A 144,179-nucleotide genomic window follows, 5' to 3' on the forward strand; every position below is an offset into this window, starting at 1 on the left:
TTCACAATGTTGATTCTTCCAATCCAAGAACATGGTATATCTCTCCACCTATTTGTGTCATCTTTAATTTCTTTCATCATTGTCTTATAATTTTCTGCTTACAGGTCTTTTGTCTCCTTAGGTAGGTTTATTCCTAGGTATTTTATTCTTTTTGTTGCAATGGTAAATGGGGGTGTTTTCTTAATTTCACTTTCAGATTTTTCATCATTAGTGTATAAGAATGCAAGAGATTTCTGTGCATTAATTTTGTATCCTGCTACTTTACCATATTCATTGATTAGCTCTAGTAGTTTTCTGGTAGCATCTTTAGGATTCTCTATGTATAGTATCATGTCATCTGCAAACAGTGACAGCTTTACTTCTTCTTTTCTGATTTAGATTCCTTTTATTTCTTTTTCTTCTCTGATTGCTGTGGCTAAAACTTCCAAAACTATGTAGAATAATAGGGGTGAGAGTGGGCAACCTTGTCTTGTTCCTGATCTTAGTGGGAATGGTTTCACTTTTTCACCATTGAGGACAATGTTGGCTGTGGGTTTGTCATATATGGCCTTTATTATGTTCAGGTAAGTTCCCTCTATGCCTACTTTCTGGAGGGTTTTTATCATAAATGGGTGTTGAATTTTGTTGAAAGCTTTCTCTGCATCTATTGAGATGATCATATGTTTTTCTCCTTCAATTTGTTAATATGGTGTATCACATTGATTGATTTGCGTATACTGAAGAATCCTTGCATTCTTGGGATAAAACCCACTTGATCATAGTGTATGACCCTTTTAATGTGCTGTTGGATTCTGTTTGCTAGTATTTTGTTGAGGATTTTTGCATCTATGTTTATCAGTGATAGTGGTCTGCATTTTTCTTTTTTTTTGACATCTTTGTCTGGTTTTGGTATCAGGGTGATGGTGGCCTCATTGAATGAGTTTGGGAGTGTTCCTCCCTCTGCTATATTTTGGAAGACTTTGAGAAGGACAGGTGTGAGCTCTTCTCTAAATGTTTGATAGAATTCGCCTGTGAAGGCATCTGGTCCTGTGCTTTTGTTTGTTGGAAGATTTTTAATCACAGTTTCAATTTCATTACTTGTGATTGGTCTGTTCATATTTTCTATTTCTTCCTGGTTCAGTCTTGGAAGGTTGTACATTTCTAAGAATTTGTCCGTTTCTTCCAGGTTGTCCATTTTATTGGCATAGAGTTGCTTGTAGTAATCTCTCATGATCCTTTGTATTTTTGCAGTGTCAGTTGTTACTTCCCCTTTTTAATTTCTAAGTCTATTGATGTGAGTCTTCTCCATTTTTTTCTTGATGAGCCTGGCTAATGGTTTATCAATTTTGTTTATCTTCTCAAAGAACCAGCTTTTAGTTTTATTGATTTTTGCTATCATTTCCTTCATTTCTTTTTCATTTATTTCTGACCTGATCTTTATGATTTATTTCATTCTGTTAATTTTGGGGTTTTTTTGTTCTTCTTTCTCTAATTGCTTTAGGTGTAAGGTTAGGTTGTTTATTTGAGATGTTTCTTGTTTCTTAGGGTAGGATTGTATTGCTATAAACTTTCCTCTTTGAACTGCTTTTGCTGCATCCCATAGGTTTTGGGTCGTCGTGTTTTCATTGTCATTTGTTTCTAGGTATTTTTTGATTTCCTCTGAATGAAATTTTTAAGTAGCACAATTTTGCAAAACAATTTGCACTATCTAGTAAATTTAAATGTACACATATCCTTTGATTCAGCAATTTCAATTCTAGATATATAGCTTAGAGATACATACAAGAATTTTCACAGCAATACATTAATACTGAAAACAAATAAATTTTTAAAACCTGGAAACAATCCAGAGGCCAAGAGTATAATGGATTAAACAGTATATCTTGAAACAATGTATCTTATAAATTACACTATCATTTGAGGTAAAAATAAATGATCTAAAAATTGATAAACTTTTAAAAACTCATAAAATTAAATGAAAACAGTAATTCATCAAAAGATACAGACAGTATGATTTTTATGTGCATAAAATTCAAAAATAGTAAAAAGTAAAGTTCAAAATTAAAAAAATATCAGGGTAACTACATATATGATAAAACTATAAATAAGACAAGTGAATTGTTCCCATATGTTTTATGTTTGTCATATATGATATGTTTTACACCAAACAATCAAAATCAATGACAAAAGACATGCTCTACAAGTAAAATACTTATTGCATAATGGTGGCTCTATGTTGCATGCCCTTTAAGCTTTAACTGTAGTTCTAATTTTTATATATGGTTTGCTCAGCTTGCTACAGAAAATTACAATCAGTTAATATAAAATTTCATTTTTCCCAGTGAGTCTTACTACTGTCATGCAAGAACACAATTTTTATGTTTACAGATGTAAAAAGATGTGGCTTGAGGGTTCCTACAGTTTCTATTATATTATGTTACTTTAAATAGTAAATATAGTTCCAAATTTAAATATGTGCTTAAAGAGAGAAATAACAATGGATACTATAATGATATACAAATACTGTTAGCTCTTTATGGAAGAGTCAAATCTATGTTTTGTTTTGTTTTGTATAATTTTGTTTTATTGTCCTTTGGAAGGTATAAGGATGATAATCCAAACCTTTTAAACCTTTCAGGAGACATAAAATTTGAAGAGAATACAAACTCACTTTTCAATTTTTGTGACTAAAATATATCACCATCTGCTTGGAAAAATTAATGAGTGACAGTTTTCTTCTTAAAATATTTTTCAGTTTCTTGTAAAATTGCATATTTCTCATGAATAGAAAATCTAACAAGAGTCAGGTGGACAACCAAAATAGGTATTATAAGTAAGGAAACATTATGTACCCCAGAAAAATCTTTTTGGACTTCCAAATAATATCCATATATGGATTATACCTCATTAACTAAAGAAATCATTTTTACTTAATAAGTTAATATTAATTCACCTGCCTGTTTTCAGTATGATCATTTTAGACAGTTACTACTACATGCATAAATCCATACAGAAATGCGTGCTTGCATACTCATACATACATGAAGTATCAAGTCAAAGTTTAGTTATGGCTATAACTAATCTAGTAAATGAGATGAAAATAAAGCAAAAATCATTTAGTCATAAGAAAATTTTAAGACCTTGACTTCACAGTGAAATGGAACTTTTAAAAAGCCCCAAGCTCTAATAAAGCAAGGATTCATTATCAAAAGTCTCTATGAAAAGGAAACAAAGAATATATTAATGACTTGAAGAGACTAAAAATAAGATGACCTCCATCTTTAAAAGGAGAACATGGAATTATGAAAATATCTGGTAAAGACACATTTAATACAATTTAACTTGAGAAATTGTATTGCCTTCAGAAATTACCATCCTGGACATATCACCCTGAGACATATCCCTGGTCATAGATTAATCTGAGCATTCCAGCTTTTGTTAATAATATTCTAAAAGTATTGTAGCACCGTTTAGTTACAATTCCATTCCAAATAGGGACAAACTTAATAAAAAGGTTTTCTAAAAATAAAATAAACCTAAGTTTATTTTGGGCTGTATCTCTGTATTAATTAGGACTGTAAGTTTCAATTAACAGAAATGAACTCAAGCTAGATTCAGATATAAGGAAACAAACAGAAAAGTCCCAACATTATAAATAAATCACAGGTATATTATAACTCCAAAGGAGAAAATATGCAGCTGAACTTTATGAACAAGAAATTTCACTGGCAGTTTCTCTCTCTGTGAACTGGCTTTCTCGGCCTCTCAGTCCCCACCATGCAGTGGGTAGAAGAGAGTCACCCCACACTTGTAAGTTCACAGTTGCCCCTAACTGAACAAGGATATACTACAATCAATTATGAATTCCTGGGAAGAAAAAACTTTTTTCTTCTCAGGTTGAAGAGTTCTCTTTTGGTTCAGCTCGAATAGGAATACTGATTATGTACTCAAGTATAGCTGACAAAAGGCAATTGCAGTAGTCGCTATTTGTAAATTGGAAAAATACTCCAGGGGATTATTTATTATAATCCCAGTAGGTGTTTATACCCCACTACCCTGGGCCCATTTACTAACCCAGGAATTTGAGTAATCTCAAGGAGTCTGTATTTGGACCTGTCGTAATTGTATTATTACAACATTGTACAGATTAACAGACTTATGCTAATGTATACGTTTTTGGCTTAATAGGACATTTTCATTGTATTTTGAAGGGAATCAAGTAGTGAGCTTCCTACTCTTGTGACTGCCCTGTGAGGCAGTCTGTGAGATAAGTGGACCTTAGGGTACCCGTCTTCCTGACTATATGGCTGATCCAGTAACCTTTGAAGGTAACATGAAGGAAGCAAGTAGAGTTTTATTGTTTACACTGGATTTATCTTTTGTGTATACTTCCTTTCACAGATGGTGAGCTATTTAGGGGCCAAGAAGACAAAGTTTTCAAAGGTACTATAGCATAGAGATTATATGTACTGCTGTTAGAGATATACTATCACAGTCCAAACTACAGCTTTGCCATTTACTAGTTACATGGCTTCCATCAGGTTAATTAACCTATCTGTTCTGAAGTTTCCTCATCTTTAAATCTGGGATAAAAATAGATTAAATAAATTAATTCTAGTAAACTGCTTAGAACCATGCCTGGAAGATTGTAAGAATGTTCTGGTTGTTTTATAAGGGGTGATTTTACAAGGTGCTACATTCCTGGCTTGCTAACTCTGTGTAAGAAAGCCAGGTACCAAGGCTGATCCACCATGAAGGCAATTAAAGTTGTTTCTGAGGTGTTTCTGACTTTCCAAGGCTCATCAACATATCTTTGTATTTTTCTCTCCTTAAAGCACAACCCAAACTGTATAAGTTTCAAGCCGAATAGAACTTAATTCCACCCCTGGTCAAGTAGGGTGGACCCAATCCAGATAACTATTCAGAACTTTAAGAATAACTACTTTATTCTTGTAAGAATAAGAATAACAAGAACTTTAAGAATACAGGAGAATAACAACAACTTTAAGAATACAGGAGTTATACAGTAAGGTTGTGACCATGACAAAGTGTAGAAAATGTTATTATTTTAACTGCTGACTCCAGAGTCCCTTTAGGGGAGAGAGCTATCATTGAGAAAAGAGCAGAATTTCTTGAAATAGTGGATGGGACTTCCAGACCCTGGCTGGCCAGCACTAAGCCGCGAAAGGAAAAAGAAATTAGAAGAAATTGCTCTATGTAATCAAAGGCAGAAGAATTTGAGGTTCCCCAAGCAATCTGCAAAATGAAGGTAGAGGAAGGGAAAGGGGAAAAAGAAAAGCTGCACTTTGAGCAAAGTGCAGGGAGTCTTCTAAATTCTCAATGAAGTCTTTTAAATTAGTAAAAGTTGTGGGAGTGAGTATTTATTTTGGGAACTGAAGAGGCAGCTGAGTTCCACCCCTGGTTAGCCTATGAGGACACAAGGCCTCAAAAAATGTAATGACCCTGGGAGTATGTATAAATCTCAGAGAGTGTGCCATAGTTTGTGTGCTCCCAGAGACAGATGCTGAGATGAGGGTTCTAGTGCAAATAGTTTATTTGGGAGGAGAAGAAACCCCAGACAGGAAGGGAGGAAATGAGACAAGGAAGGAAAGGCAGACGCAAAATGTTCATTATTAAGCCATGTACCACTGTGGGTGACTGGACTTAATCCTGTTGGGGAAAAGGAAGCCAGTGTGAAACATATACCTCAGAGTTATTCTCCCCGAAAGACTGGGGTATTTATGTATCAGTCCTGTCAATCATTGGTTAAGGGCTACTCTCAGAGGGTATTTCTTGGCACTTCTGCCCTAAGAGATAGAAGTAAATATGCAGGTGCTGGAAGCTGAAAGCTAAATGAGGATATGTACAGGGCACCAACATCATCTGCCCCAGTGGAATTTTGATTTCCATTGGCTCTGGAATTGACAGGAGTTTCAAGAGAAGTCCACTAGATTTCTGAAGCTCAGAGGAACTTCCAATGTCTCCTGAACTGCATTATAGCATTTTACTTAGTTTTAAATTTACACCCACAAAGCACTGATTTTTTTAAATAAAGTCTTTACACAGATATGGCTGGGAAATAAAGTCATGTGAGAGTGAGCCAGATATGCATTTTTCCCCTGAATCATTCAGCTTCTAATGATTCTCTTCTAAATGTCCACTTTCTTTGTCCAAAGTCTTTCTATATTGAGATGGTTTCTCTTTTGCATAATGCCACTAAAATTAGTTTAAAGACCCTTGTCCTCCAATTTTTAATGCATAACCTTTAAAATGATATTTAAAGACATCTGTTTTCGCCAAGAATTGCTTATCTATTTGAAATGCTCTTACTTCTGTCTCTATTTCTATAATTCCATAATCTGCAGTATTAGGGTTTTATTCTTCTTGTTTTTGAAAAGAAAGAAAAAAATCCAGATGCAGCCCAAACAGAAAAGATTCCTAGAGTTATAAAGAAATGCAGATACCATTCCATTGTCAGCATAACACTTTTAAACATATGCACACCCCTTACTCCAATTCTAGTAGCTAAAAGCTTAACTGCTTAACCATCTCATGTGGTATTGAGTAGTCTCTGTAGGCATCATGTTTGATATGTGTAAATGTTCAATACATACCTATAAACTGATGTGTAGGAAAAAGAAAAACGATCACTTACTTCATTTATTTTGAAATGATACACTTAAAGTTTAATAGAAACAGAAATGTGAATAAATTCAATAATTTGGGGAATATGCATTATCCTTCTTTCAATCATCTCTCTAAAAGTTATTAATTTTTGGTTTTCCATCTAGTGTTTCATTTCGCTTTTTATTTTCTCATAGTTTCAACCCCAGTATTGAATTTTCTTTGGCCTGAAAACATTTTAGTTCCTTTCCCAGTGAACAACGACTTCCTTTTCTTCCATCCTTTAACTTCCACAATAGAGTCTCTAATACTGGGGGCCATCCCGGCCTCCATGATTATGAAGACAGCTCTGGTTCTCTTCCTTCATAGTTCCACAAGGGTTATCAACCTGCTTTTTCTCTACTTCAGGTAGAAGTTTTTCTTCTGTACCAATTATCCTCCTATCTTTGTCCTCTGAAGAATTGGTCTTCCACTCCCAGCTATTTTCTCTCTTAGGGTAAGTTTTCTGTCTGGGTCATTTTGCTTATTTCTCTACCCTCTTAAAAACTGGATTCCTTTGCCTTAGAGGATTCTCAATTTCACATACTATTTGACACGTTTAAAATTTTTTCGATTCTAAGAGAATTTTGTTTTGCTGCTATTTGAGAAGCGCAAAGCAGGTCATCAGTTCAAAAACACAGAAACATATGTTACCTAAAGAAAGAACCCACAGCTTTATTTTGCAGGTGCTATAAAAATCATCTTGTGGTGAATTATCCAACTGGGTTTTATCTCCCCTTAACCACTAGTAGGTACAAATTCTGGAAATTATGAACACTGCAAACACTTTACCAATGATTAAGAAGTATTTCTTAATTATAGTCAACTAGTGCTGTAATTTGTTGGCTATACCCTAATATTTATCTTCCTAACAACACTAAAGATGATTGACTACATATATGAAAACAGATTCTTTATGAAAATAACTTTCATTGCCTAAATATTTGTCTTAAGAACACCAATATTTTGTTAGAAAAGGTTGACAGTTGTCACAAACCCGTGGTATAGGAGGACAGGACAATGATATCCAGAAGATAGGAATGGAGTACACAATGACCTTTTGACTCACCCATGAAATGATTATTCTCATATAATCAATTAAGAAGAGGGAACCCTCGCAATCCCACAGAATGAATGTAATCTTTCCTGCCATGGGGCAGAACATGTATGTACTTGGAGGGATTCAGACTTTTCCCCAAACTGTAGTAGCAGGTAATAGGGAATTCAAGTCAGAGCAAAACTTTTTGAGATTGCCTAGAGACTCTCTCCACCTACCCTCTGGACTTGACAGTAAAACCAAGAAAGCATATACAGTAGCAAATCTGGCAAGGAGAGAATTTGGCTAAGTTTCCTATCCTGGGCCACCAGGAATATTTTCTCATTTAACCTATACACATGAAGCTACTATGGTTTCTTCATCCTTCTCAGCTGAGTCATTGTAATTAGAAGGGGGTTCAAATCAAGATCAGTATCAAGCCTACACTTCAGGGAGCTGACAGCCCCTCAGACTACATAGACTGCAGAGGGGGAGAGTGTTGGTCCTTTATAAGTGATTAGGCAGTGATTAATTACTGACTGACCACGGTGACAGGCATTCAGGTGGGAGGAATCCAGGCCTCCTAGTTGATGATGGAGGGACGTTTCTTAGCTGTTGTTATGTTTTATCTTCTCAAATATGTTACTGTTATTTGATATGTGACAACAGATTTCCGTTCTGTCCTTCACTCCCTGCCCTCTGCACCCTTTCTGCACAGTTAAGCAGTGTTTTATTGTCTGCCTTCTAGCCCCTCTATACCCATGTACTATAAAATACAGTGGCATTATTCAACATTCATTGAGAGTAGAAGACTTTGTAGTTTACGATGGTGATATTGATATCCGTACTCATCAGTTTGTATAGATATATGCGATACTAAAAAACTTTAATTGGCAAGAATTTTTGAGCATCTAACTATCTAATATTAACCATTGAGGAATAGAAATCATCTTAGTAATAATAAAGCATCAACCGTGCCCTCAAAGAATCTATAATCTAATGGGCAAGTAAACAAGTTGCTGTAGCGTGATATCAACCTACACAGAGAGTGCTGAGAAAGGACCCCTAACCCAGACTCGGGATGAAGGGATATGAAATAGAGTATAAATATTACATTGTGGGCCTCTTGGAGGAGAAGATGCCTGAATTATGTTTACAAGGATGAACAGGAAATATTTAAAATGAGCATAGGAGGACAATCTAGGCTGATAATCCAGAAGATAACATGGTATGCTTTAGGAAACTAACAAGTATGGCTTAAGTATGCTTTAGGGAACTAGTAAGTATGGGTCAGGCATGTTGAGAGTTGAGGCAGAAAAGATAGGCTGGTGTGGGGTCATGGAGATCCTTAGATGCCATGACCAGGAGCCCAGTATCTAACAAGGTGGGAGACAGAAAACCAATGAATGATGCTATGGACTGAATTGGGTCCCTTCCTCAAATTTATATTTTGAAGCCCTAACCCCCAAATACAGTCAGCCCTAGCCCTGACTGTATTTGAAGATGGGTGTTTTAGGAAATAATTCAGGTTAAATAAGGTCATAAAAGTAGGGTCCTAATATGATAGGATTGGTAGCCTTATAAGAAGAGAAAGATCACTCTCTTTTCATTTCTCTATCTCTAGATACAGATATAAATAGATAGAGATAGAGAGATATAGATATAGACAGATACACATATAGACAGAGATAGAGATAGATAGATTGATATAGATATACAGATAAACAAAAATAGATATAGATATATCTACATGTACCCACTGAGGAAAACCTACATAAGAACATAGGTAGAAGGCAGCTGTCTGCAAGCCAGAAAGGATTCTCACCAGACCCTGACCATGCTGGAACCCTGATCTCGGACTTCTGGCCTCCAGTACGGTGAGAAAGTAAATTTCTGTTGTTTAAGCCACCTAGTCTGTGGATTTTGTTATGGAAACCTGAGCAAACTAAGACAAATGATGTTAAATAGGGGAGGGGCATGATCAGATGTATATTACGTGAAGAGGTTACTATTAGACAGAGTAGTAGTAGAATGCAGAGGGAGTAAGACTAGAGGTAGATCATTTAGGAGGCTGCATATTACCCAAATAACAAGCAAGGAGAACCTCAACTAAGGTGTGGGCAAAGGGATGGAGTGAAGACACTGGAATGGAGAACTTAGTGACACAATGGATGCTGTGTATAAAAGTGTGAAGTTAGGATGTTAAAATTCTGTCTTATGCTTGGTTTATATGAAGAAAACTTTTCAGACAAATTGTCCACTTTGTAAGTGTTATTTAATACAACCCAGAAATCTGCTTAATTGGGTACATGAAAGCTGCAGCGTGTCACAAAATGCTGAAAGCAAATGAAAGAGTAAAGTCATTGCTGTCAGTTCCTATGGATTCCTGTTCTTCTCACAGGCTGTCTAGCTCATGGCTGTCTTACACACTGGCTCAGTGGGTAAGCCAGTGTCAATTCAAGTTGTAAACATCTGAAAAGATAAATTTCAATCTTGATTTTTTTTTAATATAAATAGAAGTCCTAATATTTTCTTCCTTCATTTCACCTGCTCACCTGTGGTTTGTATCATACCCTGGAAAAGACTGGTATACTGACATGTTGCCAATCAGTGAACTGACTGTGACAGAAAGGGAGAGAAAAGTGATAGAAAAAGGATTTCAACTTGGACCATACTGAGTCTGAAATGCCTATGAGACATCCAAGTAATAACCAGTAGATAGTTGTATATTCAGGTTTAGATACCTGAGATCTAGAGAGATCTGCACGGAAACCATCAGTATCCTATTGGTTATTTATACCTAGAAAAGGATGGCATTACCCATAAAATAGTTTGTAGTATAAGGAGAGAAGAAGGCCATGGATGGGTACCTGAAGAACATGAAGAATAAGAAGCCAAGGAGGAAGAAGATCCCAGGAATGAGTTTGAGAATAAGAATAGCTAATATGTATATAATACTACATACCTAGCAATGTTCTTAATGCCTCTAGATGTGCTATTTCAATTTTCACAACTCCTGGAAGTAGATACCATTGTTACCCTCACTGTTTTACACAGAAATTTTAACTGGTACCCTTGAGTTCACACAACAATTGAAGGAGTCAGAATTTGAACACAGGCAATCTGTCTCCAGAGTCAGAATAATTAACCATTATTTCACGTAAGTAGGATGAAAACCAGAGAAAAACATGTCACAGAAAGTAGTGTGAGGAAAAGTTTCAAGAATAAGATAATAGTCAATAGTGGCAACTGCTCAGGTAGGTCATGTAAGATAAGGGTTGAGATGCATGCATTGGATTTAAACACAGAGGAGCCACATTGTTGAGGACGGTTTGAGACAGTGGAGACATGGAGTAGGGTAGCAAGGCTGGGAGATGAGTTTAATGAGAAGATACATGACTGGGAGGAGAGGCTGTGAAAACACTAACTGTTCAACAGTCTTTCCAGAAATTGAACTCTCAGAAAAAAGAGAGATGAGATGGCTGTTAGAAGAAAGATACAGGTGTATGGTTTTTAGTTGGCAGCTCCAAATCACTAAGGCACACAGAGGCTAGAACTAACCTTGCTTGCAGACTTACCTAGTATAAAGCTGGGGACTGTATTGAGCCAATTTTTTATTGTCAGATGCCCTAAGAACATGCCAGTTTCCTAGACAGTTTTCCACTTTGTTCAGTAAAACATCTGGAAATGTTGCCTAAAGAGCACATCAAGAAATGTCTTTCAGTTCAATACTATTAACGAAAAATGTCTCTTGGTATATCTAGACCTTACCTTATGTAGGCAGTATGAGAGCCTAATCTCCTCATTATTATTAACAGATGACTTCACCTAATCAATAATAAAACAAAACAAAGAAACTATTCAGTATGATATTACCAATTAAACAGTTCACTTTCCAAGTTGAGTTTCCAAAAGAATAAAACATATTTCTTTTTTTGAAAACATTAGCTAGGTCTAGAGTTCTCAAAAATATATGGAAGTAAACAAGCATTCTTGGCAGCCTTAAAGAAATAAAAAGAATTAGAAAATAGTGTTATAGAAAATAAGACAAGAGCTCTGTAAAGTGTCTTCGTGGCACAGATGTCCTCAGAAATTATTGATAAAGAAAAAGGAAATATGATGTGATGGCACAAGAGCAAAAAGAGATGCTTTGAATGTAATAGTCCCAATGGAATTAATTAAATGTATATTATGTGTTTGCATGTACATGTGTGTACATATATTTAACTCCAACAAAATCCTAGAAAATATCACTAGGAGAGAAATTTTAAACATATAAACATTTCAATAATATAAAGTAGTACATAATAAGTACTCAATAAAAGTAGGTATTATTAATGCTGTAAGATAAAATTCATAGTTTTAGATGGTTAAAAGTTAAAAACAATAAATTTAAGAACACAAGATTTAGAAGTCCTGAGGCACGACAAACTATGGGACAGAGACTAATTGAGATATTCCACAACCAAATATAGTAACCACAGGATCACAGAATATTAGAGCTGGGAGGAATTTTAGGAACAAATAGATGTTCCTTTTACAGATGAGGGAAAGACATAAATCTGTTAGGTTTCTTGTGAACGGCCTACATGTTGAATGGAGAGCTTGCCTCCATGACATGTGGTATTTTACTGGAGAAGAAAGAAATAATATACAGCAGAGGGAAGATTCATTTGTGGTTGACTTAGAATGTTTTACAAGAAATAAGAAGGACATGTTTAAATTACTTATAAGAGAAAGTGTCCTAAAGGCAAGAGCAATTTAACAATGGAATAGCCACCCAAAGAGGTCATTGAGGAAAACATCAATAAGACATTCAGAAAGAGATTAAATATATTTCTAAAGGGAATAATATAAGTGTCTGGCAATAATATGCACTAGGTACAGAGGTCTGAATACAGTGACCTGTCATTTTCCCCATAGTCCCTGTGTCTATGATTCACGTAAAATAATCATGAAAGCAAATAGAGGTAAGGTGAATATCAAAGGGGGAAAAATCATGAGACAAAATAAAATAGGACTACCAGAACTGACATGATAGCACAGAAGAAAACAATTCTTTTTTTAGAGGAAGACCTTACTTAGCAGCATTCTACAGGTACTTTTTTCTGCCTCTGTCTAGAGGAACAATGGCAATACACTCACTTGCCATTCTGTCAAAAGACAAGATGTTTCAGAACTTTTTCTAATCTTTAATAAAAGCACAGACTGCCTTTTAGTTTTTATGGTCTCTTCATGGAAGGGACCAAAAATGGAACTTCCATAAAACTTATAAAGAGTCAGAACAAACATCCAATGCATTTAGTAACTTGTGAAGGTTTATGCTGACAGCAATAATGTCATAAGGCAGAATCATAAAATCAGAAAGTGTTTCAGCTAGAAGGAACTTTAAAGATCTTTAAGCATAAAGCCTCACATGATTGGAAAACAGTAGCATGGGCTTATTCATGCTCAGTGCTAAGGCACATTTTAGAATATAATCATCCACACCATTATCCCCATCACAGTGAGCTAAAACGCACTCCAAGAAAACATAGGTGAATATTAATATTATCTTACTATGCGAAAAATCTGTATAAGCAGGAAGTGAAACACAGAAACCATAATAGAAAATAATGATTTTGATTACATTAAAATTTTAAATTTCTATATGTCAGTAATCAACATAAATAATGTTGAAGATCAAATAACAAGGTAGAAAAGTGAATTTGAAATACATATTACAGGCAAAGTTAACATAACTACTATATACACAGCCTTTTGACATTCACAAGAGAAAGACAAACACCCAGTTTTTCCACATGTAGAAAAGATTCAGATGTTCACACACACTCATACAGATACAAGTAACTATGACCATACTAAGCTTCATCACAAATCAACATGCAAATTAAATAAGATTGTTTTAATTGATCAAAGTGGTAGGGATTCTTTAAAACTAAGAACATAATTTTGATGAGAAATTATATTTTTATGAGAAAAACAAACAATCATATCCTGTTAATGACATAAAAATTTATGAAAACTTTCTGGAGAATAATTTGGGAACACAGATCAAAAAAACCTTATTTTGCATATTCTTTTACCCAAAATTCTAAATAATTTTCTAAAGAAAATAATTACAAGTGAGAAAAAAATGGAGTTACAAGAATATTTATCCCAGCACAGTTTATAGCAAAGCAAAATGAGGTAACTTTGGCAAGTTTTTCCTAGTGACCCCTTGATGGCTCCAAGTGCTTATTCTCTAATTTCAAACAAACAATCCAGTGAGTTACGCTTCTAGACTTATAAGCTTGAGTATAAAACTTCTCCTCTGAATTTTATTAGATTAATCTCACGCTGTTAAACTCTTAAGTGTACCTGAAAAATAGTGGAAGACAAAGTTTATGTACAATGAAAAATGCGATACATTCCAAAATAATTCTTAAAGTGCTATTTTCCCAAGATATTTCAAGAAAATATTTATGTTAGAGATACAGGGATCTCATATACTCCTTGAGTAATAAAACTTTTAGGCATATTCTTAGTGTTTCATTGTGATTGTGTTATTTTAAACAAATTCAAGTTTTATCTTACTCAAAAAAAATAACACGGCATCAGTGTTTCCTGAGTATAAATTCTAAACTCTAATTGAAAGTAGTATACAAAAGTCTCTTTGATGGTAATTCATGGAAAATGGCTTAGCTCTTAAGTAATTCCCTTTGGTAGGTTCTACTGTTAAATGAAAAGTAGAAAAGATTCTGTCCATTGACTTTATAGTTATGTTGTCACTTAATTCTAAGTGCTTAAATTAAAGGAACACTGAAACAAAATATCATGGAACCAATACAATTTTCTTGAATAATACAGGATTTGTTCTTGTTTTTAAATTTTTGAAAAAAAAAGAATTATTACTAGTGTTTTCCTTCTTTAATTTCTTGTCAAATGGGAAACTGATACTATGGTATACCTTTTTTTTTGTACACAGTAGTGCATGATCCTGAGAATGTATTTTCATTATTAATAATTATATGGATGGTATAAATATTGGTTTCTTTGCCAAAAGAAATGCTAAAAAGAAAAGGAGACTGTAACCTTATTTTCTATCTTAGTTATTAAGTAATTAATTAAATAAATTTTAGTTAGGGTCTACTCTGATCCAGTCACCAATTTAGGCAGGGAGAGTATTGTTTCTGACAGAATGTGTTTTAGGATAAAATGAGAGAAGATAGTCATGAAAGATCAAAAAATAATCTTAATTTGAATAATTACTTTTATAATGAAGATAAATACAAAGTGTGTGGGAGCCTAGGAGGATTGCTTTGGTCTACCTTGGGACTTACAGAAGAAGCCACAGAGATGATTGTCTTTGATCTGAGACCCCAAGTAGACAAGCTAAGTTTAGTAGGAAGGTGGTAGTACTGTTAGTGTCTCAAACGGAGAGGTCAGCTTGATGAAAGAAACAGTGGTTCAGAAGAGCATGGTGTGTCCTGGAAATGCTAGTATTTGAATATTGCTGTGCCAAATGAAGAGTGGCAGAAGACAGAACCGGAGCAGTGAGGCAAAGGATGTTCTTGAAATGTAGAGCATTCCTATGCTTACAAGCATGGTGGTGTGGCTGGGAGGAGGACAGACAAGCATCTTGGGCCAGGGTGTAGACACGCTACATCAAGAACTCAGATATTTCATATCTATGAATTTCAGCATGTCTGCTATTCATGTGAGGTATTTCCAGGGCACCGTTGTTGGGAAGTCACTGAGCAATGGGTTATAGAACTTATATATAGATGTTTGCATTCATTTCTTTGGTTACAACTGCTTGGTTGAACCTCTTGGGAGGAGCCAAAGGGAAGTTGAGAATTGTGATTCACCTCAGCTGTGCTTCATCCCCATTCTTGTGACTTCATACGCACTGTAAGTCACTACAAGCTGTGAAATCAGAACAGGTTTTTTAATATTTCAGAGATAACTACATGAGTTGGAATCAGTGGTATAGCTTTTGAGTAAAACAGTCAGTTCTGTAATCAAATCTTGGCACCACCATAATTCTCTGAGTCCACTTATTTCCCTTTATAAAAGATTAAAATAACCTACTTTAACAGAGTAGTTGAGGGTTATAAGAAATAGAGAAATGTATCTGACATTTATTAGGTAAATGCTATTTTTATTATTCAGCTTCCCATTGCAGAGAAGTAGGACTCATTAGAGTAACGATGGATTCAACATATAGTCTAATATGTTCCCCAGGACCAAGTTTGGAGACCCTGAATTTTAAAACTGCCTTAAGTGGGGCTTAAGCCAAGAGTCTAGTAAAGTGGTATAGCACCTTGACACTTTATTTTAAACAGTTAAAATGAAATACATATTAGATCCTCTACTTCCCTAAGGAGCAGCCACTAGGTTTTATATTCCTACACATTAGCCTATTGGATAAATAAACACAATAAAACAATGGTGCACTTTTTCTGTTTTTACATTCTGATAGAAATATCTTGAAAATGCTTTGAGTGTGAGTAGTTTTCTAAATATAGCTCTCTACACTAACATGTCTCTTTCATTTAATATGAAACCTATACACAAAGCTATGGAGGCATAGAGGATTTTTATCCATTCGTATGATCAAATACATGTGAGCATAGTGGCCCATTTAGGTCAATTCTGCCAACCTCCACATTCCTTTCTCCCCCCTCTCAGGAAATATCTAATTTATGAGCAGAAATGTGAAATGTTCAATTGAGTCAAAATGAAATGATAAGTAGAAATACCCAACTGTATCTCAGGCAGAATGAAAGGAAATCCTGATTCCAGAATCCTAACAACTGTTAAGACAGCAGAGGTAGGGAAGGCCAGACTGTGGCTTGCTTGCAACAACAACAAAACTCTAATCTTTAAATAATGGCATCAGAGTAATTTCAAACAGATTAGAGGATTTGAAAAGCTCCCAGATTAAGCAGCTCATATTTCTTTTCCTTCCCTCCAGGGAATACTTATTTGGTATCTAAAATTTATCTCACAATACATTTGTTCTCATTTTTCCAATGTATGACCGAAGCATCCATGGACAAATACAAAATACAGTACATGTCATTAAAAACTATTTTCTCCTTTAATACTTTGGCTCTTCTGAAATAAATAACTGGAGAAATTATCCAGGAGGATTTTGTTAATTATTACGAAGAAAAGAGAAAAATTATATCAAGGGTGAAAAGATCTACAGAGAATTTTAATTTCAAAAACTTTTTTAAACTGTAAGATCTCATAAGTTACATAATTCACAGTTTTCCTTTTATTAAACAGAGACCTTATAATGCTTTTGTATTTTCTTGCCACTGATAAAAGATAGCAACAGGGAACAAATAATTATACCAAGTATTTATCAATTTATCATTTTATTCCATTTTACGGTGCATCTCCCATTATGGGAACTATAGATTTTGTATGTGGCTCTGCTTAAGACTAAGCTTTATAAGTAATATATTTTCTCATTTTAATTAAAGGGAGCAGTTGTATTAGTTGTGGGGGCTGAGGTGTCAAGAGGGGAGAATAGAATGCATTCATAGAAAATGTTCTTATTTTACAGTATGAAACTGTAAGACCCATTTTTAACCATCCTTCTGAACAGTGCTTGTGTAGTTTATAAAGACTCATGTCTTAACATGACTAGAAAATAAGATTAAAATTAGGGAGGGACCTTCAAGATGGTGGAGGAGTAAGACGTGGAGTTCACCTTCCTCCCCAAAAATACATTAAAAATACATCTACATGTGGAACAACTCCTACGGAACACCTACTGAATGCTGGCAGAAGACCTCAGACTTCCCAAAAGGCAAGAAACTCCCCACGTACCTGGGTAGGGCAAAGAAAAAACAAAAAACAGAGACAAAAGAATAGGGACCGAACCTGCACCAGTGGGAGGGAGCCGTGAAGGAGGAAAGGTTTCCACACACTAGGAAGCCCCTTTGTGGGTGGAGACTGCGGGTGGCGGAGGGGGAAAGCTTCAGAACCACGGAGGAGAGCACAGCAACAGGGGTGCGGAGGGCAAAGTGGAGAGATTCCCGCACAGAGGATCATTGCCGACCAGCACTCACTAGCCTGAGAGGCTTGCCTGCTCACCCGCCAGGGCGGGCAGGGGTTGGGAGCTGAGGCTTGGGCTTCGGAGGTCAGACCCCAGGGAGAGGACTGGGGTTGGCTGAGTGAACACAGCCTGAAGGAGGTTAGTGCACCACAGCTAGCCGGGAGGGAGTCCGGGAAAGTCTGGAACTGCCTAAGAGGCAAGAGATCATTGTTTCCGGGTGCACAAGGAGAGGGGATTCAGAGCACCACCTAAACGAGCTCCAGAGACAGGCGCGAGCCACGGCGATCAGCGTGGACACCAGAGTTGGGCATAAAATGCTAACGCTTCTGCTGCAGCCACCAGGAAGCCTATGTTCAAGCACAGGTCACTATCCACACCTCCTCTCCTGGGAGCCTGTGCAGCCCGCCACTGCCAGGGTCCCATGATCCAGGGACAATTCCCCAGGAGAACACACAGCGCGCCTCAGGCTGTTGCAACGTCATGCTGGCCTCTGCTGCCATAGGCTCGCCCCGCATTCCGTACCCCTCCCTCCCCCCAGCCTGAGTGAGCCAGAGCCCCCTAATCAGCTGCTACTTTAACCCCGCCCTGTCTGGGCAGGGAAGAGATGTCCTCAGGTGACCTACAGGCAGAGGCAGGGCCAAATCCAAAGCTGAAACCCAGGAGCTGTGCAAACAAGGAAGAGAAAGGGAAATTTCTCCAGGCAGCCTCAGGAGCAGTGGATTAAATCTCCACAATCAACCTGATGTACCATGCATCTGTGGAATACCTGAATAGACAACGAATCATCACAAAATTGAAGTGGTGGACTTTGGGAGCAACTGTAGACTTGGGGTTTGCTTTCTGTGCCTAATTTGTTTCTGGTTTTATGTTTATTTTACTTTAATATTTAGAGCTTATTATCATTGGTAGAGTTATTTATTGATTTGGTTGCTTTCTTCCTTTTTTTATGTATATATTTTTTCTTTTTCTCTTTTTGTGAGTGTGTATGTGTATGCTTTTTTGTGTGATATTGTCTGTATATCTTTCCTTTTGTCCTAGGGTTCTGTCTGTCTGTTTTTGTTTGTTTGTTTGTTTTGTATAGCTTTTAGCACTTGTTATCATTGGTCAATTTGTTTTTTGGTTTGGTTACTCTCTTCCTTCTTTTTCTTAACTTTTTTATTAAAAAAGTTTTTTTTAATAACTTTATTTTATTTCATTATTTTCTTTCTTTTTTTCCTCCCTTTTCTTCTGACCCAAGTGGCTGACAGAGTTTTGGTCCTCCGCCTGGGTGTCAGGCCTGAGCCTCTGAGGTGGGAGAGCCAAGTTCAGGACATTGGTGCACCAGAGACCTCCCAGCCCCATGTAATATGAAATGGTGAAAGCTCTCCCAGAGATCTCCATCTCAACGCTAAGACCCAGCTCCACTCAACAAACAGCAAGCTACAGTGCTGGACATCCTTTGCCAAACAACTAGCAAGACAGGAACACAACCCCACCCATGAGTAGATAGGCTGCCTAAAATCTTAATAACTTCACAGACACCCCAAAACACACCACTGGACACGGTCCTGCCCACCAGAAAGACAAGATCCAGCCTCATCCACCAGAACACAGGCACCAGTCCCCTCCACCAAGAAGCCTACACAGCCCACTGAACCAACCATACCACACAAGAGAAGGAAAAGACCTACAATAACACACACAAAACAATTAAGAAAATAGTAACAGGAACACACATATCGATAACTACCTTAAATGTAAATGGATTAAATGCTCCAACCAAAAGACATAGACTGGCTGAATGGACACAAAAACAAGACTGTATATATGCTATCTACAAGAGACCCACTTCAGACCTAGGGACACATACAGACTGAAAGAGACGGGATGGAAAAAGATATTCCATGCAAATAGAAATCAAAAAAAGCTGGAGTAGCAATTCCCATATCAGACAAAATAGACTTTAAAGTAAAGACTATTACAAGAGACAAAGACGGACACTACATAATGATGAAGGGATCAATCCAAGAAGAAGATATAACAATTGTAAATATTTATGCACCCCAAATAGGTGCACCTCAGTACATAAGGCAAATGCTAACAGCCATAAAAGGGGAAATTGACAGTAACACAATAAGAGTAGGGGACTTTAACACCCCACTTTCACTAATGAACAGATCATCCAAAATGATAATTAATAAGGAAACACAAGCTTTAAATGACACATTAAATAAGATGGACTTATTTGATATTTATAAGACATTCCATCCAAAAACAACAGAATACACTTTCTTCTCAAGTGCTCATGGAACATTCTCCAGGATAGATCATATCTTGGGTCACAAATCAAGCATTGGTAAATTTAGGAAAATTGAAGTTGTATCAAATATCCTTTCCTACCACAACATTATGAGACTAGGTACCAATTACAGGGAAAAATCTGTAAAAAATACAAACATATGGAGGCTAAACAGTACACTACTAAATAACCAGGAGATCATTGAAGAAATCAAAGAGGAAATCAAAAAATACCTAGAAAGACATGACAACGAAAACATGACGACCCAAAACCTACGGGATGCAGCAAAAGCAGTTCTAACAGGGCAGTTTATAGCAATACAATCCTACCTCAAGAAAAAAGAAACACCTCAAATAAACAACCTAACCTTACACTTAAAGCAATTAGAGAAAGAAGAACATAAAACCCCTGAAAGTTAGCAGAAGGAAAGAAATCATAAAGATCAGAGCAGAACTAAATGAAAAAGAAATGAAGGAAATGATAGCAAAGATAAATAAAACTAAAACCTGGTTCTTTGAGAAGATAAACAAAATTGATAAAGCATTAGCCAGACTCATCAAGAAAAAAAGGGAGAAGACTCAAATCAATAGAATTAGAAATGAAAAAGGAGAAGTAACAAACAACTGACACTGCAGAAATACAAAGGATCATGAGAGATTACTACAAGCAGCTATATGCCAATAAAATGGACAACCTGGAAAAAATGGATAAATTCTTAGAAAAGCACAAACTTCCAAGACTGAACCAGGCAGAAACAGAAAATATAAACAGACCAATCACAAGCACTGAAATTGAAACCATGGTTTAAAATCTTCCAACAAACAAAGGCCCAGGACCAGATGGCTTCACAGGTGAATTCTATCAAACATTTAGAGAAAAGCTATCACCTACCCTTCTCAAAGTTCCAAAATATAGCAGAGGGAGGAACACTCCCAAACTCGTTCTACAAAGCCACCATCACCCTGATACCTAAACCAGACAAAGATGTCACGAAAAAAGAAAACTACAGGCCAATATCACTGATGAACATAGATGCAAAAATCCTCAACAAAATACTAGCAAACAGAATCCAACAGCACATTAAAAGGATCATACACCACGATCAAGTGGGGTTTATCTCAGGAATGCAAGGATTCTTCAATATATGCAAATCAGTGTGATACACCATATTAACAAATTGAAGGAGAAAACCATACGATCATCTCAACAGATGCAGAAAAAGCTTTAGACAAAATTCAACACCCATTTACCACTGCAACAAAAAGAATAAAATACCTAGGAATAAACCTACCTACGGAGGTAAAAGACCTGTATGCAGAAAACTATGAGACACTGATGAAAGAAATTAAACATGATACAAACAGTTGGAGAGATATACCATGTCCTTGGATTGAAAGAATCAACATTGTGAAAATGACCATACTACACAAAGCAATCTACAGAGTCAATGCAATCCCTATCAAACTACCAACGACATTTTTCACAGAACAAAAAATTCCACAGTTTGTATGAAAACACAAAAAGACCCCGAATAGCCAAAGCAATCTTGAGAAAGAAAAACGGAGTTGGAGGAATCAGACTCCCTGACTTCAGACTATACTACAAAGCTGCAGTAATCGAGACAGTATGGTACTGGCACAAAAACAGAAATACAGATCAGTGGAACAGGATAGAAAGCACAGAGATAAACCCACACACCTATGGTCACCTTATTTTTGATAAAGGAGGCAAGAATATACAATGGAGAAAAGACAGCCTCTTCAATAAGTGGTGCTGGGAAAACTGGACAGCTACATATAAAAGAATGAAATTAGAACACTCCCTAACACCGTACACAAAAATAAATTCAAAATGGATTAAAAATCTAAATGTAAGGCCAGACACTATAAAACTCTTAGAGCAAAACATAGGCAGAACACGCTATGACATAAATCACAGCAAGATCCTTTTTGACCCACCTTCTAGAGAAATGGAAATAAAAAGCAAAATAAACAAATGGGACCTAATGAAACTTAAAAGCTTTTGCACAGCAAAGGAAACCATAAACAAGAAGAAGAGGCAACCCTCAGAATGGGAGGAAATATTTGCAAATGAAGCAACTGACAAAGGATTAATCTCCAAAACTTACAAGCAGCTCATGCAGCTCAATATCAAAAAAAACAAACAACCCAATCCAAAAATGGGCAGAAGACCTTCATTTCTCCAAAGAAGATATACAGATTGCCAACAAACACATGAAAGAATGTTCAACATCACTAATCATTAGAGAAATGCAAAGCAAAACTACAATGAGGTATCACCTCACACCAGTCAAAATGGCCATCATCAAAAAATCTACAAACAATAAATGCTGGAGAGGGTGTGGAGAAAAGGGAACCCTCTTGCACTGTTGGTGGGAATGTAAATTGATACAGCCACTATGGAGTACAGTATGGAGGTTCTTTAAAAAGCTAAAAATAGAACTACCATATGACCTAGCAATCCCACTACTGGGCATATACCCTGAGAAAACCATAATTCAAAAAGAGTCATGTACCACAAAATTCATTGCAGCTCTGTTTACAATAGCCAGGACACGGAAGCAACCTAAGTGTCCACCAACAGATGAATGGATAAAGAAGATGTGGCCCATATATACAATGGAATATTACTCAGCCATAAAAAGAAACAAAATTGAGTTATATTTAGTAAGGTAGATGGACCTTGAGACTGTCATACAGAGTGAAGTAAGTCAGAAAGAGAAAAACAAATACCTTACACTAACATATATACATGTAATCTAAAAAAAAAAAAAAAAAATGGTTCTGAAGAACCCAGGGGAAGGACAGGAATAAAGACGCAGATGTAGAGAATGGACTTGAGGACACAGGGAGGGGGAAGGGTAAGCTGGGACAAAGTGAGAGAGTGACATGGACATATATACACCACCAAATGTAAAATTGGTAGCTAGTGGGAAGCAGCCGCATAGCACAGGGAGATCAGCTCGGTGCTTTGTGACCACCTATTGAGGTGGGAGAGGGAGGATGGGAGGGAGACGCAAGAGGCAGGAGAAATGGGGGTATATCTATATGTATAGCTGATTCACTTTGTTATACAGCAGAAACTAACCCACCATTGTAAAGCAATTATACTCCAATAAAGATGTTAAAAAAAAAAGATTACAATTAGACACAAGTAGGCAGAAATATTTTAAATTTATATATAAATGGTTCTAAGAAAATAAGTATTAGAGTGATATTCTGGCAATGATCTCATAAAATTCTTAAATATTCTCTTTGTATTTTATGTTTAACTCACAAATAGTATTACTATTTCATCATATTTAAATTTAATTAATCAATTTACAAATGTAGGTTATAAACACTTTGGAGCGATTCAAATGTGTACTAAATGTGATAGTATTTCAGTTATACTCTTCACTGAGGATTCACGCACATGAACAGAAACAACTCATGACCTTTAGGGTAAGAAAGATGAGTACACTATAGTGATCACTAATGATATGTTCTCTCCTCTCTGTTTCCTACACAGGCATCGAAAAACATCAGAAGACTTCAATATAAAGATATCAATTCAAGTTTATGTATTTAACTTCCCCTCTTACCCAAATCCTATTGGAAAGCCTAAGGAAACATAGAAATAAGAAAGATAGAATTAAAGATGGCAGACCAGCTTAGGTATTATCAAAGAGGCAGATTAAGTAAATTGCCAACCAATGGATAATAGTTTGAATTTCAACCCTGGTGTTATGGGTTGAATTGTTTGCTTCAAAAATTTATATGTTGAAGTCCAACCCTTAGTACCTCAGAAAGTTACTGTTATTTAGAAACAGGGTCTTTAAAGAGGTAATTAAGTTAAAATGAGATAATTAGTGTGAACCCTAGTCCAATATAACTGGTGTTTCTATAAGAAGAGGAAATGAGGACACAGATATGCAGAGAGGAAAGACCATATGAAGACCCAGGGAGAAGATGGCCATCTACAAGCCAACGAAAGAGATCTCAGAAGAAACAAACCCTGCAGACATCTTGATCTTGGACTGTTAGTCTCCAGAACTGTGAGGAAATAAATTTCTGTTGTTTAAGCCAACAAGTCTATGGTAATTTGTTATGGCAGCCCTAGCAAACTCATAAGCCTGGCAAAAGAAGGTCCTACCTCAAAAGTAATTGGTAGTATTTTCCAAACAAATATCTGGAAAACCCTTAAGCATGGAACCATATTTGGAAAGATGCTATAACCTCAGTTTGGGATGGCAACAAAGGTAGATAGAGGAGTCAAATTTAGTTGAGCCCCAAGCAACCAGATGCAGCATTTGTCCAGTGATTTCATTTAATTTAAATGAACACGGATGGCTTCTGATTGAGACATAAAGACAAGAGAGAATGAGGATAGCAATGTAATAGGTAAATTTGGGTTATCATAACAAAAATGAGTTAAAACAAAACCAAAAGGTTCAGAACTCCACTTACCTTCCATAGCATTCCTAGTGTTCTAACTGTGAGTTTCCACTGTCACCTGATGCAGACACCTACAAAATCCAACCAGTAGAGGCTGGAGGAAATGTTGGGGAGCAGCTCCAACAGAGAACATATCAAGAAGCTTTGAGAATTTTACAAGAACCCTATGCCTTAAATGACTTCTCTCAAAGTCTACTTGGCACGGAGAACCTGAATAGTTGAGTGGAGACTTGAAGCATCTTGAGTCTGGTGGACTCCCACATTGAACGCAATACACTTCACTCATCTGCAAGTCCAACTGTAGAGTAAGCACCAAAAGGAAAAGGAAAACCACAAGATCAAGAGCCCCTAAAAGGGAGACCAAGATAAATTATGTTAAATATTCCCCTAACTAATGTATACCAGAAGTAGTGGTGAGTAATAAATTCAAAGAAAAAAATACAGTTAAGTATATCTTGATTTTTTTCTAAATTTTAATTCCTAAGTTCTTAGATTCTAATTCTTGGGTTCTAAATTCTTACTTATAAAGTTTACTTTGAACTTTACAACTAGTTGATTGCAATCATTTAAAAAATTATTTGACTAGAAATGATGTAAGCAACAGTGATGTACTGGAATCAGTTTATAACAGCTCACGAGAGTAAATTCAGCATACATTCCTAATTCCACATCTGGTGGCATTGATGCTGATAGCTTGAAATTTGCCATGGCAGAAATATTTACACCATAAAAATCAGCAACTTCTAAAATTCAGGGATTTTTTTTTTTTATTCCTCCAGAGAGTTACCTGTTAAGGATTTATCGGTACCCATACTTATAATAATTATATAATGGAGTTTGCAAGTTTGAGGATGAATGAGTCAATTCACCAAAACAATTAAAATACAAGATGTTGAGGACTGACTATAGTAAGAATTGCACAGACATACAGGAAGAAACCTGTAAAAAGTTATCGAAGAACATAAATGAAAACATACCAAGTAGGTAGGAAGTCTAAATTTTATAAAAGATGTCAAACTTCCCCAAAAACTATTCTTTAAATTTATTGTAATTCCAATAAAATATCTACAATTTGGGAGGTTGATCCAGTTAAAGTTTATTTTGTCCATTTGGAGAAAAAAAGAAATGCTAAAGTATAGACAAAAAAAAAATGTTTAGAGCAAAATGATAATAGATTTCTCTTAAAATATTTTATAAACTCATTTTATTAAAAGAATATGGGACTTTCCTGGTGGTGCAGTGGTTAAGAATCCGCCTGCCAATGCAGGGGACAGGGGTTTGAGTCCTGGTCCGGGAAGATCCCACATGCCGCGGAGCAACTAAGCCCGTGCACCACAACTACTGAGCCTGCGCTCTAGAGCTCACGAGCCACAACTACTGAGACTGTGCACCACAACTACTGAAGCCCATGCGCCTAGAGCCAATGCTCTGCAACTAGAGAAGCCACAGCAATGAGAAACCTGTGCACAGCAATGAAGACCCAACGTGGCCAAAAATTAATTAATTAATTTTAAAAATAAAATAAAAGAATATGACAATGAAAAATAATGATTATATCCTTGGAACAATGTGGAGTACAGGAAGAGATAGATACTTAAATTTATTATATAAAAAAAGATAGCATTTCAAATTTATTATATTAAAAAAGATAGCATTAAATTTATTATATAAAAAAGATAGCATTTCAAATCCATGAATGAAAGGGCACATTGTTTTATAAATAATATTGGAAGAATTGGCAACAGTTGAGAAAAAAGTTAGATCCTTGTCTCACACCACTCTATTATGTTGAAGAAGCAGGACTTATAGGTCACAATTATAAACTAACTTTGTCTTGTCTCCATTTTCCTTTAAATATGATCTGAGGTCTGCTGATATCTGTTTGCCCCCATTGGTGACCCTTTGGGACAAGACCTAAGCTGACCCCACCTGGTGTGCTTTTGTGCTGAGGGGCATAGTGAAGGAACGTTTGATCATAGGAAACATTCAGGAAACTCTGTTCTGAGAAATTCTGGGAATGCAAATCAGCCAATCAGCAGCAATCTGTCCTTCATTCTAAAATCAAAGAACCTAGTAAGCTAGTCACTTGTCCCTTAAGTTCTCCATCATGCATCAGACACCTATCCACCATGTCCTGAAACTTTAGAGGACACATTGAACTTGCTAAATGATATCCTTAAAGAGAAGGGAGACCCACCTATGCCATCCCTCCCCCTGACAATGATAGTGAGATTCATAGGACACTAGGAGGTTTATTGCAAGAACATCCATTCCTTTAATTAGCAAATCGTGACCCTCGTCTATCCTTGATGTAGTTGAGAGGTTGAAGAGTCCTGCAACCATTATGATACAAAATTGCACTGGCTGCATCATGTTCTGGTCCCTCTAGATAATTTAGCATACGGTATCTATTGTATCTTGGCACCTCAACACAACTTTAATTGTAGGATCATGTTGTACATATTTATAAAAATAAATTCAAAATGGAGTTAATATACCATGAAGTATTAGAAGAATATATGAAGACATATTTATAATCTTGAATAAGAAAGGACCTTCTAATCTTAAAGGGTAGAAATTTTAAAAGATCTATAGATTTGACTAAATAAAAGAGTATACTGAAGGAGACAGAATATTTAAAAGCAAATTACAAACTCAGAAAAACACATGCAACATAAATGACAAATAAAGGGTTAATATCCTTATAGTATAAAGATTAGCACAATAGAAAATGGCAAAAGTGGCATAAACAGGCAAGTCACTAAAGAAGAAATACGCATGGCCTTTAAATATATGAAAAGATATTAATCTCACTAATAAATGAATGTAAATTAAAACAACAGTGAGGATTTTTGTCTATCAGGTTGGCAAATATTACAAAGATTGATAGTTCTTAGTGTCGTTAATTTGGGGCAACAAGCATTCTCACACACTGTTGATGGAATTAGTATATTTTAGCAAATTTTTGGTTGGTAATCTGGTATAATTTATCAATTTATAAATGTATCAATTTATATCACATGCATTGCCTTTGACCCAGTGCAGTGATGCACCACCCAGACCCCCTTGTAGGAACTCATTCCCCCAACTGCTGGGAGGGCTGCTGGCAGACAGCCCGCAGCTGTCAACAGTCTTCAGGAGTCCGAAAGAGAGCCACCTTGCTCAAAGGCAGGCCAGCCTCCTCCCTTGGGTAGCCTGCATCCAATGACTAATCAATTTAAGGATCATCTACCTCACTCCAGCATGAGACAACTCAAGCCATCCCAGGGGCCAGCCCAGCTTAAAATTTCCCTGGAGGATCAGCTAAGGTTTCCTGAGACTGCATGGCAGCCAACTTCTCACTAGTGCTGCTTCCTTCCCTTCCATTCCAGCGGCATTGACCCAGGAGCACTTCCTAATATACCTCCTAAATGCAACCTTCATCTTAGAGTGTGCTGTTAGGAGACCCAACCTGCAATACCCAGCAATTCTACAGGTAAGATTTTATCGTATTGAAATAATCACAGGTTTATGAAGGTGTAAGGGGCAGAATGTCCATTACATATTAGTCTATAAAAGGAAAAAAAACCAAGCTAAATATCCATTAACAGAAGTGTGGTTAAATACATCTTAGAAATCATACCATGAAGTTAAAAAGCCAATTATAGAATGATACACATATAGTTAAATTTTTAAATATCCCTATATGATATGTTTAGATATGTGTTTATACATGCATAAAAGGATTTGGGAAGATACTGCAAACTCGTAGCCATGTTTATGCAGGTCTCCACATACTACATTTCTGTGTTTGATTTTGTTGTTTACATAAAAAGCTACCCAAGATACCCAATAAACAATGTAAAAGCAGGATCACTAAACAAATATAGGCTGAATGTTTAGGCTCGAGTCTCAACTTGGATAAAGAACACAATATGAAGGGGCCTTCTCTAACTTTATGGCCACTGGCATCTTCATGCTGCAAGTTCACAAATTATTTTGCTTTCCTCAATTAAAAAGTATTTCATTAGGATAATTGTTAGCATGTCTCTAGAAGCATAATCATTCCTCATTTTTTATGCACATTCACATAAATATGAAGACAACAACAGAAAGTGAAAAGGACAACAGGCTATGACTTTAAACATTTAGGTTCAAATTCTGGTTCAATCTCCGATTCAGTTTATAACCTTAAACACGTCTCTGTCTCTCCTCATCAAAGGTGAGAGGTGAATATGAGAATGCGTGTCTTCCTCACAGTTGTGAGGATCGGATGCAATGACCCCTAGAAAAATTCTCTGAAAAAAAAGGAAAGTAAGATACTAACATAAAGGTAAAAAGTAGCCATAAGTTTTAAATTGTTTTGCCATCTTGGAGACCAGTGTTATCTCACCTGAGTCTTCAAGACCTATTTATATTGGCCATTCTCACACAGCTCCAGTTCCCATTTAACATCTGTGGGCTGGTTTGTTTGAGCCAAATGGAGAAGTAGCTAGTGGGGTCCATGCATCAGAGAAACAGTATCTTTTCTAGGATGTATATGTGTGACTGGGAGAACAATATTCTAGTCCAGTCTCTGCCAGTAATTCCTGATATGACCTTTACTAGTCACTTTCTTCTCTGGGCTTATTTGATTAAAAATAATAAACACATACATACATGTGTGCATGCATACGTACAGACATCCATCCATCCATACATACATAAATAGTTCAGAAAATAATGAAGGTATCAAGCAATATAATATATGTTTTCTTCCAGTTCAAAAGCACTTTCACTATGTGTTCTTGGACATACTATTTATCTTGCTTTTAATATTCAGTTTCTCTGAGCTTCAGCATCTTACTGAGTAAAATATGGACAAACAGTGGAAAAGAATAACCTCTGGGATCACTCTTGACTCTGAAATTTCAAAGTCTGTTTATGGTAAAACTGTCAAATACGTGGGTGTAGGTGTGTGTATGTATCTCACTTTGGCAGTTAGTCCACAAGTGATGGACCTCAAGTGGGGAGGCATTCATTCATTCATCCATTCATTCATTTATTCATATATTTTAATAATCTGAGTATTTATTTTTGGTAAGGCAGTGAGGTGAATATAAAAGTGAACAACACAAATGCCCGCTTTTCCTGGACTAACATTTAAATAGGAAAAATACAAATTATATGGAAATAATGACAACATAAGGTAGAAACTAATAAGAAATGCATGAGAAGTATAGATAAAACATTAGAAATTCAGAGTAGGGAGATAATGCGCCCACCTGAGGGAGGCTTGGAAAATTTCATTAACAATATGACCTTTGAACCAAGCCTTAAATATGGGGAATGAATCATTCCAAAATTCTTTGTATACAAAGATCACAGAAAAAAATTCAAGAGCAGAATCAGTTATACATGCAGAATTTCTTCCTCCTACCAGCAAGTCACATACTAAGTAGCTTGCTGTTTATTACAAATTTTAGAAATTTCTTGCCGTGTATTGATAGCAAATTAGGTGAAAATGTAATTTACTGGATTTTTTTCCTTTGGATTTACATTTGAAAAAACACCATTTTACAGCCTAATTGATTATAATAGAAAATCTAAATATTACTCTAGGGGCTTCCCTGGTGGCGCAGTGGTTGAGAATCCGCCTGCCAGTACAGGGAACACAGGTTCGATCCCTGGTCCGGGAAGATCCCACATGCCGCGGAGCAACTAAACTCGTGTGCCACAACTACTGAGCCTGTGCTCTAGAGCCCATGAGCCAGAACTACTGAGCCCACATGCAACTACTGAAGCCCACGCGCCTAGAGCCCGTGCTCTGCAGCAAGAGAAGCCACCGCAATGAGAAGCCCGCGCACTGCAATGAAGAGTAGCCCCCGCTTGCCGCAATTAGAGAAAGCCCACGCACAGCAACACAGACCCAACACAGCCAAAACAAATAAATAAAATAAATAAATAAATTAAAAAATATATATATATATATTACTCTAAAGGTGACCCAGGGGTCTCTGAATAGGTGCACTAATGCTGCTTATTGATAGTACTCTCAATAAGAAAACTATTTGGATGTGAAACACAGCAAACATGTTAGCTTCTTTCTTGTTTTATTGTCCTAACAGACAAAAACCCCTATAGCCAATAAACTAAATCTGCTTTTTTTTTATTGCTTTGTCTTTGAAATTGTGGCCCTTGGTCTTAAAACCAATGGTAGAATAGTTACAGATGAGGAAAAGATATGGTCACTTTGGAGTGTGATGCTTACTTGTTAGAAATAAACAAGCCAATTTTAGCAAAATAAAACTGACTTAACTTTGTGCTAAGATCTCAGACTTAATAGCCACTCCAATTCTCCCTGACATTTAAAAATTATAAGGCACTGCAAAAAGAAATTCTTAAATGTCAGAATCCTCATAATTTCTTCAGCTTTTGCTACTGAATTCTTAACTCCTTCCCCAACACCCCCCGCCCCCTCCCCCTCCCCGAGAGTACCATGCATATAGTTCTGCTAGCAGCAAGGCCAATCAGCCTGAGACACATTTCCCATCATTATCCTCAAGCCAGCTCCTCTGAGAGGCTCCTTCAGAATCATTTCATTGCATCATTAGACACATTTTAAAGGTGGAGTTAATGAAAGGAGAAAGGCTGAGAAACTGAGGCACCACAGTTCTCTTCCCCGTGTTTCCTTTCCATTAACTTATCAAGATAACTATTTTTAGCCACTGCAGTTGTGCCACATTTGCCTTTAATCTAGTGAAGTCTGAGTCAAGGCAGAGCTGAAATCATATGGTAATTCTAAATGAGGTGGCGGTAGTAGGGAATTTAATAAGAGGAAGATGATGGAGAAGGAAAAATCAAATGTAGGAGGGAAACAAGAAGGGGCGGAGGAGGAAGAGGTGAAGAGGAAAGAAAATATAACATTTATTCATATTTACTAAAGGGAAGACACTCTGGAATTTTGTATAAACCATGACACCAGCACAGTGCACCTATTTTATATACAAACAACCAGCGGTTGAGGTTCAGAGGGGTATATAACTTGCCTATGATCACACAGCTAATAAGTGGGAGAACTGGGATTCAAAATCCCACACTATGTCTCCCTAAAACAGGAAGCTGGTAGCTCTAATGAGATGTTTATGTTTAGGAAAATTTACAGAAATAGTCCTCAATCTAATAATACTAAGTCATTTCACGTGACTTATTGAACGTCTGTCAGTATAATAACATCTTTTAAGCTATTTCTTCTAGTTTCAGTCATAACATTGAAATGAAGCAGAGATATTCTGATCTGCTTTCTTAGTATTTTATGTGAACTCATTTCTTATAAATTCCAATTTTACAGACCATAAAATAAAGGGAGGCCCCATTCACTTTTTTCTCCTATCAAATTTCAATATACATTCTCAGAGATGGTTCGTGTGTCTGTGTGTGTGTGACTAATATGTATTTATAAAACACCGCACTTCATAAATTATTATTGTTGGGCAACATCTCAATCAATTCCCTTTTCTCAGTTCTACATTCTGAGGAATCCTGCTGATTCTGTTTTCAGGGTTGTTGTTGTTGTTTTTCAACATTTACTGACTGCCAGCAAAGGAGATTTTATTGTCTACCAGTTTCCTCAATTTAGAAATAAAGTAATTATCATTATGGAGAGTATTGGTTAATGTTCTACAAAAAGGAGATTTTAAAAAAAGGAAGCCTTATTTCCTAGTCAATGAAACCATCACATTATTACAGGAACATTTTCTCTTAATTCTTAAAATACTGTCTAATCCAACAATCCAGAAAACCCTGATTTGACAGTGACCCTTTATAGCAACAGAGGGATTTCATATTGCCTTGTCAGAAGTAAATGAACTGTGTTCTCTCTAAATTCTACCATATTTGTGTCCATTCTCTGATTTTGCTTTAGTTTGGTTGTTATCTATAAAATTACTGATAAGTAATAAAACACAGGTCAAAAGTCTTAAACCCTTGTTGCAAGTACCACCAAATTATAACAAGGAAATATCAACTGAAAGCCACAATTCCTAGCATTTACCTGTAAAATATAGTTTAAATAACAGGATTCTTTTTCTTCTTCTTGTGGTGGCTTAAGATTTTGCATTGTTCCCATAGCTTGCCATCCAAATGAAAGGAACTGTTTCTAGAAACTTCTTTGGTAAAATTCACTTGAGAATAAACTATCTTTAATTATTAAATATTCATGGAGGGTTTTGGTTATATTATTTTTGTGTGGCAAGGAGTTGGTGCCATATAACCACTTGTCTCTAAAGTATAAGGAAGGAGGATGAATGCATGCAGTACTTGCTCTGGCTAATTCTTCCTAATCCATTTCCCTTCTTTAAAAAAGGACAGTACAGTTTTGGTCTTTTTTATGATGTTTTAAGGTTCCATAGAGCTCTTAGAAATGTTCTCTGACTTGTAGTTCTATATGAATTACAAGTTACATGAGGCTGTAATGCCCTTGCATAGACTAAGACAACCAGGGGTAAAACAGTGAGACCCAGGGGAGAGCTTGGGCAAAACCACGGTAAGCAAAGCCAAAGAACAATGCACTGTGGTGATAACGTTGACTTTTCTTATTATTACATGACATCTCCCATTAGTAAAAGCTTACTTAACCAAATAGTTGTTCCATTCTCCTCCTGTAACTTGACATCTCGATAGATTTATGGCCAGCATTCTCAATATACATTTTTAAGGAATAGTTGGTTCAAAGAAATGTTAGCAGGTGTTAACCTGAAAAGGGGTTCTAAGATCAAAGAAGTTGGGGGACTACTTAGACTATAGAAAGTTAAACAGGTTGCTTTTCTCAAGGTCTTCTTAGAACTTTTAGTATGATAATATTTACTGTGAATCACAATAAGAAGCATACATATCTACAACATTTCTTGAATGTATTTGTTCTTTGAAACTTTTTTCATACAATCTGCTTATAAGAATAATGCTCAACAGTATTCACTTTGGGAAACACTGAAATACATAACTACAAAATTACTGCTGCGTGCATCTTTAAATGTAAGAGGTAGGCAGAAGTGTGGGTAAATGGAAAGCTTACCTCTTCTACTTTTGAAACAATTGGCTAGGAAGGGAAAGGAACTTGAAACCATTACAGGAGAAAGAATTAATAGAAAAATGGGCATTTTACATGGAAATACTGACTCCAAGGTGATACGATGTGGCATTCTCCTTACATAGATGGGTTTAGCCTTATTCTAACCTCATGAGGTCAAACTGGTCACACTAATTGTGGTTACTGTGTAAACTATCTCAAAAGGTGATGAAACTTTTGTCACTGTAGATACTGAAACATAAACTGAATGACTATCTTATAGCAAGTTGGGGGACAATGGGATTTTGATTGGCTGGGTAAGATACTTTAAAGAACCCTTCCAACCTTGACAGACTATGGTTCCAAGACTAGTTTATAATAATCTGTTGCTGTACAAAATCACCAAGCTACAACTGGTAGTACATTTTTCTCTTGGAAATTCTTTAAAAAGTGTCACAATTGATTATTTTCTTTCTTCTCCCCAAATAGTTTAGTGGCTTTCACAATGTGGAAACTAGGAATGCAGGAGGCATTCACAGAGCACATCTATCCATGCAGTTTTACAGGGAGAGATTCTTATCTATGTTTCTTGTACCATGTAGAAAATCTCCATAATGCTTCACTCTAAAATTCTGTAAGAGCTTTATTTGTCTCCACAAATCAAAGAATTGAAGATAGTATTCTCAATTCATGTACTGCAAATGAAGTCATGGAATTTTATAAGATATCACATGAGAACATATACACAGGTATTTTTGGAGATGAAATTATCATCATCCATAATGACCTTGTGAATGTTTGCAATTTATTTTTTAAATATTTATAAATTATCCATGTGAACTTGTTAAAATGTTATGTTTTTTAAATAGTTAGTAGAACATCTACGTTTGGCAGTATCTCCAATTCTTCAACCCACTTTGTTTTTCATAAGGTACTAATGTTAAAGGATTCAGCAATCCACATACTCAGCCCAGGAGGTGACCAGGAAAACAAGTTCAGTGTTATGTGAATTCTGTCACTGCAGGACAGCATTTCCCTCCATTGTTAAGTCTACAGCAGGAGTGGGAGGAATTATTAGCCTGTCTCCTCCAAATCAATGAAGCGTTTACTCTTTCAGGTTTTGTGTTTATTCCCTATAAATATCCTAACTATTGATATCTATTTAAAGAAGATTCAGGTTCCTAGGTTTCTCAGTCTCCCACAATGTCCCTCACTCCAGAATCATGGCTTGAAATTCATTTATTCCTTAAGTCCTGGATAATTTTTATCATCCTGACACAGTACCTCATTTAGTTACATAATAAGGTTTTAATACATAGCTTACGTACATACATATATTCATACGCACAACTATTTAAGCTCTTCTATCATTTAAGAAGTACGAATAATGCAGCATTCCTACCAATTTTCTTCTCTGCATGATATAAGAAAACAACCTGGAACTAAGAGTCGGAAGACCTCTAGGACCAGTCTTTTGCACATACATGCAAACTGTGCTTTTAACTCATGTATCATCAATAGCGTAATTCTCTCCAAGACATACTCCTGCAAATTTAACAAATTCTCAAGCCATAAACTTCAAACTTAACAAGTTTCCAGTAAAATCCATTTTCTAAACTATTGTTTTAAAATAATATTATTTAAATTCCAATATCCAGTTGAATATGAATTTCATTCTTTTGTAAAATATGTAGTGATATTCCATCTAGATCTGAATTTTCTATTAAATATATTTCTACGCAATAGAAATTATAATGAGTGGGTTATATATTTGCTTCAAAATTTGTCAAAGTTACTCTGGCTCCATAAAGTTCATTTCTTTTCATTTATATCCAGGAAAAGTCATGACATATGTATTTGGCTGTATTTGTAAATTAAACATCTTTCTAGTCACAAAGGAACTATATATTGCATGACTTCTTCAGTAACAAGTCATAGAAGAAAATTGCATTATAGGCATATATTTTATGAACAACCATATTATTGAGTATTACATATAGGTAGTTGTCATCATTTTTACAAAAATACATGAAAACATTTCCATGCCCCATTTTCTTACTTGATTTATCAACAGATATTCAATGAGTGCCTATGTGCCAGGATAAATGCTGCCATGTGATCAACATCTTCTTAGAGGGTACCACACAGAAAGAAAGATGGACAGTGAACGAAGAATGACAATCATGGTAAGAGTAGGAACGAGAAGCACAGGATGCTTTTTCTCTGAGATAATATGAGGAACATAATACTCTCAAACTCCCTCCCAGACTCTCTCACTCCCTGAGACACCCAGTTTGCACAAGAGTGCATCATCTACTTTTTGTGTGCAGATACAAAGATCTCATAAGGGTATGGGATTATATGCCAGTCAGAATCTGGTCAGAAAAATAGAAGGGAAGAGAATTTTAAATTGAGAATTGGTTAAACAGGTATTGAAGGACTGGAGAGGCAAAAAAAAAAAACATGGAAGTAACACAGAGATAGTAACCATGGGGAGAGGCTACCTCCCTAGAAATGGGGGCCCAGAGGGAAAAGACTGGGGGTAGAAGACCCTAGAAGTTCAGAGGAAGAATCCTACATAGTTAGGCTCCTTCTGAGGACAGAACACTCTCCAGCTAGAGCTGGGGCCTCTGAGGGGGCATAATAAGGATGGTTCTAAGAGCGTGGGGAAAAGGCTGGAAACTAGAATTAATTACCAATACTCAGGGGGAAGGCCATCGCTGGGGTGCCATTAAAAGGAACATCACATAAAACAGGAGCAAGTCGCTTCTCCTTCCTTCAGTCACAGAATCTCCCTTTAGTGCCCCCTATTATCAGAACTTAACAGGGATACAGTTGGCAAAGGAGAGGTGAAGTTTGCAGAGTCCCAGCCCCAGTATCACAAAGCTTAATATAGAAGAATGAGTTTGGAGATAAGAGACAATAGCTTAATAAGAAGTACTGGGAACCGGAGAGGGTGGATCTGAGGGTTGGAAAAGCAACAACTCATTTTGAGGGCATTTGATACCCCCAACCTCTTCCCTCTGCCCCTCTCATGCCTAGGGAAATAGTTGCTCCCTGCAGTTTCTCTGTGTTTATGTCATGCTGCTGCCTTTCCAGCCCTCCAATAGCAATTCAACCAATTCCCTATTTGAAATTTTTATTATTTCTGTTTTCCCAGCAAAGCACAGGCCTTGCTTGACCTCCTCTATCTAAGTCCTAGAGATTCTATACCAGCCCTGCTCAGTTACTGTTACTTAAGCTGCCTTGCCTGCCTTAAAAAGTCTTCTCTGCCCACACCTGAATCCTGCCCAGTTCTCCTAACCAGTACCTGATGTTGATTTGCGTATCTCTATTACTAGTTAATACAATTCCACTTTACATCCTGTGTTTCCATCAAAAGCCTTCCACTTTGATGGATTTCATTTCTAATCTCGGTATCATGCCAATGTACGGAAGTATCTCATGGGAACTTCCAAAGACATTCATTAGAGAATTGCTCTGTATCCCTTCCTAGCCCCTTACCATGCTGTTTGGAAGCTCGTATGTGGGAGGGTATATCCTTGAACAGTGGGAGGAAAATTTAAGGGAGAAAAATTAATGAATATATATAACCTAGTTGATAACTTATTCATTAGTTTACATACATTAACTCATTTAACTTTCCAAATAACCCTGTGAATTAAGATATTATTCCCACTTGAGACAGGAGGTTCAGCAAACTGAAGGAATTTACCCAAAGCTGAGCCCAGATTCAAACCCAGTCCTACCTGATTTCAAAATCCCTGTACCCACTGATATAATACTTTTCAGTGGAGTAGCAGGGTCACAGACTCTAGCCCACATGAAAACTTCCCAGCATAATAACTTAGGCAAAGATAAAATACTGTCCCCATATCCCATACTGATTGCACTTTTTATATATAATGATTTGGAATCCAATATTAATCCAATTCAACAAAGACGTATTGAGCCTCATGTATGTGGCAGGCATATGATAATGATTGCTAACACATTTATTAAGGGCTTACTATGTGTTGGGTACTGTTTCGAGAACATGCCTCATTAATTCTCAGAACAACTCTGTAAGACAGATGCCATTATTAACAGCCTTATCTTACAGATGATGCAAATGAGGCCCAGAGAGGCAAAGTGATGTGGCCAAGATTCACAGCTGGGAACTGGCAGAGCCAAGAAGAGAACCTAGGCAGGATGACTCTGAAGCCCATGGTCTTAACCATTATACTGTATTTCCTCATGTGTAAAGGCTGAAGAGACAAAAATGAATAAGACTTAGGCAAAGAGATCAGAGTCTAGGTGGTGGAAAATATCAAGAAACATAACAGATACGAAAAAGACACTTGTAAAGAAATATATACTGTAAAATAGTGACTAGTTTTGCCAGGCGAAATCAGAGAAGATAACTTTTGAGCTGATTCCTAAGGAGATGAAAGTATGGAGGAGGTTGATTCTCTCTTTAGAAGGAGAATCAACAGGTCCTCGTGATGTAAGGCATAAGAGAGAGGTGGGAATCCAGGATGGCTCTGTGGAGGAGCAAATCTGAGGTGGTAGATTTGGAGATTCATTTTAGACAATTTAACTTTGAGAAGTAGGCAGCCGAAAAAGGCCTAGATTTGAAGATAAGAGTCACAACTGTTTTATAGACTTTGAAATTTCTAACACAGAAATTTCATGGGAGTGGATGGTTTCCTAGGAAGAATATATGGAGACAAAGAAGTTGAATTTTTCTCACTCTTCTTCTGGGCAGGTACCCATTATGATCAGCCGGGTAGCTGAGATAAAAAAGCACAGAACTGAGAAAGGACAAGGCAGCCCCTGACATCTGGGAACTGGTAGCCTTGCGCTTACTATCAGCTGGGCCTTGGTGTTGTTAGGAGCTGGCCTGGTTCTGTCAGCTACATCTTGGTCTCTCCTGTTGAACATCAAGGATTCATAGAACATCAACATCAGACAAGGGTGCTCTGTGATCATGACAGACAAGACAAAGACCAGTCTGTAATCACTTCTGAACACAGACAAAACATGAACATTTCCAAACCACAAAATGATCAAACATCCCTCATCCTGGCTAATATAAGTGACTGCTTCCTCTTCACCAATGACAGCATCAGCCTCGCTCTGGTCTGCCCTCCTGGCTCTGGAAACCTCACAGGAGCTAGGAGTGGATGCGGCACCTTGAAGCCCAGGTGTGATGCTTGGAGCAAGTGTCCAAGGAACTCCTTCCCCTCCAGCACCTCCCAGCCAAACCCCATTTCAAGACCCTCAACCTGGTGAGAAATTAAAGTTAATGAACACTGTACATTGCTACTTTTTTTTGACTTGATTTCATATAGCCAGTATGCACTTATGAGTCAAATACCCTATTTGTTGAAAAAGCATCGACTTGGATGATTACTTCACTGTGAAAGTAAAGTGAGAATAGTGGAAAATCTTACTGTGAATGTGACATAACTTCTCAAAAACGTTTGTTCAAATTAATAGTAAAAACATTGATCTTTAGTCGCTACTGATTGTAAACACTCAAACTCTAACCATAATTTTTAAAAAGCAATACATCACTAGTAGATTTAGACCCATATAGAGCTATAATTTTTTTATAATACAGGTGAAATAAAATTAGTTACAATGAGCATGTGTTGTTTAAATTGTCAGTAATTGGTTTCCTTCATTTTTTTACTACTCAACATACTTTTGTTTCTATCATTAGAAACAATAATAGGGAATATTTACATAAGAATTCTGGTAGACTATGAAAAATAGAAAAATACCTTATTTTTCATTGATTCTTGACATGACATAATGTGATCACATGTGACTGATGCAACCTGACAAATCCAGTCACAATATGAAATGTCACAGGAAACATGGGAAAACTACTATCTTTATCCAGACTGAAAAGAAAAAAAAAAAATACTTATCATGAAATATAAAAACAAAGGCTTTGGAATATGAGCAAATAATATGCCAGCATGGAGTCTGTTCAAATATCTTATATTTAGCCCTTTTGAGACATATTCTATAATGGATATTAGGCCAGTGTCATGGATTTTAGAAATTATTTTTTCCACTGGAAAGTATTAGAAATATCACAGCCTGAGGCCCTTTTCTGTGTTTAAGCCTGTTTAAATACATCTGGAACCTGTGCTTTCTAAAGGACCTCTATTCTGTGGTTTCATAACTCAAAGTCTGTGCTTTCTCATAGGCTCCAAGGTAATTCTAAATGGACTACACTGCAGCTGAGCTGGTTTTCTGAGATTGTACCCTGCCTCTGAACTGTGCTAAAATAACCTTGCATTATCCTAATTAGGATTATTCACAATACACACATATTGCAAAGAGCCATTTTCATTTTCAATTAGTTGAAAAGGATTAGTTGCAGTGATACTCCTATGGTCCTGAATGCAATTATTATTAAATCCAATATTTTTTATTGCTGTTAAAATTATACTCCTTACAGATATAACTTAGCTAATGGAGTAAAAAGATGGTCTCTTCCTGACAAATCATTCTCTTCTAAAGAAAGCTGTGAAGGTAACAATACATAAACGGAAGAAAATATATGTGTGGTAAAGAGGCTGTTTAATCACAAGTAATGGCAAACCTAAAATTAGTTCCAATTAGAAGAGAAATGCATGAAAACCAAACTGAACGTAGCAGATAAAGGGTGGCATGAAGAAAGATTATTAAGCAGTAGCATAGAACAGGCCCCCAGGTGTAGTACTTCCTCATTATACCTATTCTCAAACAGCAACATACTGAATGTACAGTAAACCAAAAAAAAAAAAAACACACCTCCAAGAAATAATTTTACATGGTGGCTACACTTCAGATGAACAAGTACATGTTTTTTGGAAGAAAGACCACAACAACTTGGTTTTTACTTCCAAAATACAGTGGCATGTTAATTGCTTGATCAGCCAAATGAAACTAAATGTAATTAAGACTAGTGTGGGGTTAATTTGATCCATAATTATGTTATATAAAGTAAATGAAAATTATTTCTTTCCTAAATTGCAATTCATTAAAATTACAGATATTAAAATAAGATACTATAAAATTACATGAAGCATGTACACATTAATAGCCATTAGTAATAGCTTGATATTTCTATCTAAGCAACAGTTTATTAGAATGCTAAAAGGTGATATTTGACCGCTCACATGACTGATTTTTTTTACTTTGTTTTTCTACTCTTCTAAGAAATTATTTTTTTAATGAAGCAAAGTGTTCTAATCTTAGTCTGTTTTTGCCATTTTCTAGATATTTATCATCTGCTTAAATACCTTTGGATTAATGCTCATTGAATCTTCATTAAAATACAAACACAGGTATTTAAAAACTCAAAATGGCATACAGGTATGTACATTTCGTATGACACCAAATGCATACATTACAAGTAAAGTATTTGGAAGATTATTATTCAAAGGGAAAATTCTGCATCTTTAATTAGAATTATAGTCATATATCTATTTATAGAACATTTTTGTCTTAACCTCATTAAAAAAGAATTGAAAGAAAAGGAACTAACATTTACTGAGGGCTTATCCTGCTTCAAGCACTATGCTATGTGTACTTTAAAGAAACTGTTTTCATCCCTTTATGAAATTGATATTATTTATTCTTCTCCTTTTACATATAAGAGAACTGAGACTCAGAGAGACTAAGGATTTTGCCTGAAATCATGGAGCCACTTACTTGTACCATTTACTGTGAGGTGGGGAAGGGTTCTCTTTTTTTAGACATGATGACAACACAAGGGAAAACAAGTAATTTGCTGTGAAACAACACAGTGTTTTAGTTCCCACTTTAGATTCTTTTTCATTGAAGATAACTTGTTTATTTCTGAGAAAATAAAAACCAGAAGGTCATAGCATATAATCTCTGCACCCATTCACGTGACATTAAATACAATTTGGCCAAACAATCCTATCATTCCAAGTCCAAAATTGTCTAACAAAGCCTCTTTAGTAACAGAGAAGGAAATACTGACGGCTAATGGATCTATCCTACTGAGCAGTAGCGAATGCCTTACACAAGGTTCCACACAAAGAAAAGACTCACATTTAGGCTAGGAACAGAAAGCACCAGCTGATTATTATACTGTGCAATTGGAGGGAAAGGATAAAACAGTAGAAGGTGTGTACAGATTCTACTGAAGAAGCCTGGCCTTCCTATATGTAATAATGCCCTTTACCTTTACTTGTTTTGGGATTGAGGACAAGAGTGGTGACTTGAAGATCTGGTATAATTTAAAAGGAAAAGCATTTACAATAGGATTTGCTTACAACACATAGCAATAGCAGTTTATCTGTTAGAGACCAGAGATATTAAAACCAAGTCTAGAGGACTTCCCTGGTGGTCCAGTGGCTAAGACTCTGTGCTCCCAATGCAGGGGCCCAGGTTCAACACGTGGTCAGGGAACTAGATCCCACACGCCACAACTAAGAGTTAAATAAATAAATAAATAATAAAAATAAATAAAATAAAACCAAGTCTAGTTGAAACTTCAATGTGCCACAACACATTTATTTATTGCTATAAAGCAAGGTATCTGCATACCCAGGAGAATCTGATATACTTTGCACAATAAAGTATCACTATATTACGATTAGTAGTAGCATACAAATATTAACAAATGTTTCTCAATAATTGATTATACTGTACTAATGAGGACAACCATCCTTTCTATTTCTTGGAAGTCATCTGCATTTCTCCTTAAGTTAAAGCCAGATATCATCCATGAAGAAAACGAAACTAAAGGATAATCGTACTTAACAAGTTGCCAGAACACATTATTTACAGTAAGAATGTGTGCTTAACAAACCAAATATTTAATATTTCACGCATGAGAAATGGGCAGACATAATAGTCATTAGTATTCCAGGTGAGGCAGAACATGCATATTTACTCAGCTATTAAGGAATGAGTCATATGTTATTTAATATAACAAAATAGTTTATGTATATTAGAGTAAACAGTGAAATCACAATAGGAAAAAAAATGGATTTGGTTCAGATGTTGAGCTGCTCTGTAAACCAATTATCTATCCGGAGGGAAACAGCTCTGTCTACAACTACTTAGGCTCTAGGGCCTATTAGAAACCCTGGAGTGGGCTGTTGTTGCTGTTCTCAAGGGAATTTACCACGTCACACTAGAAATAGCTGACAATAATTGGAAAGCCTGCTCCTGCCAGTATTGCACACATTTTTAATACCTTCCTAAGTATTATGGGAGATAATACACAAGGTCTTTAGAATTCTAGTCATGCCACAACAAGCCATGGAAAGGACAACTAGACAATAGCCCCAAACTGGACTGTGACAGGCTAATTATTGTGGCTTCATTATAAAACCTCTTTTTACATAGGTCACCTGGGAAGTGTAATTAAAAATGCATTATTGGTGTATTTTTTATTGAAGCAATTAAATTAAAAAGCCAAAAAAATAATTATATGAGGAGCAAATAATAATGTTGGTCAACAGCGTTTATCTGAGAAAGAGAGAACGCGTTAGTGGTTCATTAGCAGTAAATGTGTTAACGGGAATCTGTTTGAAAAATGAGCCATAGAACAGCTTTTAAATATGCAGATTAAAGGATTTATAATGTCAAGTTTAACACAGAAATTACAGACAGTATTACATAACGATGAGTAATAGCACCTTTAATCTGACTTAGTAAAATGATTTACATCATACTTTGTGCTGCTTCAATTGCATGTGTATTATATGTGCTGCATCTCAGATAGATAATTTCCCTTATATTTTTTACACACTTATGGATCTGTTCTTCCTGCTTTCTAATTATGTAGTACATCTAAATAATTAGATGTTAAAATAGGTATTATCCAGGGGCACAATGTTTGTCTTGGATATCCATTCTGTAGGAATACCAGAACATGACACCATTTATTTAGGAAAATTTTTACAAAGCCCTAAATGTATCATGTCAAATCAACCCTCTCTCATCTCAAAACTCTCCTGGTACCTCCTTACATCCTCATCATCACCACCCTATAATTATCATGATCACTAATAATTAATGAGTGCTTTCTACATGCCAGGAACTAAACATTGCCTATATTGTTTAGACATTTAATTCTCCAAATAACCTTCAGAGATTGGTATTTTATCTCCATTTTTTTTTAATGAGGATAATCAATTAATATTTAATCAATCTCTCTGGATATATCTACAAAAATGTACTCTCCTTCAATAGACTAGCCTAAAATCTCAATCATTTTTTCCGCTATCCTACTGGAAATCCTCCATATCTTAAGCCCGGTTATTTTAACTGACTATTTTCCAAATATATAAAAGCAACAAGTAAGCATCTACTAAGTAAGACTCTCACAAGCAACCCTTATAATCCCTTTGGAGAGGAAAACCAAATTCAGGGAGGTGGAGAAACATCAATTATGAAGGGTGGTGAATTACAAGATGAATAAGTGAATGAATGGATAAATGAGAGAATTTTGTTGTTAAAACATGGGACTTTTGATTCAAGAAAAATATTTTTACGATTTACAGAAAAAATAGAGTTCTATTTATTTTCCGTATTTTTTTTTTTTATCCTTTCTCCGTTGATTCGTTTGTAAATATTTTCTCCCATTCTGAGGGTTGTCTTTTCGTCTTGTTCATGGTTTCCTTTGCTGTGCAAAAGCTTTTAAGTTTCATTAGGTCCCATTTGTTTATTTTTGTTTTTATTTCCATTACTCCAGGATGTGGATCAAAAAAGATCCTGCTGTGATTTATGTCAAAGAGTGTTCTTCCTATGATTTCCTCTAAGAGTTTTATAGTGTTTGTTCTTACATTTAGGACTCTAATCCATTTTGAGTTTATTTTTGTGTATGGTGTTAGGGAGTGTTCTAATTTCATTCTTTTACATGTAGCTGTCCAGTTTTCCCAGCATTACTTATTGAAGAGACTGTCTTTTCTCCATTGTATATCCTTGCCTCCTTTGTCATAGATTAGTTGACCATAGGTGCATGGGTTTATCTTTGGGAATTCTATCTTGTTCCATTGATCTATATTTCTGTTTTTGTGTCAGTACCATATTGTTTTGATTACTGTAGCTTTGTAGTATAGTCTGAAGTCAGGGAGTCTGATTCCTCCAGCTCCGTTTTTTTCCCTCAAGACTGCTTTGGCTATTCGGGGTCTTTTGTATCTCCATACAAATTTTAAGATTTCTTGTTCTGGGTCTGTAAAAAATGCCATTTGATAGGGGTTGCATGGAATCTGTAGATTGCTTTGGGTAGTGTAGCTATTTTCACAATACTGATTCTTCCAATCCAAGAACATGGTATATCTCTCCATCTGTTGGCATCATTAATTTCTTTCATCAGTGTCTTATAGTTTTCTGCATACAGGTCTTTTGTCTCCCTAGTTAGATTTATTCCTAGGTATTTTATTCTTTTTGTTGCAATGGTAAATGGGAGTGTTTCCTTAATTTCTCTTTCAGATTTTTCATCACTAGTGTACAGGAATGCAAGAGATTTCTGTGCATTAATTTTGTATCCTGCAACTTTACCAAATTCATTGATTAGCTCTAGTAGTTTTCTGGTGGCATCTTTAGGATTCTGTATGTATAGTATCATGTCATCGGCAAACAGGGACAGTTTTACTTCTTCTTTTCCAATTTGTATTACTTTTATTTCTTTTTCTTCTCTGATTGCCATGTCTAGGACTTCCTAAACTATGTTGAATAACAGTGGTGAGAGTGGACATCCTTGTCTCGTTCCTGATCTTAGAGGAAATGCTTTCAGTTTTTCACCATTGAGAATGATGTTTGCTGTGGGTTTGTCATATATGGCCTTTATTATGTTGAGGTAGGTTCCCTTTATGCTCACTTTCTGGAGAATTTTTATCATAAATGGGTGTTGAATTTTGTCAAAAGCTTTTCCTGCATCTATTGAGATGATCATATGGTTTTTTTTTTTTAAATGATCAGTTTTTTTTAAAAATTTATTTATTTATTTTTGGCTGTGTTGGGTCTTCATTTCTGTGAGGGCTTTCTCTAGTTGAGGCAAGTGGGGGCCACTCTTCATCGTGGTGCGCGGGCCTCTCACTATCATGGCCTCTCTTGTTGTGGAGCACAGGCTCCAGACGCGCAGGCTCAGTAGTTGTGGCTCACAAGCCCAGTTGCTCGGCGGCATGTGGGATCTTCCCAGACCAGGGCTCAAACCTGTGTCCCCTGCATTAGCAGGCAGATTCTCAACCACTGCGCCACCAGGGAAGCCCAATCACATGGTTTTTATTCTTCAGTTTGTTAATATGGTTTATCACATTGGTTGATTTATGTATTGAAGAATCCTTGCATCCCTGGGATAAATCCCACTTGATCATGGTGTATGATCCTTTTAATGTGTTGTTGGATTCTGTTTGCTAGTATTTTGTTGAGGATTTTTGCATCTATATTCATCAGTGATATTGGTCTGTAATTTTCTTTTTTTGTAGTATCTTTGTCTGGTTTTGGTATCAGGGTGATGGTGGCCTCATAGAATGAGTTTGGGAGTGTTCCTTCCTCTGCAATTTTTTGGAAGAGTTTGAGAAAGACGGGTGTTAGGTCTTCTCTAAATGTTTGATAGAATTCACCTGTGAAGCCATCTGGCCCTGGACTTTTGTTTGTTGGAAGATTTTTAATCACAGTTTCAATTTCATTACTTGTGATTGGTCTGTTCATATTTTCTATTTCTTCCTGGTTCAGTCTTGGAAGATTATACCTTTCTAAGAATTTGTCCATTTCTTCCAGGTTGTCCAATTTATTGGCATAGAGTTGCTTGTACTAGTCTCTCAGGATGGTTTGTATCTCTGCGGTGTCTGTTGTAACTTCTCCTTTTTCATTTCTAATTTTATTGATTTGAGTCCTCTCCCTCTTTTTCTTGATGAGTCTAGTTAATGGTTTATCAATTTTGTTTATTTTATCAAAGAACCAGCTTTTAGTTTTATTGATCTTTGCTATTGTTTTCTTTGTTTCTATTTCATTTATTTCAGCTCTGATCTTTATGATTTCTTTCCTTCTGCTAACTTTGGGTTTTGTTTGTTCTTCTTTCTCTAGTTCCTTTAGGTGTAAGGTTAGGTTGTTTATTTGAGGTTTTTCTTGTTTCTTGAGGTAGGATTGTATTGCTTTAAGCTTCCCTCTTAGAACTGCTTTTGCTGCCTCCCATACGTTTTGTATTATCGTGTTTTCATTGTCATTTGCCTCTAGGTATTTTTTGATTTCCTCTTTGATTTCTTCAGTGATCTCTTGGTTATTTAGTAACGTATTGTTTAGCCTCCATGTGTTTGGTTTTTTTTACTTTATTTCCCTGTAATTGATTTCTAATCTCATAGCGTTGTGGTCAGAAAAGATGCTTGATATGATTTCAATTTTCTTAAATTTACTGAGGCTTGATTTGTGACCCAAGAGGTGATCTATCCTGGAGAATGTTCTCTGCGCACTTGAGAAGAAAGTATAATCTGCTGTTTTTGGATGGAATGTCCTATAAATATCAATTAAATCTATCTGGTCTATTGTGTCATTTGAAGCTTCTGTTTCCTTATTTATTTTCATTTTGGGTGATCTGTCCATTGGTGTAAGTGAGGTGTTAAAGTTCCCCACTATTATTGTGTTACTGTCGATTTCCTCTTTTATAGCTGTTAGCAGTTGCCTTATGTATTGAGGTCCTCCTATGTTGGGTGCATATATATTTATAATTGTTATATCTTCTTCTTGGATTGATCCCTTGATCATTATGTAGTGTCCTTCCTTGTCTCTTGTAACATTCCTTATTTTAAAGTCTATTTTATCTGATATGAGTATTGCTACTCCAGCTTTCTTTTGATTTCCAATATGTTTTTCCATCCCCTCACTTTCAGTCTGTATGTGTCCGTAGGTCTGAAGTGGGTCTCTTGTAGACAGCATATATATGGGTCTTGCTTTTGTATCCATTCAGCAAGCCTGTGTCTTTTGGTTGGAGCATTTAATCCATTCACGTTTAAGGTAATTATCGATATGTATGTTCCTATGACCATTTTCTTAATTGTTTTGGGTTTGTTTTTGTAGGTCCTTTTCTTCTCTTGTGTTTCCCACTTAGAGCATTTGTTGTAGAGCTGGTTTGGTGGTGCTGAATTCTCTTAGCTTTTGCTTGTCTGTAAAGCTTTTGATTTCTCCATCGAATCTGAATGAGATCCTTGCTGGCTAGAGTAATCTTGGTTGTAGTTTCTTCCCTTTCATCACTTTAAGTATATCATGCCACTCCCTTCTGGCTTGTACAGTTTCTGCTGAGAAATCAGCTGTTAACCTTATGGGAGTTCCCTTGTATGTTATTTGTCGTTTTTCCCTTGCTGCTTTCAATAATTTTTCTTTGTCTTTAATTTTTGCCAATTTGATTACTATATGTCTCGGCATGTTTCTCCTTGGGTTTATCCTGTATGGGACTCTCTGTGCTTTCTGGACTTGGGTCACTATTTCCTTTCCCATGTTAAGGACGTTTTCAACTATAATCTCTTCAAGTATTTTCTTGGCTCCTTTCTCTCTCTCTTCTCCTTCTGGGACCCCTATAATGTGAATGTTGTTGTGTTTAATGTTGTCCCAGAGGTCTCTTAGGCTGTCTTCATTACTTTTCATTCTTTTTTCTTTATTTTGTTCTGCAGCAGTGAATTCCATCATTCTGTCTTCCAGGTCACTCATCTGTTCTTCTACCTCAGTTATTCTGCTATTGATTCCTTCTAGTGTATTTTTCATTTCAGTTATTGTATTGTTCATCTCTGTTTGTTTGTTCTTTAATTCTTCTAGATCTTTGTTAAACACTTCTTGCATCTTCTCGATCTTTGCCTCCATTCTTTTTCCGAGGTCCTGGATCATCTTCACTATCATTATTCTGAATTCTTTTTCTGGAAAGTTGCCTATCTCCACTTCATTTAGTTGTTTTTCTGGGGTTTTATCTTGTTCCTTAATCTGGTACATAGCCTTCTGCCTTTTCATCTTGTCTATCTTTCTGTGAATGTGGTTTTTTTCCCACAGGCTGCAGGATTGTAGTTCTTCTTGCTTCTGCTGTCTGCCCTCTGGTGGATCTATTTTCCATATTAAAGCTGAGTGTTGGTCTAGAACTAGTTATTACCTACTGACTCTAAATTATATCTTGACATATTATGATTAGATAAATTAATAGTTTTAGTAGTGTTATGTTGCATTAGTTCTTTATTAATGTTATTATTTTTTAATATCCGTAGCACCCACTTTTGAATACCTACTGTAAACCAGGTCTTGTGCCAGAGCTTTTACATGAAATATCTCTGAACCTTCACACATAACGGAATCAAATTTTTCTCATTTTAGAGATGAGAAACTTGTAGTTCAATAGGTCAAGTGACTTTTTCAAGGTCATGTGACTGATAAATTGAAGAGTTCAGATTTGATTCCCAATCTACCTGACTCCAAATTGCACGCATTTTTCCAGTATTCCACTTTGTTTATGAAAGAATTTATAAAAGGTATTAACATAATTTTTATTTTTTTCACATGTAAATCCTCCTTAACCGAAATTTCAAATTCATTTTAAATTCATAAAGTTCAAGTAACCACAATGGTTTACTGGGGCTTCCCTGGTGGCGCAGTGGTTGAGAATCTGCCTGCCAATGCAGGGGACACAGGTTCGAGCCCTGGTCTGGGAAGATCCTACATGCTGTGTAGCAACTAAGCACGTGAGACACAACTACTGAGCCTGCACGTCTGGAGCCTGTGCTCCACAACAAGAGAGGCCGCGATAGTGAGGGGCCCGTGCACCGCGATGAAGAGTGGCCCCCGCTGGCCGCAACTAGAGAAAGCCCTCGCACAGAAGCGAAGACCCAACACAACCAAACATAAAAATAAATAAATAAATAAAAACATGTAAAAAAACAAAAGAAATTAAAAAAAAAAATGGTTTGCTGGGTAATGTATATTGGTAATTGGGACTTATCAGGATAACCATAATAATTATAGTGTTTTGGGTTTCTGAGGAAAAAAAAAATAGATGAACTAGAATCGTTGTGAATTCAGTGTTAAGTATCTATCTTTATAGTAGAGTTATTAAAAATTGGAAGTCCAAAATCCAGTGATATGCATAACTGTTACTTTGGTTATTAACCAATATCCATGTTGTCAATATTAAATACATGGGAAAATACTGATTTATCATCTGTGAAATATGATACACTAAAAACCTAAAGTTTACTATGAGTACTTTTCTGAAACAGCATGTTAGTTTTTTATTATACTCATTTTTTTTTTTAATTTAAAAAAAAATTTTTTTGGCTGCGTTGTGTCTGTTGCTGCACGGGAGCTTTCTCTAGTTGCAGTGAGTGGGGGCTACTCTTCACTGCAGTGCATGGGCTTCTCATTGCAGTGGCTTCTCTTGTTGCGGAGCATGGGCTCTAGGCACGTGGGCTTTAGTAGTTGTGGCGCGTGGGCTCAGTAGTTGTGGCACACGGGATCTAGAGCAGAGGCTCAGTAGTTGTGGTGCATGGGCTTAGTTGCTCCACCGTACGTGGGATCTTCCCGGAACAGGGATCAAACCTGTGTCCCCTGCATTGGCAGGTGGATTCTTAACCACTGCGCCAACAGGGAAATCCCTATATTCATGTTTTAATAGTACATTTGTTGTTTGTAATAGTAGCTGCTCTAAATTTTATGGAACTAATTGCATATATTGATTGTCAGAACATTATATACAAATTGAATCAAAAAAGGGAATCTATGATTCACAAAGTAGGACCTCTTTAGAGTTTTTCCACTGAAACCTCAAACTAACAGCTATGTCTTGGCAGAGATGAGCTATAAATTACAGCAGAGTCTAGGATAATGGAGTGAATACAGTAATGTTAGATCTCTGAAGCATATGGCAATAAATTGTGAGATTATAATGAAAGAGAATTAAAGAGCTTGTTCCCAAGGTAAATAGCTGATATTTTAAGAAATTAGGTAACTGGATAATCACTGGGTGGGTACATTCTCTAAGTTGTTATTTAAACTCTCTTTACCGCATTGTTCTACTCTCCTGTAACCCAACTGGATAAAAGATATCATTGCTATAGATAGTCACAGACAGCATAGGTGTTCATCAGAGCACCCAATGCATCAAGCACTTTAGAAAGTTCAAAGTTAACTGTAAAAGACCAGGTCCTGAATCTCAAGAGGTTGACACCAAAATTCAGAATAAACATACTTGAAATATACAAAACTCAAGTTGATTTGTCTCTAACACCTATCACCTGACTTATCTGTTACCTGTGTCTGGTCTAATGCTGATGCTTTATAAACGAGTCCCAGAAGCAGCCCAGTACACCAAACTGCATAAAAGTAACTGAAGTTAATGGAATTCTTTCTGAACCAGCCATTAACACATTGCATTATTTATTAATTACTTTGTTTGTTTGTTTGGAAGAGGAGGTGTCATTTCTGGTCACCTCTTCAGGCCTTCTACTTAATGTCTGCAACTCTTCTTTTTGATCTTAAAATTTTTAATTGCTAAAAATTGCTAAAAATGCTCTCTTGACATACCAGCTCTGATTCCAAGACTTAAATAATAATAAAGCTACCTAGAATTTACTGCAGGCCAGACACTACATGCAACATGCTTTATATATGTCTCATTTAATCCTCACAGTAAATTACAAGGTAGGTAGGACTATTATTCCTATTTTACAAATGAAAAGAATTGAGGCTCAGGAAGGTTAAATAGGGCCACACAGATCACAAGTAGTAGAGCTGGGATGCAAAACTAGGTGCATTTGACTTTAAACTCTTGCTCTTTTCCATTATGCCCTACTGCCTCAACTAGACTACAAAGAAACAATTTCCTTTCTAGTCTCTTAGGTTGACATCCTGGTAACAGACCCTATCTTTTAGAATCAATTTTACAGGCAATACTGATTAGGAGAAACTCACACACTTGTCCCAACCACTACTTTCTGTCATAAAGGCAAATGAAACATTCAACTCATGAATTACACTGAGTCCCACAGCAACATCTGAGATGCCCAGGCTGAAGCTAGAAGGCTATGATTTTGGGAAACTTGGTAGGCAGAAGCTAAAAAAAAACAAAAACATTAAAAAACCACTTTAAAGGTGCAAAACTTTCTTATCTGACAAGAGACAGAGATTTCTGGGCAGATTTCTTCTGAGAAAACCACACTAATGGTCCTTTTAGAGATACAAATAAAAACCAAAGACCCTCTACCAAAATGGAAACTAGAACTCCTTCAGGTACAAGAATATAAATATTGTCTATATTTGAGACCAAGGGAACTTTAAAGGAAATATGTCTTATCTAGGAGGCATGAAGGTGTTGAGATGTCACATTATTGAACAGGATTTAAGACAGGTAAGGGCCAGAAGTTGATGGCTCTGTCATCAAAAGAGATTTTGTGAGACTTTAAACAGAAGTAGAACTTCTTCAAAGTACAAGCTGTGAAGTGAGGCACAGAATTAAGGAGAAGAAATGTTTCAGTCTTCCCTTCTCTGCTCCAGCACATTGGTCTTGATAGGCTATTTTGAATGGCAACTTCCATTTTTTATTTTTTATTTTTTTAGTTATTCATTTTAGGTTTTCTTGGTATAAATTCTATAACTGACAAATGATGATGAATATGCTTTCTTCTTATGCTTAGTTTGTATATTTTTCTTTTATTACCATGGTTCCTGTAATGGCAATTATTTTTAAATGACATGAAGTCATTAAAACAGTGAGTTTTTGAGCATCTTTGGGAAGGATGGACTTGAAAAAGAGAGGCCAGAAGGAAAGGGAGCAGCTAAGATGCTACTGTGTAATATGATGATGGCCAGGACTAGGGCAACAGCTAAGACAATCAAAAGGAAGGAGTATATCTGAGAGACTAAAGAATTGTTTGGCCTCAGTGATGTAGGGAAATGACTTAAAATTTTCCCAAACTTCAAATCTACATCATAACTTTAATTTACTATAATCAGAAAATTGATAATATTTTATTTTTTCAATTTTTATTTATTTTTTACTTTTTTATTATTATTATTATTTTGGCCACACCCTGTGATGTGCAGGATCTTAGTTCCCTGACCAGGGATTGAACCTGTGCCCCCTGCATTGGGAATGTGGAGTCTTAACCACTGGACCACCAGGGAAGCCCCAACCATATTTTAAAAGTAGATACCAATATATCCATCTAATCAAGGTAAAAGAAATTGAATAAAATTATCATTTTACAAAAGAATTTCAAAAGATTAATTAGAAGATTAAAGAGAAATTAAAATATTTAAATATTTAAATGTTATATCTCTATATACTGATATTTAATTTAGTGATGTCAAAACAATTCTTAATATTTAATATGTTTACAATACTTTCCCAGTTTTCAAAGTGACTTTGCATATATTATCTAATTGATTCTCACTATGACTCTCTGAGATAAATAACAGCAGTGATACCCAGCATGTTTCTAGCATTTTACAGATTGTACGACGCCATCGCATTACTGATGCCCACATTTCCATCAATCATTCTATTGCTCAGTTCTGGGGTTTCTATGTTAACTGAAATACATTTTCAATACCAGTACATCAGATTTATTTTACTGAATGTGATCTATCATCTACAATGCACAGATATTAAATGTCAATCCATTAAGTTAGATTATTTTTATCTGTGGAGTTTTTCTGACATTAATGTCCTATATGATGGTTACAGTCTATTTCCAAAAACTGATATGAATGCTCAGCTTTATAAAAAACTTTCAAACTATTTTTCCAGAGTGGCTGTACAATTTTACATTCCCACCAGCAAGGTATGAGTGATCCAGCTTCTCTGCATCCTCACCAGCTTTTGATGTTGTTACTATTTTTTATTTTAGCCATTCTGACAGATGTGTAATCATACCTCTTTGAGGTTTTAACTGGCATTTCCTCAATGGCTAATGATGTTAAACATCATTGCTTGTGCTTATTTGCCATCTGTATGGCCTCAGGTAAAATGTCTGTTCATGTCTTTTGCCTATCTTCTAATTGGATTGTTTGATTTTTAATGTGCAGTTCTGAGAGTTCTTCATGTATTTTATATACTAATCTTTAACCCAGTATGTGGTTACAAATATTTTCTCCCAGTCTGGAATTTATCCCTTCATCCTCTTCACATGGGATTTTGCAAAGCAGAAGTTTTTCATTGTGATGAGACCCAATTTATCAATTTTTCCTTTTGTACTCTCAGGCATTTATCTGAGAGAAATGAAAACACATGTTTACAGAAAAACCTGTACCCAAATTTTCTTAGAAGATTTATTTGTATTTGTACTTATTTATCTGGTCTTAAGGAAAATCAGAAATTAAAATAGATATAATTTTTTTTTCCCTAGAACCTAAGCCCCAAAACAATCTCACTCAGTTCTGGTCTTGCTTTTCATCATTCCTATCAATCATCTGAATTCTTCCTAGAGGGGAAAAAACAGTTGTCTATCACATGACATTTAGTAAGGTCAAAATATATTTCACAAAAGATTTGGTTTGAGTAATGTGTGGCTTATGGTCATATGGAGAATTATTTTGATTAATAACATTTCTTTCAAAAATAGTAATTATATTTGGTTATCAATTCAATAATACTTACTAAGTGTCTACTATGTGCAATACCAAAGATACAAAAAAAGTTTATTAAGTAATCTCCTCTAGTTGCTTAGTCCATATCAGAGTAGAGATGTAAACAAATCATTGCAATATGGTGTGATAAGTATTGTGATGGAGGTGCTGAAGGAAGAAAATAACAATGCCCGGAGAGGTGATCAGGTAAAGCTTTACAAAGCAAGGGTTACTTGAATCTAGTCTCAAAATATTGTGTAGCAGTTCATCTGGTAGACAAGTTCGGGGAAGAGCATTTCAGTCCCAGGAAAAAGTATACAAAAGTATAGAGGCACCAAATAATAAGACATATTTAGGAAACTGCAAGTCACTGGGTATGACTGCAGCATATGGAGTGAGTTGGGGAGTTGTGGAAGATGAAGCTGGTTGAATGGTTCTACCTGAACCATATTTTGCCTATAGTGAAAAGGAAATCATGAAAATATTTTTTGAGTATAACAAGGCTATGATCAGATTTAAATTGTTAAAAGCAAACTTTGAATTATCTAGGAGATGGTACTAGAGAAAGCTGAGGTTAGAAGCAGTGAGACTAGTTAAAAGGTTGTACTCAGGTCCGTGTGAAAAATGTGGCATCTATGGAAGTGACGGTTGGGGGATACACTGAGGAAATATTCAAGAAATATTCAGAAAACAAACGACAAGATTGGTGACATTATATATGGGTGGTGAGGAAGAGAAAGGGATCAAGAAAGGCTTCCTGGGTTTCTGACTTGAGTTACCCTATGAGTATATTGTCTCCTGACTTGGATAGAGAATGCAGGGAAAGGGACAGTCTTACAAAAGGAAGAACAGAGTGTGAAGTTTGGGGTATCTCTTGGACATCTAGGTACTCTAAATCAGCACCTCTTAAACTTGAACATGCTTACATGAATCATTTGAGCATCTCGTTAAAAGGCAGATCCTGTTAAAAGGCAGAAGCTCTGTGGTACGGCCTAAGATTTTGCATTTCTAACAGGTTCCCAGGAGATATCAACGTCATTGGTTCTCAAAGCACATTTTGAATCGCAAGACTATGGCGTGCTGACATTTTTAACCTTAAGTGCAAACAGGATGCCTGCTAATGACAAAGTGAAGTTTGCGGAAGGAAGGAAGGAAGTGACGGAGGGAGGGAGGGAGGGAGAAAGAAAACAAGAAAATAATAATAAGAAGGGAGGTGGGTAAGGCAGAGAGAATGAAGGTGCTGCAAGAAAAATGAGAAGAAATGTGCACTAAGGAGAAAACAAGTATTGATAAGTAGCAGTTTGTCGGCAACAGTGACCTTAGTTGCTTTTAAGTCACACCTGTGTCAAAGGATGCCTATCCCTCCCCTATCTAGAAAATATTATAAAGTGATTTAAAAAAAACAACTTTTTAGAATCTGCCAAAGTTTAGTATCAAAGAGCCAGTGTGAACTAGAGAGACATAAAGGCTGTTCTTCTGAACCCAAAGTTTTTATTTTATTTAACCAATGCAATGAATGTTATACAAGGATACAGTTGGTACATTTGCAACAAGATGGTCAGTATCTCATAAGGAGTAATATTAAAACCCAGGATAACATGAAAAAAGAAATTGCTGGGAAAAAATAAAGAGAAATTCAAGAGATACAAATCTATTTCCCATGCTACAAGACTTTAGTTTTTAATGTTGTTTTGTTTTGTTTTGTTTTCAACATTAGGCTGAATTCTTACAGGCTTAGTAGTTTTTAGTGTGGTCCTGCCAGAAAGGTGGTAACCTCCATGACCTCTCCAAGTCCTTTCCAACCCTCAAATTCTATGGCTGTGCACTCCTCTGTTTCTCCTTTTATCTGTCAAGGCTTAACTTGTCTTTTCCTATTGCATTCAACTCAACAAATACCAAGCGTACTTCATTTTTGTAAGTTTAGTAATTGTTACTCATTTTCATTCAATTATTTTTTTTTTCATCTAATTGTTTCAAAATGTTTTCAAGTATATCTAAAGGAGAAAATAACCAAATGCCCACAAATGTATCCCATTTTGCGAAGTAAGCACTGGTCTATATATTCCCTGCCTAATCATCTAAACATAGTCATAGACAAGGAAATTGCTAGGTTAATAGTAGAAAATAATCATTTATCAGGAGAGAATCAATGGCACATTATTTTTAGCATTATTTTATCTAGGTAGTTTTGTTCTATCAAATATTTGTTCTGGTGCTAAATTAGGCTGCAAGTTTAATTTTTACCAGGGAAATATATATATATTTGCTAAACCAGAAAGGAGAAAGTCCATATTAAAAATAACTATGATTACTGAGACATTCTATCAAAGTCATAAATAATTATTTCCATTTTTCATTCAGATATCCCAAAGTGTTTTAATATTTCACAATAATGAACTCATTAATCCTTACATCCTCTGATGGTACAGGTAAATAATCTGATTAACCTTGCTTTGCTTTTTTTTTTTTTTTAAGATAATTGTAAAATGACTTGCAATGCTGTTGTGTTTGCAGGGAGGGGGATACTAGCCAATTCTTGATTCTTTAGTCTTCACCAAGACCATTTTACCACCAAATCTCAGTGAATGAATTTGTGTGAAATTGACTGATGTTTTTGTTACTAGTTGTTGCATTTTTCTCTTTGTTTTTAAAAATTTATTTTCAGCAGACCACATCTTGCTTGCCTTCTTACTCTGTTAGCAATATTTCTCTCATAACTTGTTTATTTGGCTTCTTTCTAGGTCACCCTATTACCAAATTTTTCTGCTTGGACATTCTTCCCGGCCGAACACTTTCTCTTAGTATTATTACAAATTGAATGCTTCCTTCAAGGCTGTGTATCTTATTACGTAATATCAAATTTTATTCCATTTTGGTTAATTTTACTTTAAGATTAAGTTATTTGTTCTGCCCAGAGGTCACTAAATTGAATACTACCACTTCTGTTCCCTTTCTGCCTTTTTACTTATGAAAAATCATTCCGGTTACATTTCAGGAGGAATCATCTGCCCCAAACCATTTGCCTAAGCTGTGTCTCTAGAGCATAACCCAAATAAGTCTTTCTTTTTTATTTTTCCTCCCGTTGAAAATCAGAGCAAGCCATTCCAAGGCTTTACCTATCAGTACATTGCTAATTACACTAAATCATTTCATTGTAAAGATGAAGAAATCTGGGAAGCAGTAAAAATATAGAAGAGAAGGTTTATTAGTGTGTATATAGAGAGATGGAATTCAATAAAGAAAGGAGAAATGATCAGAAGGCATAATGGGGGAAAAAAAGCAATACTAATGTGGCTTTTCAAATTAACATGAAGTAAAATACTGGAAAGACCAAAGCTATCTTCTTTCCCCTCCCCCCTCTCCAAGACACAGGGTATAGAAAAAATTATCAGAAAGTAGAATCTAGTTGCTTCTTTTTGACAGGGGAGTAGGTTCCTGTTATTCCATATTATGTAAAAAATGAATTTAAAAGGGTTATTCAGGTTAGGTTTCACTGACATTGCAACAACTAATCTAGCTATCAGAATTTATGTCTTCTTAATGAACTAGAGTGGTGGATGGTTAGAGAAACCAGATTGTCACACCAATCATGTCTTTTCTACAGTTCTTTCTAATAAGTAATCAACTATATACTTATCTGTGTACGGATTGGTAAAATATGGCTGTCCATTAATGCCAAAACAGCAATTCATTTCTTGCATATAATATTACACACTGTGATGGCTAATTTTATATCTCAACTTGGCTAGGCTATGGTGCCAAATATGTTTGGTCAAATACCAGTCTAGATGTTGCTGTGAAGGCATTTTTTAGATGTGATTAACATTTAAATTAGTAGATTTTGAGTAAATCAAATTACCTCCCATTATGTGGTAAGCCTCATCCAATCAATTGAAGGCCTTAAGATCAGACACTGAGGTTTCCACAGGAAGAAAGAATTCTCTTCAAGATTTCAATATAGAAACCTGTCTGTGTTTCCAGCCTGCTGCCCTACAGAATTTGGATTCAAGGACTGCAACATCAACTTTTGCCTGTGTCTCCAGCCCATTAGCCTGCTCTATGGATTTCAGACTTTCCATCTACCAAAACTGAATGGGCCACTTCCTTAAAATCAATCTTTGTCTCTCTTCCTCTCTCTCCCTTGTTTCTCTGGATAATCCAGACTAATACATGTGCTTAAAGGATGTCTTCGGCTGTTGCAATACAATTTATATTCACCTCTATATCATCTCATTCTACATTAGAAGAAGAACAGTTTATGTCCATTACTTTGGATCAGTAAATATAAATAGAACACTTTTAAATCATTATTTGTACAAAGACCCTACTCTTACTGGCACCCTCCAAGAACCAGGTCCTCACCTACTAATGCCCAAATTATCTACACGTCTTATTCTTCCTTCTCCTGTATAACAATGCCAGTTTTATCTTGATAAAACACATATATCAAAGGGTTATTTTAATAGACAAAACTCTAAAAATTCTATAGTATATAAATAAGATAAAATCCTCCCTGACCAGTTCCTAGCACTGAAAACCCTTCACAATTAGATCTGCCTCTGTGACTTTATTATCTCCACAATCCCCAGCATAAATCCTATATTCTAGTCAGAGCAAATTCCCTGTTGTCCCTAAAGATGTCAAGTTCATTTTTGTCTTCCTTTTTCCTCCTGCTTCTTTCTTCCTTTCTCACTATAATGATCTTACTCTCCTCTACTGCCTACCTAAATCATACCTGCTTTTCAAAACCTAGCCTATGTTTCATATTTGCCTAAGAATTCCTAGACTATTCTAGTGCAAGTTGAAGAGCCCCTATTTGAGTGCTAGAGTATGTCATAGACTATCATAGACTCATGAAGTCACAAATTTTGAAAAGCCATCAATAATCATCCATTCCAACCATTATCAAAGACATGAAAATACCTTTACAGCATTCTAAACAAGTGGTCTTTCATTCCCTTCCTCCACACTTCCAGTGATGAAGAATTCAGTACCTCCTGCCCATTTTATTTTATGAACAGCTCCAAATCTTAGAGGTGTCTTCCTCTAAGTCATATTTTGACATGTATAGTAACAGCCAAGAAATGAAATATTTTTGAGACATAATTTATAATATAAATGCCAATATAAAAACCACCAAAATACATAAAAATGATTATCCCTGCATAGATACCAAGGCAAATTTTATCCAAAAATGTCCATTGGAACAATTTTTGCAGTCCAGAATTTGTCTTTTTTTTTTTCCTAGTCTTTATTTTAATATTAAATAATGACTTCCAACTATGTTCCAGTTTGGCTACAATGATATGCTCATACAGACAGATTGGTTTTTTAATTAATCACGTGATGCTTTACATCTGCCCTTGTCTTTATTCTTTAGCAAACTAGATAATAGCCTCCTCTGAGTCAGATGCTATCTTAGAGCCCTCATTTTTCTCTCTTTGTACTTAGATCAGTGCAAGGAACTTCAACTTCTCTCAAATGATTGCTGAATTTAAAAACTGATTTAAGGAAGGAAAATGTACACAGCAAAAATCATTCCTGGGACTTCCCTGGTGGTCCAGCATTTAAGACTCCGTACTCCCAATGCAGGGGCCCGGGTTCAATCCCTGCTCAGGGAACTAGAGCCCGCATGCTGCAACTAAAGATCCCGCATGCCACAGTGAAGATCCCACATGCGACAACGAAGATCCCACCTGCCGCAACTAAGACCCGGCACAGCCAAATAAATAAATAAATATTAAAATAATAAATAAATTTAAATTAAAAATTAAATTTAAAAAACTCCTAAAATATTTGGTAGAATCCAATTTCAAGATCAAGCCACAGAGAAACTTTCCTTTTAGTTTTTTTGTTTTGCCTTTTCCCCCTTGAAAATATATACCTAACAACAAATAGTGAAGTTCTTTACTCAAAAAAATGTGCTGGTCTTTTTTCTTAACTGAAAATATGTTACTGGAATGAAGTTGACAGATATAGATAGCAATAAAAAATATTGTACCAAAATCTTGAAATAAAATGATAAAAACAAGCCTACTTACCCATATATATTTTCAAATTAAGGACCATCTGTGAGCTTTAACTGTGATTCTTATATATGAATCTCTTGAAGTTTACCTCTGCTTTACTGCACTTTCCTATAAGTAAACTGAATCCAGTGCTAATAGTTTTGCAGAACATTGTATAACATGAATTTAGAGTTATGTCTGTTTGTTTGTTACTTGCCTGTTTTTACTCTCTTGTGTATCCTTGCTCAGAGAGATACTGAGGGAGTCATTCTTTGTACATCTTCTTCATCCTCTGATAATCTTGCAAGGTAATTAGTTAAAAAAAAGAAAAGATGTAGAATGTATAGCAAATATGTAGCAAATTGGTAAAAGAAATAGTCTAGTAGGGAAATTATGCTAAAAAAATAAAGACATTAACTGTACTAGGCAGGGAGGAGAATATCTAAAGGTATAATTGGCAAGGCGATTGACAAGATGACCTACTAGATTATTGTTTCCATCTCTAATTTTAGTTTATCAAGGAGGATTTTCATACTGCAATTAAAAAAATCTTCCACGTGTCAAGTATTTATTTTTTGTGCGTAGCTGATACGTAAATGTTTCTCAAAATGTACACCAACAATCTTTCTGTCAATATAGCCAATCAAGTTTCCTTCCTTACTAGTCTCCTAGGAAACCACTACAGTTTCAGAAATGGATAGCAGAGAGTGGAAAACAAAGGGGTAACCAATCCCCCGTTTTAATGTCTTAAAAATGCAGCTTTGTCATTATTTAATGGCTAAAAGCTAGATATGAGCACTCATTATATGAGGACCACCTCAAAAATTCTCCTATAAGGGAGAGTATTTATTCAATTTTATAAGTTTGATTTTCACAGGAAAAAAGACATAGAAAAGTCTTAACTGACTGCTCAGATGTGAAAAATGGTGGCCCTTAGTTTTTTACAAATATGTTGTGGCAGTTTTGCTTGTGCCTACCTCTTCTCAGCAAGATTCTTTTTCCTGCCATTATTCAGTAACATAAGCACTGTTTTTGTTTAGAAAATCCATTCTTTCAGAATTGTATCTTCCAAACAGACAGTTTAGATCTACTAGTGCATCCAAAACCTTATGCATTGATTCTCTTATTTGACTCTAAATCCATAATTCCCTCTCAATAGTTTCCCTAAATTCTCAGTGGGAAGAAAAACCACTGCCCAGCATTCCCAAAGAAAAGAGTGAGTATCTCCCAACTAAAATTCCAAATGCACACAAAAAATGAGAAAGTAGTTTCTCCTAAACTTCCTCTCAGGACACACACACAGGCCTTCTGTACCCTCCCTTTATTTAATTCCCTCTCCTCGAGCTACAGCTATTTGAGCAGCAGCCAACCATTGTGCCATCCCCAGGCTTATTTACCAGGTCTTGTGTACTCCTGTTATCATCTAGTATCTAGTTGTTCCTATAACATATATTTTTTTCAAGTAGTAATAACTGCCGTGAAACAGAGAACAGGCAGACAGTGGACAACTGCAGAGAGGCTTTAGGCAGGACAGTTATGCATCCTGCCACATTCTCACTGGCATGTGGTTGTGGTGGCAGCGGTGGCAATCCCTTCTGACTTTCCCCACCCTACACTAGGTGAGTGCTAACAACAAAGCAGCACCCTTCCCCTTCCCACTAAGGCAACAGAAGAGCACTTTTACCTTGATCTGTCCTACTCCGGGTAAGTGCCAGCAACAAGGAGACAACACTCCTTGCCAGCAACAAGGAGACAACACTTCCCAGACTTCTAGCCTGCAGAACTAGGGGATAATAAATGGATGTTATTTTAAGGCAAAAAAAAAAAAAAAAACTAATAAAATAGAACGGAGTAAACTGTCTACATAGAGTGAACTCTTGATTACATTGTAACAATTTCACAAGTTACCTTAAAATGTGTCTATAGGTTTTATCCACAAATCCCAGGAAGACTAATGTTCATAAAGCACTCACTGATCATATAAAAAGGACTGAGTTCAGCACTTCTAAAAGCATTATTTAACGATCAACACAGCTCCGTAAGTAAAGTTATTTCTATTTATTCAGATAGAAAAACCTGACTCACTGAGGTTAAATGACTTGCCCAATGTCACATGTAAGTGATACAATTAATGGCAGAGGTGAGTAGAAGGAGGGATTATAGAAAAGGAAAGGAAAGGCCAACTGGGCGAAAGTCTAGGCTATTGATGCAGGAAAGCACAGAGGAGAAAGGGAAAAGGGTAAAAAAAGAGTGAATACATAGGAAGCTGACATTCCCTGGAGTTCAGAAGTACAGATCTACATGTGGTCTGGCTCTAGATAGAGAACTCCCCTCCCAGATAAGTTGGTTGTTGTAGTAGTGACATCAGGGGTGGCAGAGGATATGCCAGTGGAAGTGTCCACACATCCAGGTTCCTGACAGCTGGGTGTGGATGTCCAAGAGTAGTTGGAGCAGAGTCGGGCCTAGATGTTACAGAACCATAATGAGCATGAATTCCAAAGTGGAGAGTCCAGGACAGTGTTTTTGAAAAACAAAAAGGAAGGAATAAAAAAGATCTCTCATGAAAATTAGTTAAAAGTAATTGGTCATAAAATGGTTGTCCCCTGAGGCCAGAGAAGCAACTGGCCCTAATACATTTGCCTATTTTACCCCGAGGCAAGGAAAAGTTGTTCCAGGCAGAAAGTAATAATGACCGGTGCTTGCAAGAGTATCCAATGTAAGTAGGTATTCAACAAATGCTTGTTGAAAAAATTAATACCCAAATGAGTGATTTAATAAATGAGTGAATAAATGAGTGCCAGACTATGAGTCCCAAGATCTGAGCTTTAAACCTATTTTAATTTCCAAATATATGGGTTATCTTGGGCTAATCACCAACTCTCATTTTTTACAAATTCAAACAAATAAATTACCAATCAAGAAAGTACCTGCCAACTATGAAAGAGAACACTTAGGAGAAGCAAATGAAAGGAGAAGCAAATGAAACTTTGACTATGAAAATACTAAGTCTGAATCGCTACACAAATGAAAGACATTGTATTTATTATTTGGAATCCATTGGAAAAAATGTAAAGTGCTGGGTCAAGGAAAGATAAAGATTTGGGATAAAAATCATGGTTTTCATAATAATACTTTTCAGAAAGAAAAAAGTAATGGGAATTAATTACAGCTGATGAAGGATCCATAAATATATTTATATCCATAAATATCTATAATGTGAATATCACCATATTTAAATAAAAATGTATAAAGGAAAAACAACAGTAAGAAGAAAACAGTTTGTACATTTTTGTTTCCAATTTTTTTCTTTACTTTTCCTGTATAAAGTAAGTGAGGCATAAAATAATACCATGGTAAATTGCCTTTTCTCAAAAAGTATAATATAAAATATAGTAAAGTAATATATACTGAGTGATCACTAATGGTTACATTATACTTCTCATATTTAATTTATATTCCCCCCACAACTTACCCTTCTTCAGCCTTTACAATTTATAATTTATCATATTTTTAATGAATTGAATCCCCTCAGTTATACATGGTTTCCAGAAATGCTTGGTAACTCTCCTGTTGTTTTCTGCAGAAGTGGTTTTTGAAAAACAGTCAGAGATTCCTAAACATGCTTCTAATAAGTGCCTTGCACCCTCAGAGATGTTTCCTGAGCTGTTGTCCAAGTTAACACTGAAGAAGATTTAATGATCTGTCCCTTGAGATTTTTTTGTTGGTTCCCAGGAATGTAGCAAGTGTACAATAATCCCTTTATTAAATGCTTGTGACATGCTTTGTTACTACTGATGTATTAAAGAAAGGCAATTTTCCACAATTCATACTTTCTTCTATCTGCAACAATTCTCATAAGAAAAAGAGAAGGGTTTCACTGTACATCTATCAAGTTGTAAATAGATAGTTATTATTTAGGCAGATTCATAAACATATAGAATCCAAGCATGCTCTCTCCCCTATTTAAATATACTAGATTTTACTTCCTTTAGAAATTTCTTGCACTAAACTGTGTAACACTGGAGTCCTACATACACTACAAATAACCCAATTTGTCATAATATTTCATTTCCTAAAATGGTTTGATCTCCATTACGTAATTTTTATTTTTACGTATCCAAACAATGTTCTCAATATTAGTTTATAAGGAAGAGAAAGACAGGAATTTATGTCAGCAAAACTATACACAAAATCCAGCAGCTCATGAGAATGGAGGTGATTAATTCGTGCTTCAGCATACCGCTGTGGCCATCAGGAGGCTGGGACTGAGTTCCATTCTCTTACACAAGTATGCTATGTGGGTTTGGCCAAGTCCCCTACTCAACCAAGCTTCTGTATCATGAAATGAAAATCTGTGAACTTTCTGTAAACATCACCTATGAACCTATGAGTTGCTCACTGAGAAAGGCTTGAATTATGTCAATTAGATTTATTTGGTTACCAACAAAAGCAACTGACTGGCTAGCTTACAGAGAAACGGAATTTATCAGAAGGATATTGTGCAGCCCACAGATACTATGAGACAGCTGGACAACCAGGCCCCAAAAAGGACAAGAGTAGGAGCAACTCTCAGGTTCCATAGGAAATAAAGAGCATTCTCTTCAGGGAGCTGATTTTTTTTCTATCTTTGTAACATTTAACTCAAAATTCCTTTTGTTAGAAGAAAGAGTTCCATGGGCCTACCTGGGCTTATCATTGGCTAGAGGGTATCAAACTCCCTGATTTAAAGTTTTCCTAATCTGACTCATAATGATGAACAGTATTTATGCTGAAGAACTGGATCTGTTATTCATTACATAAGATTAGATTAACTAGAAATTAGACTATCTCGAGGTGAATTCAGAAGTGAAGAGTTGATTCTAAAAAACAACAGAAAGAGAAGAATCAAACATTTAGTTGGTCATTTAGTATATCATTTTATTAGACTTTTTGTAATGTGGGCACATTTTTTATGGAATTTAGGATTAAAATGACAAATGCAATTCGTTTCCAAAGAGTGGAAAATAAGTGAGCACTGATCAAGAGAAATGGTGATTCCACAGAAATCAGGTTCAAGTATACACTTGGGTTAATAGATTTGCCCTCAAGTAAGAAAACAGTCAGAGGAAATACTTAGATATACTAAATCTACTGGATTTTTCAAACAATTGAGAAGTCTGGTGTGCTGTTTGCTTCAAACAGAGCCAACCTTTAACTTTGATGGCATACGATGCTATTTTACCTGACAAGCTTCTCCTCCAAATCACCTCTAAATTCTACCACCAGAGAACCACCATTTTTCTTCTCTCTTTCATTCATGTGTCCATTTGTTTACTTGTTCATTCATTTGTTTGTTAGCACACAAATCCCCCTACTAGATATAACCCTTTATATCAAGAAAGCATTAATATTAAATGCTATTTGAATGCCCTTCTTCTTCACAAAAGGCAGCCTGGACATCTGGGATGTGTGTTAGAAACTGACCAGAGGCACTTAAGAGGCAAAGAGAAGGAAAGCACTGGAAACAGGGAGGCTGCCTGAGGTCCACTCTACTGGAAACCAGCTCTCTGGGCCTCTCCACCGAATAGTTACACCTAAAATCCCTAGTGGTTGATGAAACTGAAAAACTATAACTACATGTATTTGACATAAAAGCTATAGCCCTTGATTTTTATATAAACTCCCCGTCCCCAATTAGCTGTATTTCTAGTTTGTCTTTGCTTGAAATATAGACCAAATATTGCATGGAGCTAGTTAACCAAGACCTGTTATACATGTTGGACATGATAAATTGTGAGCTTTTCCTTCCCTCAGTTATGTCAGTGCCTCTTTAATTTCACTTCAAATTATTGATTTTATTAAAGTTAAAAATTCAAAATATTCTTTTTAATATAATAAACAAAAAACACGTCAGTAACCATTTCTAAAATTGTTCACCTATATCTATCACAAACTTCAAGTTTCACAGCTCTCCAGTACATTATAAAATACAACGTAATATTATGGAAAAGCCTGAATTTCTTAGGGCAAAATTTTCTTTGGGTCACTGAATTTAATTAAAAGATTGTAACAAGCTTATACTTAAATACACAGAATACGCTTACAACTGTCTTCATAATGTTTAAATACCTTCTTAAGAGTGAAAAAATAGGCAACCACTTTATTTGTTTGCATTATACTTTTTAAAGTCTGGTTGTTTTTTTTCCCCACACTGGATCAACTTATTACTTAGCTTTATTCTATCACAGTAATGATGAATATTTTGCATTTTAAGTACATACAATCCATAGTTAAAATAAAACTGTTCTAATATTTAAAAATATGAAAAGAACCTCTGAACAATATTCCTCAAGAGTAGAATAAAGATATCAGGGTATGTGTAGTTTTAACGTTTATCCTGGCAGTTATAACATACACTGTTAGGACCATTATAGTAAAATAGACAGTGCCAAAGTGAAATTTCAGTTTTAAAACCAAAACTAAGAAAAAAGAAAAGAAGCATGAGGCAACAGTTGTAAAATTACAAATAATTTTAAGTACCTTTTTTAACTTGGAACAGAAACATAACTATTTACCGATGGAACATTCCAAACTGAATTGCTCCAGGGCTGAGTGCCATTACCTCTCCTGGTTTTCTTCCATCTGTCTCTCACTGTCTAGATTTTGATTTCAGACTTGTCAAATTTTCTCTTTCTCAGCAGTACACGTTTTTGACAGTAGAGGGCACTTTGAATTTAGACAAAGCCCAAGAAATCTCTGAATCTTCATTCAGAGAGCTTTTGTTTGACTATAAAGAAATAAAATGCAATTTTAGTGTACATTTAAAATGACACATTTTTAGACTATGTGATGCTAAAGTTTGTTTCTATTATGTGAAATCAGTCTCTCACTTTATATTATTTTATAAAAATACTGTAATATAAATGTTATGCAATATCACTGTGTCTAGAAAAGATCTATGACACAATAAAATAACAAATTAGGATCAATCTATGAATAAATAAATCTTTGATTTTTTTCTAGTTAAAAGAGCCAGTGAAGAACAAATCTGCATGTACATGTTAAGTGACACATTAAAAACTACATGAAAATCCTAAATTGCACTATAAAACTATAAAATGTCTAAATGAAATTGGAGACACAAAAATTCTATTTACTCAGCTCACCACAGAAGTATAAAGACTTCATCCTTCTTTTTATAGCTACTTAAAAAAATATTCTTAATGGAATATAAGTTTTCATGTAATCTCACATATTTTATAAAAATTCCTTCAATGTCACATTGAAAAAACTATTTAAATGACCTGACAGTCTATTCTCTTGTCTTTAAGAAAATTCTTTTCAAAATTTTCTAAAATGCTACATCATGTTGTTGAAATATGTAAAATAGTTTATCTAAATGTAGTATAATTGTTTTTCTAAAACAAATGAATATCTTGATCACATTCATTTATGTGACAAATGTAATCTTACTTGTAATTATTCCACTCCACTTGAAATAACCAAATAATAAAATGTAATGCATTTTAAAATTTCAAAATAGACAATTACTTCTTCTGTATACATTTGTCACCACATCAAATAATTTCCGCTTCTAATTTAAGGCACTAAGTTCTTTCCTACTTAAAAAAATTTCATTTCTTCATTTAATTGAAACCAATTATCTTATATTTACAAGTTAAAATTTTGAAGTTTGGCTTATTTATTCTTCCTAACCAAAAATGCACCTACTTAAAGCTAATTGTGAGTCTGGTAGCTTCCAAACTATGGAGAAATCCCCAATTTTGCCATTTAGGAGTTTATACTTAAAAACACAATAAATCTATTTAATTCTCCAGCAAGTGAACAACTTGCCTAAACTCTTCAATTGTTAAATGGCCAAGTGTATAAAGACATACATAATTGTATGGTGGAGTTAAAGTTCATATATGTAAAATATTGTAAACTTCTAGGGTAGAATTTAAAAGTCACATGGGGTAGGCTTAATGAAGGCAGACAGGTTGGCTATAAATGCCAAAAAATGTACAATTAGTTTTGCTTGAATATTTACTAGAGGAGAGAAATCCATACTAAAAAGGCTTACTGATTTTTTTGTTTACCTAATTAAGGAAAATAAAGTTGAATGCTTCCACTCACCCTGACTTCCAAAAATATGAGAAAAATAATATAAAGATGTGTGTCTCATATATAACCTTGCCCTGCATAACTTTCATAAGAGAAAAGCAAATAAACAGCAATTGTCACTACTCTAAATGCACCGGCACTCCCTAAGATTTATCTTTACCCCTTCACTCATTTATTATTGCTTGTAAACTATGTATTTGCCACTAACACTGTCTGAATAGATTTGAAACAGTAAGGGTAACAGGCTCAAATGGACGTGCCTATTAACCCTTCCCTCTTCTGTCTTGCCCTTTAATGGCCTATAACTTCATTCAATCTGTAGCTACATTTGTGTTCCTTTTACAACAAAAAGGGTCATAATGTTGTCTCTGATAATACTGAAATTGCCTCATTTGTTCATCTTCTTTCAGTGCCTTGGAGCTGGTCCCCCTCTCAAGCGATGCCTAGGTTTATCCTCATCAACTTTGAAAATTACGGTCTTGTTTAGTCCCTGGCAATCTCACCCACAAAGTGTCTCGGGGTTTGATGAGCCAACCGGAAGACAGATGCCCGGGGAGGCCCAGGTCTAACTGGCTCCGGGAACTAACGCCTGAGGCCGCAGGGACACCTACTAGAACCAACCCGGGTGTCATTCGCGTGCATCGCGGAAAAAGAAAAGGCGGCTTTGCCAACCCCCAAGGCAAGGGAGGGAGCAGCCGGTCAGCTGACGCTGAGAAGGGAGTGAAGGAATGAGAAGAATGTGCTTGCTCAGAAGATGCGAGAGATAGGGACTCCCCACTCTGACCCCGGTGCTGCGGCACCGGGGAGAAGCCGGGCCTCCCCACAGCTGTTACCACTCGGGCTGTCACCGCGGCGGCCGCTCTGCGCGCCGCCGGGACGGTGATGCCGGTGCTGGACCGGCCGCGGCAGCCGCTTCTGCCTAGACTGTGGCCCCTGACCCTTCTGCTGTTGCTTCCTTGATTTTAGCATCAGCTTTTCTTTTCTTTCTTTCTTTTTCCTTCTTTTCCCCCCCCCCCCCCCCCTCCTTATCACAAGAGGCAATACCTCTTGCAGAAAGCAGAAAATAGCCTCCACATTTGCCATGAGAGCGAGGGCGCCGGGAGAGGAGGGAAGGGTGGGGTGGCTGAGGCCTCTAACAAATCTGGGTTCCTGGGGCCCCTCCTGTCTTTTCTCTCCCGCTCTGCTTAGCATTTTTCTTCCTGCTGCAGCGATGCTTTGTCAGCCTTGGGCTGGGAACTAACTCCCGCGTAGTCCCCTCCTCCTTTCCGACTTTCGAGGACGCTTCACCCCTCACCCCTCCAACCAGGAGAAAAATACTAAAAGGTAGAAAAGGGAAGTAAATCCTCCAAGAGAACTTCATCTTCGGCAGTCCAAATTTTACAGGGATTCGTGTAAGAGAAAACGGATCTTTTCAAGTCCTGGGACAATAAAATAAAATTCAAACGGATGAATATGGCAGGTTGGGGAGCAATTAACTGCTAATTTGGAAGAACTCTTCTGGAGGATTTTCCTGACCTGCCCATTCATGTTACTTCCCTTTCTATGATCCTCTTCCCCTTTCAAGGCTAAAAACGGGGTATGATTCAGCTCATAAAAATATGTCACAGCAATTGGAATTTACCCTTTGACCTTCTCTCTCTCACCACCACCTCACCTACACACACATACACACACAGAAGCTGCAATTCACTAGCTAGCCCTGTTTTCACTAAACAGATGGCTGTGTCACTGGTGAAAACTGCCTTTTTGCACAAGATAAAACTTCTAAGATCCTAGGATAGCACCTATTTGCAAAAGGAGCTCAAAGCCACATTTTTCTGCGGTGCACATGTGAATGCTGAGATGGTCTGGGCAATAGAGAGGTAGATAGATAAATAGATGTTATATGCAGAGGAGAAAAAAAAACAAACCTGTCAGTAAATAGCAATCTTTCTTTTAACATCATTCTCTATGAAATTTGTTTTTCTGGGTCAGTTATGGATGATTATATTCAGCATTTAACATTCAGAAGCATAATTCTTTCAGGGATTCTAGTGACTAGATTTAAAACACACAGGAAAGGGATAGAAAGCTGAGTCTAAAATGTATGAGGAAAGTTTTCTAGTTTTTCTAAAAACCTGTTCACCTTTCCAAATAATTTTTCCTTGCCTTTGTGCTGTGAAAGCCCCATTACCAGCTATGGAAAAAACAGTGCTAAGTGTTTTGTACAATTTCTTTTTGTGTGTGTGAAGCTTGAAAAGCCAAGAAAATGGGCAAAATACTGAATCAGGCCACCAGGGCCAGTTCAAATGCACAGAGAGACATTTTTACTGCATTATTTGAACTATTACTAAATAAAATGCTTTCTTCCTTGGAGCTTGGCTAAGTACTAATTTTCCAAAGCATGAATACGACTTCTGGTGGAAAGTTAGAAATAATTTAAATGCATGACTACACCATTGTACCCTCTCAAATTAACAATATTCCTTTAGCCCTACCCTACATCCTGAGAATGGTGCAGACTCAAATCACGTTGGGAGGGTCTAAAATGTCCAGGAAGCGTTCGAATCTAGAGGTTTGAGAACATAAGGGACAAGTTTAAACACTGTTTTCTCCGTGAATGTGGGGACTACAAATGATAAATGGAAACAGTTTCTGGCAGTTCATTACCAGATGCCTAAGTAATGACTAACTGACAAGTTAAAAAAGAAATTGCCAGACAGGAATTAAGTATGTATTATACTCTTCTTTTTGAAACAATTATTTCACTCTTCTATGTTTGCACAACATGCTGCAAACACTCATATGCTTGAACTCACAGCCCAGAACTTACAATAAGAATAACAATGCATAAAAAACTACATAAGGTCTTTACTAAGTAACTCGGCACCATTTTTCCCAAATCCGGAGAAAAATCTCAGATTTTCTGCAGTAATTATTCACATTTGCTAATGCTATCTCTGCTTGGTACAGCACAGATGATAATTTAACAACATCAGTCTTTAGGTAATAATTTTCCTCTACTGTTTCTATGTGCTGCTTAAGGTTTGGGGGGGTTTCCTTCTTCTTTTTATACTCTCCATTTTGTTTGGAGTTCATGAATAAAGATAAATCTGCAAGTAATCCTGGATACCCTTTATCACTGTCTCTAGCTTAGTGGTGGTCTGCCATTTTTATTGAAACTTGGGCACCAACTGCTGGTTAGAAATATTTTTCATGGAATTCTTTGTACTTTAAATAAACTACTACTTCAGGATCTGCCATGTGTCCCTCATTCATCTTTAAGGCACAAAATCTCATGTACTTTTTGTGAGCTTTGACTCTGAAATATCTGTCTCACATATGCAGTCTCTAGCAATCTCTGAACTCAATGCAGTTTTATTGATGACCTACAGCAAATTAGGGCAGAAATGTGTATTTTGAAGGTTTGTGCTGTGACTCATCGTACGCAAACAAACAAAATTCATTTTGAAAAATCGAGCCTATATTCATTTTCCACTCTTTTTACCAGAGACCAGTTTTAAAATGTCTCTGTGTGGGTTTCACGTAATGAACATCACAGAGGGGGAAAAACTGCTATTCCCTTTGGCATTTCTCCTCTTAAGGTGGTAGAAAAATACGCATCTGCTTTTCCTGTGGAGAGGGAGATAATATGATAACCTTCTGATTATATACATAAGCAGAAACTGATCAGCTTCTCTTTTGGTTCATTTTTAAGGGCAAGTTCCAGTTCGATTGTGCTAATGCACATATTCATGAATCTCTCCAAACAGGATTCACGGCCCTCCAGGGAACCCTTGAAGTGTGCATCATTGTTTCAATGAAGTATCTTCATTATAAAACATAGGGACTATAAAAGGTGAATATCATTTGCCTCAGCCTAATATAATCTCTGGTCTGACTTTCCTCCACTATGATTTCTTTCTTTCCTTTCTTTCTGCCTATCATCCTTCCTTCCTTCCTTCCTTCCTCCCTGCCTTCCTTCCTTTCGTTCTTTTAAACAAAAAGAAAAAAATGACAAAAAAAATCATATTAGCTATTAGACAAAATCGAGGAAAAAAATCTGTTTCTTTTCAAAGTCAAACTTAATCTCCTTTGAAATGTTATATAGGTAGGGTTAGAAAACTTAACTCCAAAATCCAAAAATCCTTATATTTGTACAAATGTTTTATTTGATAAAAAGCAGCTTATGGAAATTTTTGGTCTCTGGGTGTGCATAAGTTTCTTGCATTGAAAAAATAAGGCCAAAGGTGGAAGGTATAAAAAATAAGTAGGTAAACACTGTTAAAGCAAGCAAAGAAGAGAGGCACTATCATCAGAACAATGTGATGAAAACAGGCACACAGATTCTTCAGCTCATTGGCATTATTGTAAAGGGAGCAATATCTTGAACTGATCAGTCTTTTATTTATATTTGTACCAAATATAAATCCTAATGCTTCCCCTTTCTTCTCTTTAGAATTCTTCCAGAGAACCTGAGATTTTAAGGAGTTCTACTAATGCGTGTGTTACAAAGAGGTCTTTATTACAGAGGACATGAATAGAGGTCTGAGTGAGACTACAAAAGCCCTACACTGCACTCGGGTATAATGGGGTGCTTTATAGGGAAGGAACACTGTCTTTGGGGTATGAAGGACAGTTTAATACAACATCTATTGCAAGGGAACAAAGGAGTTATATAGCTCACAAATTAGGGTATTCACATCCAGATATATTAGTGGTGGAGTGTAGAGACTTGGAATTCAGTGTAAAATGATCTTGTCATCCAACAGAGCACACTGTGGAATGTGGCATTCCTTGGATGTAAGTTGTATAGTCATCAGAATAGATTGTACAAGTCACAAATAACTGACACTCTGTGACTCTATAGCGATTAGCTCCCAAAGATAGTAATTCTTAGTGGCACTAAAAATAAGATGAGACATCTATGATTAAGCAGGAAATGACAAATGTAATCCAAGATACTATATATTCCAGTTGTCTTAGTCTCTCCGTGAAAATTAATTGAGGATAATATTTTTTAAGAGGCATAAGGGGCACAGCACATACAACGTGGAGTCCATGATTTATTGTTTCGGTTTAAGTCACCACTTCAGACGGACAGTCAAATCTCAAATCTCTATTGTTTGATATGCCATGAGGTGGGGAAAGGAAACAAGAATTGAACAAAAATTCAAGAACTCAGCACCATGCTATCGGAGCTGCTTGTCAAGTGGACAGGCCAACAGGCAGACTACAGTACACTCCCTCCTCACCATTGAAATTAGTAAGGTCATGGCTCGTTCTATGTTGCTAAATCCTCTGGATTTACTTTCAATCCTTGATTTACTGTTACAGTTTTACATTTGACATTTGCATTTGACACTTAACCACACACTCTCATTCCCTTGGCTTCCCCACCCTCAACCTTCATAATTTTACCCCAACCCTCTCTAGCCACTCTTTTCTTACCCTGCTTCTTGGACCCCTTTGCCTTAGCCCACTCCTTAAACAGAACTATTCCTCTTAGATCTGTCTTCATCCCTTTGTTCTGTCCATTCTAAACCTTCTACTTGGATGATGTCAACTATTCTCATGGCTTTAATTATCTGTATAATTATGAGGCTGACTCTCCAACCCCAGCCCTGATTTCTCCTCTGAGCCCATGCTCATGAAACTCACTCTCTCCTGGAAAACCACCTAGATCCCCCACAAGAACCCTGAATTGGATGTGTCCAAAACTGAATTAATATTATCCTCCCCCCCTCCCAGATTTCACCTATTCTCTGCCTCCTGTTTCCTCATCTTAGAATGGCATCATCACCCAAACTGTTGCCTAAGTCAGAACGAATCATCCTTCTCTTTTATGCTTTACCACCAGTTAGTCATTAATTCCTATCCTAAATCTACAGATTTATCTCCATCTCCATCACCATTCTCTTGGTTCAAGCCACCATGATCTATCATTGTGATTATTGCAACAGACTTCTACCTGGTCTCCCTACTTTAGTTATACTCTGATCTAATACTTTCTTCCCAATTTTCTTTCTAAAATACAAATCTGACTATGACAAAAGGGTAATGTGTTTATGTAGGGTGAAGGAGAAGGCAGAGAAGATAGATATTATGCACAGCATGATACTGTGAATACTCACCCAATCCATTAGCACATCCTGTTGGCTCCATCATCAGAATATGATTTAAATAAGATTTTCCACATAAATTACTGCAATAGTCCCTAATTAGTCTTCCTATCTCAGTCCTTATTATCCTAGAGTCTATTTTTAAGAGAACGGTCAGAGTAATAGAGTTACCCCTAAGTCAGATTGTGTTGTGCCTCTACTCAAAAGCCTCTAGTGCTTTTCCATTTCATTCAAAGTCAAGTCAAACTCTTAATGTCCTACAATGACCTACCTGATCCAGCTCCTGATTTCATCCCCCACAGTTCTTCCTCTAGTTCACCATAGATTCAACACTTAGCAACACAGACCAAGAAAATCGAGTCGACCAATGCCAAGGTAATTTTGGGACCGAATCCAGGTTCTACAATTACCTGGTTTAAAAACCTTCAGCAAATTATTTTATCCCTCTGAGCATCAGTTTCCTCATGTTCAAAACTAGGATAAAATGCCCATTTCAAAGGGCTTCTGTGAGGAACTTAGGTATGTAATAAGATGTATGCCTGCCATGTAAAAGGCATTCTTAAATTTTATTCTTTTTCCCCATTTAATTACCTTCAAAACCAATTCAAGAAGGATTTCCTACTTTGAACTAACACAAAATTTTTCCTGAAAACAGTTATATTTATTAATTTTAAAGCCTAGTAATTCATATAATTCCTATAGTAGATCAGATTTCAAAATGAATCATTGTTATTTGTGTTATTTTATCCTTAGAAAATTCACTGAATTGTCATCATTTATCATTGCAGTCTAGAAACATATAGAATCCTATTATCACCTATAATCTTGTTATAGTTTTCTCTTTAATTTTCTAAAATATTTTAATATAACAAAATGTTGACATGACACATTGAATCAATTATTTGAATTGTATTGGGATTACTTCAATAGATTGCTAAAATAAACCCTGGAAGAACTCAGTTATTTAGGTTATAGACTTTGCAGCAGTGTCATGAGTTTCATATCACACATTTATAAAAGAAGAAGGCAAGCCTGTGTTCAAATCACAATCCCAGCTTTCACTAGCTCTGCAACCTTGAGAACATTATATAACTACTCTGAGTCTCAATTTCTTATGCCATAAAATGGGGTTAATAAATAGTAGCCACTTCATAGGAAAGTTTTGAGAATTAAATAAGATATGCAAGTAAGACAGCTCAATAATGGTTACTAACAGTAGCAGAGGTAAGGGTAATACTCATAGTAGTAGTAGTAGTAAATTAGTCTCCTTACAGTAAGACTAGGATTCTGGAAAAGAATGTTGAATGATCTTGAAAATTCTGTATTAAGATTGCTCTCTCAATTCTCTTAAGGGACAACCAAGTATTTCTTTACCCTTTGATTTTTGTAATTTTCTTAAATTCTCATATGTGAATCAAACATTAAACGTATTTTTGATAGAGTCAGGAAATCAGCATGAATGAGATACTGTTTCTGAAAAGTCAAAGTATAACACTCAGACATCTTCAGCCAGATTTTTCTGAGGCTGAGATTCACTGTCATATGAAGAAAACAGCCATGGAGAGACTTGGTTTTAAAAGCTGCAGGTTCCAGTCTCAGCTCTAACACTCACTAGTTGTAGGCACCTAAAAAAACAAAAACAAAAAACAAAACACACACAAACCCATTTACTGAATACCCATTATGGGCTTTGGTGTCCAGTGGGAGTAGAGGGCAGAGAAAAGGATAAATTTTATATGGTCCCTGATCTCCACAGCATAGTACAATGGCATGACACACACAAAGGTAAGTGCATTCCTTCACTTATTTATTTTACACAAATTTATTAAGAGCCTCCTGTGTATCAGACACTGTTCTACACAATGGGGAGAGAACACTGAAGAGTCAAATAAATAAACAAACAAACAAAAATTAAAATCTGACCTCATTGAGCTTATATCCTAGTGAGCAGAAATAGACAAAAACCAAAATATATAAGTATGATATACAATATGTTATTAGAACAATTTATAAGTTCTATAGAGAATATAATTCAAGGAAGGAGGATGGAGGCCCAAGCCTTAAATATGTTGATCTCATAAGGCCTCACTGAGAAGACGACATTCCAGGAAAGACCTGAAGAAGGTGAGGGAAAACTCAGGCAGATATTTAGAGGAAGAGAATTCATGGAAAGAACAGAAAGTACAAAGGCCCTGGGGCAGAAACATGTGTGATGGTTGTGGGAAGCAGCAGAAAGGCCTTGTACCCAGAGCAGAGTGAGCAAGGGATGAGACCAGAGAGATGGAAGAGGGGCCAGATTGTTCAGGACCCTGGAGACAAGACAAGTCTGTGAACAGATGTCACTTGGTATATTACAGGGACATAATGTGTTGAAGATAGAGTATGGGGAGAGAGGGGCAGAAACAGGAAGACCCTACAGGCACTCTTGTAACAATCAACAAGAGAGGTGATGTTGGAAGTTATAAGAAGTTATCTGATTCTGGGTAGATTTTGAAGGTAGAGTTGACTGCATTTACTGATGGATAGGAGGAATCACTCTAACATCACGTTTATTGTATTATAAAACATGCAACAGGAGTCTAGGTCTCTTTTTTTCTCTTTTCTTATCACCTCTAAATATGCATACACCACAGATTAATTTTGTCTGAGAGGTTAGGAAAGACTGCACAGGAAAAATGGCATTTGACATTGAACTTGTTCTTGAAGAATGACTAAAATTTTTTGGCTGGGAGAAAGGGAAAAAGACTCCAGGGTTTTGCAATTAGTAAATCATTGGAAACGGACAAAATCAGTGTCAGTCGGGGGTGGAATATACAACATTTACAAAACATGTGAGAGTGTTGGTTCATGGCCTGATAGGAGAAAGGTGAGTAACCACATGTATACATGTGGGGTTGGTCTAGGAGCCTTGGGTTACATAATACAGAAACTAAATTCAAATGATTTTATTTAAAAAGGAATGCAAGCATGGCTGCATCCAGGATCAGAAGATAAAATATGTTTTTAGAGCTACAGATCTTGTGAGGGATTGGGTATCTACAGACTCCATGATATATTTACCTTGAAAGCTGCTTTTTAAAATAGACTTTATTTTTTAGAGCAGTTTTAGATTTACAGCAAAATTGAGCAGAGGGTACAGTTTCCATACACCCTTTCTTCCCACATACACAAAGCCTCCCCCACTATCAACATCTCAACACCAGAGTGGTACATTTGTTACCTAACTCCCAGTGTGATGGCTTATGGGAGGTAATTAGGATTAGACAAGGTCATGAGGGTGCGACCCTCATAATGGAGTTCGTGACCTTACAAGAAGAGACACCAGAGGCCTTGCACTATCTCTCTTCCCAAATGGGTGCATAAAGAGATCTTGTGAGCACACAGGAAGATGGCAGCTGCCTACAAGCCAAGAGAAGAGGCCTCAGACTGAAACATAATTTACCAGTACCTTAATTTTGAACTTCCCAGCCTCCAGAACTCTGAAAAATACATTTTTGTTGCTTAAACCACCCAGTCTATGGTATTTTGTTAGGGCAGCCCAAGCCAACTAATACACATGGTAAATATCCATCCCTTTACTTTTAATTTATATGTGTTTATATTGGGTTGGCCAAAAAGTGCCTTCGGTTTTTAACTAAAAATAAAAGACACATTTTTCATTTTCACCAAGAACTTTATTGAACAGCATATTCACCCTTTTGTTCCACTACCTTTTTCCATTTTTCAGGCAACTTCATAATTCCATCTTCCCAAAACGTTTTACCTTTTTGAGCAAAGAACTGTTCCAGGTGTCATTTACAGTCTTCCAGGGAATTGAAATATTTTCCATTAAGAGAATTTTGTAAAGGCATAAATAAAGGGGAATCTGAAGTTGCAGTGTCTGTTGAATACAGCGGATGAATCAGAACTTCCCAGCCAAGTTGTAACGGTTATTCCTTGGTCATCAAAGAAACACGCAGTCTTGCGTTATCCTGACGGAAGATTATATGTTTTCTGTTGACTAATTCTGGACACTTTTCATTGAAGTGCTGCTTTCAGTTGGCCTAACTGGGAGCAGTACTTGTTGGAATTAATCATTTGGTTTTCCAGAAGGCGCTCATAATAAAGGACTCCCTTCCAATCCCACCATATACATAACATCACCTTCTTTGGATGAAGACCGGCCTTTGGTGTGGTTGGTGGTGGTTCATTTTGCTTGCCCCGTGATCTCTTCCTTCCGTTCCACATTATCGTACAGTATCTACTTTTCATCACCTGTCACAATTTGTTTTAAAAGCAGAACGTTTTTGTTATGTTTAAGTAGAGAATCGCATGCGGAAATACGGTCCAGAAGGTATTTTTTGCTTAACTTATGTGGAACCCAAACATCAAAGCGATTAACATAACCAAGCTGGTGCAAATGATTTTGAAAGCTTGATTTGGATATTTTGAGTACCTTGGCTATCTCCCGCGTGGCATAATGTTGATTGTTCTCAATTAGTGTTTCGATTTGATCTTTATCAACTTAAACTGGTCTACCTGACCGTGGAGCAGCGTCCAGCGAGAAATCGCCAGCACAAAACTTCGCAAACCACTTTTGACATGTTCGATCAGCCACAGCACCTTCTCCATACACTGCACAAATCTTTTTTGCGTTTCAGTTGCATTTTTACCTTTCTTGAAAAAATAAAGCATAATATGCCAAAAATGTTGCTTTTTTTCCTTCCATCTTCAATATTAAAATGGCTACACAAAAATTCATCAATTTTGATAAGTCTTTTTAAATGCACGCTGATATGACAGCTTTCACATACACTCTTAACAAAATTGTTTCGAATGAAATTAAAGACACCTAAGTGCTACTAGAGCCATCTTACTGAAAAAAAACAAACGAAGCTTTTGGCCAACCCAATATTTAAAATGAGTTTCTTATAGACAACATAGTGTTGGGTTTCATATATTCATCCACTCTGATAATCTCTGGATTTTAATTGGTATCTGTAGACCACTGACATTTAAAGTGATTATTGATATAGCTGAATTAATATCTGTCATATCTGTTACTGTTTTCTATTTATTGCCCTTGTTCTTTGTTCCTATTTTTGTCTTCCTCTCTTTCCTTCTTGTCTTTTTTGGTTTTAACTGAACATTTTATATGATTGAATTTTCTCTCCTTTCTTAGCTTATCAGTTATACTTCTTAGGAACTTTTTTAGTGGCTGCCCTAGAGTTTGCAATATACCTTTTCAACTAATCCAAGTCTACTTTCAAACAACACTATACCACTTCACACATGAGTACAAGTACCTTACAATGACAAAATAATCTAATTTCTCCCCCATCCTTGTATCCGTACTGTCATTCATATCACTTATATATATGCATACGTGTGTGTGTGTGTATATATATATGTGTGTATATAACTGAATACATTGTTGCTATTATTATTTTGGGAAAAAAACTGTCACCTGTTAGATAAACTAAAAATAAGAAAAATAAGTTTTTATTTTACCTTCACTTTTTCCTTCTCCAATGCTCTTCTTTTCTTGGTGTAGATCCAAGTTTCTAACCTATATCATTTTCCTTCTCTCTGAAGAACTTCTTTTAACATTTCTTGGAAGTAAGGTCTACTAGCAACAAATCCCTCCAACTTTTGTTTGCCTGAGGAAGTCTTTATTCTGCTTCATTTTTTTTTTATTATTATTTTTTATTTATTTATTTTATTTATTTTTAGCTGCGTTGGGTCTTTGTTGCTGCACGCGGGTTTTCTCTAGTTGTGGCAAGCAGGGGCTACTCTTTGTTGCAGTGCGCGGGCCTCTCTTTGCGGTGGTTTCTCTTGTTGCAGAGCATGGGCTCTAGAGCACAGGCTCAGTAGTTGTGGCACGCCGGCTTAGGTGCTCCACGGCATGTGGGATCTTCCCGGACCAGGGATCGAACCCGTGTCCCCTGCATTGGCAGGCGGATTCTTAACCACTGTGCCACCAGGGAAGCCCTCTGCTTCATTTTTGAAGGATAATTTCACAGGGTACAGAATGCCATTTGGTGTTTTTCCCCTTAATATCCTAAATATTTCACTCATCTCTTCTTGCTTGCATGCTTTCTGACAAGTCAAATATAATTCTTATCTTTACTCCTCTATAGGTAAGGTGTTTTTCTTCTGACTTCTTTCAAGATTTTTCCTTTACCTGTGATTTTCTGAAGTTTGAATGCCACATGCCTACATGTAGGTTTTTTGGGCATTTATCCTGCTTGGAGCTCTCTGAGCTTCCTGGATGTGTGGTTTGGTGTCTGATATTAATTTCGGGGAAATTCTCAGTCATTATTGCTTCATTTATTGCTTCTGTTTCTTTCTCTCTTTCTTCTCCTTCTGATTTTCCCATTACATGTATGTTTCATCTTTTATAGTCATCCCACAGTTCTTGGATATTCTGGTTTTTTCAGGCTTTTTTCTCTTTGCTCTTTCATTTTAGAAGTTCCTATTGATATATCCTCAAGCTCAGAGATTCTTTCCTCAGTGTGTCCAGTCTACTAATGTGTCCATCAAAGGCATTCTTTATTTCTGTAACACTGTTTTTGATCTCTAGCATTCCTTTTTGATTCTTTCTGAGAATTTCCATCCCTCTGCTTACGCTGCCCATATGTTCTTGAATGTTCTTGCATTACTTTATCCAATAGAGCCCTTTACATATTAATCATAGTTGTTTTAAATTTCCACTTTGATGATAACGTCTCTGCTATACCTGAGTCTGGTTCTGATTCTTGCTCTCTCTCTTTAAACTGTGTTTTTCACCTTTTATTATGCCTTATAATTTTTTCTTTTTTTCTTTTTTTTTTTTTTGTGATGACTGGACTAAGTAAAAGGCACTGAGGTAAGCAGGCCTTTAGTAATGGGGTGGTAAGATATGAGAGGCAGATGAAGCATTCTGTGATGTGATGTTACAATTAGGTCTCGGTCTTTTAGTGATCCTGTGAATCTGGACTGTGAGCAAGTGCTCCTCAGTCCTCCCCTTCCCCCAGCTCCTCAGGCGGGGCAGGATGGCTAGAGTGGGCTGGACTTGGGTATTTCCCCTCTCCACGCAAAAGCATAGTGGGGGTTGGAACTGCATATTTCCTTCTCCCACACAGATGACTAGAGCCAGCTGGAGTTGGGTATTTCTCTCCCCCAAGTCAGTTAGGCTCTGAAAAAAAACCTATAGTTTAGGTTCTGGTAAAATATTTTCTCTTGGGACTTCCCTGGTGGCACAGCGGTTAAGAATCCGCCTGCCAATGCAGGAGACATGGGTTCAAGCCCTGGTGTGGGAAGATCCCACGTGCCGCGGAGCAACTAAGCCCGTGCGCCACAACTACTGAGCCTCGCGCGCCTAGAGCCCGTGCTCCACAACGAGAGAAGCCACCGCAATGAGAAGCCCGCGCACCACAAGGAAGGGTAGCCCCGGCTCGCCGCAACTAGAGCAAGCCCGCGCACAGCAACGAAGACCCAACGCAGCCAAAAATTTAAAAAATAAAAAATTTTCTCTTGAGGGCAGGTCTTGCTAAGAATGGAATGTTCTGAAACCATATTTCAATATGGTTCCTTTTCCCCTCCCCCAGAGGGAATTTTTCTCCAGTATTCACTGGAAGAGCCTGGTCAAGTTTGCAGCAGTAAAACTCACAAAAGTTTGGGCACCCCTCCTAGGACTGGAATTTTTAACTCTCAGACTTATCCACTTTAAGCTACTGGCAATTCATCAATGGTAGTTCAAGTTTTCCTACCCTGGCACTGCTTCCCAGAGAGGTTTCTGCCAGGGGGTATGCTGTGATTCTCTGTATTTATTTGTCTGTTTCTCTAATTTTTAGGGGTAGCAGTTTGCCCTGTGACCTCACTTTTCTGACAAATTTAGAAAGAGTTGCTGATTTTTCAATTTGTTTAGCTTTTTCATTCTTGTCAGGGCAGAGTGACAACTTCCAAATTCCCTACATGCTAGAACCAAAACCAGAAGTCAAAAGTGGCTTTTTAAATAAATTTCTAAAATCTTTTGTTAAATTATTTTCATAAAGATGGATGTAGACAAAAATATGTGCTATTGAGTTTTCTTTTATATTATTTTCATCTAGTTGAAGTCTTCATATTTATTGGGCCATTGTTGTAGACAATTTAGATTAATATTTACAGTTTTATAATGTCAATCTCAGATGTAAAACAAATCATATCACCATGGCATCATATGTCTTTACTTTTTGGCCAGGCTTTTTAGTTGCAAACAACAGAAATTTTCTCTGGTTAACTTAAACTGAAAAGGAATTTACTGGAAGGGTGTGAGTCAGCATAAATGATAACCAGAAAGTCTGGAAAACAGGCCTGGCAAAAATCCAAGGGAGTAAAGAATAGCCAAAATTCTCTCTTCCTGTTTAAGATGTCACCTAAGGATACCTAAGAACCCTGGAGGGATCAAACTATAAATCCTCAACACTGCCAGTTTCGCTATAAAAACAACTTCAATAGGACATACTGCCTTTGTCTCATGCCCCCAAAATTCAAGCTTGGGTAGAAGTGCCTGACTAGACACACATAGGTCATTTGCCTTCATCTCTGGGGCTGTGAGAGGCGAATTATTTGCCAGGACTATGAATGCCATTTACATTTGACATTGAAAGGCACTGTGTGGTTTTTATAGCAAATTTGTCCCCTGGTTATGCTTAAACTTAGTAAGAAACATAGAACTAGTAAGTCCTTGAGCCCATACCACCTACTAGTAGGGGAAGGTGGCTCAGAAGCCTGCTGGGTGTCATTAACCATCTACACAGAGATAATGGCGTACTGGTTAAGGAAGGATTAAGGAGTATTTACTAGAGTACTCTGCTGTGGTTGGAAGGACGTCTAAAGTCAGAGATTTTGGCACAACTTTGAAGTTGCTTATCCTAAGCTTTTTAGAAATTATTGAAACTGTTCGGTCAGAAAATTGGGCTGTAAATCCCATGATACTAAATATTTCTTATAAGATATCAAGAATGTATATGTTTAAATTGGGTTGGAAATTCTGCAAGAACAGCACTTTTTACAGTATTGCCATATTTCTGACTGACGCCTGTCCTAATCCCAGGCCATGCATGCATAGCTCCATGAAATGCGCAGCATCAAATAAATTACCAAACATTTGGAACTTTGAAAAAAGACAAAAATAAAAGTTAAAGGTTTAAAGATCCCTTTATTCAAGCCAAATTGTTCCACCTTTATCACAGTGTAACAACATATTTTAAAAACCTCAAATAAGTTACCCATGTAAACTTGTGACTTCAATTTTAACAGGTTCTTTTTGTCTCTGGGCCTGTATACCATACCACACTTACATCTCCGTCTCTTTCTGCTATGGGCTACAAACTGTATTATAGCAGAGTTTCAAAACTGCCAAGCATCATGGGAAAGGTAATATTTACACAAAAAAGGCACAGGAGCTGCTATCTGTTCCCTTGATGTTCACCTTCAAAAGTTCTTCAGGTGTCCTGCTTGTATACCCAGCCGCTACTGCAGGGCAGCTCCATGATGTTTGGCTAAAGAGTCATTTGAAGAACAAATAGCAGAAGGCAAGTTTGGGCTACAAATTAATAGGCCCCTGCATTAGCAAGGTCTTTCTTGCATTCAGCATTTTAAACCGGGATTAAAATTAAAAACAATTTCCAAGAGAGTAAGAATTAAAATCTCCCATTGTTAATTAAATGCATTTAATTATAGGATAGTGATTGCTTTCAGTAGAAGAAAAATAAGAAAACATTTGAATATTAGAGGAGTATGAATTGGGAATATTCTAACAAAAGGAGAAAGTAGGGATTCATTAGTCTAAGAAAAGCTACATCTCAAAAAGTAGAGAAATTGTACGTTATTAATTTCATGTAAGCTGGCTAATTAGTGGTCATGATGCAAGTAAATAAAGTAAATAAGAAGTACTCAGTATTTGTATTGAGCATCTATTCTGTGCCAGGAGCATGTGCTATGTGATGACGCTGTTCAGGTGAAGTGAAAAAAAAAAAAATAGTCCCTACTCTCAAGAGTTCACGTTTCAGTGTAGGAGGATAGAAATGCAAGCAAATGAATCAAACATATTACATTCAAAGGAATATTACTATCTTTTATAAAAGGTGTGAAATATTTTTAAAGCTGAGATTATTCAGAATCCTATATTTTAATGGTTCCATAGATTTAGCCAAGTATTATTTTATTTGATTTAACAACAGAGCAAAAGAAAATAATCTCAAGCTCTACAAACCTGAGCTCCATGCCATGTGTGCAGTGTTTTATTTTGTTATTAGCCTAGAAACCAAAAGAGAAATTACAGTTCTCACATTTCATAAATTTTCTGAGTAATGACTAGATTGTATTTTCATATCTTTAAAGAACAACAACAGTTTTGCTGGCAATAGACAGCTGACTAGATAAAATCCAGTCCTTGCCTGGGAGACTCTATCAATAAAGAGAAAATGAAAGACACTAGGAAAAGGTGTGTGACTCACATTTTGGGAAAGTAGCTGTTGTTAGTTTCAATTTTCTTCAATTAGGATGGATGTTTGTAGGGATGTTAACCCCGTCATTCTGGCTTAAATCCAGCTTGGATAATTACATTCTCTGCCTACTTAAATTCTCTTTGGGTCCAAAGAGATCCTTCATTCTCACCTCACACTGTTGTGTGATGTTGCTGCACACAGCTAAATAGAGGCCACATTTAACCCTGGGAATGGCAGCTTCTCTGTGGTGAAAACTTGATCCTCCTGCATAGTATCAGTATAAATTCACTTTTGGGGTAAAGGTTTTAGAACACGTAACATAATAAAGCAAAAGAAGTAATACGACATTCTTAACTAAAGATACACACACAAAAAATCCAATAGAATGAATTGTCTCTGACAGGGTCTCTGCAGTAATGGGAGACTGTTTTTTAGCTTGCCCTAGCTGCAAATGTAAGATCATTATCATTAGATCTTTAAAATACCAACAAGCAAAATATGAAGAGATTTAAAGTCACCTTTAAAATCACCCCAAAAGTTCAGTCTCAATTATCTACAATCAATGTCATTCTCCTTGGCTAGAAATTGGTACCAGAGAATAAATTCTAAGAAGAGGAAAATTTAAAAGTACAATTGATGCTGACAGTTTATCAATGGAAGTGCATTTCTAAGTCGTGCTCATCTACACACCAAACCTCTGTTTATTTCTCTGCTCCACCTACTTTGCACTTTTGCCACATTTTTGTAGGGACATTAGACATTGCTCAAGAGTAACCTTTCCTACAAATACTTCAAACCGTTTCTGTGAGATTTCATTTGGAGATATGCACCGAGCTCCATGTACTGTGAGATGGCAAAAATTTTTACAAACATTTAAACGGTTCCATGGAGATTTCTTTCTCTCCGTAACACCTATGAATAAAGCTGCTGAAAGTTTACTTTCCTTAGACCCATTTATTTAATGACAATATATATACAACATTATACCTATGTATTATAGCTATGACACAATTACCCATATAAAATGAATATCAATTTTAAGATATTTTAAGCTAAAAATAGACGAATTGACAAGAAAAAGGTAACATAAAACCCTAATACATAATTGGACAAAGAATAGGTATAAGTGATTTATAAAGGTGAAAAGAACACAAGCAATTTATAAAAGTAACAAAGGAGACATTTCCAGTGTCACAGGAACTGCAGTTAAATAACTAGCATATAATATTTTTTGACAAGTTGTCAAAAAATGGCAACACTCACTATTGATGAGGATTTAATAAAGTAAACATTAGTACATTGTTGGTGAGAATGTAAATTGGTACAATCCATTTGGATAGCAATTTGGTAATATTTATCAAGAGCCTTAAAAGAGTCCTATTCCCAATAATCCCATCTCTGGGAATCTATTTTAGGAAAATAATCCTTTTAAACATAAAGATTTATGGACAAAGGTGTTTATGGTAATAAACCAAAAAATTGCAATCAATAAATTAATAAGTAAAAGAAGCACTAAATGCCCAACACTGGCCCCTAGAGAGCTTACGTTTATTTGGGGGAGAAAAACAATAAATAATAAATGTGAAATGTAAGTTACTTATATAATATGTTAGATGGTGATAAGTGCTAAAAGAAAAAAAAGAGAGAGAAAAAAAAAGTCAAGCAGGATAACAGGGAATGGGAGTACTTAATTAAGGCTGTAGTATCAAATAGGGTAGTCAGAGTAGGCCTCATTCAAAGTGAGATATTTGAGCAAAGCTAGAAGGATGTATGAAAGTTAGTCTCACAAATACTCACGGAAAGAGAATTCCAGGCTAGAGGCAGAGTTATAGCGAAGGCCCTAAAGTAAAAACATGCCTGTCATGTTCAAGGAACAGCACAAATGGCAGTGTGGTCCAAGTATGGTGAGCAAAGGAGAGAGGAGTGGTACCTGAGGGAAGGGGGGCAGAAGATAGCCAGAGCATGGGGCCTTGTGAGCCACTGTAATGACTTAGACTTTTACTTGGAATGACATGAATGCCAGACATGGGTTCTGAGCAGAGAAATGACATGGCCTGACATGTTTTCATGCTATCAGTTTAGCTGCTGGCTTGAGAAAACAATATCAGGGGCAAGAATAGCAGTAGAGAGGCCTGTTAAAGAAGCTATTATTTTATATAGACAAGAGATAACAGTGACTTGGACCAGGGTGTTATCGAAATGAGAAGTGATCAGATTATGAAAATGCTTTGAAGAAAAAGTCAACAGGATTTCCTAACAAACTGGATGTGGGAGTAAGGAAAAGGAAGGGTGATAGATGATTCTAAGATTTTTGGCCTGAGTAACTGGAAGGGCAGAGTTGAGGTCAACTCAGCTTGGGAAGGCAGAAGGAATAGGTTTGAGGATGAGAGAAATCAGGAATCCCATTTTAGGAAAGTTAATTTGAGATGTCTATTAGACACGGACAGAGAGATGTTGAATAGGTAGTTACGTATATGAGTCCAGAGCAGAGGTCAAGATTGGAGATAAAAATTTGGGAGTCATCAAAAAAAATGGGGGATTTATCAGCATATAGTTAATATATAAAGTAATAACTCTGGATGAAATCACCAGGAAAGTAAATATAAGTGGAGAAGAAAGAGATAGGACAGAGCTTTGGGATTCTCCAATGCTAAGAGTTCGTTTGTGTGGAAGAGGAGAAATCAGAAAGGAGCGATCAGTAAGGTAGGAAAAATAATGTATGGTGTTCCTCAATTTGAATGAGAAAAGTACATGAAAACAGAAGCAGTGATCAATTGTATTACATGATGTTGATAATCAAGATGAATACCAAGAATTGATCATGGCGTTTAGTAACATGGAGGTCGTTGGTAACTGAGATGAAAGCAGTTTTGTGGAGTGATAGGAATGAAATCTTGTTTGGACCAGGTTTAAGATAATACGTTAAGAGGAACTGAGCCATCTCTATCAAAGACAATCACTTCAAGAATTTTTTAAAAAATGTTTTTCTGTTGCCTGTCACTGACTACATCTGGTGGTTATTTTCTTCTACTTTATTTCTTCCAATTTCAGTTATATTCAGAAAATGTTTCCTTAAATTGAATAATGGCTCTAAATAAAACTTCATTTACCTCCAGACAGAAGTATATAAGAAGAAAACCTGTCTAAATTTACGCCCACATGGTTAGTATTTGGATTTACTGCAACATTACTCATAAGATCTTAATCAATATTATTATTATTAAATGAAAAATAAATATACAATTGGCCTTGCCCAGTCACAAAGCTTGAAACACTTGACTATTCTAATTAAGATATGCTGAAACCCTATTTCAACTTTGAGCCTTACCTACACGTTAGCTTTGATACTAGGACTCACTTCTTAGGTCCTCCATGGAGGACGTTGCGTAGCTGGAGAATGTAAACCCTGTTCTTCAGAAGCGGTCCTAAATACTCATGGATCATCAGGCCATCACAGATGGCATGTGGGATGGATAAGAGGCAGTTCTTTGCCAGTTCTCAAAAGTTAGCTCCCTTAGGGATGGATGGTGCTCTCACCTCAAACTTATCCCATCTAACATCCTACCTGATACTTTAAAAAGCCTCTAACACTTTGGTAAAGAGATCAAAAGGAGGACATAGATTCTTAAAGGCAGGAGAGGTATTGTTGAGGGTGGGCAGGACAAAGTAGCAAAAAATAAAAGCTGAAAGGAGAAATTAAAGAGAACAAATTAAGGATACTAATAAATTTTTTAAATATCCACATACTTTGCAAAATTGCATGTGATCAATCCCCTCAAAACCAGCTTAAATACCATCATTGGAATTCCTACTCTCCTCATAGCCCCCAGCTCGTTTTCCTAAACTACTCTGAAGAATCCCACATGCATGATATGATCTTTATTTACTTATGTTGAAGTTTATTCTAAAAGGTATTTGAGGTTCCTTAAAGAAACGCTACAACACCAAGACAGAAAACAGAACGAGAAACAAAACAAATAAGCAAACACACAAACACACAAAGATAAAGGTATCAGAGCAAAAGGGAAACCATACAAATCATAATTAATCTAATGGCAAGTGTTTCATGTGCCACGAACTGTGCTAGATACTATAAATTATATTATTTAATCATAGCAACTCCATGAGGAAGGTGTTTTTAGTTTCTTTTTTTTAGATGAAGAAATGAAGACTCAGAGAATTTAAGTTACTTGTCTAAGGTCACAGCGCTAGTAATTACCAAGAGCTAGGATTCCAGTCCCTGGTTGGCTGACTCCAAAGTTGATACTCTTAATCACCTAGATGTTAAGTTACATAAAGTGTATACAATAAAGTCTAATACAATAAAAAGGAGTGGGCTTATGTTTGGACTCAGAGTCCTAGGGCCAAAGAAAAGAAAAAAACAGAACTGTTACAGGATGCATGTACAGATAAAACAAACAAACAAAACTTACCCTTAGGAAAAGCAAGATCTTCACTCCCTGTACCCCCACTGCCCATGCACATCTTCATGTATTCCAAAAAAGGATAGGTAAAATGTAGTGGATTCTATCCTCGACACCATCCTATAATAAATATAATACCAAGTTTTGTGTAGTCTTTGTTCATCAAGCCTCTCAACGCAAGCCATTGTAAAAATCCAAAATAGAATTCCTTAATTCCATTCCAGGTTATGGTAGAAATGGAGAGGGAATGCAAGCCAGTTGTGCAGCTCTCTGATGGTCTGGCTAGACCCAAAGGAAACAGTATTTAGGATATCTAATGGGGTGTTTCTCAACTGGTGACATACTTCATCACCTGCTTGTCCCCCACAAGGTACAAGTATCTCAGGAGGGGAGCATGACACATGAGGCATATTCAAAATTAAAATATTATTTAATATTCACAATATTAAATAATATTCTTACTGTTATAATACAATATCTATAAAAAGTAAAGCACAACTTATTGACTGGCAGAAAATAATTATACTCAATAGATACGCTTTTAAGACTCTAGGAGAGTATGAGATTTTTATGTTTATTAAATGGGAACATAGGCTTAAAAAGGTTGTGAAACACTGATTTTCACGAGTAGACAGACCACATATTCTTTGTGCAGTACTCACTGTAGCGAATCTGAGACTATATTCTGGCAAGAAGTCAGAGTGCTGAAATTTTGTGTTACTGATTAAGATACCTAAGCTTTAATAATTAAATGAGCCAAAAATGAAGTTTTCCTCCTCTCATGACAATTAATGAGTCTAAGCAGGACTTTAATCTTAACAGATAGTCCCCACATCCACATAGAAATGGGCCACAGGGAAGCTTACGTAAAAATAAAAATTTATCTTTTCTAAACAGTCCTGGGTCCACTTTATAGACAAGTGGCCATTTGCACTCTTGCCTATCAAGATTAACATTCTGAGAACAGTCGTATTTAGAGAGGAGTTCTGTTGATCATCATCTGGGAGCATGATTCTATAAAGAATACTCAGACTTTTATAAGAATCTAGTAAGGAGGTAACTCTTTTTTCACAAGCCGTGTGTTTCCAGCCCAGAATCAGAAGGCCAATTTTCTCTCTGTACACTCCTTTCTTGCTTTCAATCTTCGCCCATGGTTCCCAAGGCCAAATCTCAGTCTGGTTTCCTGGTGGGATGTTACTGTTTTCCTTCCTTCAGTGAAAACTAGATAAGAAAACCCCCAGGGTGAACGGTTAGGTGAGTATCCCTGAACAACAAGGTCTCCTGGATCCTACATGTCCCGGTGGCGCTCTCAGCCATTAGCAGTTGCTCCTGCTACCCACACACACCAACAGCCTCCTGTGCTTTCACAGCTCCTCCAAAGAACGGCAGCTTTTACAGAATCCTGAATAGCTCCAGGAGTCCTTCACTACCTAAGATCAACTCTAGCCTCCCTTAAAAATTTCAGAGGTAATTCTCAAATTTTATTTAATGAACAAAGTTTAATAAGCCTTTACGCTCTTCCAAGAACTCCAGGGGCCACACCAATGTCATATAGTTTTTTGAAGAAACAAAGTCATAGTACTTTTGATGTATAAAATGAACACAAGTTTCTATCAACTACAGTGTCACATTTCTAGCCATTTTCCTGGACCTGTTGCTGCTGCTGTTGTTGTCTGAGGCAGACTAAACTGACATTTCCACATCTCCCTCCTGGCAATGATCAAATACAAGTATCTAAACCAGACTTTTTCTTTTGTCTTGCCAGTTGTAAATTAAGACTATCAAATCCCCCTGAGACAATTATATCTCAACCACCTAGATTAAAGCTAAAACTATAGTTACTCTACCCCCCCCCACACACACAATTTCCTTACTAAATAAAATTGCTCCTTTTTGTGCCACATGAGTTTGTAATATAAGCTTAATTATTATTATTTTTATTTTTTTTTTTTAGCTGTGTTGGGTCTTCGTTTTGTGCGAGGGCTTTCTCTAGTTGCGGCAAGCGGGGGCCACTCTTTATCGTGGTGCGGGGGCCACTCTTCATCGCGGGCCACTCTTCATCGCGGTGCGCGGGCCTCTCACTATCATGGCCCCTCCCGTTGCGGGGCACAGGCTCCAGACGCGCAGGCTCAGCAGTTGTGGCTCACGGGCCCAGTTGCTCCGCAGCATGTGGGATCTTCCCAGACCAGGGCTCGAACCCGTGTCCCCTGCATTAGCAGGCAGATTCTCAACCACTGCGCCACCAGGGAAGCCCTATAAGCTTAGTTCTAATATCAATATCAAATTTGTTTTTCCTGTGTTTTTATCCCAATGCAGTATTCTCAAGGTCTGTAACATTTTTCATTATCTTATGATTTAGGACCATGACTCAAAAAAGATAGTACCTATGAGCACTTGCATACTTCCCAGACTTTAGAGGAAACCAAACTACACTAGGATTTATTATAGCATAGTGTGCTCCCACTGAGATCAGAAGCAAGCTGCAGAACCAACAGAGGAAATAATTTTCTCAGGGAGTTATTTTTATACCAGTTGTGTTGAGTGATCACAATCCTTTCTCCTCATCTCAGACTCCAGTCACTGGAATGTGTCAGTAGGAAAAAGGTAAGGCCTACTATGTAGAGCAAGGTGCCATCAACCTCTGCAGTGATCACTGGAATATATGGTTTTCAAGGTAGTTCATCTGTGGCCAGCCACCTCTGCTGTCAATGTGCCAAATTCACAAAAAGTAAAGAACCCCATCATATTCTGCTAGTGTAGAATTTAGAAAAAGAAGAGAAATGCCAAATGATATGCTAATGAAAGCATTGAAGCCATCTAATAATTTGAGAGCATACTGAATTAAAATCAGTAAGATTGTTGGCATTTTTATTCCATCACATGGAGTAGTCCATGACATAGTAGAGTCAATTCTTCTCTTCACATCCTGCTGTGTGCCTTCCAGGAATGATCTAACTCAGCGTTCGAGGTCCTGCTCAAATGTCTTCTCTTCTTTTGGTTTTCTTCAAGGACCAATTCTCACAGTTACCCAGATGAAATTAATTGCTTCCTCTTCTGTATTCAGACAATATATTACACAAACCTCAATTTAGAACACTTTCTACGTTATACTATATCCTGCCACCCACACATATCAACAGCTTCCCACGTTTTGGAAACTTCCTACTATGTTGTATATCTGCACATAAGTAGAACTTTCGTTGTTTCCTAGTAGGCCGTGAGGACAGTACTCTGTCTCATTATCTTGAAATCTTCCTTACCAAACATCATGCTTTGTACAGAGTAGGAGCTCAGTAAACACCTGTTTCAACTTTCTCCCTTGCTAGTTTTGCTTATAAGAAAAACAACTGCCTTGTATGAACTGTATTATTTATTCAGTATGCTTCAAAACTATGATATTATATACACTAAGCAATAACAGGAATAATGAAGAAAGAAAAAACTAGTTATTGTTCAAAATGTAATGGCTTAATTAAAAGATCCATGAAAACAATACAGGTGCTTTGCTATTTGTCCTGCATTGTGCAGACTTTCTAGTTTCATTTACTCACTTTATAAGCAATATAAGCAAATGCTCACCAATTTATAAAACAATTGAGTGAGATCTGAGTTTCAGTTCCAAACAAAATTTTTAACTGAATAGGTTTACATGCTTATTCTATTTCTAAAACAGTATTAACTATTGATGTCAACCTTAGATTATGGATATATTATACAGTTATGATTACATGTAAGTGCATGTACTCTTCAAAGATGTAAATAATACTGGTGAACTAACAGATATAGAACATATACCAAGCGACAAAATTGGAATGGCTATTACGTTACAGCCAGAAGAAAAGATACACATGATAGTCACCTATAACAGTTTTTGAGAGAATTGTTCTGCATAGCAACTTTTCTGCTAGACTCATTCCTAAGGTTCTTTTAGTCACTGAAAAAGAGAGTACAAGATCAAAGTTCTTCTAAAGTACCAAGAATTATCTGTGGCATATATGCCCCCATTAGATCCTGCAAGTTGACTAGATTAGTTACTAACATAGTTCAAAGTGGTGAACCAAGAGAGGAAGTGCTTCTGCCAATGTAGCATGAACTGAAGCTTTGAAGTATATATTCTGAAATTCTGAAATTCTTCACTCTATCGATTATAAAGAAGTCCTTAAGATAGAACTCTACCTGTGTAGACATAATAGAGTAGAATTCAAGACTAACTTTACTTCTCTACAGACTTCAAATATTGTAGTTTTACTGAATTTTATTTCATGGTAATGCACATATATTCACATATATATGTGTGTGTATGTAACAATGCATTTAAATATGTAATATGTACATAATAATAGCATATTTGATATTCCAATCTTTTTTATCCAAATTACCAACCCATAATTCTTGTGCGAATTGCCAAATAACCAATATCTATAGGCAGATTAGTCTTTTAAAATATTTTCAGTTATAGAAAGTAATACAGCATTACTGAAAATTTTAAAGCAGTATGTGAATGAGTATTCCTAATCCTATTGACTGCAACACAACTGTCACTTGTGTGCCAGTCCTTCACGTCTTTAATCCTCATGTATGTTGGCATAATTATAATCATTGTATGACTGTGCAATCTTTCATTTTTCCTCCATGTAACTATTTCACCATTTTGCTATAGAGTTTGTAACAGTATTTTTTTCTGCTACAATCTTTTTTATTTCACTTTTTCTATTTGCCACAAAAGTGCACACTAGCTGTAAAATAAATAAATAGAGAACCGTATAAAGAAGAAAGGAAAAATCCCTTGAAATTCCACAGTCTGGACACAACCAACCACAGACAGAACTTTGTTGAATAGCTATAACAGTTTATGATTCAGTACAAAAATATACTTATCAACATATAGGAAGCATATAATTTAAGTAAATAAGTTCCTCCTATATATGCTGCTTTGCAGCCCACTTCTTCTCTCAACAAGATTTTGTAAAGGTTTTACCATGTCAATATATGTCTTTGCACAGATGTCTCATAATTTACTTAACTAATGATTATAGAAAAATCTTTAAGCACCCCTCCCACTGAATCCTACATTCATGTATCTTTACACTTTTGTCTGAGTATTTCCTCCAGATAGATTCCTACTTGGGTGTCAATTTAAAGAACACAAATTGCCTTCTGGAATGCAGGTATGACACTGACTTGTTTAGGTAGGTTTTTATTTTAAAATCCAGCCTTTAAGAGTTTTTAACTGCTTCCTCCAAATCGTGCTGTAGCTTATACTTGTACAGGGGCCCTGCTAGCCCTACCACCCCTCTGAAGACAGTGAGGGAAGAGACGCTTTCTGCAGAAAGCTGCTGTGACTCTTACTACATGCACTGAGTAAAAGCAGACTTGCTACCCAGGACCACACACTTAGAAGAGAGATCAGTGCACAGACCAAAAGGATGCACTTGGCAGCTGGTCCTGATGAAGGACAACAAAGTTTGTTAAGTCTTACGAAGAAAACAATGATGAAAAAGAGAGTAGCTAAGGAAAACCACTTTATACGGGTTGGTCAGGGAAGACATCTCTGAGGAAGTGACATCGGGCTAAGGCCACAATCACCCATAGGGAGAGCCAAGTTATGTCTGTTCCAAGACAAGAACAAAGCAAACAAGTACAAAGTTCTGGAGCTGAGAAAAAACTAAAGTCCAGTAAGTATGGGGTGAGTTGCATGAGATGCAGTTGAAGATGGGATCACAAAGAGAAATTCGGATTTTATTCTAAAAGCGGTAGACTGCCACTCTAAATAGAGCATGTGAGGGCGTGTGTGTGTGTGTGTGTGTGTGTGTGTGTGTGTGAGAGAGAGAGAGACAAAATCAGATTTAGAGTTTTAAAAATTCACTCTGGCTGCTTTATGGAAAATGTTTTGTGGTGAACAAAAATGAAACCATTTAGGAAGTTATAGTTGTCAAGAGATGTTATGGCTTAGACTAGGTGGTAGCAGCAGAGATATAGAGAAGAGCCTGATTTCTGCAAGATTTTCTGAGTGATCATAGATTTTTATCCCTATGAAGCTTTTGAAACTCACAAACAACAGAATAGCACCATTTTTAAAGCTCAGAATCTGAAGTTTTTTACAGAAGGTATCAGAGGCTTAGAACATCAAGGAAAGCACAGACATCATTGTACATAGTAGGATTCTGCACTAAGTCATGAAAATTAAGTGAAGGTGTCATATGGGAAAAATGCAAGGGAATTTTGGCCTTTAAAGGCCATGAAATAAAATAAGTAAAACAGTTTTTTTCTCAAGAAATATTGCGTATGCATGTTTGTGCTATTATCCACTGCAGTATTCCCTCAGTACCTTTTTTTAACAGGCAAAATCGTTAGCATGTTATCAGTGTGTCCTCTAAAATAGGACGCTGTCACTACTGTGCATATTACTTATTGCTTAAACACTTGCACTTGCTACCAAAGAAAACTGGAATCCTAATCACGATAATTCTGACCGTTTAAGGCAATGGGCGAAGAATGTCACTCAACCTCATTACTGGAGATTTTGCTCCCAAGTTCAAAGGAAGTTGCGGTTGTGTGGACTAATTTTAAATTAACAAGCAGGATGACAGGACATCTTTCTAGAGGTTTTAGATTGGCAGTGGGGAGGGAAAGGATGAAAGTTAACATTATTTAGCTCTATTTCAGAAGGTATATCAAACTCAGTTATTCAGGGCTGATTATACAGTCAAATAGCCAGTGTCTTGGCTTCTCTTCTTTCTAAATTACAAAATTAAAGCATTTCACTAGTCTTTAAAATCCTGGTTTGGACTTCATATCGATATCTGAGTGCCCTTTTGGTTGAGATGAACAGAGCTCATTCCAGTCAGTTAAATAATACATTAGAAACCTGTTTTAATGATACACAAAGAAATAGCAAGAGGTTCTATCATGTTGCCAGGCTTTAGGAAGACAGGACTATCTTCAGGGTCCAAATATAGCTCTAGCAGGCTGACAAATTCCCAAAATGTAATTCCAACATGTATAAGTAATTCCAAAAATGTACAAGTATTGCTGAAAAGTAGGTACCCTTGATTCTTACTTTAACACTCAGAAAATATGCCTTGTATATGCCTCCGTTATGTAAATTGATTATTTTCCTATACTTGGCTGATTTCTGGAAAAGAGAAGATAATTGGGCCTGTTGATCACCATTTTATATGTCTGGGCAGAGCTTCGTTCAAGGACAAAACATAGTTACTTAGGGTTAGGGATCTACTCATCCAATTATCCATGATACCAGGCCTATGGGATAAAACACAAAGTGAAGTACTAGCACTATTCTTTCAGCCAAAGACTGTGGCCAAATGATGGTTACTAAACTGTGGCATACATGAAAATCACCTAAAGATCTTACTTCAGATGTAACTTCCTATAATCATCAGACATTCTTCTTCTTTAGTAGTTTTGCCTTGGGACCCAACAGTCTTCCTTCCTGATGTGGGCAGTCCTTACAGCTCAAATAAGAGAACTTACAATGAACTATAGGAAACAGCTGTCTGTAGGTCAAAATAGTTTAATATCAACAATTGCATATGGTTCAACATAACTAGAGGGTTACAAGGTACTATCATCCTTTATAAAGTTCTTCAGCTGTTCAGCTACCACTCATTCCTCTTAATTCTTATTCTCCATTTGTGCCACAGTCACTATTACTTTGAATATTTCTCCTTATTTTTAACACTGTAACTCTATACACATACAAACACACATGCAAACAAACACACACAATCTTCCTGCCCAGTAACTTTTTGGAAACTTAGCCCCTCACCCAAATTCTTTCAAGAATACGTTTCCTGATTCTAAGCATTTATTTGTTTTCCTTCATCATTTATGCATTTTTTTGAATGTATGTATCAATACATTGTTTATCTTTTTTGCCCTAGTCTTTGGTTATTTTTGTGTGCATACAATCTGGGTTCCCATCCTATTTTAAATCTTTTTTAAAGGCATGAACTCATTTTCTTACCACCTTTGTCACAATCAATACTCTTCACTTCTCCTCGTTCTCAGAAGTGTGCCTGTTCTGAATGTGCCATTTTGGGGTTGACTAAGGTCTGAAGAATCAAAAAACAATTGCATGTTCAACATTTATAAAGTTATCATTTATAAACGTTTATACACTTTGCTATTTATTAGAAAATATTATAAAAGATTTAAAGAGATAAGAGATTGTAAAACTCATATCTATGTTTTCCTTATAGTATCTTGATGATTTTATAGTGTTATAATGACATTGTAATGAGGATTAGGTATATTGGGAGATTTATTACTCGTGATTAACCTTTCAAATATTATTTGAAAATCACTAGGATTTGGTCAATTTTGAAACTTTCTGAACTTCACCTGTTTCAGATGATATAGGATTTCTAAATAATGTTTTACAGCTTAAAAATACAATCAGTCTGTGGTTAAATTGTGTAGCTCTGAGAATTAGAGTGGATCTTTCCAGCATCCTCTACCTGGAAATTACTGAAAGTTTTCTAATAATATTTTCTAAAATTGTGTTTAGCTACTCCTTCATAATGATTTATGACTAAAGAGTGTATTATTGATAATTCTGAGGGTGAGTATTTTGTGTCCATGATAATTCCATTTTGCAAACTAGTGCTTAAGGAAAAACACACAGTTACGTAAACTGTATCAATCTGATGGGAAAAAAATATTTCTTTTCAAACATGAGATCATCTCTTTTCAAGAGGAGCTCAGCTTTCTTATTAAATTTTTAGACAAATAATGATGTTAATGCAAATGTATTTAAGAGCTCTCTAATCATTTGGCAAGAAGAGATTGCCACGTGGAAACAAGCCATTGAAAATATGTCATGCCTTCAGTTAACACAGTGTCATTTTCCCAAAGCGTGCTTAATAAATATGACTTGTTGATAATGGCTTATGAAATCAACAATATGGGTAGTTTTAAAAATACTGGAGATTCTTATTCGATGATCATGAAATGCTGCCTGCATGGTTTTGAAGAACTGGCCATTAGTTCTGTGATTCCTCAATGTTTCATTCCCCTCCTTGACCTCAGTTTCTTTTTAACATTGCTGGCTTTGTTAGCATGCTTAACCTTGAGTTTCAGGGACACTGAAAAATACTGAAAGTGTATAGCCAAGAGGTGAGAAGGGCTACTGTGTAAATGAAGGAATGAACGTTTTGTATATTATGGTAGAAGTCAGACCAAGGGAAAGGAGTGGATATAACAGGAGGCAGATTTCAGTTAAAGAGAGGAAACAACCTTACAATAATTCGAAAAAATGAACAACAGACCAAATTGCTTCTCCAAGTACATTCTCCCCTCACTAGAATGTTTCAGGAAGAGCTGAATGGCTTTCTCTTGAGGATGGTATGAAAAGAAATCTTGCATTGGGAAGGAGTTTGGACCACTGGATAATCCCTAATGTCCCTTCCACAGAAGCATTTACAATTCTAGGAAACACCAGGCATAGCCATGTACTTATTCCTAAAAATATCTCCCAATAAACTTACTATCTTTCCAAATTTTACCTTTAATCTCAATCTAAGTTCATAAAATTGGCATAATCTTGGCACTCTGTTTCTTTTATAAAGTCAAAAAGTACCCAAGTGTAACATTAGTCTGTTGAACTTGAGAAACAATTTAAAAGTTTTGGCTTTTGAGTCAGGAAGACCAAATTCTTAATTCCTGTTCAGATATCCAAAGTGCTTAGCCTCTGAGCTTTGGTTTTCTCACCTAGAAAGTGGGAATAAAATGGCTAATAAATGTATCCTGAAGGATTATGCTAGCAAACAAAGATAAGATGCTTTGGAGATGCAGACACTTCTCTAAGACTTGCCATGATGGAGAGACTAGGAAAGTCTTGAGTTTTCCACCTGATTAAAATTTTTGCTCATGTACAACACAACATAAAGATACCAAGAAAAATAACATATCTTATAGATGGTCTTCCAATCTGTTTAAGAGCATCTCTAAAACCAAAATTTTCATCTTATCAATGCAGGCATTAGGCTAGGCACATATGACATTAAAATTCACCTAATTCAGTACATGAGTATTCACAGCATTGTCCATATTATTTTTTTCTCTCTCATTTTTTTCCTGGTATTGTTTACTTTTGTCTGTTATTGGTTTCTCTAAACAAAAAAAGCAGGTTTCCTCCAGGAGGATAAATTAGCCTTTTTTAAGAAAACATGTCACCCAAGTCATTCAAATAAATCTCCAGTGTCTGAGGAACTCCTTAAGAATTGTGCTTTTATCCTTGACTTTGGGAATCAAATATTATTAGAGATGCTATAGGAATTGTGCTCCAGAAACAAACACCCAGACCTACTAGACTTGAAATGTGTCCCAGACTCTTTTAGGGCCAGGAATAAACGGACAACTTGGGCCTGTGGAAAGCCAGATTTGTGCCAGCTGACATTTGGATTTCCCTACCTAGGATACATGTGGCTCCTGCCCCTTTTGGTGCTAGGGCCAATGCTAAGGCCAATACTAAGGCCATCCTTAGACACAGCAGCCACCTGAGAGTCAACCTTTGGAAACCAACTAAGAGAAGGTCATTTCTTCAGATGGAAAAATATGAAGAAAATTTCAGAAGTGTAATTACCCATGCCTGACCCCTAAAAACAAATAGAATTATTTATACAGAAAGCCACTAGCTATACTTGTAAAATGTATCTTATCTGTTTTGAACAAGTTACTCTTGGTCATCTGATATACTGACAGTAATAAGAGAGACAGAATTTAGGGTCAAGTCAAAATTGACAATTGTTGAAGCCTAAAACCCATCATCTTACTAATCTATGCTATAATTACTGGTTTATCTTCTCTCCTTGCACCATGTTATCAAGTCCTCCTGTGAAGACAAAATATCTTATTCCCTCAGTCTGTCACATATTAGAGGTTTAAAAGAAGTTTTGAGAATGTGCTAATATAACAAAAATAGCAATAAAAAATAAAAATTGGTAGGTAGCTGATACTCTTTCATGGTTCCATGAAAATAATTATAAGCAACTTTTAATTTTGTGCACACCTTTAATTATATTTATTTATTCTTATAGAGCATATCGACAGTTTTATACTAATTTATTGGCTTATTGGTACTTATTATTAAATGTAACAAAGAGCCAGGAAGCCTGAATCTAGAGATAACTCAAGTATTGCACAACAAAAAAGAACACAGGATTTGGAGTCAAGAATCTGAAATCTGATCCCAGTTCCTCCACCAACTCAGTGGATGACAACGGAGAGTGATTTCAGCTCTCTGAACCTCAGTTTCCACATCTGTAAAATAGAGAAAATTATTCTTTCCTTGTTTATCGCATGGAGTCGCTGTGAGAATTGGATGATATAATGGATGAGAAATCATGCTGAATGCACCAACAAATCATTATCTATATTTAGCCCTAGACTGAGAATCATTATTTGCAATTAAAGTAAGCTATTTTCTTCACAGTAGCTAGAGTCATGTCACAGTATTTTTAGGAATGTTAACTCCAATGTCATTTATATTGGAAAATAGCTACATTTACAGTATTGACTAATTGAAATCACACACCAAAAATATGTGTTAATGAGATGCTTCCATTTTGTCTTACCCCTAGAAGAAGGAAAAATATTAGAAACTGTCATTGTCCTCCTGCTTACATCACCCTGGTCTCCACAACAAACATAGTGCTTTTTACAGAGCAAAAAGAGACATGATCTCTTAATAAACTACTGGAGCTAGGCAATGATCAATAATGACTATGAAAACCTTTGACTAAAAAGCTAATCAAGAACTTTACAATGGACAGATGAGACTGATAATACTTATTTAATTCCAATGACCAATCTAAATATTCCAAAAAGAGACATTAACAGATGATATGTGATTCCTGGTGTATTGCAATGGAAAATATACTACACCACTTTTACAGCTTCTTTGCAAAAACTCAATCCTGAATCTGATCAAATTGGGATAAAGCATCATGTTAAACAATACTACAGAAATGCAATCAGCAAAATCCAGTATGTAGGAAATTCTTCCACAAATAAATTGCAATAAAAAAGAGTGAGAGGAAACTATTGATTTGAAGTGCCTTAGAAACACATGAACCAAACGCAATGTTGGGAACTTGGTTGGGTTCTGATTTGAACAAACCAACTGGAAAAATATGTGACAATAAGGGAAATTTGTACACCGACTGGATAGTCCGTGATACTAAGAAATATTTTAATTATTTTAGATATGATAATGCTACTATCTTATATAAAAGAGTTCTTACATTTTAAGGATACAGATTGCAATGTTTATGGATGAAATGATGTGATATTTGGAGTTTGCTTCAATATAATCCAATGGCAACAGCAGGAGAGTGAATGGGACAGTTGAAAGAAGACTGATCATGTGTTGATAACTGTTAAATCTGCGTAATACACACATGGAGTTTCATTATATGATTCTCCTTACTTGTCTGCTTATATATGTTTGAATTTTTCCACAACTAAAATTTACAAAAATTGAATTAATACAAAATTGAGAAGAATCTTACCCCATGCAACAACTAGAACTAGAATCAATGAAGATATGCACAAGAAAAAAATACATATTTTTTATACCCTCAAGCATATAATGATAGAACTATACATATGGTTGAATTCTCAATTACACGATGTGTTCCTAAATATAGAGAAACACAAGACACTAGAAACCTGTTAGAATGACAGTAAGTAACAAATTCATTTTCCACAGAAAGAGGCACCATATAGTTCTTGGAATAAAACTTCACACCTGTTAGAATGGCTATCACCAAAAAGACAAGAGATAACAAATGCTGGCAAGGATGTGGGCAAAAGGGAACCCTTGTGCACTGTTGGTGGGAATGTAAATTGGTACAGCCACTATAGAAAATAGTATGGAGGCTCCTCAAAATATTAAAAATAGAGCTACCTTGGGACTTTCCTAGTGGTTCAGCGGTAAAGAATCTACCTTACAATGCAGGGGATGCAGATTTGATCCCTGGTCAGGGAACTAAGATCCCACATGCCGTGGGAAAACTAAGCCTGTGAGCCACAACTACTGAGCTCACATGCCTCAACTAGAGAACCCGTGTGCCATATATATATGTATATATATTTGCCATATATGCCAAACTACAGAGCCCATGTGCTCTGGAACCTGCGCACCACAACTACAGATCCCATACGCCCTGGAGCCTGTGCACCACAACTAGAGAAGAGAAAACCTGCACACCACAACTAGAGAGAAGCCTGTGCGCCTCAACAAAAGATCCTACACACCTCAGCGAAGATCCCATGTGCCACAACTAAGACCCAATGCAGCCAAAAATAAATTAAATAAATAAATAAATAAATAATTTTAAAAAATAGAGCTACTCTGTGATCCAACAATTCCACTTCTGGGTATATAAGTGAAGGAAATGAAACCACTGTCCCCAAAACATACCTGCACCCCACATTCATTGCAGCACTATTTACAGTAGCCAAGACCTAGAAGAAACCTAAGTGTCCATCTACGGATGAATGGATAAAGAAAATGTGCCATATATATACAATGGAATACTCTTCAGTCTTCAAAAAAAAAAAAAAAAGGAAATCCTGTCAATTGTACAATAGGGATGGACCTTGAGGGCATTACACTAAGTGAAATAAGCCAGAGAAAGAAAGACAAATTCTGTATGTTCTCACTTATATGTGGAATCTAAAAAAAAAGCAAACTCAGAAAAACAAAGATCTGAATGTAATTAATATGTACTAATTTATGTATTAATAATGAATTGTCACATTACTTTTAATTTTTAGATTAAAAAAGCTCAATTTGTTTCCAAGTGGACAAACATTTCAGAACTGAAATTATAGGGTTTTAAATGTCAAGGTGATCAAGATCACAAATGCCAGATTTGGCTGACTGTCACACAACGTTCCTCTCTGGTATAGCTCAGCATGTACCTGTGAGTCCAGTATTACTGCTATTAGATGTTTTTGGGAATTGAAATAATTATACTTAAAAAAGCTAAGGTATAGGTTCTATATTTTAGAACACTGAGAAGGAAAAAAGATATCTCTGCAAGCCATCTGTTCCTCATTATGACTAAGTAGGTATTAAGAGTCACTGATTAACAAATAGCAATGAGGTGTGCTCTTAAATCATCTATGGTAGTCTCCTTCATATTCTGTGAAATAAAAGTAATGTTTTTCTTAACTGCCTTTAAACACACACACGGCTAATGAATGGCTATTTTAAAGTCACAACATAAACACCAAATGCTAGGACTAGTCAATTTCTCAGGTGTAGCTTGCACTCCATCTGTACCATATGTTAGAAGCACTCAGTATACCTTAAAAGTCTGACTCAATCCTTAGGGAACCATAGTTACTTTTTTCCTGGAACTTTCCACTCATCACAATATTATAATCATACAAAGGAATTTTTCCTCTATAGAACAGGTGTTAACAGTGACCATAAGAAGTGATTCTAAGGACTTCCCTGGTGGTCCAGTGGTAAAGAATCCACCTTCCAATGCAGGGGGTGTGGGTTCAATACCTGGTCGGGGAAATAAGATCCCACATGCCACGAGCCACAACTACTGAGCTCACGCGACTCAACGAGAGAGTCCATGTGCCGCAAATTACAGAGCCCGTGCGCCACAACTAGAGAGAAGCCCGCTCACCACAACGACGAGCCTGCGCCTCAATGAAAGATCCCACATGTCTCAACTAAGACCCACCCAATGCAGCCAAAAAAATTAAGAAAATAAATAAATAAAATAGAGATTAAAAAAAAGACTAAAAAAAAAAAGAAGCGATTTTATAAAATTCCACTCTTTGCCTTTGAGAATATTCCAATTTTACATATCAGAAAGTGAGCTATTCCTTTGGATTCTCACTTTCACCAGGCTTGAGTGATTTCAAATAAATCTGTGACTTAAATATGATTTATATGCACAAAGACCATTTAATCCTCAGAAACTTGTCCTACGTTATCAAAGTCTTCTCAATGCCAAATAGTGGTCAAAATGTATACAACCCAAAATATTGCTCTACTTCAATGGGGTTATTTAACCCCATTTCTTTCTTTCTTGTACTTTTGGCAAATCCAAGTCTTCTATGTCTACCAGAACAAATTTTACACTATAAAAATGGGTTTAAAATCTAAAATTTAATGGAATTTTTAAAAATAAAGCAAAAGGAAATCAAAAGCCATCTATTTTCATTATTCTGCAACAAAATTAACTGGATTAAATGCATATAACAAGAGTGTTTACTATATAGTAGAATTCTAAACCACAGTGTTGGGGGCATAAATTCTGAGTATGACTTTTGTAACCTTTATTTTTTTATTTATGTAATTATCTGAAAATGTCAAATCTAGTACATTAATGCTGAACGATTTTGGGGGTAGAATTCCGTCAGTTACTAAACACAATGGTTAGCTTCATTAAAGACACATATCATGGGAGAGGAGAAAAGCCAATGCCAGAGTTTTAAGATAGACAAGCAAGGCCTCCATTTTACCAGGGTATCTGAGTGTGGTCATGGGCATGACATTCAGAGACCTAGGGGGGCTTCTCTCAGAGTTCAATATTTAAAACACGAAGCTTGATCTGAGACAGCTTAGCTGACACATAGCTTACAGATGGTACAGCTTTCAGTTTCTAAATGTTCAGTTATTGCAATGGAAGAAAAGTGCTGCTTCTATGAACTGTAACTGACATTAATTGTATGTGTCTTTATTTCATCTTCACTGGGTTTTCTGGGGGGAAAACCTGTCAGAATATAAGAATTCACGAAGAGGAAATATTTACTGTATTATTTCATGGTAGCGTATTACACTTTCAGAATGTTACAGAACAGACAAAAACGGGTCACTGTCCAGAGATCACATGGTAACAAAGAGGAACAAACCTTCCAGAAAGCGTTAATATTTCAGAAGTTGTTTGTTATGTGTAAATTGACAGAAGAAAAGTAATCTGAGTTTCACTTTCTCAAACCTCAGTATAGTGTTAACTATAGTAAGGTGGTCTAGGGTGGAAGACTTCTCTCTGAAATAAATAAATAAATAAATAAATAAATAAATAAATAAATAAATAAATAAATAAAAATGCCCTACATCTGAATCAGAGGAAAATAAATTCATTTTTTACCTCTTCCCAGAAAAGGATATTAAATTTGGGCAACCCTATGTACTGTTTCAGTCAATATGGATTTATATTAGAAAAGTAAACAAAGACTTGCTCTCTTCAAATATGCAGAGAACATTTCCTTTAAAGAAGTGTGGATGCATCGCACTTACTAAACTCAGAGACTCAAAGGGCTAGAAGTGGCCTTAGAATGTGTCTAGTCCCATCCCCTGCCCCAGTTCACTACTGGTTTCATAGGCGAGAAAATGGAGACCCAGAGAGAATCCTGGACTAAGCCGTGGTCTCAAAGCTGGTGAGAAGGTGGTGTTAAAACTGAACTATGTCGGGCTTCCCTGGTGGCGCAGTGGTTGAGAGTCTGCCTGCCAATGCAGGGGAGACGGGTTCGAGCCCTGGTCCGGGAAGATCCCACATGCCGCGGAGCAACTGGGCCCGTGAGCCACAACTACTGAGCCTGCGCGTCTGGAGCCTGTGCTCCGCAGCAAGAGAGGCCGCGATAGTGAGAGGCCCGCGCACCGCGATGAAGAGTGGCCCCCGCTTGCCGCAACTGGAGAAAGCCCTCGCACAGAAACGAAGACCCAACACAGCCCTAAATAAATAAATAAATAAATAACCCTTAAAAAAAAAAAAAAAAAAAAACTGAACTATGTCAGTGTGTGTGCCCCCAGAGCTTACTCTTTTAATGAGTACAACACAGTGTTGCTGACATCTTGATATTACAATTTGAAAACCTATTTTAAACTTAGCTGGAAACTCAGTACATTATTTCAAAATGCTCATATAACTTCCCACAGCTGCCCTTTTCTTATCTTTGGAACAGCACAAGAAACTTTAGATGTTGGCGAACACAGACACTGGACAACACAACATACAGCAGCAGATAGTAAGGTAGAATTATAAGTGTTTCTTCTTCCTTATTAAGAAAGTTATGCTGTTTCTACACCTACACAACGTAGGCATAAATCTTTAGCGAATACTTTCCAAAGATCTGAAATTGTACTTACTGAACAACTGAAATAATCACAATAAAGCTTTGCTGATTTTTTAAAATTTTTGTGAGATTTTGCCCGCAGTTATAGCATAGCCATTTCCAATAATAAGGAACAACATTGTTCCTAATCAAAATTTACAAAATAAAGGTAGTATTCACATCAAAGGAACATGCTTTGTATGCTATTTATTTTTCCAAAAGGCAGTGATCTCACTGAAAGAAGGATTAAACCAGACTTAAGGTAATATGTTTATGTAAAAATAGTAGATACATGTTCAGGCCTTATCCATTCATGTCGTGATATACTGAGAACCTGGAGAAGACTTGGGAAATAGAAAAAACTTGTATTGGGGTTACAGGAGAATTACAAGAGGTAAGGTTATTTGGCCTGAATAAAGGAATAAAATATGATTCTACATGGGCCTCAACAACTGCATGGAGGTCTTCATTATCGGGAGGACATACCTTGTTAAAGCTCATTATCTCTAAAGAAGATCAAAGACAAATAAAAGGGATTAGATTTGTGAATAGAATTGTTTAATTAGACCATGAAGAGACTGTAGAATTCTTGCTGTGTTAGTCCACATCCTCCAAGAAACAAACAACATGACAGAATTAGATGTTCAAGAGATTTATTGGGGAAAACACATATGAATGATAAAGAGAAGCCCAAGCAGGAGTAGGTATGGTGAGCTTTCAGGGCATGATGCGGGTCTGACACCTGGAAAAGGACAGAGGGAAGGAAGGAGGACTGAAAAGGGGAAGCACAGTTCTGAGAAAGTTTGGACCAGGCTAAGGAAGAGTCTCAGAGAAAGGATTGCCTTCGTAGGAGTGCCTCATTGCAGGAATAGGCTGGTGCTAGTACTCCACCATGCTCAGTCATTGGCTGGGAGATGCCCAGGAAGGATGTGGCTTTGGTGGGAACATTCAGGCAGATCAGAAGGTGTGGAGGGACATGTCTACCAACTACGTCCCTAGCAGCAGCTTCTCTTAAAGGAAGGTCTGAGCCGTTCACCTCCATTGCCACCACAGGGACTTTACAGATTAAGTCACCAGTAAAGTTAGAGCAATTTTAGTTTTAAAATGCCAGGGATTCAGGAAGTGAAAGCAATAACCATTGGTTAACCTTTCCACCACATTCACTTTGGTTTTGAACTTTTATTTGGCAATATGCTTAAACAAAAGACATCAATCTTTAAACTGAATTATTCAATCTCAGTCTTCTTTTATTTGTCATAAATTAAAAACATTTTGTTCATTCTCTCAGGCATTTCATGACAGCTAGTGGATTGAATTAAAATAAATTTTAATTCTTATTTGAAGACAGATCACAAGCAGATTGCCTTTTGTTCTTCTGGATTGATGTAAAGCAAATTGCTCTATGTGTTACAGCAATTTTAAATGTATTTAAAGTTTTTTTAAAATCGGAATTATGTGAAATAGTCTAACAGTTTAAGTTTAGAGGAGGCAATTAGCTGGTTACAACTGGAACTACCAGTCCCTATTTAAAATAATGAGGTCTGACAGTTACGGAATCTGAATTATTCATTGATAACTAGCTTTTCCTCATCTGCAAACCACGGGTAACATTAATAACAGAGGTGTAAGTGTGATAACCAAAGAGTCTGACATTAAGAACACACACTAAAAGTGCTAAATTCTTATTTAATTAAAAAGGATCATGATAGTAATATTTTTCCTGAAAGAAAATCATTAGGCAAAATGTGTTTTCTCATATGTTTCATCTTTCCCTTTCCTGATGTAGATTTTGCATAAGGAAATAATTGTTTTTGACTGCACACAACAAAATAATTTCCTACTCATGTATTGTCAGTAAAATGTAAAGAACCATAAACATTTCTAATTGTTACATCTTTAAGATAATCATCTTAGAATTCTGGTTCCCTTGTAATCCCTAGAATCAAGTAAATTATATACTCCAACTTTCTAATTGAAAGAGAAAAGTAGACCATAATAAATTACATGCAAAAAGGCAAATAACTCTATTGATGATCATTTAATCGAAGTGAATACTGTGATTACCATGAACCAATTTACTTATTGGCAGTGCAGTTCAAAACTCATGGAATAAATCAAGTTGTTGTTCCCCATAATTTTGCAACAAAGAAAGAAAACTTGCAAGAGGTCACTAAGCATAAATCCATATTGTCCTTTACAGTCAAAAGTGGTTTAACTAAAGGAGGGACTACCCCTGTATGCACGTATGCAGGACCAAAACTAAAAGGCATGACTACAAAATGTTCCTAAGAAAGCAGGTTTACAAAAAAAAGTAAAATGTAAAGCAAAACTAAAAAACCTATCCCCTGGTTTGTTACTCTGGTTGTCCTATGTGCCTCTCAACATTGGAACAAAATGAGAAATTCAATATCTAATTTCCCCATGCTCATACTTAGGTTGTTTATAGCCTACAATAATCAGGTTGACTATTTGTCCCACTAGACTCAGGATAGCACTGGTTTATGCCTGTTGTTCAGTATAATTATGAAAAAATATACAGTGACCCTGTTTATCTCCAAATTTTCCTGATTTGGCCATCCTAATAATAATAGTAATAATGATCCCACTTATTTAGGACTTACTGTGAGGCAGGCCCTGAGCTTGGGGCTTGTACAATATTACTATTATCTCCAATTCATACTCAGGAAAACTGAACTTCTGAGAGGTCAAGTAGCTTGCCCAAAGTCACACATTTAGGCTGTGTCGTGATTCAGACTTTGGTCAGCCTCAATACAAATCCGTGCTCTTACTCATCACACTAGAATCCCACTGCTCTTCAACTGATGAAAACCCATGCCATGTTACAGAAAACCATAAACTTACAGATACAAATACATTTCCAACGTCCCCTAACATCAGAACGCCAAAGGGTTTTATAAAGCATGAGTGGCAAAATAATTTTAAGCTGAGAAATTTGCACAAAGAAAAATATACACCAATACAGATGAGGTAAAATAGCACAGCCAGCTAATAGGGCCAGAAAATCCCCTATGTTTCAAGTTTTCTCCCTGGTATTCATCAGCAGCACAGCCTAGAGAAAGAGTAAGTGACTCTTGTTAAGCCTGAAGTGTCCCAAGAGTCCAAGTAAAGAATGTCCCAAAACGGGCTTTCAGATATGTCTCCGTTGCTGGATTTATGGCTCAGTGCCTATGCATTTGTAACACAGTGGTCTTTTTAGTAAGACTTTCAAAAGGAGGATTTGAAAAATGGTTTTTTTTTTATTAGTGCAGATATACATGCCAGAGCCCGATTTTTTTTCAGTACAGATGTCAGTTACAGTATACCTATCATGTTCTGCAGATTGTGTCATTGGTCAAGAAAGGAGAGAAACCCCAATATAATGATTAATAATCAATGTGTCTGGCCTTTAAGTCCACCCAGAGGAGAAATGAAACACTGATATAGAATCTCTCCCTGAAGGAAGAAAAACAGTGAGGGTGGAAAAAGAGGGCAGGATGAGCTACCCTTAGAGGAATATAAATAGTAGAGCTGTCTAGTGTTGGGTTCTGACTGGTTTGGTCTAAAATGTTGTAAGTGAATGATACATGAGGTTTACATCATGGTTTCTTTTTGTAATAAAGCCATTAATATAAAATAAAGTAAGTAAAATGGAAGAATATCATTTTAGTGTGGTTTTTTTTGACAGCTGACCTGATGCCTCCTTTTTTCTCCCGACTGAGCGACATGGTTTGAAACAGATAACGGAAGATTTGGCCATTGCGTCTATTACTAATGATATCTGGGCAGGGAATTATTACAGTTTATTCTCAGGGGCTAGAATCTAGTGAGACTGTCTCTTAAAAAAAAGCTAATCTGCATGTTTGCTGTTGCTTATCTCCTTAATGTTTTACTCTCCTTTTCTCCCCTCTTTCCCTCTCTATTTTCTTTTGTTAACTACATTTGTCCCTTAAAAGAAAATCTGGCAGAGGTATTTGAAACTCCAGTATATAATTGCACTGATTATTTTATGCTAATGAATGAACTATCTAGCAATATAATATTTCACTTTCTGTGCCCTCCTGGTGGTAGCATAAGATAAATTCTAGAGTATCTTTAATTAACTAAAGGAAGCAGAAAGAAATCTCTGTGGATTATAATATTTATGGCCCTAAAATGAACAAAATAACAGATGAGGGTGGGAGGGGGCAACTAAACGGTAGACAAATCTTTGAGAGTTAATTAAAACAAAACTCACGCTTATTTTGGCCTTTTTATCTGCATACAGTACTCATGCCAGGGAACAATAAATGGAAAATTTTAAACGTTCTCATTCTTCCTCCAAGCCTATTTAGTCTAAATATCCCACCCTCCCCCATGCCTCCTTCCTCCTACCCTCCACCACCATCCCACACACATATTTCTATACATAACCACTCAGACTTGGCCTTAACACCTTCTCACAAAACTCCAGACTTTGTTCAAAATGATGGTGACAAGGCTCCTCAGGCAGGGGCCCTCCCTCAATATTTGTTTGATTTGTAGATAGAAATGAAGTACTCAAAATAAATGAAGCTACGTGCATACTAACAGCCTAACTGCTTTGCTCCCAAGCATTGAGAGAGGCTATCACTGAAAATTCTTACAGAAAGAACCGAAGCAATTCATAGAACTTGGTTCTAGCTATTTTCCCAAAAGTCACAGTAAAAACCAAGTTGTTACCAACAAAACTGGTTGTCAGAAACAACTGATACGAAGATTGGACAGATTGCATGGATGACAAGGGCCCAGAAATCTGAGGCTAGATAAAAGAAGAAGTAGGGAACAGGTCAAAGACACGCAGACTAGATTGACCTTGATATCTGGTCTGCAGTAGACCTCCTGGTCTTGAAGACAAATGAACAGCATCTTCTTGATTTTAACTAAATAGGAAAGAGAAAAAAAAAAGGCAGACATAAACTAATTTAATACAAGTCTGGGGTAAGACCTGTAACTCTTAGTGGGATTGTAAATTAATTTCTATTTCATTCTCAGTATTTTTGTATTTTCAAAATTTTATATGACAAGATATATTACTTTCATAGTGACTACTACTGCTAGCAGTACAAACATAGTAAAAGGATATATCAATATATAATATTGTTAACTAAGTAACAGGTTCAAGAAATATCCAAGCCCAGTGACTAAAGAGAAACCTGGAGCCCCTTATTTGAAAATTAAAATAATGCTTTCTTTCAAAAAGAGTTTTGAAATCTTCATAGTCTGCTATAATCGTCCCTAAACACTACTTAAAATGCCACAATAATCAATACCCCTTCAGTGAAAAACTAAAAACACCTAGATCCTTTTCTAGGCTCAATATTAGAGGGAGGTCACTTTGACAACATCTTCAAATAACTATGATTCTTCCTGAACCAAATCTCACATTTTCCACATTAGTTCCAGCTTCTACCCTACAGGGTGGAGCCTCAGTGAGCCTATAGCTCTGTCAAGCTGCTAGTGCTCCTTGTTTCCAGGATACACCAAAGACAAGAGGAAGGTTCAGCCTTAAATAATGTTGGTTCTCAAGTTTATAATAAGCATACTTTTTTCCCTTTTCCTAGGGGCCTATGACCTCATGTAGTCCACTGGGGAAAACTGGGGCTGCCAAGTAAGGTTGTGTAAGTTGTGCACACAGGTACTGAGGCAAGGAGGAATATGTGGACCTAGAGTCCAGCTCATACTCCCCCTACCTACAACCTTTGTGCCCTGGCTTGAGGCTACATCATTTGACTTTTAGTAATTCAACCACCAATGATAAATTCACAAAAAGGTGCTATATGTGCTAGCACTGACCAAGAGAGAAGCCCGCTTTGACAACCTCTTAGCTATTCAGTTTCAAGCATCCCTGAAGACTTTGAACTTTCAACTCACTATTGCAATTCCCCTAGCCTATGTTCCATGCCCTTAGGGTTCTATTCAGAGATAAAATTTGAAAAATAATTCAGACTAAGGTATTAATGGTTGAGATCATGTGTTTGTCCTTCTAGGAAGCATTTTTGCATTTTAACTGATGGCTTTGACTTGTTTCTAGAACCACAGGAAACTACCACAGGAACCCTACCTACCTAGGGGCACAGCTGGTCCCTCCAGCTGTTCTTTGTAAGCCAACAATATACTTGATACCTTCTTTAAATTTGATCCAGGTCCTATGCACTCAAAAATGTGGCGGTTGTGCAAAACCATTGGTTCAAGATATTAAAAATCAATAGGCCAACGTCTGACTATAAAGAGAGATATTTTTAAAGATTTCAGCTCAAATCCTGAACACTTATAACGTGTGTGACTTTAGTCAAGTCACTTCACTTGAACAATATAGTATTATTCTGAAGAATAAATTGGACATTTATGGCAAAATCTAGCAAAATGGTAGAAAAATAGCAGACACACAAATGTGTGAAATTGGAAGCAGAAAAATTCATAGTTCCCATGGATCTGGTACCACATATGCTACTAGTATACAAATAACCAAAAGATGTGTTCATCGGATAGGGTAATTTAATAGAAAAAAATGCAATTAATAATACAAGTATAACCATTTTAAATTTCTGTTTCTGAATTTATTTGTAGTACTACTAGGTTAAGATGAAATGTAAAGACTACGGGCATAGGCATGTTTGAAGCATCACCAAACATATCAGGCTTACCATGGGAAAATATTTCTTTAACATTAGGATTCTTTTTTGGCATCTTCCCTCATGGGACTTGTTCTTTCATTGGAATTACTCATTTTAATTGAGAATTATAAAACCACACAGGGGGTATCATCATGCTGAGATGAAAATGACTGAAGTTTTCATAGACTTCTTTTGTGTGGTAGGTTGATGATGGCACGCCCTAGCTTAATAATAGATAAAAGAGTTCTGTTTCTTAAATACAGAAAATAGATGAAATACGTTTGCTTTTCACAGCCAAGGTCTAAATAATTGTATTCCTAATTTTCATCTTGCACTAAAATATTCACAGAATCTTTCATCAATAAAGTGTGCCATTTCTTAACATTACTGTCAGTCTGATTTTTAAATTGTTTCTATTAACTTCAGGAAAACACTCCCACTCATACTTCCTATGGATGTCTTCATATCCTAAAATTTTCCATGATCCCATTGCCAAATTATACTGTGAAAACCCTGCCCTGTAAATAAACCATAAAGTTAATGAAATGTGTAAAGAGAAAGGTTGGTGGTATAACAAGGTCAGTTTATATCAAAATATTTAAACTCAGACTTGGAATTAACACCTACATATACAGACTAAAAACATAAACAATTATAACTTAAAATTAATCTGGCACACAGCATGAGGTTGCCCAAAATGATACAGCAAAAGAAACTTTTTTTAAAAATTACTAGGTACTAAGATTCTAGAATTTCAGACATTTTTTTAAAATGTAACATTAGCAAGAGCTGTGGAAATGATGTGATTCATACATTTTCCTCTTAAAGATAAGGAATCTGAGGCCCAAGTGTCTAAGTATTCTGCCCCAGGTCAAAAAAGAGTTAATGTCTGAGCCAGAGGAACCTGGTTTCCTGATTCCTGTTTGAAGCTTCCTCAGAACACTGTACAGCTACTGGATCCGGATTCTACTGGAGGAAAGCAAATTGAAGGACATGTTGATGGAAGTTCAAGCTAGAGAAGGACAATGGGCAGAAGCCTATATAGGAAGGTAAGAAGGAGCAAACGTGCCTGCACAGAAATCTGTCTTCCCCACTCTTGTCACATGAAACTCACTCAGACTCCTTGCATTTGTTTTTCTAGTCTTTGTACCTTTTTTAAAAGCCTCCTCATGACTTTGGGAAAAGTCCCATTCACATTAATTTTTCATTCTTCAAATGCCCCATCTTCTTTAAAATCATTTCCAAAATACTATCTTTTAATGGAAACCTATTATCATAATAAAAATAACTGACATTTATTGAACAGTCGACCTATGCTCCCAAGTGAAGACCGGAGATTGATGGCCATATATCATTGTCACAACTACTCCTCTCTCAAAAAGCCACATATGTACCATGACTGTATTCCACTTGGGATGCTTACTGTTCTAAGGAGTGTGGAGGTTGCAGTTAGTCTGAGTTCAAGTCCTGGCAAGACTCCACATCTTAATAGCCATGTCTTATTGGGCAATTTACTCTTTGCTTTAATTTTCTCATTTATGAAATGGGCTAATACTATCTCATTGATTAAAGGAATTAATTCTTACAAAGAATTTAGAACACTTCCTTGTACACTGTAAGCCACTGGTAAGTTTAGATATTATTATTAGTTCACCTTTAGTTATTTAATTACATTTCACTTCTAGACAGAAAGCTCATTGAAAGCAAGGACCATGTATGACTTACCTTTGTATGTTTAGCACTTTACTCAAAAGAGATTTCAATTTGGAATGCAGTCCCTGGGACAGCAATACGTACCCAACATATTTCTTCTTCCTGGGCACACAGCTTAATTACAGTCCCTTTGTACTAGGTCCCCAGCCCTTTGTACCAGGGTGGAGCCATGGACTGGGTCTCACTAATGAAATATGAGCTGAAGTGACTTGTCTCTTCTGGGCTGGTTAAGAATGGGTATGCCCTGGACTTATATATACTACCAAATGTAAAATAGATAGCTAATGGGAAGCAGCCGCATAGCACAGGGAGATCAGCTCGGTGCTTTGTGACCACCTAGAGGGGTGGGATAGGGAGTGTGGGAGGGAGACGCAAGAGGGAGGAGATATGGGAATATATGTATATGTATAGCTGATTCACTTTGTTATAAAGCAGAAACTAACACACCATTGTAAAGCAATTATACTCCAATAAAGATGTTTAAAAAAAAAAAAAAAGCATGGGCATGCCTGCGCCATTCTTTCTGTCTTCCTGATTGGCTGGCTGGATGCTGAATTTCATGCACTGGAGTCGCTAGAACCACTATCAGCCTGGCTCTCTAAATAACTATGTGGAGCAGAAGCCTCTCCTTCCCTTTCCAACCTGCACTGAACTGTGAGATAAAAAAGGAGACAAAAGCCTTTGACGTGTTAAGTCATTTAAATTTTGCAGTTGTCTGTTAACAGCAATTAGCCTGCCCTGGTTAGTAAAGTTCCTATCAGCCAGACATGACATGTAGAAGAAGACAGCAGGAAACAGCCACTGAGAAAGGGGTTATTTGTTTTCAGTTTTCCTAGCAGCTCTTGTCTCAGAAACGTTTTCCTCCCAGAATCACAGGAATAAAGTATTTAAACCCTTTAATATATTTTTCATATTAGGTGTCCACAGCAGATTTTTTTAATGGCTTAAAAACCATTGGATTGTGGAATAAACTCTTATATTTTCTTTATTCTCACAGCCTATTTTAGATACTGAATAAATGTTAAGTAAACAGTGTATTGACCTAAAGAGTTAGGGCACAGTTTTTCTGTCTAACTGAACCTTAAAAAAGACAAGTAAGTCAAATCATTATGCTCTACACCTTAAGTTTATACAGTGCTGTATGTCAATTATATCTTCCAATAAAACTGGAAGATAAAAAATAAATAAAATAAAATAAAAAATAAATAAATTTTCGGTAGACTTCATCACGGGAAAAAAAAGGCATCATACTCAACTGCTTAAAAGATAAAAATGATCATGATATTTTCTTATGTAAAAGCCTACGAGAGTTTTCAGTTGACAATCTACTGTCCTAGCATTCAAGGCCCCTTATGTTCTGGACCCAACTTATCTCAGTCTTTAAGATAGTACGGTATCATGGTTAAAAACTCAAAGTCTGGGATCTGATTTCTCAGATTTAAATCCTGGATCTGCTGGCAACAGTGTGCATGATCTTGAGCAAGTTATACAGCCTCTCAAGCCTCATCTGCAAAGACGGAAATGTCTCATAAAGTTTTTAAGAGTTTTAAATGGATTAATACATCTCATGTTCTTCGAACAGCATCTGACACAGTATGATCAGTCATGTTAATTATTGTTGTGATTACACATCATTGTCTAATCAAATTTTATACTCTAATGTATGCTCAAGGGACTATGTTGGTTGTATAGGAGAAATAAAAAAATAAATAAAACAGTTTTGTTCATTAGAATTTGTCAGGTCAGGTAAAAAAATCTTAAGCTGGAAAAAATATTAGCTTTAGTAGGTCCATGATATATGCTTAATTTAATTGAAAATTTTAAAGGAAGGCTTATACTATGTTTTAAATATGTTCTTTGAAAGCAAGCTTCGTATAAAAACCCCTTTTCATAAAAATTCTACGTTTTTTAAAACACTAAATGCTCAGCATTTTACCAGAAGGGAAAAAAATAATTTTTATCTTCAGAGATTTAAAAATGTTTAATACTAGAAATCATATTTCAGATAATAAAAGTAGATATCAATTAGCCATATCCTAAATGTGAAACTTGCTAAAGCTTATTAATGCTGCTAAGTGTACTTGTTAGATATGCAAACAAAAAATAAACTATCATTTTTTTTCCTCCACAAAGATTATCTTCGATAGTGAGTTTTTAGAGCTCTGTTCACTCTGAGGTTAAATATGCAAAATAAGAGCTTTCCCATATTTCATTCCCTTAGAATTTTTTAATAAAAGATTAACTTCTGCTATGAGCACTTTTATGATTTTTTAACTTACAGTGTCTTTCTCCTGATTTTACCTTACTATTTCTGGTTCTATCACCTCGAATCAGAGCCTTCTCTTGCTGTTTTTCCAACCTCTCAAATGCTTGTAGACAATGATGGAGGTAGGGAGAATACCAGCAAACACAGTTCCAAGACCTCTTTGCCCCATCAGCCCGTAACTCATTTAACAGTATACAAATGATTTAACAGTAATACCAGCCGAGTTCCCACAGGAAATCATTTCCATTCCCACCACAGCTTGCAGATGGAGGTCATGTTTCCCTCTCTCCTTAGTCACTGCTCAGCCAAACTATTCATATTTACATAATTCTCCCAGTAGGATTAGGTAAACTTTTTGAAATCAGAGCAGTTTGTGGAGTTGCATTTCCAGAAGGGGTTGTGGAATGGGAGGACTGAAGAGATCCTGCACCAGGGCACGGATGATTTTTTTATTTGCTCTATCCTGGAATATTGTCCATTTTCTCCTCCATATCCACTCCTACCTTTATCCATTCTCCTCTGTGCCCTTGGAGGCTAACTTGCACAGCCCTGTTCTCTGATTTTCTGTCGGGTTTGATCAAACTGAGGCACTGAGGAGATCAGAGGGCAGGAAGAAATTGGAGCTATAGTATTTATAATTACTGGGTTTCTCCCTGCTGTGCCTCAGATTGGCAATGAGTATATTCCTATACCAACAACCACAGTTTATTTCTTAGGGCTATCTCTTACATCTACAAATATTCCCTTTAGATTCTAGACGCAGTTTTTTCTCCTTCCCTCTTTAGGCTTTAGGTTGTTAACATCTGTGCTACCATTGCTAGTCCCAGGGTGATTCACCATCCCTTAGTTTCCCTTAATACTACCTACTTCTTTGAAAACAGTGCTTTTGCTGAAGTCTCCTCAATTGTCCTTTGTAAGTGTACTCCCCTTTGCTCACCAGGACCCAGGCTGATACTGCTCTAAACCTGGATTGTACAGATAGCCTCAACCAGGTTGAAACTGGTGGTATCTAAGTGGTATCTAAATAACCAAAAAAGAATGGCTTTTCTTTCTGAAAAGTCAGTGAAATTTGCATGATTGGGAATCCAGAATTAAGGACAAATTTAAGGCGAGACTGCTCAAAAAAAAATTGATTAGAAGTCTATTAACTTCAAAGCTCCTTGAAGAACTTATCATTTCTTTCATGTATTGAACTTCTTAGTCCTCTCACATGTCAGCAAATACCTCCATTTGATGGGACCAGCACATGATACAATGGATATGATACTGTTCCGGGAGCCAGAAACCCCTGTTCCAGTACCAGCTCTTTCACTGATAAATTATATGACCTTGGACAAGTCACTTAATTTCCCTAACTTAGCACTTTTTCAGTCTTCAATAGGACAAAGCTGTAATTCATGGGCTTCCAGTTCCTGCTACATCTTTAATATAGGCACAGTCCTTCTTGACAGTAAAATCCACTGGTGAAGTACTGGCCTGATCATGTGTGCCAAATCCTGAAGTCCATATTTTCACGTAGCCTATAAACCATTCTGCATTGTCTTGAGTTATAGTCAGTGAGGGAGGAGGGGGCCTGCCCTGAGAAATGTGCATTGTTGTCTTCTTGGCTTAAACAGGCAGTCACTGTGTTTTATATCTGACCTCTCAAAACTCTGTGGCTGGTGGGGTGGTGTTTGTGAGTTGAGATTTAAACATGAATGAGGACTCTTTCTTGACCTGGAAAGGATGGACCAGCACTAACGTAGCATTATTTGATGCCTATTCTCTAGATAAACAGCTTTTGTATCTGATCTAATCATACTCTATTACTTTCCTAATAAGCTAAATCTTTTCACAACTCTGTGTTTTTGAACATACTATTCCCTCTGCCCAAAATGCTTATGTTCAAGTTTTTTAACTTCTCCTTTACCTTCAAAACCCCATTCAAATATTAATTCCTCTGTGAAACATTTTCCTGCACTCCCACTTTCTTCTCTGCTCTTCCTACCTCTGTTATGACCATATCATACTACAGTATGCTTATCCCTTCACCTATAGCACATCTCCCACCAGTCCCAATGGATCAAGAGCTCTTCTGTCTCCCCTTTAGTCCCCAACAGAAAATATAGAATAAAAATGTGTAATTGAGTTATAAAAATATTAATGAAGAAATGTATGATAAAATAAAACACATTTCTAATGACAGAACTGCAAGATGTCCTTGCTTTGACTTTCTTTTAAAACCAGTGACCCTTCCTTTGTATGGATCCACCCTAAAAGCTGAGACACAACTAGCCTGACTGGGGCAACAACAGCAATAAAACAACTACAGAGGGTAAGATGACATAAAATGCTTAGTGGCAGAAGAGAGCTGTAATAGCTTTGAAAGAAAGCTGTCCTGTCAGTAGACATAGAGCTAGGAATAAGAGAATAAGAGGAAAGGGAGGAAACTTTCACTTGGTTGTGGTGGTAGTGGTGGTGGTGGTGCTTGTGGTTGTGATGGTGCTTCTCGTTGTTACTATTTTCCCAAAGCCTTTTGTAAGTTGAACAGTATGGCCTGAACTGGAGTGGAAAATAAGTCTGCAGACAGCTGTCATGACTTCTGCAAATTTTTTACTAGGGTATGTTGTTGCAACTACTCTGGTGCAAAATACTCATGAAGTAAGTAAACTTTTATTATGGACTTACATGTTCTTAGCTCTAGGAATAAAAATAGTATTAAGACACATTCACTGTCCTTGTCTTCGAGGACTGCATAATCTAGCGTGGGAAACTTACCCATACTCATAAACAACTGCAAACACATTTGCAGGAAGAGAACGAAAGTAGAACGAGATCTGTGAAGAAGAAAAAACAAATACAAGGAGACATAAAAGTACACATCCTAAGGTGTAGTAAGAGATATGGCCAGAGATGAAATTTAGAAAAAGGAGGTTGGAATGATGTTGGGAAGGTCTTTGAGACACCAAGGAATCACTGACAAAAGTTTTGCTCTATACTAGGCATTTGTGATTCAAGTATGAAAAACACCCTCCAATGAGTTAGGAAAGAACACAGAGGAAACAACTTTACTATTTTTCTTGTGTCTGTTTTTCTTACGGCTCTTCTCACTAAACCCGGTTCCTTCAAATAGCCACTCACTCTTTGGTCTTAGTCCCTGTCCTTCTCCTTACCAGTGTATCCTTTTACCATAATCCTGTTCACTGACTTCATGATTCATCTGTTGACTACATGAACGTAATTTTTTAAATCAAATAAACTGTGAGTATTTATGTCTTCTACTCCCCTGGGAGACACTACTTTATGTTTTGAGGGGGATAAACCCAAACCATTTATTGACACACTTATTTATTAGCTTGTAAGGTCTTCAAGGGTAGGAAATAAGTGTTTGGTTTAATAATATACCAGCTAGGGAAATTCTAAAACCTAAGCTTAGAATTTTTCATGTGGCTGAATAGTCTTTGCTAAGGTCAAAAAGAATTTCAGATTGGATTGTTTAAATATTAAAACTTTTTAATAAGGAATATGCTAGGGTTATTAAGAATTTCAAAATGAGTTTGTAATCGGTATACTTTAAAGCTTATTGAAATGTTTTCTCCATTCATTTCACTTCTAATGTTTTATTGCTGTTATTGTCATTATGTATCTGTAAAAGGGAAGAATAACATTTTATGTTTACTACTGCTACTCTTCTAACTACAATCAGTCACCATAAGATATGACAGTTACAGCTTTGTAGTCTCTTTTCTTTCTTTCTTTTTAACATTTCAGGAATATTTTAAGACCATCAGAAGAAACCAAGCTTATACTTTGCTCAAATCTTTGCTTTATATTTTATTTTCCTATAGTACTGCATGACTTGAAGAAGCAAGCTAAAAGCTGTCAGAATATTGTCAGGGGCAATGCATGCAAAAACCAATCTAGTTTCACCGCCCATATTAGCTTTTCCACTTTCCATGCAAAAATTATTTCTGTCAATATTTTAATTTCAACTAGATGGGGTGGAAGGAATGAGTGACATCTAAGCAGATGGTTGTCAGAAAACTGATGACTACATACAGTAGTGTGATTAAGAATTAGGGAATAAATATATGCAGCTAGTTGTAAATATCTGGCATCTACATATATCCCCCTGGAGAACTCAATCTTAAGGATTATATTTGATTAATAGAAACATATTTTGATAATATATTTTAACAAATGACTAAAGTGTTACATAAATATTGGCTATGCTTTAAAGGGCCAATAAAAAAAGTTATTTTAGGTGGACATAAATATGACGTTAAAATCATTATTCAGCTTTCTTATTAACTTTCTAAACACCTTGTAAGATGTGTCAGCTGCTCAAATAGAAAGAAGTATAATTAGAATCATACAAATTATTTGCCTGTGGTTATTAGGGTCAGAGAGGACCACCCCAAATCAGTACACTTTATACCATATTGCATCTTCAAATCAATATACAATTTCGCTCTTTTTGAATAGCTTGGTTTTAGGGGCTAAATGTGGACAAGAAATGCCTATACAGAAGCTCTCCAACTTTTTTGACCATGACCTATCTTACGGGTTGAACTGGGTCCCCCAAGAGATGTTAAACTCCTAATTTCCAAGTGTTCCTGAATCTGGCCTTATTTAGAAATAGAGTCTTTGAAAATGAGTTAAGAAGTCATTAGGGTGAGCCTGAACACAATATGACTGTGTCGTTATAAAAAGGGGGAATTTGGACACAGAAAGAAAAATGCACAAGTAGAGAATGCCACGTGAATATGAAGGCAGAGATCAGGGTGATGTGTCTATAAGCCGAGGCATGCCAAAGGTTGCCAGAAAACCACCAGGAGGTAGGAGAGAGGCATGGAATAGATTCTCCCTCACAGCCCTCAGAAGGAACCAGTCCTGCGGACACCTTGATCTAAGATTTCTAGCCTCCAGAACTGTGAAACAATACATTTCTATTGCTTAAGCCATCCAGTTTGTGATACTTTGTTATGGCAGCTCTCACAAACTCATACAACCCACTATCAGAAAGGCATTGAAATCCACAATAACCACACCCATATAGAATGGAAAGTTTTCACAAAACAATGTTTGCCGTTACTCTGAGTGATGCATTCTGACATTTTCTAATCCACGTACTTTAAAACTTTTTCTTGTCACATCTCATGAAATCGATTTTTTACAGTTTGGAAAATATTAGCCTAATAGTGAGAGCAATATTTAGTTCCTACACATGGGTCCCTTTTATTTGTTGTGACCGAATAAGATTTGAGACGAGATAACATTTTAAAAGGACATGGTAGGTACCACTAATGGAAAACAACATCAAATCTACAAAAAATGACAAAAATTATTATTTTTTTAATAGATCTTTATTGGAGTATAATTGCTTCACAATACTTTGTTAGTTTCTGTTGTGAACAAAGTGAATCAGCCATATGCATACATATATCCCCATATCACCTCCCTCTTGAGCCTCCCTCCCACCTTCCCTATCCCACCTCTCTAGCTCATGCAAAGCACCGAGCTGATCTCCCTGTGTTATGCTGCTGCTTCCCACTAGCTAACTATTTTACATTCGGTAGTGTATATATGTCAATGCTACTTCTCACTTTGCCCCAGCTTCCCCCTCCCACCTCGTTTCCTCAAGTCCATTCTCTATGTCTACGTCTTTATTCCTGCTCTGCCATTAGGTTCATCAGTACCTTTTTTTTTTTTTTTTAGATTCCATATATATGCGTTAGCATACAGTGTTTGTTTTTCTCTTTCTGACTTACTTCACTCTGTATGACAGACTCTAGGTCCATCCACCTCACTACAAATAACTCAATTTCGTTTCTTTTTATAGCTGAGTAATATTGCATTGTATATATGGGCCACATCTTCTTTATCCATTCATCTGTCGATGGACACTTAGGTTGCTTCCATGTCCTGGCTATTGTAAATAGTGCTGCCATGAACACTGTGGTACATGTCTCTTTTAGAATTATGGTTTTCTCAGGGTATATGCCCAGTAGTGGGGTTGCTGGGTCATATGGTAGTTCTACTTTTACTTTTTTAAGGACCCTCCATACTGTTCTCCATAGTGGCTGCATCAATTTACATTCCCACCAACAGTGCAAGAGGGTTCCCTTTTCACCACACCATTTCCAGCATTTATTGCTTGTAGATTTTTTTGATGATGGCCATTCTGACCAGTGTGAGATGATACCTCATTGTAAATTTGATTTGCATTTCTCTAATAATTAGTGATGTTGAGCATCTTTTCATGTACCTCTTGGCCATCTGCATGTCTTCTTTGGTGAAATGTCTATTTAGGTCTTCTGCCCGTTTTTTAATTTCACTGTTTGATTTTTTGATATTGAGCTCCATGAGCTGTTTGTATATTTTGGAGATTAATCTTTTGTCTGTTGTTTCATTTGCAAATGTTTTCTCCCATTCTGAGGGTTGTCTTTTCGTCTTGTTTATGGTTTCCTTTGCTGTGCAAAAGCTTTTAAGTTTGATTAGGTCCCATTGGTTTATTTTTGTTTTTATCTCCATTACTCTAGGAGGTGGGTCAAAAACGATCTTGCTGTGATTTATGTCAAAGAGTGTTCTTCCTATGTTTTCCTCTAAGAGTTTTATAGTGTCCAGTCTTACATTTAGGTCTTTAATCCATTTTGAGTTTATTTTTGTGTATGGTGTTAGAAAGTGTTCTAATTTCATTCTTTTACATGTAGCTGTCCAGTTTTCCCAGCACCACTTATTGAAGAAGCTGTTCTTTCTCCATTGCATGTTCCTGCCTCCTTTGTCGTAAATTAGGTGACCATATGTGTGCGGGTTTTCTCTGGGCTTTCTATCCTGTACCATTGATCTATATTTCTGTTTTTGTGCCAGTACCATACTCTCGTGATTACTGTAGCTTTGTAGTATAGTTTGAAGTCGGGGAGCCACATTCCTCCAGCTGCATTTTTCTTTCTCAAGATTGTTTTGGCTATTCGTGGTCTTTTCTGTTTCCATACGAATTGTAAAATTTTTTGTTCTAATTCTGTGAAGAATGCCATTGGTAGTTTGATAGGAATTGCACTGAATCTGTAGATTGCTTTGGGTAGCATAGTCATTTTCACAATATTGATTCTTCCAATCCAAGAACATGGTATACTTCCCCATCTCTTTATGTCATCTTTGATTTCTTTCATCAGTATTTTACAGTTTTCTGAGTACCAGTCTTTCGCCTCCTTAGGTAGGTTTATTCCTAGGTATTTTATTCTTTTTGTTGTGATGGTAAATGGGATTGTTTCATTAATTTCTCTTCCTGATTTTTCGTTGTTAGTGTATAGGAATGCCAAAGATTTCTGTGCATTAATTTTGTATCTTGCACCCTTACCAAATTCATTGATTAGTTCTAGTAGTTTTCTGGTCGCCTCTGTAGGATTTTCTATGTATAGTATCACATCATCTGCAAACAGTGACAGTTTTACTTCTTTTCCTATTTGTGTTCTTTTATTTCTTTTTCTTCTCTGATTGCCATGGCTAGGACTTCTAAAACTATGTTGAATAAGAGTGGCTAGAGTGGACATCCTTGTCTTTTTCCTGATCTTAGTGGAAATGCTTTCAGTTTTTCACCATTGAGTATGATGTTTGCTGTGGGCTTGTCATATAAGGCCTTTATTATGTTGAGGTAGGTTCCCTCTATGCCCATTTTCTGGAGAGTTTTTATCAGAAATGGGTGTTGAATTTTGTCAAAAGCTTTTACTGCATTTATTGCGATGATCATATGGTTTTTATTCCTTAATTCATTAATATGGTGTATCACATTGATTGATGTGTGTATACTGAAGAATCCTTGCATCCCTGGGATAAATCCCACTTGATCATGGCGTATGATCCTTTTAGTGTGTTGCTGGATTCTGTTTGCTAGTATTTTGTTCAGGATTTTTGCATCTATGTTCATCAGTGATATTGGCCTGTAGTTTTCTTTTTTTGTGACATCTTTTTCTAGTTTTGGTATCAGGGTGATGGTGGCTTCATAGAATGAATTTGAGAGTGTTCCTCCCTCTGCAATTTTTTGGAAGAGTTTGAGAAGATAGGTGTTAGCTCTTCTCTAAATGTTTGATAGAATTTGCCTGTGAAGCCATCCAATCCTGGACTTTTGTTTGTTGGAAGATTTTTAATTACAGTTTCAATTTCATTACTTGTGATACGTCTGTTTGTATTTTCTAATTCTTCCTGGTTCAGTCTTGGAAAATTGTACATTTCCAAGAATTTGTCCATTTCTTTGTGGTTGTCCATTTTATTGGCATAGAGTTGTTTGTAGTAGTCTCATAATCCTTTCTATTTTTGTGTTGTCAGTTGTGATTTCTCCTTTTTCATTTCTAAATTTATTGATTTGAGTCCTCTCCCTTTTTTCTTGATGAGTCTGGCTAAGGGTTTATCAATTTTGTTTATCTTCTCAAAGAAACAGCTTTTAGTTTTATTGATCTTTGCTATTGTTTTCTTTATTTTTATTTCATTTATTTCTGCTCTGATCATCATGATTTCTTTCCTTCTACTAACTTTGGGTTTTCTTTGTTCTTCTTTCTCTAGTTGCTTTACATGTAGGTTTAGGTTGTTTATTTGAGATGTTTCTTGTTTCTTGAGGTGAGACTGAATTGCTATAAACTTCTCTCTTAGAACTGCTTTTGCTGCATCCCATAGGTTTTGGGTGGTTATGTTTTCATTGTCATTTGTTTCTCTGTATTTTTTTATTTCTTCTTTGATTTCTTCAGTGATCTCTTGGTTATTTAGTAGTGTACTGTTTAGCCTCCATGTATTTGTGGTTTTTACAGTTTTTTTCCTGTAATTGAGTTGCAGTCTCATAGGGTTGTGGTCAGAAAAGATACTTGATATAATTTCAATTTTCTTAAATTTTCCGCGGTTTGATTTGTGACCCAAGGTGTGGTCTATCCTGGAGAATGTTCCATGTGCGCTTGAGAAGAAAGTGTATTCTGCCACTTTCGGGTGGAATGTTCTATAAATATCAATTAAATCTATCTGGTCTACTGTGACATTTACAGCTTGTGTTTCCTTATTTATTTTCTGTTTGGATGATTTGTCCATTGGTGTAAGTGGGGTGTTAAAGTCCCCTACTATGATTGTGTTACTGTCGATTTCCCCTTTCATGGTTGTTAGCATTTGCCTTATATATTGAGGTGTTCCTATGTTGGATGCATAAACATTTATAATAATTGTTATATCTTCTTCTTGGATTGATCCCTTGATCATTATGTAGTGTCATTTGTTATCTCTTGTAACAGTCTTTATTTTAAAGTCTATTTCATCTGATACAAGTATTGCTACTCCAGCTTTCTTTTGATTTCCATTTGCCTGGAATATCTTTTTCCATCCTATCACTTTCAGTCTGTATGTGTCCCTAGGTCTGAAGTGGGTCTCTTGTAGACAGCATATATATGGGTCTTGTTTTTGTATCCATTCAGCCAGTCTGTGTCTTTTGGTTGGGGCATTTAATCCATTTACATTCAAGGTTATTATCGATATGTATCTTCCTATTACCATTTTCTTAATTGTTTTGGGTTTGTTTTTGTGGGTCTTTTTCTTCTCTTGTGTTTCCAGACTAGAGAAGTTTCTTTAGCATTTGTTGTAAAGCTGGTTTGGTGGTGCTGAATTCTCTTAGCTTTTGCTTGTCTGAAAAGCTTTTGATTTCTCCACCGAATCTGAATGAGATCCTTGCTGGGTAAAGTAATCTTGGTTGTAGGTTTTTCTCTTTCATCACTTTAAGTATATCCTGCCACTCCCTTCTGGCCTGCAGAGTTTCTGCTGAAAAATCAGCTGATAACCTTATGAGGATTGCCTTGTATATTATTTATTGCTTTTCCCTTGCTGCTTTTAATATTTTTTCTCTGAATTTAATTTTTGTTAGTTTGCTTAATATGTGTCTTGGTGTGTTTCTCCTAGAGTTATCCTATATGGGACTCTTTGAGCTTCCTGGATTTGGGTGACTATTTCCATCCCCATGTTAGGGAAGTTTTCCACTATAATCTCTTTGAATATTTTCTCAGACCCTTTCTTTTTCTTTTTCTGCGACCCCTATAATTCAAATGTTGGTGCATTTAGTGTTGTCCCAGAAGTCTCTGAGATTGTCTTCTTTTCTTTTTTTTAACTTTGGGTTTGTTTATTTATTTATTTATTTATTTATGGCTGTGTTGGGTCTTCGTTTCTGTGCGAGGGCTTTCTCTAGTTGCGGCAAGCGGGAGCCACTCTTCATCGCGGTGCGTGGGCCTCTCATTATCGCAGCCTCTCTTGTTGCAGAGCACAGGCTCCAGACGCGCAGGCTCAGTAATTGTGGCTCACGGGCCTAGTTGCTCCGTGGCATGTGGGATCTTCCCAGACCAGGGCTCGAACCTGTGTCCCCTGCATTGGCAGGCAGATTCTCAACCACTGCACCACCTGGGAAGCTCTGTCTTCAATTCTTTCCATTCTTTTTTCTGTATTCTGATCCTCATCAGTTATTTCCACCATTCTGTCTTCCAGTGCACTTATTTGTTCTTCTGCTTCAGTTATTCTGTTACTGATTCCTTCTCATGTATTTTTCATAACAGTTATTGTGTTGTTCATCACTGTTTGTTTGTTCTTTAGTTCTTCTCGATCTTTGTTAAACATTTCTTATATTTTCTTGATCCGTGCCTCCATTTAATTTCCGAGATTCTGGATTATCTTTACTATCTTTACTCTGAAATCTTTTTCAGGTACGTTGCCTATTTCCTCTTCATTTATTTGGTCTTGTAGGTTTTTACCTTGCTCCTTCATCTCTGACATGTTTTTTTGTCATCTCTCTATTTTTTTTTTGATGGGTGGGATTGTGTTCCTGACTTACTGGTTGTTTGGCCTGAGGCTTCCAGCACTGGAGTTTGTAGGCTCTTGGGTAGAGCTGGGTCTTGGTGCTGAGATGAGGACCTCCAGGAGACCTCACTACAATGAATATTCCCTGGGGTCTGAGGTTCTCTGTTAGTCCAGTGGTTCAGACTCGGAGCTCCCACTGCCACAGGAGCTCTGGCCCAACCCCTGGCTCGTGAACCAAAATCCCAAAAGCCATGTAGGGAAGCAAAAAAAAAAAAAGAAAAAAAGGAGGAGAAGAGTAACAAAGAGTAAAAAATAAAATAAGATTAGAAAACTAATGGATATGTTAGAAAAAATTTAAAGAAATAAAAATATGGATGAAATGACAACTGGAAGGTAAAACAGAACCACAGTTGCAAAAAAGAAGAGGAAAAAAAAAAAGTGGAAAAGGCCTTGGCTGTGGAGGGCAAGGCCTATGCTTAAGACCCACAGGGCTGGAAAAGGCTTTGGGGGGTGTGCGTGGCGGGGCTTAGGCTCAACAGAACAGAAGGGGCCCAGGCATGCCCCCCACCTCTGGTCTCAGAGTGGGGGGGACCCCACCTGGGAGCCCAGCAGGCTTCCTGTGCCCGAGTGGGTGGGACAAATGCCCTCAGCTCCTTTCCCACTCTTCCAGTCCTGGAGGGCCCCCCCCCGCCTGCCTCTCCTGTCCTCTCCCGGCCTCCCTCCTATGCCCCCAGGACCAACCCAGCCCGGAGAGAACCTCTGAGAGTGTAGGACCCAGCCCAAGAGCCAGGTAGACTTCTCCAGCCAATTGGGCAGGGGAAACACTGGGCATGCTCCCCCCGATCAGAACCCCTGAGGGTCCCTCCAGGCATGGGAATCCCTCCCCCCTCTCAGCCACCCCTCAGAGGCGCTGGTCCTGTCTGGCCTCCACTTCTCCTCCCCCACATCCTACCAGTTCGCTTGGGGGTTCTTCCCATCTCCTTGGGAGTTGGGGTCCCCTACCAGCGTCCAGCAGGTGCCCTAGTTGTGGGGAGATGCAAACTCCACGTCTTCCCACACACTGTCATCTTGACTCCAACAAAAATTATTTATAGGAGTTCTTTATCATCATCACTACAAACTCTAGATGAGTAGGATTCTGAAGGGTCTTCAAGTATTGTTCTGACCTCAGCTGACATCCAAAGAATAATTCCTACCCCAGTAACCATTTTGACTGCTACTTATCTTGAACAACTTTGAGCAGGTTTAAGTAGGTGAAGATCTGTGACCAATTGTTAAATCACTAATCAAATTTTAATAATCTCTAGATCAGAGGTGGTCTACTCTTTAGCTCACAATTGTAAAGGTATGTTCTCACTGGAGCCTCTATTTCTGAATTCCCAACACTCTGTGTCCTTCTGTCTCTTTCCTCTCTCAATCCTTTTTGCTTTTTTAAATTTTTTAAATGTTTTTTTAAATGTTCTCTCATCTCTCACACTGGTCAAGTTTTTGATTCCTCCTTCATGCTCTTCATGCTTAGTGTACCCCACTCTCATTGCTTCTGTATCTGTTTCCTTGCCTATTCTTGACTAGGTTTTTTTAATCTTTCCTTCCTCATCTCTCTCTGTGTTTTTATTGCTTTATCCTTCTCTCCTTTAACTCACATTGATACACAGAATTGAGTTTTGGGGTTATATATGATAAACTAAAATTAATAACATATCTTGATTGTAATAAGATAAATTGAATTAAAATTGTTTTATTTAATGCATTTTTAAAGTGTAAATTGTTGCTTTTCATAATGTAATCTTTAATAGATCTCCCCAATGGTCAGAAGCTCTTGATAAGAAAGAAAAAAAAAAAGGTTCCTATCCTTCCTTAAAGAGCAGCCCCTCCCTGCAGTGGTTTCAAAAGTGCTGGTTTGTATATCATTAACTTATTTAAAAGAGGATTTTTAGAGAAACTTTAAAACTAAAGTGATAGGAATTAATGCCAATGAAATATCTACAGAAGTAGAAAAGGAACATCCTTAGTATTTTAATTGAAGTCAATGGAAAATTGATTTCTAAAATTTAAAACTTTCTAAAAATTTTAAAGCAGATACATAAAGGACCTTGCAATGTTTTAAGTATAAAGATTTGCCAATGGGCACAATTTAACATCACTTAAAAATATGGTCATGATGGCTAAGGAAACTACACTTTTATCAGGCAAAATTGCTCACTGTGTTTCTTTTGCATCTCTGAGAACAATTCACCCATTTCTAGCCTTCATTCTTATGTTTTCCTAAACCTGGCTCTCTTGTCTTCTGCAAACCCCAAATCTCCCAAATATACCAAGATCTCTTCTGTTATTGTCAAATTCCTCTCTCTTCTAACATAGCAAGTTAAAATAATCATTCTCTGAAGACTCAGAAAGCAATCCATAAAGAGAGATTTCGAGTATTCAGATTTAAGGATTTCCCCACTTAGGTATAAATGTGGGACACGTACAATACTGTAACTCACCTTCCAAAGGGATCTCAAATGAAAGAATCTAGTTAAAAATACTCTTGAACTAAATTCTCCCACCTTGCCACGACAAATCTCCTATATCCACCATAATCCATCAGTGGGAAAAATAGAGAAAGTCAGTTATGTCATTGTTTCTTATACTGAGATCCATATATATTTGCATTCTTAGGAGTCTGCAAAAAAATAATGTTTTTCTAAAAGGAATCTTTAGGGAGAGAGATTGTGGTAGGTTGAATTATTTGCCCACTTTTCTACCACTCACAGATTCCACATTTTAACCATGTAACTTTCCAGTTTCTCCCACAAAAAAAAAAAAACAAAAAACCCACAGTATATTTCCTGCACTCTTTACTTTTGGCTCAGTTATATGACTTACTTTAGCTATAGGAAATTAGTAGAAGCAATGCAAGAAGTCATCTAAAATGTGCTTGTGCTTCCCCTGTGCAGCTGCTGCCCTCTCAGTCTGGACCCCAGAAAGAACACACATGGAACATATGCATATCGAAGCCAGGTAACTACACTTGAAGCCTTTCAGCCCAGCACAGTCTAGCTTAGCCAGCCCCTAGTCAACCTGTAGATATGTGAGCAAGCTCACCTGAGATCAGCAGAGATACCCTGAAAATGGATGAGAAATAAATGCTTGTTAGTTTGTATACCATTGAGATTCCATGGGGTTTTTTTTATAGCTGACTTATCCCATGCAAGAGTAAAAGGAGCTCAGGAATTTTAAGGTCCTAGCAGGACCTAGGAAGTGGTAAAGGTACTAATATATTTTAGATGCTAAAAAGTCAAATATATGTGTCTCAATTTTTAAATAACTATTAAAATATTAGTAAAAGGGTAAATAGCTGACAAATTGATGGGTTGAAATGAAATAACAATGTATGATTAATCAGAAAGAAATAAAAGTGAGAGAAAAAGAATAAAGAACAGGTGGGAAATAGAAGATGATAGGTATAAACCCTTAAGTGTAAACGAACTAAATACTCCAAATAAAAAACTAATATCGTTTGACAAGTTAAAAAAGGAAACTTGAACTCAGAGTGCTTACTGAAAACTCAACTTTAGTAAGGACACAGAAAGAAAACTCAATTTTAATAAGGATATAGAAAAATTAAATGTAAAAGGATGGAAAAAAGATTTATCATGTTCAAACTGACTGAAAGCAAGCTAGTGATGATACATTAATATCATATAGAATAAATTTTAAGAAAATAAGTATTAACAGGGCTAAAGAGAAATATTTAATAAAGGTAAAGGAGCTAATCACCCAGGAATATATAACTATTCTGAATTTATATGCCTCCAATAGCATCTCTTCACAATTTATAGAGAAATTGACAAAACTAAACAGAAAAATCCATACTCATAGTGAAAGATAAGCATACTTACATCTATAAAATAAGCACCCCAAAATTCATCTGTAAACATATGGATCCAGAAAACCTATAAAAATATGGATTTATAAAACCTATAAAAATATAGATCTGAACAACATGATTAATAACTTTAACCTAATTTACCCATATAGATCACTGAATCCAACAGAGTATGTATTCTTTTCAAGGAAGATTTGTTCCAATAGCAATAGAAATAAATACATATAACAATAAATGAAAATCACAATCCAAACTTTCTTATAACACAGATGCAAAAATCCTAAAGAAAATATTAGCCAATGAAATCCAGTGATACATACGAACATAATATATCACAACCAATTAGATTTATTCCAGGAAAATAAAAAATGTAATGTACTATATGCTATATGAACAGTACAGGGGACAGTGGCCAAGATGGCAGAGTAGAAGGACCCTAAGCTTGCCTCCTCTCACGAGCACACCAAAATCACAACAATCTGCAGAACGACCATCACTGAAAAAGTCTGAAACCCATCAGAAAATATCTTCTACAACTAAAGACACAAAGAAGGAAAGAAAACAAGACTGGTAGGAGGAGTGGGATCACAATATAATCAAATCCCACACTCCCCAGATGCATAACCCACAAACTGGAGAATAATTATATTACAGAGGTTCTCCTGCAGGAGTGAGACTTTTTTTTTTTTTTTTTTTTCTGCTTGCCACCTCAGCTCCCCACATGGCCGCTGCCTGTCCCTACCCAGGAAAAGGGACACTGGGGTTCACACGCATGTGGACTTTGGTCAGGCATTGTGCAACGTGGGGTCAGAGGGTAGGGGCCACACCTGGCTCGACCTGGGTAGGGGTTGGAGAGGACCCAGAGAAGGGGCAGTGGTGACCCTGAGTCCTGGATGGAGAGGGAGAAGAAGCTTAGGGGGAACCACTTGGGGACAGACACCACAGCGCCTGGCAGCACAGCACAGAACGAAGCAACCGGATAGTTCCTGCGTGAGGCCTGTGCTGGGTCTCTCTGGGGCCGCGTACCTGGGATGGGGAGGCTGGCAACTGGGAGGCTGAGAGCCGTATTTTCCAGATAACTGCAACAACAAAAATACAGACCCTCCTCCAATTGGTAACAGGTGGCTGGCTGAGTAGTTAACAAGGTGCCTGTGTCTAGCCTCATTCGAATACTATTTCTTTTTTTTTAAGAATTATTAAGAAGTGAGAATTTTGAGCCCCACATCAGGACCCCAGCCTGGGGGTCCAGCACTGGGAAGCAGAGTACCCAGAGCATTTGGCTTTGAAGGCCAGCGGGGCTTGATTGCAGGAGCTCCATGGGATTGGGGGAAATAGAGACTGCACTCTTAAAGGTGCACGCAGAATCTCATGCACACTAGGACCAAGGGAAAATCCAGTAATTTCATAGGAAACTAGGCCAGATCTACCTGCTGGTCTTGGAAGGTCTCCTGGGGAGGTGGGGAGCAGCTGTGGCTTACTCTGGGGACAAAGATGCTGGTGGTGGACATATCTGGGAGTATGCATCTGCATCTCTCCTGGAGGCTGACATCTTGCTTGGGTCATTAGCACCAAGACCTGGTCCTATCCAACAGCCTTTAGGCTCCAGTGCTGCGATGCCTCAGGCCAAACAATTAACTGGGTGGGGACACATGCCTACCCATCAGCAGACAGACTGACTAAAGATTTTCTTAGCCCACAGCTGCCACGAGACACGCGCCTAGAAATGGCCCTCTCCACCAGAGAGCCAAGACCTATCTCCATCCCTAGTGGGCAGGCACCAGCCCCTCCTGCCAGGAAACCTGCCCAAGCCTCTAGACCAGACACCAGAAGCAAGAAAACTGAGATCCCACAGCCTGTAGACAGAATCCACAAACGCAGGCTAGATACTACCTTGGGACCAGCTAGCCCCTGGCCCTTGGGTGACAAGAAGGGAATGCACTGCTGAGAAGCATAGAATGTCTCCTACAGAGGGCCACTTCTCCAGGGTTGGGAAACGTAACTAACCTACCACATACATAAAAATACAAATAGCAATTTAGACAAAATGAGGTGACAGAGGAATATGTTACACAGAAGGAACAAGATAAAACCCTAGAAGAAGAGCTAAGTAGCATGGAGAGAGGCAATCTACCTGAGAAAGAGTTCAGAGTAATGATTGTAAAGATGATCAAAGAACTTGGGATGAGAATGAAGGCACAGAGGGAGAAATTAGAAGTTTTTAACAAAGAATTAGAAAATATACAGAACAACCAAACATAATTGAAGAGTACAGTGAAAAATACACTAGAAGGAAACAATAGTAGACAAAATGAGGTAGAAGAATGGATCAGTGAGCTGGAAGACAGACTAGTAGAAATCACTGCTGTTGAACGGAAAAAAGAAAAAAGCATGAAAAGAAATGAGAACACTTCAAGAGACCTCAGGGACAATATCAAGTGCACTAATATTCACATTATAGGGGTCCACAAAGAGAAGAGAGAGAGAAAAGGCCTGAGAAAATACTTGAAGAGATGATAGTTGGAAAATTCCCTAACCTGGGGAAAGAAACAGTCATCCAAGTCCAGGAAGCACAGAGAGTCCCATACAGGATTAACCTGCAGAGGAACACACTGAGACACATTATAATCAAAATGACAAAAATTAAAGATAAAGAGAGAATATTAAAAGCAACAAGGAAAAAACCAACAAATAACATACAAAGGAACTCCCATAAGGCTATTAGCTGATTTTTCAGCAGAAACTCTGCAGGCCAGAAAGGAGTGGCATGATACTCTTAAAGTGATGAAAGAAAAAAACCTACAACCAAGAATACTCTACACAGCAAGGCTCTTGTTCAGATTTGATGGAGAAATCAAAAGCTTTACAGACAAGCAAAAGCTAAAAGAATCCAGCACCACCAAACCAGCTTTACAACAAATGCTAAAGGAACTTCTTCAGGTGGAAAAGAAAAGGCCACAATTAGAAAAAGAAAATTACAAAATAGAAAAGCTCACTGGTAAATGCAAACATACAATAAAGGTAGGAAATCATCCACACACAAAGCTAGTAGGGAAGTTAAAAGACAAAAGTAGTAAAATCATTTGTATACACAATAAACAGTTAAGGGATACACAAAACAGATGTAAAATATAATATAAAAACAGTAATTGTGAGGGGAGAAGAGTATAAATGCAGGATATCTAAAATTCATTTGAAATTAAGAGATCAGCAACTTAAAACAGGCATATATGTGTATATGTTTATAAAACAAACATACATACACACACACACACACACACACACACTGCTATACAAAAACCTCATGAAAACTGCAAAACAAAAATCTATAATAGATGTACACACAAATAAGAAAAAGGAATCCAGACATAACACTAAAGATAGTCATCAAATCACAAGAGAAGAGAGCAAAAGAAGAAAGGTAGAAAAAAGACCTACAAAAACAAATCCAAAACAATTAACCAAATGGCAGTAAGAATATACATATCAATAATTATCTTAAGTGTAAACAGACTAAATGCTCCAACCAAAAGACATAGACTGGCTGAATGGATACAAAAACAAGACTCGTATATGTGCTGCTTACAAGAGAGTCACTTCAGATGTACAGACACATACAGATTGAAAGTGAGAGGAAGGAAAAAGGTATTCCACGCAAATGGAAATCAAAAGAAAGCTGGAGTAGCAATACTTAGATCAGACAAAATAGACTTTAAAATAAAGACTGTTAGAAGAGACAAAGAAAGACACTACATAATGTTCAAAGGTTCAATCCAAGAAGATATAACAATTGTAAATATATATGCACCTAACATAGGGGCATCACAATATATAAGGCAAATGTTACCAGACATAGAAGGAGAAGTTGACATTAACACAACAACAACAACAACAACAAAGACCCAACACAGCCAAAAATAAATAAATAAAATAAATAAATTTTAAAAAAAGAAAGAAAATCGTATATAACAGCTTAAACATACAAAATACCTACGAACCATTCTACCAAAAACATATGCCAGACCACTACACTGAAAAACTTAATTCTGCCCCAGATTTTATGTGATACCAATTAAAATCCCAATAGGTTTAGTCTGTGGAAATTGACAAGCTAATTCAAAAGTATTTTATGAAAAACAAAGGGTCAGTAATAGCCAAGGCAATCTTGAAGAACAAAGTTGGAAACCCACACTTAGCTATCAGGATTAATTATAAAATACAGAAACTAAGACACTGTATAAGGATTTACTATAATATGTGCAAGGATAGACAAATAGAAAAATGAATTAGAATAGAGTTCAGAAAGAGATCCACACATATATGGTCACTGGATTTGTGACAAATATGACACTGCAGTAAAGAAAGAATGTCAATTTTACAAAAGATCCTAGGTCTTGACCTCTACTTTATATCACATAGAAAAAATTATTTCCACATAAATTATGGACTTAAAATTGAAAGGAAAAACAATAAAGCAATCTAGAAGATACCACAGGAGAATATCTTCATACCTGTGGGGTAGTCAAATAAATCTAAATTAGGACAACAAAATAGACTAACTGTACAGAAAAAGATAAATTTGACTTAACTAAAATTAGGAACTTCTGTTTATCAAAAGATATCATTAAGAGAATGAAAGGCAAGTTACTTAGGGGGAAATAGATAAATTTTATATATTTGGTATACATAATATATATATGTAGAAAACTCATATCCAAAGCATATAAAGAAGTCCTAGAATTCAGTAAGAGAAATAATAAACAACCCAATATAAATATGGGCAATAAATTCAACAGGTATTTTCCAAAACGAGAAATCCATTTGACCAAGGAAACATGAAAAAAACAAACAAAAACTCATGTTCTTTACACAACTGTTCTATGAGATACCACTACACACCAAACAGAAAGGTTAACATTTGAAATTTAACAATATGAAAATAATAGTATGTTTTTGCCATATGTGAAGCAAATATAACTCCCATATTCTGCCAGTAGGAGTATAAATTTTGGAAAACTATTTATCAGCATCTACTTAGGCTGAGCCTACATATAAACTACAACCCAGCAATTCCACTCCTGGGTTTATATACAAGAGAAAGGCATCTCTGTGAACACCAGAAGACATACACAAGAATGTTCACAGCAGCTTTAGTCATAACAACCCAAAGGTCCATCACCTTTAGAATTATAATATAATTTGTGACATTTTCATGTTATGAGAATGAACATATACTGATACACTTAGCAATGTAAGTCAATCTTATAACCAAACACAAATTCCAGTCACAGAAATTCATTCATAGAAAGTTCTAAAACAGGCAAACTAATCAATGGTGATTAGGAAAGCAGTGACTGAGGAAACAGGAGGGCACTCATGTCCTATTTCTTGATATGTGGTAGTTATACGGTATGTTTATTTTATGAAAATTTGAATGTAAAACACACGATTTACTTTTTTGCATGTACACTATAATTAAATGTTTACTTAAAAATTTAAATAGAAACCTACAAATTACTGATTTTTGACGCACAATAAACTGTATATCAAGAAACCACCCATCTTCACTTCTGCCTATACACATTGGCCAGACACAGTGTAACAAATCTAGAAACAGTGTTTAATATTTGTTGAGGGTTTCTATGTGCTAGGATAAATGCATCCCATGAGTTAGCACAATAAATTCCTCAAACAATGTTATGAATAAATACTACTATCTTAATTTTACAGATGGTCAAACTGTGGTTTAAAGCAACTACATAATTTGCTCAAGGTTACAAAGCCCAAGGTGTGTCAACACAATTCTACTGTCTTTGCTTAATGCTCAGTCTCTTGATCCTCACAGACTTGTTCACTATGAGAGCACTTGACCTGGGGTAAATAGAGAAGTGAAGTATTGTAAAAGATAAGAGTTCCTAGTCCTGGAAAGAGACTGGCGGTGGGGCAGAGGGGTTCTTTTGCTCCAATTGCATCTAGAGTCCAGGGATTAAAAATGACCACGTTTGATGTCTCAAATATAGTATCAGAGAAAAATGGACAGGAGACTCAATTTAGGTCCTTCTATTCATTTGCCTCCTGGGTTTTCCATGTGGATGAACATTAGAGGCCCAATTTAGTCCCTCTGAATAATTAAACCATATTTAAGATACACTTCAGTTCTAACACTATGGTTCTTCAATTCTCAGAAGTGTCATAAGTGTGAGAGTTGCTAAAACATTTTTCCTAAGCAAGAGAGCAAACAAAAACTGCTATGAGACTGTTGAATTCAATATTTTCTGAAGTTTACCCCTGTAGTGAAGAAATGATGTGCTCTGAATGGCAAAATAGTTTCAGGGATGCACATCTTAGATGCTGTCTCAATCTCAGGATTCAAGGATTTACACATGCTGATTCACAGAGGCCTTTCCTAGAAATTTTGTAAAAGTAGCATAGATTTGGAATATATACATATGGCAATATTATGAAATAAGACTGATGAAAAATGGATTGCCATCTCTTCTTCAATAGAGTAAGTCTTTAATATCACAAGGGATGCTCTAATCCCCGAAATATCATCTCATTGCAGGCCAAAATCTAATTTCCTTCCTATTTTCAAATTAGACACCAATGAAATAAAATGAGCAAGAAAATACAAGACAGAATTTAATTTACTTAGAATAAAAGAGAACTAAAATAATCCCAACAATTTTAATCTACAGAAGTTCTCTAACAGTGTGGAAGTAGTTTGCCAAGAAAGAGAATGTCATTTAGAATCAATTCGTATTTGACACCATTCTGGGAACTCTTGGAAAGAAACAAATGTTTTTGGGAAAAAGGTTGGATTGAAGAAGAACATAGATTGAAATGATTAGGATTTAGCACAATCATTTTGAAGGTAGAAAATAAAATGGAAGTGTCCAATCTTGACAAAATATTTGAGACTCTATGATTAATTTTTGGCATTTTCGAATTCATACTGTGATAGTAACTAAGGTGCTTGATACTTAAAATGATAATTTTAAGTTCTTAAAAAGTAGATAATGCTAACACTGTTGCTATTTATTTCACAGAACTGAAAAACCAAACTAAAACAGGTGTGGAATTCACCTTGTTAAGACTGAAGCTGAATTTGTGATATTAAAAGAAGTTGCAGAATTTTTTAGAAAAAAAAATCAGACGTTGAAATATGTCCCAATGAGAAATAAGGCCACACGTCCAAACGTGTTGTTCAGAAGTAAAAAATGTAATTCTGTGAACACACGGAATGTTTCCCCTGTATTAGTCTGCTATTAAGGTATTATAACTAGGTAACATTTTCAGTTTAATGGAAAAAATTAATTTTAAGAAATAAAACAGCTTCTTAGAGTCTTCATAAACCATACCTATCTCATCAGATTGATGAGAAGGTTAAATAAGAAAATTCATATAAAGTACTTAACAGCTTGCAAGCCACACAGTAAGCACTAAATAAACTTTAAGCTCATTATTAAGATATTATTTGATTCATCATAGCAAGGATTTAAGAGTGAACAAGCAAAACATGCGTAGCAGTATATATTTAATTCTTTTAGAATACTAATGCAATTTCATTATGGAAATAATTCATGTTTTATTTGATAGAGTTAAATATCCTAGAGTAAAATTCAGACTCTATGAAGCAACATTTTTAAAGAACAGGTGTTGTAATTATTGAAGGAACACATTTATTGAGAAACTACTATGTGCAGTATTTTTTGCCAGATGCTGCTTTAGCAACTCCAACTTCAGAATCTGAAGTCACCACTATTTAGAATGTCACTTAACTCTGAGAATTTTATTGAGGTCCTCCAAGAAAACATGTTTCTTCAATATTTTTCTAACCACCACCACCATCACCTTTCATGATGGCTGAATTTAGGAAGGAAATTCTCATTTTAAACAGTGCTTTTACAGCAACTTATCAAACAGTGGCCTTTAGCGGTTGTTCTGTGACAGCCACTCTATTAAAATCTTGATGTAAACAAGTGGAGAAGGTGAATGAGAAGTGCAGATATTTGCACGGCATTACTGTCAGGTAAAATTTTTTGACTACAGCATCTGAAATCATTTAAGGAGACAAAATGTTTTGTCAAAACATACTGCTGGGAGTCACTGTGTGTAACTTCTTTTTATGTAATTCAATTTAGTCCTGTTGTTTGCATGAAAGAGAAATTCTAGCTGGGCAGCCATAGTGAGCCAGTAAAAAGTGACAACATGGTGAGCATCAGAGGCAATTAAAATTAAATGCTTTTAGTCTTACATTTTATTTCTTAATAAATGGGTAATTGCATTGTGTGTACCTGGTGACAGACTAAATTAGTAGGTATCAGGCATATTTTCTAGCTCTGTCCATCAAATATAAACTTATTTTTGAATTCTACATCAGATGGAGGAAAACCCTAGGCAAGTTTTCTTTCCTAAAATATGTCTGAGAAATGGGGTCACCGTGCCATCAGCTGGAGTTATTTTGACATAGGTAGGGACCTAGTTTAGAAACAACAAATGATGGAATAAGATAAATGAAGAAAAGAATTGTTTAGAGCTGGGTCTTATACAGCTGGTACCAGTGGTAGTGTTAAACACCAGCAGTATAACTGTTATGGTAGGTAAATAATCCAGAATCCTCTTGAGTTTCCAAAGGCAAACTTCTCTGTCTAGCAAAGTATGAAGTTTCAAAAATAGATATGTTCTTCAAATTAATATGAATGGAGAGAAGTGTGAGAATATGAGTTAACCTTGATCATTTGGATCCAACTTATTGAACAAATTATACAAGATTTTATCAAATACCTATTACACACCAAGCACTTTACTTGGATCTGAGAATGAATGCAAAATTAGATGTGAGATTCCTGTCCTCAAGCAATGTATAGTCTAATGGGAGAGAAAGGCCTGTAAATGAATAAATGCAACAGGAGATTAAGGTATTATAGAAACAGCATTAAAGTTTGCAGTGGAGGGCTTCCCAGGTGGCACAGTGGTTAAGAATCTGCCTGCCAAGGCAAGGGACACGGGTTCGTGCCCTGGTCCGGGAAGATCCCACATACCACGGAGCAACTAAGCCCGTGCATCACAACTACTGAGCCTGCGCTCTAGAGCCCACAAGCCACAACTACTGAGCCTGTGTGCTGCAACTACTGAAGCCTGCGCGCCTAGAGCCCGTGCTCCACAAGAGAAGCCATCGCAATGAGAAGCCCGCACGCTGCAACGAAGAGTAGCCCCCACGCTGCAACGAAGAGTAGCCCCCACTCGTCACAACTAGGGAAAGCCGCGTGCAGCAACGTAGACCCAACACAGCCAAAAAATAAATAAAATAAATAAAGAAATAGAAAAAAAAAATTTTTTTTTTAAATTTGCAGTGGAGACTCAAAAGTAGCTGTGTCCATCTTAAAGGGCACTGTAGAAGAGATTGTTCAGATTTTAGGACATGCTCCCCATATCACAGCATGGGTGGAGAAGACATGGCTGGAAGAAAGTTCCAAGCAGTAGACATGTGAAACAGTATGGACTGTTGGGGAAAAAAAATAAGTAGCATAGGGAGGTGTGGAGATTTGGGAGCTATGGTATTTAGGGTTGTGAGTTTACTAGAGATAATTTAGGAGATTTTGCAGAGGCCAGATGATGCTGAAGAGTTTGGATTTCAACTCCTACATAATATGGAGTCATCGATGAAAGCAGAGAAAAATAATCAGATTTGCATATTAGAAACATTAGTTTAGCAATCATGCAGAGTATTAATTAAAGCAGAATATGATCAATAGCAAGAAATCCAGCTGTCATTTATCATAATTAGGAATAAGGTCTAGACTAAGGAAGTAGCAAGTAGGGATAGAGAAGAAGGTAGAAAAGTGACATTTAGAGAAGAGACATTCTGCTGACACAGAACTGACAGCACTGGTGGAAAGTGACATTAAAGAGTTTCATTGGTGGTAGCTGCTAGGTTTGGGGTTTGGGTGATCGAGTGGGTGGTGACATTCTTCACTAAAATTGTATGAATAATAACAACAACAACTAGCACTGAGAGCTTAGACATTCATGATCTCATTTGGTTTTTATAATATCTAAATAAAGTAGGCACAATTACTATTTGTCTTAGTGTAAAAAAACATGAGGCTTAGTTTACTAACATGCCCTAAGTCTCTAAGGTAGTATGTGATAGAAACTACATTCAAACCCAGAAATGCTTGACTCAAAAGTAAGTTATTTTAGGTATTATTTTATATCTAAGAAAATGAGCGGAGTTATTTTTGACACACTGAGTCTGAGATGCCTGTTGAGGTATTTTGTAGGTAGGTGGATAGAAAGGTCTGGAATTCTCAGCATGTGACTGCTAGCTCAAGGTACAGAGTGTATACAGAAAACACAGAGAAGAGAATTGCAGGCAGAAGTCAATTATTTTATATTTAAAAGGCAGGCAGAAGATGATGAGCCCCTACAGGTGTCTGAGAGATTAAACGAAGGAGAAAAAAGGAGAATCCTGGTGGTCAGTTCTACACTATACTGTGCTGATGTCCATCTGCATGTTTGAAAATCCTACCAGTTGTTTAAGACGTAAGGAAAATGTTACTTCCTCCAAGAGGTCTTCTCTGGTATTCTTATTCAAAGTTAATCTTTTTCCTCAACTCTTTATACTAATTTTCATAATTTTCACCACTTTCTGTCCTTGTACTGTGCTGATATGCACATTATTTCTATCCACCTATAGTTTTATTCAAGGTGAAGTCAATCTTTTTCAGCTTGTATCTCCCCATAATATACTTAGGTGGTCAATGGTAATTAGTTGGGTGTATGGATTAATGGATACTCTTGTCGAAATGTTAATGAAATTTTGGGCATCAAGGAATCTATTGGAAAAACAAAATAAAAGCCAGCCAACATGATGTTAATCCCAAACAATACAACACAAATGCATATGCAACAAATCACTAAAAAATTCCTATCACTGCATTTCACACATGATATTATTGGATTGGAAAAGTTCTACAGGAAACAGTTAAGTTATCCAAGTGCAGGAATAGTGCAAATATAACAGCAGACTCAAAAAAATCAGTCAACCAAAGATACAGAGGGGAAATACATGAAGTCTTTAATGAGTGATGCAGTGAGCTGAAGCCTTAAAAGGTAGTTGATAACTTACAATTTTGAAAAATCTTAAATTTCTTAGTTTAATTTAAAAATCTTAGTATAAATTTCAGTTTTGTCATTTGCCAATTGTGTGACCTTGGTCAAGTTGTTTCATACTTTGAAGGTTTTCTATTCTTTAAAATTAGGAAAATAAGTTGTAATTTATAAAGATGTGTTAAGGCTTAAATTTCAGTATATGTCAAACACTTCGCATGACGGGGTTTATTCAGTAAAGCCAGTAGTGTTGCTGTTGTTGCTGCTGCTGTTGTTGTTGCTAATAAATGTTCAGGGAGAAACAATTAGAAATCAAAGTATTTTCTACTTTACCCAGCAGATGATAGACTACTGCAGTCCATTATAACTAAGATGTGGGGTTAAACACGGGAAATAGGAAGATTTTAGAAAAGATTTCACAGACAGCATAATCCAGAGACTAAGTAAGTATACACCCAGGGAGGATGTCATGCCCTCCCTAGAATACTGGACATTTCCAATTAATACCAACTTAACCCTGGAACACTGGACTAGTAGGCCATGTGGCTCGTTCTTTCTTTTTTTTTTTTCAGTTTATTTTTGGCTGCACTGGGTCTTCACTGCTGAGCACCAGCTTTCTCCAGCTGTGGCGAGTGGGGGCTACTCTTCGTTGCGGTGCGCGGGCTTCTCATTGCGGTGGCTTCTCTTGTTGCGGAGCACGGGCTCTAGGCACATGGGCTTCAGTACTTGTGGCACACGGGCTCGGTAGCTGTGGCTCGCGGGCTCTTGAGCGCAGGCTCAGTAGTTGTGGTTCATTGGCTTAGTTGCTCCGCGGCATGTGGGATCTTCCCGGACCAGGGCTCGAACCCTTGTCCCCTGCATTGGGAGGTGGATTCTTAACCACTGTGCCACCAGGGAAGTCCAGGCCCACTCTTTCTAATAAATATTTTTTAAGTAAATGCTATGCTATTTGACTGTTTGTATTTCTAAAATATTAATGTAAATAAATAATTGTGTGAAAAAATAAAGAATAAATTCTTCTGTACAGAAGAATTGCAAGTAATTTGTATAGACACTCTGTCCTTAGCAGGTGGAACATGATCTCCCCACTCCATAAGTGCAGACTGTACAGAGTAACTTCTCTCCAAAGAGAAGTGTGAGAAGGGAGGGGAAATAAGGGTAACTTTACAGTGGAGAAACCTGACAAACACTACCTCAGCTAGGTGACCAAGGTTAACATCAATGCTGGTAAGTCACATGTCCCTTAATATATGTGAGGAAAATGATACTTTATCTCTGTGGTCTTCTCTCCCAAAATTCAAAGACCCAGTCTAATCATGATAAAAAACATCAGAAAAATCTCAAATGAGGGACATTCTACAAAATATCTGACCAATGATCCTCAAAACTGTCAGGGTCATTAAAAACAAGGAATGTCTGAGAGGCTGTCACAACTAAGTGGACCTTACAGAGACATGACAACTAAATGTAATGTGGTGTCCGAAATGGGATCTTGAAACAGAAAAAGGGCATTAGGGGAAAACTGAAGAAATCTGAATGAAGTG

The sequence above is a fragment of the Balaenoptera musculus genome, chromosome 7 (genome assembly GCF_009873245.2).
Source record: "Balaenoptera musculus isolate JJ_BM4_2016_0621 chromosome 7, mBalMus1.pri.v3, whole genome shotgun sequence".
Classification (NCBI taxonomy): domain Eukaryota; kingdom Metazoa; phylum Chordata; class Mammalia; order Artiodactyla; family Balaenopteridae; genus Balaenoptera; species Balaenoptera musculus.